At 38.1% G+C, this 144,179-nt stretch overlaps 6 protein-coding genes and 1 long non-coding RNA gene across 14 annotated transcripts in view; 4 read left to right on the forward strand and 3 right to left on the reverse strand.

The window, feature by feature from the left end:
• Nucleotides 1–3,311: 3,311 nt before the first annotated feature.
• On the reverse strand, nt 3,312–9,150 carry LOC117328185 (akirin-2-like). Its single transcript, XM_033885598.1, has 4 exons — nt 8,744–9,150; nt 7,169–7,504; nt 5,612–5,683; nt 3,312–4,425 (listed from the first exon to the last, which is right to left on the reverse strand). The coding sequence occupies exons 1-4, from the start codon at nt 8,922–8,924 to the stop codon at nt 4,415–4,417; spliced, it is 600 nt and encodes a 199-aa protein (XP_033741489.1). The 5' UTR covers nt 8,925–9,150; the 3' UTR covers nt 3,312–4,414.
• Nucleotides 9,151–9,359: 209 nt separating this feature from the next.
• LOC117328484 lies at nt 9,360–12,135 on the forward strand. Its single transcript, XM_033886019.1, has 2 exons — nt 9,360–9,442; nt 11,382–12,135. Exon 2 carries the CDS (start codon nt 11,419–11,421, stop codon nt 12,133–12,135), a length of 717 nt encoding a protein of 238 aa, XP_033741910.1. The 5' UTR covers nt 9,360–9,442; nt 11,382–11,418.
• A 7-nt stretch (nt 12,136–12,142) lies between these two features.
• LOC117328186 (E3 ubiquitin-protein ligase SHPRH-like) lies at nt 12,143–55,687 on the forward strand. The gene is made up of 30 exons (XM_033885599.1): nt 12,143–12,497; nt 12,822–13,049; nt 15,072–15,150; nt 16,241–16,394; nt 20,731–22,074; nt 22,845–22,952; nt 25,046–25,172; nt 25,782–25,861; nt 27,598–27,642; nt 27,803–27,881; nt 33,766–33,929; nt 34,312–34,419; nt 34,616–34,681; nt 35,376–35,458; nt 35,567–35,693; nt 38,194–38,370; nt 39,136–39,243; nt 40,714–40,862; nt 41,451–41,624; nt 41,776–41,844; nt 42,619–42,737; nt 43,420–43,490; nt 43,918–44,061; nt 44,454–44,555; nt 45,152–45,223; nt 46,504–46,698; nt 47,471–47,563; nt 48,459–48,542; nt 49,120–49,298; nt 52,497–55,687. The coding sequence occupies exons 1-30, from the start codon at nt 12,320–12,322 to the stop codon at nt 53,425–53,427; spliced, it is 5,637 nt and encodes a 1,878-aa protein (XP_033741490.1). The 5' UTR covers nt 12,143–12,319; the 3' UTR covers nt 53,428–55,687.
• Nucleotides 55,688–61,599: 5,912 nt separating this feature from the next.
• On the forward strand, nt 61,600–119,969 carry LOC117328187 (unconventional myosin-VI-like). Of its 8 annotated transcripts, none has more exons than XM_033885600.1 (32): nt 61,600–61,715; nt 69,581–69,710; nt 69,965–70,034; nt 71,477–71,550; nt 73,165–73,294; nt 74,133–74,297; nt 75,914–76,011; nt 77,384–77,389; nt 80,248–80,412; nt 80,916–80,996; nt 86,438–86,621; nt 86,912–87,056; nt 88,503–88,660; nt 90,927–91,018; nt 92,059–92,131; nt 92,356–92,483; nt 92,625–92,720; nt 93,043–93,234; nt 94,622–94,715; nt 94,843–94,973; nt 95,245–95,452; nt 96,060–96,150; nt 96,387–96,537; nt 97,299–97,439; nt 97,564–97,640; nt 101,508–101,636; nt 101,956–102,060; nt 104,531–104,545; nt 108,582–108,685; nt 110,123–110,260; nt 110,469–110,699; nt 113,191–119,969. In XM_033885600.1, the coding sequence occupies exons 2-32, from the start codon at nt 69,594–69,596 to the stop codon at nt 113,379–113,381; spliced, it is 3,780 nt and encodes a 1,259-aa protein (XP_033741491.1). In that variant the 5' UTR covers nt 61,600–61,715; nt 69,581–69,593; the 3' UTR covers nt 113,382–119,969. The 8 variants fall into 8 exon arrangements, 5 of the variants coding, with proteins under 5 accessions (XP_033741491.1, XP_033741495.1, XP_033741492.1 ...); XR_004532917.1 differs by lacking the exon at nt 61,600–61,715 and having other exon boundaries at nt 69,594–69,710; nt 113,191–114,864; nt 114,919–119,969; XR_004532918.1 differs by lacking the exon at nt 61,600–61,715 and having other exon boundaries at nt 69,594–69,710; nt 113,191–114,810; nt 114,919–119,969.
• Nucleotides 119,970–123,854: 3,885 nt separating this feature from the next.
• On the forward strand, nt 123,855–126,068 carry LOC117328485. Its single transcript, XM_033886020.1, has 2 exons — nt 123,855–124,046; nt 125,026–126,068. Exons 1-2 carry the CDS (start codon nt 123,855–123,857, stop codon nt 125,659–125,661), a joined length of 828 nt encoding a protein of 275 aa, XP_033741911.1. The 3' UTR covers nt 125,662–126,068.
• Nucleotides 126,069–127,253: 1,185 nt separating this feature from the next.
• Nucleotides 127,254–130,889, reverse strand: LOC117328188. The gene is made up of 2 exons (XR_004532920.1): nt 127,654–130,889; nt 127,254–127,580 (listed from the first exon to the last, which is right to left on the reverse strand). It is a non-coding gene; the product is annotated as an uncharacterized LOC117328188 (long non-coding RNA).
• Nucleotides 130,890–139,093: 8,204 nt separating this feature from the next.
• Nucleotides 139,094–144,179, reverse strand: part of LOC117328189 (ectonucleotide pyrophosphatase/phosphodiesterase family member 5-like) — a 12,297-nt gene continuing 7,211 nt past the window's right edge. The window contains exons 3-4 of the mRNA XM_033885605.1: nt 143,237–143,461; nt 139,094–140,144 (exon numbers count right to left, since the gene is read on the reverse strand). Coding sequence (XP_033741496.1) covers nt 139,939–140,144; nt 143,237–143,461 — 431 coding nt within the window. The 3' untranslated portion in view covers nt 139,094–139,938. The remainder of the gene's footprint in view (nt 140,145–143,236; nt 143,462–144,179) is intronic.

Raw genomic sequence — 144,179 nt, forward strand, 5'->3', positions numbered from 1 at the left:
GAATTGAACCTATCTTCAATTAAATTGAACCTATCTCAAATAAATGAGGATAAGTTCAATTAATTGAATACAATGTACATGTATATGTTAATTAGGCGTTCCATACGGACACACTTTACATTGTAGTATTTCTATTGTTAATGGTAAGTGTAGCCGTGTACGGACACACTTTACATTGTAGTATTTCTATTGTTAATGGTAAGTGTAGCTGTGTACGGACACACTTTACATTGTAGTATTTCTATTGTTAATGCGTAAGTGTAGCTGTGTACGGACACACTTTACATTGTAGTATTTCTATTGTTAATGGTAAGTGTAGCCGTGTACGGACACACTTTACATTGTAGTATTTCTATTGTTAGTGGTAAGTGTAGCTGTGTACGGACACACTTTACATTGTAGTATTTCTATTGTTAATGCGTAAGTGTAGCTGTATAAGGATTTGAACTTAAGTCATCTCTACCATGTAAAAATTTAGATACAGTAACTTTTTATTTTAACAATATGAAGTCTTAACTCATCAACAGAGAGACAGAGGTAGCAGTGTACAGTAAAAATGCCAAATTCTGAAAAATATGGCATATGTTTTAGATATGTAAACATTGCCAGTTAACCTTACATATAACCTCTAATAAAGTATATGTATTTGAAATCTGTACAACATTTGCAATTTTAATAGAGCTCTGAAGGATAAGTAAACTGATATTTTCTGTGATTTTTAAAGCTGTGAATACCATGGTAACAGCTTAAAAAATTCTCAAAAATTGCAAAATATTATATTTGACCCAAAATGGCACAATTCTCTACACAATTTTTTTTCTGAAACCTATTTAAAATTAAATATCTCTATCCCAAAGACAGAATTAATCTTGTTTGGACATATGTTGTAAATTAAGTTTTTCTGCTATCTTACCTTTTCTGTGGGCTTCCATTTTGCGCTGTAGGCAAAACTAAATTTCCCGTGTAAACACACGTTCCGAAAATTCGGATATTTAAAATCCGGAACCAATTATTGATTTTTGTTTTAATAAATGTGAAGCCTGTATGTACTACTTCATACTGAATATACCAATTTTTTTTTTTTTTTTTTTTTTCTCTTTTTGCACTCAGAACTGAGAATATATATTTGTTTTCGACTTTCAGCTTGTACAAATTATATTTTTCCATTAAACATGTTTTTCTCTGTTTTACACTCATTTAAATGGACACACAATGAATATACCAATTATAGTGTACATTTATTTTTTCATTTTTTATGCATATCATAATACAGGAGTTATTTGCTTAACAAAAAAATTGCCCATGGCCAGGCTGTCTTACTGTGGTGTGCTACCAGAACATAAAATCTTTCTGTATCATGAATTGGTGTGTATAAATGATTTCATTATCTATTCCAGTCTATGACCTTCAACTAGAAGCTGTAAGCCAGTCATACAACATTACTAGCCAAGGGTGTTCAATACGATTCCTCGTCACTAGAGAAGCTGGTGTATATGTTACAGCTGAAGTGATGAGCATCTTGATCAATCTATATAAATCCAGAGTTTTAGACCCATTCAATTGTCTACAAGGTAAAATGTCATTTCTACAGTCAAAATGAGGACATATTTGGAACAATATAGTCTGTAGTGTCAAGTATCGCTTTTTACATGTTCTGGTCAAATCGATAGTAGTTATACATTGGAAGTAAAGAATGAAAGGTCTGATATAGCTCATCTATTATTGGGTATTTAATAAGATGTAACCATTTTCATTTGTTAAAATACACCTTACTGTTTATGCATAATTATTAATAACATTCGTGTACCAGTTAGGGACAGGTAAATTCTTTTTCAAGATGGAGGACCAAAGAAGGTTTAAGTACACTTTATGCTACAAAATCACTCATCTATATAAGAGATCCCAGAGGGACTTATAGGCACCCGTGGCCACCATTGATTATCTTTATGGGTTCTATGTCAGACTGATCTTCTCTCTACTTTTTTCCCTTGCCTCTTGCTACTCTGATAACATGAACAACGGGAACATGCATCCCTCCAGTATTGTTATATAACTTCAATTCTTAAAATCCAAGATGGCCACCTGAAGGCCATTTCGTTTTTCTTATCAAAAGTCTAAATTCAAATGGCACAACTAGGGATCAAGGGTAACCTACACATTAAGTTTGAGGAATATCCCTCCAGTACTTTTCAAGAAATAGTGATAACAAACTTAAACTCTCATAATCAAATAATGATGTCTGTTAGCCATTTTGTTTTTCTGATCAAAAATCTAAGTTCAAATGGCACAACTATATATCTAGTTACCAAGGGGGTCCTACACATGAAGTTTGAGGAATATCCCTCCAGTACTTTTCAAGAAAGCGATAAGGATTTTTTAGGACAGACGGACCACATACGCAGGGAGATTTGAATAACCAACCATCTGATGATAGCTATATATATATATTGGGCTAAAAAACTCACTGACAGAGAGCCAGACCATCATGGCCAGTATAAAGTCCAACTCAGAAACGTCAAATCTATATTACATTTATTTTGGTTAATAAAATACCGTCAACTAGGCATTGAGGGTTGATTCGCCAGGAGGTTTTCATTGCAATGCATGGTAGAGTAGCAGAAATTACAAGCCTAGTTTAAATTAGATTGGGTTTGCTGGTATTGAATGATCAAAACAACCTAATGTATCTACTCTTAAATGACATCCATTGATTTGATTTGAAAATATTTTATTGTTATAAACAAATGGATCGGGCACAAGTTATTACAACTTAGAAAAGCCCTCTCCACAAATATATGTTACAGAAAGTGTGATAACGACACAAAATGATTACATTGATTTATATAGAAAGATAGCAAATATCCATTTTAAGCATACCATTGCAAAAGGAAAGATTCTATTTAAGGTACGGATTGATTTTCTTAAAACTCCACATAAACAGCTGTGAATCTGATTTTATTTCGGTCATTTACAACAAGATTTATTTAAACAATTATAATTCTGAGTTGGACTTTGTACTTGTCTTGGTCAGAGTATAATTCTAAATACCGTAAATGATTTTGAAGCTTAAACTGCACATCTACATTATGTGATCATCTTACTCTGCCATCTTGCGAGAACATTCCTTAAAGGGAACACAACAGTGAATAACAAACTCTAAATACATCTTATTTCAGTCTGAACCACCAAGATTCACCAATTAGTTCCAATTGTTGAAAGCATTGATGGCAATGTTCAATAATATCTATTTTGGTCCTTACTCAAGTCCATAAAAGATGGGAAACAAGTGTACAACTTAAAAACTCTACATGAACAGGTGTGAATCAGATTTTATTTTAGTTATGTCCAACAATAAGATTTATTTACACAATTATAATTCTACTGCCTGATAATGGTATGAAAACTGGTTTCCCTTTGAAATAAAATAAAAAACACTACTTGTGTTTGCTAAACTAAAACTCTTAAATATTAATTAAAATGAATAAAACTTAAAAGTGTAGAAATATTAATGCAAACAAGATACAAATTAAACTGAATGATTGAAAGGCATCCTAAGCAACAGTAATTGTGCCCAGACACCCATACAAAGGCAATTCACTGATCAATCCTTCCTCACCAAACACGTTTCTCCCTATTGAATAACTTATTCCATATATTCCTCGTTTTCAGAAGACATGTCTATAGACTGTTTAAATGCAGCGTAATGGCTACATATATACAAATAACCATTCATTACTGTATTACAAAGTGGTATATATATTTACAGTGTCTAAAACAAAAGCAGAGAGGCATCGATTGGCCCATCATTTGCTGTAAATCATGAATGTTTACAAATATGCCAGTAGTCCAATCATACAATCCAACACGATACAAAATACAATACACACATTTGAGATGTCTCTACCTGACTTTGGTAGATTATATAGACCCGAGTAAGACCTTGAGGTCTGATTCGCGAACACACATGGATGTGGTATCAGTCCATACTTGTGACTATTTGTCCATCCAGGAACACTGGCCAGCAAAGCCACAACATATTACTGTTGTATCGGCAAATCAAAACACTTAAATTAGCAGGCAGTGGCAGAAATTTATCCAGTTAATACATCATTGTATGACCTAGTTTTCCTTTTTTCATCATGAGCAGTTTTTTTTCACAACACAATGAATTTCCTACCAGAACTCCATTAATAAATAATGCCGTTAGGTGAATTCAGTCAATGCACTTGTTTCCAAAACATCTGTCCATTCTTTCCCAAGCATGCAAGGCTAACAAGTGCATTATTTTCCTATACATGCAATACATCAAGAGTAACAAATTTAAATTTCCAACATAAATTTTTTCAACATTCTTTCAAATTCTTCTTGCAAGCAAAAAAGGGACACGGACATTTCAGCTACCATCCACTCCACATCAAGACACATCTGTAAAAGAACAAACAGAAATATTAATCCATTTCAATCATCAAGCTGGATTTTTTTCAGTTCCTAGTTTAATAGCTGAATCACCACGTACACAGACCAAGACGAAAAACAACCAAAACATTTAATTTCATTCCTTTCATTGTGATCATAAATACATCAGACATTATCTTACTTACATTGTGCAGACTTTTAATTAAGATTAATACAATCTTCATAAACTTTGAAATTTTCCTTGGTTTCTGTCAGGACTATCTTACAGTTGAAGCATTCTATTTCTAGTGAGCCATTGATATGAGAAAAGGGAGTCTTCATACCATACATTCTGGATATTTAGGAACCTTTAGGAGTCAAACCACATTTTTGAATAGTTTTATATCTGTATCTCTTCCTAATAGTAATCCATTCACTCCTACAATAATTGACTGACAAAGGGGCAGGATTTATCTAAACAGCAAATGTGGCAATAACCTCATTGTTCAAGTGGCCTGGCTTGTATTCAGAAAAGTTCAAACAAATCAAAAACTGATCATTGATTTTAAAGATAGATTGCAAATTATCAGTTGACTGGTTGGTCAATACAGAATTCGACAAGTTCCATACAGTAATTTTACACAAATGAATTATCAAGACTGTTTCATAATAGGAATCTCCATATCCAATTGACCGATCATTTCATACCGATTATCGATAATCATTGATTATTTTTAAAACCATTCAAAGCATTCTGATACTTGTGTGTGAAATATCAAAAATTTATTCAGAAATAAACTTTGTATCTATAAATCATTGTTCTCTTCAATAAATTATCTTCTCTATTGTAAAGCAAAACTTTCCTCTCAATTATAATCTTTCTTTTCCTCCATTAACTGATAATAAGCATATAAAACACATATACATATAATATATATATCTTTACATGTATTACTATTAGAAATACAACTATACCACTTATAATAATAATATAATATTTATGATAACGTAAGTACGGAAAGAACCTGTATAGGCTTAGCCTGTTGTCCAATCCATTTTCATATCTAAATTCTATCTCTATTATGAAATATTGTATGTAAATTAATTCAAATGTTTGATTGAATAAAATATTTTGAAATGAAAATCATAATTGAAACTTTTAATTTGATGTGTCAACTCGAATTATTGTATGCCATTATGAACATTTCATACATACAGCTAACAGGTGCATTTCCAAACTTCTTGTGTATCTGATCATGATTGAACTTCAGGAAAGCCTCATATTGTTCTGAAAAACAATAGTTTTTAGATAAGTTAGATATTTGTTACATACTACAACAAAACTACATTACAACATTTGATTGGAATTACATTACAATGTGATAGGCCTGGTCAGCTTGCAAATTTGAGCGGTCCCATCTACGATGTTTGCACAAACAAAATCATTAATCCTACCCTCAATTAGCTTGTGATTTTCAAGCTAGAATGATCTTCTGTGGTATCTGTGCACGATAGATTTATATACAAAGGAAATTACCTGTAAGCCAAACTATAACAAGATTGACTGGAAAGCCGAGCTACATAATGCAACACTGGCCGCCATTTTGTATACAGAAACAATTCTGCTGTCTGTGTGCTAGACACTACTTTTATATCAATGAAATAAACATGTTGATAGGATAAAGTTAAAGTGCATACGATGAAATCAGAGCAGTTTTCACAGTCAGGTTATAATTTATAGGACCAGTTCATCAGTGACTGCTGCATGAGATCAAGGCATTAGCGTTATTCTTGCCGAATTGCGCATGCGTGCTGTTACAGCTTCGATAAATAAACAAGTTGAACCTTATCAGTTTGTGGCAAAGCTCTGGATTTATAAGGTGATTAATTTAAAATTATGAATTAATCAAGTTCCGATATGTATCATTTCAAGTTTTGTCTTATGTTAATTTAGCCATTGTACATTGTACTGAACCCGAGTACAACAACTTGCTCAAGTGAGATCATATGTGTGCGGAACATGTGGTTCACGATTGGCAAAGATAAATCCATGTAATTTCTGATAAATAGATATACAGTACAATTTCAAGGAATAAAACAAAATAACTTTTTATATCCTTGATTATTTGTTTATATTTACTTACTAATTATATAAATGCTTTGTATATTTAAGTATTAAATAATAATCCTGCTGTCAACAGGGCTCAGATAAACCACTCGTTCACTCGTCTTGCGCGGGTCAAAACAGGCAAGTGCCGAGTGATCTATTGGGTCCGACTCGTCCTAGAGCCAAGTAAAAGTTTAGACCACACTGTATCAAATTGGTATCAAATAATTTTTTTGAAGATTTCAATATCGTAATATGCCGATAAGATGAACCATACACATACCTTAGGCTAACGTGACATATGTTTACAAAAGACTTCACTAGTAAGGGTCGGGTCATTAAAACGCTGATAATTTTCGAAAGCATTCGTCAGATAATAAAGCATCAAACAGATGCCGTTAGTTTGCCATTTTAAAATTGATGATTTTGCAAAATGAAGGGGACTTATTTGTGGGCAGGTAATTATTTGTAGCTAAATACAGCATACACATAGATTTTGTTCAGGATATTACATGTAGGTATGCATGTAAAACCATTTAAATGAGATAAATTTTCAGAACAGGATATATATATATGCGACGTGTGGCCTGCTCCACCTTGGTAGATTGCGATAATCTTGTCAGTTGGTACTAGAAAGGATCCTCTAGTTGTTTCAGTAATACTTGCCTGCTAATTTGCATGTCAGTGTGGTATTGTACTCCTGGCGGACCTGATCTTCCCTTTCCTTGATCAAACGTTCACATATGAGGCTGACCTGCCTGAAGGTGAACAGTGGTGCATCCTTTTTACTGGGTGACAGTGCATTAAATAGTGAGGAGGAAGAAGAGGAAGGTGAGGCACATATACTGCTACTCTCCATAGCTGTCGAGCAGTGTGAAGAGGAGGATGCCTCATGTTGAGGAGACATGTTTGGTGGACTCTGGCTTCCTGATGATTGGTAGTGCAACTGCTTCCTTCTCTGCATTCGCTTGATTTCTAAACCAAGACTTGTGGCAATTTGCTCTGGAAATTATGAAATATCAGATTCATATTATTCTACTACATTAAGGTTGAATATTGAAAAAGAATGTGACCTTATAAATATCTTGATGGTCCTTACCAAAAAAATGAAAAAGTTGACGCCCTTCGGGCAGGTGAGCTAAAAACTATTGTTCCAGAAGACTGTTGATATGCAAGCTACATATGTAGTCACGATACACACCCCTTATTATTATCTCGATATCAAAAATGTGAATGAAGATATGACCTATGCCATGTGTACCATGAAGATATGACCTATATATGCTATGTGTACAAACTAATTAAGTACCACATTAGAATGTGCTGGATTTGACTTCCAAAAAGTCTTAATATATGATCATGAGCATGAAGACATGATCCTAGCTGTGCCATGCTGAAATGTATATTTCAACACAAACACTTACTTGCACTTCTTTATCTTAAGCATTTGGACGATATGATGCATGAAAGTACAAGCATGTCCTGATCATGAGGTTTATCTAGACTGTTTTTACTACCGAAATTAAATCCCATAAACTCTCCGAGACAAGAAATTCCGATTTTTATAATGAAATATGCAAGAATTATAGCAAAGAACAGATGTTAAAAGTTTTCAGAATAATTCAAGACACTAGTACTGTGGCCATTCAACACCTTAAGTTTCAAAACATGTAGGGCCTAGTATTCCCCAAATCCTTATGGTAACCCCTGATGTCAGATGAGGCTGTCGACCTAAGGTAAAAAAGAACATTTCTTTTTTGACAAATCAGTAATAAGACATTTACAAATACTGCAATTCAATAATTCCCTTTGGGCATACAAATATTGCTCCCGTGATTATTGGCCAAAAAACCCCAACTACTGAACAGTTTTCTCGTTCAATGCCTTTAGTACTGTAATAAACGTGGTGATCTCCAGTACAGTAAATCCAAAGAAAACATTAATATTACCTTGCACATTACTAACTCGGTGGCCAATGCAAGCAATCGCAATCTGAATTTCAAAAATATCTTCACGGAGTGCACCAAATATAGAATTTGTACACCCAGCAGTTAACCATGCAAATCTGATGATCGAGTTCTAATCACAATCATGATCATTTGGCATGCAAGACGTCAACCTGTTATTCTACTAGCTTACACCGAATGCCCAAAGAGTTAAAGTAAGATTTATCCGCTTGACCATGGCCAACAGCCAGGGGTATGCAAAAATCAGAAACGTCATTCCGTCAAAAATACCTACCAGAAGTCAATTTTGGACTCACTTCCCCAAAAGGAGAAGGGTTTATCTGATGATATTTCGTTGGAGGAGTTGAAGGAGAAAGTGTCATCGGCATACATCTTCTTCTTTTAGGTGTAGTTTGACCAGGACTGTGTAACGGATCAAATTCAAGACTACGTTTCAGGGTTGCACCACAAGCCATTCTGCTTCGATGGCTTTGGCGTCTTATAAATAACACACAATTAAGAGAACGGTAAAAATTAATACCAGTTAGTTTTCTTAATAAAATGTTCTAACAAAAAAACTAAAAAACATACAGTTTTCACCATATACAAAAGCGATGTTTGTCGATTTGTAACATTCGTTCATCTACCATCCGTTAGTATTACTTTTAAAATGGCCGATACCAAAACAACAAGCCTCGGTTTGAGAACAAAAGACAACATACGAAACGTAAAAAAAATGTATTTTACAAAAAAAAGAATATACCATTTGTTTTAAATGTGAAATATCCTTAAAACAATTATCATGTATTTTTGTGTCATATTGATGGATTGGTATGTACTTGAAGATATAAACATGTGTCCTGTTTCGTAATAATTTTGATTTTCAGTCAGCAATTTATATCTACCTCGCAAAATGAAGTAAGGCGTAAAAAGATGACTTTATAAAGCTATGTCAATTACAGCCGCTTTTGGACACTACGGAATCTATTCCGAGGTAAGACAGTGTTTCTATTAGTTAGTATGGATATTGAAGAATATATTTACATCAATGTCAATTTCTGAATTCTTCAGTATGTTTTCGATTTGAGATCGGCAAATCAACCACCCTTGTTTTTCGCCTGGTGACCGTGACAACCCGATATAGGCCTAAGTTATATTCCAGCATGATTTTTTTTCTTTCCTTTTTTTTCATCAGTGATATATTTTTTTTCTTTTCTTTTTTAAATAGATAACAATGTTTAAATATATATGGATGTGAGCAAACAATAAATAAAATTAACTCTTAAAGTATAATTTCTGGATCTAATGGATAAAACAAAAACAAAAAAACGTGGAACGTTTATGATATAACACCGTTTAGTAAGATTTAGGTACATGTATAGCAAAAAAAAATTAATGAGGAGAATTGAAATGTTATGTATAGGCAAGAAAACATGTATCATACATTATTGTTCATCATGGCATTATACATATCTAGATTCTATGTTGGATTATATTTGCATCTTTTTAATACATTCTAATTACAGTGTTGAAATGACATGAAACAATTAACAATATTTAATTAGTTAGGAAATACCATAAACATAATGATACAATTAATTACTACGTAACAATTGATAATGAATCATTGTTGGTACATTTTATAATAATAAATATCCTCCAGGTGACATAATACCCAAATATAGATTTCTTTCACACATTTATGCTCATTCAGCAAAATTAAAAACTTAGCTAAGTGGAGAATTTTCATACCGATTGTTTGTTCATGGAAATAATTCAGTTTTTCATACACCTTCAGTTTTGGCCATTGCTTCAGATTTAGCTGTAGTAGTCGCTAATATTATGGTCATCTCCTAATGACAAAATTAGAAGGTTGAGGAGAACAAATGTGATGACTATTATTGTAGGCTGATATTTTTTAGCTGGTCCGGACTGGTGGGCTTTAACATGTCAAGGTGCCAGCTCTGTCAACTGTTCATTGTCCATGAAGTTTTTTCATTGAACTTCACAATGTCAATGCCTACATGGATTTAGACCACTTTTGGTGTGTAGCAATAATTATGTAATGAACAATTGATTAGACCTTATGAGGGCCTACATCCACTACAATGGGGAAGAGGGGTATTTTAATGAAGTATGAATGATGCTGACTATTTCAATATTATGAGAGGACCTGCTCCTGTTGTATTGGTTCTGCCCCCTACTGGAGACTTGCTGCTCTTTACTTGAGGTTCATATTTAAAGATAAGGACTGGTTCAGCTATAGTATAATGGGGTACCATGTTCATGTCCTGCTAGGGCGTTTCATTGTGATGACACTATAAAATTATCTGTCAGTGTTGACATCATTTGTGCACTTATTTGGTTGATAAGACTAAAACAATACCCAACCAAACCTTACAGATAAAGGGAATTGGTTAAATATGGGCCAGAGTTTTGATAGGTGAAGGGGACTTATTTATATATAAGGTCCAACTGGCTGGGGCAGAGGGGTTGGGTGCAAAAAGGAAAACATGGAAACATTCAAAATTCAAATTCCTTTTATAAGAATAAAGGAGTTTTCAAGAGATTTGGTATTGTATATACAATATACAGTTGTATATTATATGATGCCAGTAATGATAAAATCATAGGGGCAAAACAGCTTTGATTTGGAAGCTTTAAGCTTATTGGTGGTCATTATCATGTGTGATGGTAAACAGTGAATCAATGAGTTTTTGATTGAATTTAAAGAAGTTGATCACAGTATTATTTATATATGTATTTATTTGAATAAAAAAAATCAACACAGTATGTATTCATATATATATATTTTTTATTATTTTCTTTATTTTTCCAAAGTTTTTACATTAGATAAAGATCCACACACACATTTTCTTTCACCCACAAAATAATAAATATGGATGGGTATATATAATTGTCTTTTGGATCAGGCACCTACAAAGGAATTTTAAGTGAGTACAGAGAGCAATGGGTAAGAGAAAGCAGGGTGCCCCACAGCGGGCATCAGCGGACAAACGGCGCTGTCTTGAATGGAACATGCTTGATGGAGTAAACCCTGAAGGGTCATTGATTGTACTGGATGACAATGACCCTTGCATCTTAAATGAGGCACAACAGGTACAAGGGTCTACCCCAGAGACAAAAGCTACAGAAACGTACAACCCACAACAACCACAATTCTCAACACTGCAAATGCGAGAAATGTTTGATGCCAACATGAAATACTGCTCCTACTCGATAAGAGTGATGTCGTCTTTGCCATTTAGGGAGACTGAATGGCACACAGAGCTAGGTGTATTTAGTGTAAAGTTGCTACCAATGAGTGAGGCAGCTGAATGTCTGCCCAGTGGTCATGACGAGATCTGGCTTTATGTCAGTGAGGTTACAGGCAAAAGCATGCTGTACATTGAAGAGGATGAAAATGAAGAAAATCTATCCAAGACTAAGACATTGAACTTTTGGTGTGTGGATATAGACATTCCCATTGATGTAAGTATCCCAGTTCTCTACAATTATTTCAAGTACACAGCTTTTTATGAGGACTCTTTGGAGTCATATTGGACGCCATTTAGCTCTTCCTGTTTTCGGGATTCCAGTACCCAAAACTGGTCGCAGGATAAATTTTTCAATATTTTGTTCTTTAAATTAGCATTTTTTGGTAGCATCTATAAATATCCATTCTAATTTACCACTGAAAAAAAACTCTGAAGTATGAATCTCTAAGTTCTTACACATTCCACAAAGGTAGTTGCTATGATCTTCTTTGCCAAAACTTTCAGGCAAGAACTGTAGTATCAATATTAATGTCTGAGATGCACAACTTTCCTTTCTTCAGGTCCTGGCAGTCTTGGACAAGTATAATACAAAGATGATAGTGGTGTCCATTGGTCGGTATGACCCTACAACTTTAAGGTTTGAGTTGACCATTCATGCTAGAGAGGCCTTACTGTGTAACCCAAAGTTCCCGAGTGAGCATGTCAAGATGAGAAAACTTAACATTCTCCTGAAGCCGATAATGTCCCACTTCTTTGGATTAGCTCCACCTGGTGAGTGCTCTACATTAAAGAGGAGATAACACCCTACATTTGTTGCAAATGTACGCCAATCATGAATTGTACTATATCGTGACATCATACTTGCTATGACAATAACATTTTTGAATATAGAAGGAGAAAATGTAAAAGATGGTCATAATTCACTACACACATTTTTGTTGCAGGATATCCTGCTTCCATGATATTTATTTCATGTAACAGATGTCATCAACATTATCAATAATACCACTAATAGTAATATCACTTGATGTGATATTGTAGAACTGAAACTATCTTATATTCTCCCAACAATATTTGAAGTTATTTGTATTTCAGTGAGAGACCAACACACTTGCTCAAAAAAGCATGATATTGAGGCCCTGTACACTGCTATCAAGTCAGCACATGACCAGGAGGAGATAGCTACTAGTGTTGAGGTTCAGCACCCAAGTCTCATTCCCTACCTAAGGCCATACCAGAGAAAGGGCGTTTCCTGGATGCTATCTCAGGAGGGGTTCAAGGTCAAGACAGGTCAATCTACAGATAGCTTACACTCAAATACAGGTGAGACTAAAACAGATGTTTGTAAGATATACTTCTACTGAGGTTATATAGTATCTTACTGTCGTATATATATACTTCTACTGGGGTTATTTAGTATCTTACTGTCGTATATATAGACTTCTACTGAGGTTATTTAGTATCTTACTGTCGTATATATATACTTCTACTGGGGTTATTTAGTATCTTACTGTCGTATATATAGACTTCTACTGAGGTTATTTAGTATCTTACTGTCGTATATATAGACTTCTACTGAGGTTATTTAGTATCTTACTTTCGTATATATATACTTCTACTGAGGTTATTTAGTATCTTACTGTCGTATATATATATACTTCTACTGAGGTTATTTAGTATCTTACTGTCGTATATATATACTTCTACTGAGGTTATTTAGTATCTTACTGTCGTATATATATACTTCTACTGGGGTTATTTAGTATCTTACTGTCGTATATATATACATGTACTTCTACTGAGGTTATTTAGTATCTTACTTTCGTATATATATACTTCTACTGAGGTTATTTAGTATCTTACTGTCGTATATATATACTTCTACTGAGGTTATTTAGTATCTTACTGTCGTATATATAGACTTCTACTGAGGTTATTTAGTATCTTACTTTCGTATATATATACTTCTACTGAGGTTATTTAGTATCTTACTGTCGTATATATATATACTTCTACTGAGGTTATTTAGTATCTTACTGTCGTATATATATATACTTCTACTGAGGTTATTTAGTATCTTACTGTCGTATATATATACTTCTACTGGGGTTATTTAGTATCTTACTGTCATATATATATACATGTACTTCTACTGAGGTTATTTAGTATCTTACTTTCGTATATATATACTTCTACTGGGGTTATTTAGTATCTTACTTTCGTATATATATACTTCTACTGGGGTTATTTAGTATCTTACTGTCGTATATATAGACTTCTACTGAGGTTATTTAGTATCTTACTTTCGTATATATATACTTCTACTGGGGTTATTTAGTATCGTACTTTCGTATATATATACTTCTACTGGGGTTATTTAGTATCTTACTGTCGTATATATATACTTCTACTGAGGTTATTTAGTATCTTACTGTCGTATATATAGACTTCTACTGAGGTTATTTAGTATCTTACTTTCGTATATATATACTTCTACTGGGGTTATTTAGTATCTTACTGTCGTATATATATACTTCTACTGGGGTTATTTAGTATCTTACTGTCGTATATATACTTCTACTGAGGTTATTTAGTATCTTACTGTCGTATATATATACTTCTACTGAGGTTATTTAGTATCTTACTGTCGTCTACTGAGGTTATTTAGTATCTTACTGTCGTATATATATACTTCTACTGAGGTTATTTAGTATCTTACTGTCGTATATATAGACTTCTACTGAGGTTATTTAGTATCTTACTGTCGTATATATAGACTTCTACTGAGGTTATTTAGTATCTTACTGTCGTATATATAGACTTCTACTGAGGTTATTTAGTATCTTACTGTCGTATATATAAACTTCTACTGAGGTTATTTAGTATCTTACTGTCGTATATATATACTTCTACTGGGGTTATTTAGTATCTTACTGTTGTATATATAGACTTCTACTGAGGTTATTTAGTATGTTACTGTCGTATATATAGACTTCTACTGAGGTTATTTAGTATCTTACTGTTGTTATTTGGAGACTTCTCAGTACTTCAATCTATATAGAACTTTTATGAAACTGAAATATTGATGCTTTCACAATTTGTGAAGTAAATGTGTTTTTTTTGCAAGGCTTAAATCTTGTTCATATTGTTCATTTGTTTGGAGATCCTCACCCTCAGTTTTCAACCTATTTCTGTCAAACTTTGTAAAGTTAGCAATAACATGAAATTGTACTTGCTTAGTGCATATGTAAAGCTGTCTATTGTATTGCCCTACTGTACTCTTATTAGATTTTAGTAATATTAATCTTTAATTCAATCAATAGCTTGCATTATTTCTGTCATCAGAGTTACCCCTCCACATGTTGTATGAGGAAGTAAAGACACCAGATGGCAGCACTTTATACTACAATAAATACATGGGAAGGTAATTTATACAGGGCATTATTATCTTACACATGTGGTATTATGGATACAGGATTTCAGTAGTGACTGACATATAGGGGTGTTATGGATACAGGATTTCAGTAGTGACTGACATACAGGGTGTTATGGGTACAGGATTTCAGTAGTGACTGACATACAGGGTGTTATGGGTACAGGATTTCAGTAGTGACTGACATATAGGGATGTTATGGATACAGGATTTCAGTAGTGACTGACATATAGGGATGTTATGGATACAGGATTTCAGTAGTGACTGACATATAGGGGTGTTATGGATACAGGATTTCAGTAGTGACTGACATATAGGGGTGTTATGGATACAGGATTTCAGTAGTGACTGACATATAGGGATGTTATGGATACAGGATTTCAGTAGTGACTGACATATAGGGGTGTTATGGGTACAGGATTTCAGTAGTGACTGACATATAGGGGTGTTGTTGATACAGGATTTCAGTAGTGACTGACATATAGGGGTGTTATGGATACAGGATTTCAGTAGTGACTGACATATAGGGATGTTATGGATACAGGATTTCAGTAGTGACTGACATATATGGGTGTTATGGATACAGGATTTCAGTAGTGACTGACATACGGGGTGTTATGGGTACAGGGTTTCAGTAGTGACTGAGATATAGAGTTGTTATGGATACAGGATTTCAACAGTATCTATGACATATATAGGTGTGTTATGGATACAGGATTTCGTTGAGCCTATGAAATAAAAATAGTTGATACCTTTCAATAGTATTGCTGTAATTGTAATGTAGCAAGAGGTAATTTGTAAATCAACATTACCAATCATCCAATAAACTTATATTTTATTGATTTTAATATCAGGTTATTATATTGTTGCAAAGGTTTCCTGAATATGAAAAATTCTGAAATATAAAATGATTGAGACTTTAGTCACTTTTAAATTCCCGACCCCGGTATGTGGTATATTAACACTTTGTAACAATATCCTGTGATTATTAACCAGATATTGATATCGTGATGTATGTTTTGTTGATAATATCTATGCAAAACAAATAAATCTTGAAATCAGTAGTTTATGTACTTTTTAGTTTAACAAGGGAGCATCAGGAGAGATTGGTAGTTCCTCCTGGTGGGATCCTGGCAGATGAAATGGGTCTGGGTAAGACTGTGGAGGTACTTGCCTGTATTTTATTACACAGGAGTCCTCTAATTGAGCAGCCTCCAAGACTACCTACACTGAAGGTATGTATCATGATCCTCAAACAAAAGTAAAATATAAAAGTAATCATACAGCTTAGATGTATCTCACAGAGTAGACATCTAGAGATATGTCAATCCTATGGCCAAATAAGCTAGACGTATTATACAGGGTAGAATGTATTACACAGGATAGAATGTATCACACAGGGTAGAATGTATTACACAGGATAGAATGTATCACACAGGGTAGAATGTATCACACAGGGTAGACACCTAGAGATATGTCAATCCTATGGCCAAATAAGAATATAAAGGTATTCCACTGAGTAGATGTATCTCACAGGGTACAATGTATCACACAGGGTAGAATGTGTCATACAGGGTAGAATGTGTCACACAGGGTAGAATGTATCACACAGGGTAATGTGCAAAGGGGAAAATTGTAAAAAGTTAGACAGTCACGGTAAATTCCACCGGTAGATTTACACACAGGTTGGAATGTATCAAAGGTAGAAATTTCAACATAAATTTAACAGTATGTATCATACAGGGTAGAATGTGTCCCGGGTGAATGAAACGTGTAGATGTGTACCCGTATTATACACAGGGTAATGTGCATCCAGAACCACATGGGTAGAATGATCCGTAAATGTTCATACAGGTAGATGTATCCACAGGGTAGAGATGTCAATCCTATGGCCAAATAAGAATATAAAGGTATTCCACTGAGTAGATGTATCACACAGGGTAAAATGTATCACACAGGGTAGAATGTATCACACAGGTTGGAATGTGTCACACAGGGTAGAATGTGTCCCTGAGGGTAGAATGTATCCCACAGGGTAGAATGTGTCACACAGGGTAGAATGTATCACACAGGGTAGACTGTATCACACAGGGTAGAATGTGTCACACAGGGTAGAATGTGTCCCTGAGGGTAGAATGTATCACACAGGGTAGAATGTGTCACACAGGGTAGAATGTATCACACAGGGTAGAATGTATCACACAGGGTAGAATGTATCACACAGGGTAGAATGTGTTCACACAGGGTAGAATGTATCACACAGGGTAGAATGTGTCACACAGGGTAGAATGTATCACACAGGGTAGAATGTGTCACACAGGGTAGAATGTATCCCACAGGGTAGAATGTGTCACACAGGGTAGAATGTATCACACAGGGTAGAATGTATCACACAGGGTAGAATGTATCACACAGGGTAGAATGTATCACACAGGGTAGAATGTGTCACACAGGGTAGAATGTATCACACAGGGTAGAATGTATCACACAGGGTAGAATGTATCACACAGGGTAGAATGTATCACACAGGGTAGAATGTGTCCACAGGGTAGAATGTATCACACAGGGTAGAATGTATCACACAGGGTTGAATGTATCACACAGGGTAGAATGTATCACACAGGGTAGAATGTGTCACACAGGGTAGAATGTGTCACACAGGGTAGAATGTATCACACAGGGTTGAATGTATCACACAGGGTAGAATGTGTCATACAGGGTAGAATGTGTCACACAGGGTAGAATGTGTCACACAGGGTAGAATGTATCCTACAGGGTAGAATGTGTCACACAGGGTAGAATGTATCACACAGGGTAGAATGTATCACACAGGGTAGAATGTATCACACAGGGTAGAATGTATCACACAGGGTAGAATGTGTCCTACAGGGTAGAATGTGTCACACAGGGTAGAATGTATCACACAGGGTAGAATGTGTCACACAGGGTAGAATGTATCACACAGGGTAGAATGTGTCACACGGTAGAATGTATCACACAGGGTAGAATGTGTCCTACAGGGTAGAATGTGTCACACAGGGTAGAATGTATCACACAGGGTAGAATGTATCACACACGGTGGAATGTGTCACACAGGGTAGAATGTATCCCACAGGGTAGAATGTATCACACAGGGTAGAATGTATCACACACGGTGGAATGCGTCACACAGGGTAGAATGTATCACACAGGGTGGAATGTGTCACACAGGGTAGAATGTATCACACAGGGTAGAATGTATCCTACAGGGTGGAATGTATCCCACAGGGTAGAATGTATCATACAGGGTAGAATGTATCACACAGGGTGGAATGTATCATACAGGGTAGAATGTATCACACAGGGTGGAATGTATCACACAGGGTAGAATGTATCACACAGGGTAGAATGTGTCACACAGGGTAGAATGTGTCACACAGGGTAGAATGTGTCCCACAGGTTAGAATGTATCACACAGGGTAGACTGTATCACACAGGTTAGAATGTATCCTACAGGGTAGAATGTATCACACAGGGTAGAATGTATCACACAGAATAGAATGTATCATACAGGGTAGAATGTATCAGACAGTGTGGAATGTATCACACAGGGTAGAATGTATCACACAGGCTAGAATGTATCATACAGGGTAGAATGTAGTCACCAGGGTGAATGTGTTCACCAGGGTAGCAATGTAGCACACAGGGTAGAATGTGTTCACACAGGGTGAATGTATCACACAGGGTAGAAGTGTCATCACAGGGTAGAATGTGTCACACAGGGTAGAATTGTCACACAGGGTAGAATGTATCACACAGGGTAGAATGTATCCTACAGGGTGGAATGTGTCACACAGGGTACAATGTATCACACAGGGTAGAATGTATCACACAGGGTAGAATGTGTCACACAGGGTAGAATGTATCACACAGGGTAGAATGTGTCATACAGGGTGGAATGTATCACACAGGGTAGAATGTGTCACACAGGGTAGAATGTATCACACAGGGTAGAATGTGTCACACAGGGTAGAATGTGTCACACAGGGTAGAATGTATCACACAGGGTAGAATGTGTCACACAGGGTAGAATGTATCACACAGGGTAGAATGTATCCTACAGGGTGGAATGTATCCCACAGGGTAGAATGTATCACACAGGGTAGAATGTATCGCACAGGGTAGAATGTATCACACAGGGTAGAATGTATCACACAGGGTAGAATGTGCCCAACAGGGTAGAATGTGTCACACAGGGTAGAATGTATCACACAGGGTAGAATGTGTCACACAGGGTGGAATGTGTCACACAGGGTGGAATGTATCACACAGGGTAGAATGTATCACACAGTGTAGAATGTATCACACAGGGTAGAATGTGTCACACAGGGTAGAATGTATCAAACAGGGTAGAATGTATCCTACAGGGTAGAATGTGTCACACAGGGTAGAATGTATCACACAGGGTAGAATGTATCACACAGGGTAGAATGTATCACACAGGGTGGAATGTATCACACAGGGTAGAATGTGTCCTACAGGGTGGAATGTGTCCAACAGGGTAGAATGTATCACACAGGGTAGAATGTGTTCCACAGGGTAGAATGTGTCACACAGGGTAGAATGTATCCCACAGGGTAGAATGTATCACACAGGGTAGAATGTATCACACAGGGTGGAATGTGTCACACAGGGTAGAATGTATCACACAGGGTAGAATGTATCACACAGGGTAGAATGTATCACACAGGGTAGAATGTATCACACAGGGTAGAATGTATCACACAGGGTGGAATGTATCATACAGGATAGAATGTATCATACAGGGTAGAATGTATCACACAGGGTAGAATGTATCCCACAGGGTAGAATGTATCACACAGGGTAGAATGTATCCTACAGGGTGGAATGTGTCACACAGGGTAGAATGTATCCTACAGGGTGGAATGTATCCCACAGGGTAGAATGTATTACACAGGGTAGAATGTGTCACACAGGGTGGAATGTATCCCACAGGGTAGAATGTATCACACAGGGTAGAATGTGTCCAACAGGGTAGAATGTGTCACACAGGGTAGAATGTATCACACAGGGTAGAATGTGTCACACAGGGTGGAATGTGTCACACAGGGTAGAATGTATCACACAGGGTAGAATGTATCACACAGGTTGGAATGTATCACACAGGGTAGAATGTATCACACAGGGTAGAATGTGTCACACAGGGTGGAATGTATCACACAGGGTAGAATGTGTCACACAGGGTGGAATGTGTCACACAGGGTAGAATGTGTCACACAAGGGTAGAATGTATCACACAGGGTAGTCACCTGAAGGTATGTTGATCTTCGGGCCAAATTAAAATGAAAAATGTTTCCTAAACATTACTCTGGCTAATGGTAGGTCTCAAGTATTTGCCTTAAATCCAATCATGTAAAACTAGTCTCTCACTCTTTGAGTTGTTCAGAATTAAATCATGTGCAATGATTTATACCTACCTATTCAATAAATGATAAGTTGATTATGATCTGCTTACAGCATGGTCTACTTCTCTTTCTCCTGGATGGTGATCTGATGATATATTTTTTTCAGGATATGAAAATTGAAAATGACGGAAGCTACAGGCTTATTCATGTGAAATATATTCATGTTAAAGTGATAGATAAATCACAGAATACACTTACTGAAGTTAAAAAGGAAGTTGTAGACTCCCTACCAGAAAGTAAACGTGATGTGACTGTGGCAGCAGAGAATGCTGATGTCCCAGTAAATCAGAGTAAGATAGAAGTGGAAGAGGGTAAGAACATTAACACTGGGTCAACATGTGTAGTACAAACGGAAGGCTGTATCAAGGCAGATCTACAGGAGAACAACCCTGATGGACAGACAGAGGATGGGAATGTAGGGGACAGACAGGTTGCAGATAGACAGATTGAGGACAGACAGGTAGTGGATGGACAGGTTGAGGACAGACAAATTGAGGACAGACAAATTGAGGATGGACAGGTAGTGGATGGACAGGTTGAGGACGGACAAATTGAGGATGGACAGGTAGTGGATGGACAGGTTGAGGATGGAAAGCTAGAAGATGGACAAGTAAAGGAAAATGGCCAACTAAAAGATGAAGATGAAGGCCCAGATGACATGGCTGATAGCTGTAAAATATCCACCGTCTGTGGAAATCCAGAGAACCTTTCCAAGGACACAAGTAATCCAGGAACTAATAGTGGTATACAGTCTGTCATAAAGGATGAAGATGTAATAGATGTGGACATGACTAGACCCAAGGTTAATGGAGAAGATAAGATTCCAGGTGGCAGTGTGAACAAGGCAGAGATGGTTGGGCTGCAGACAGCAGCAGGCAGTCAGTCAGTAAAAAAAGTGGTGAAAAAGCGAAGACGAAAGAAATGGACCCTGAAGAAAAAACCTCGTCGATCATCGCATTTTAGCTTTGTGGATGTAGGGGATAGCAGCGAGGATAGTAGAACAGATGGAGTTGTGACAGAGAATGGCAAGATAATTGCTGAATGTGACAAAGAGCAACCTCAAAAAGTTCCAAAACATAATAAAAAGAAAGCAAAATCTGTAAAGATGAAGCAATTGCAGTTAGAAAAAGTAAAAAGTAATGGGGTAACAGATAAAAGTGTTAAAAAACAAAAAGGTCAACCAAGAAAAGGAGCAGTACCATCTCGATTTGTAGAGGTGGTAGAGGCATCTTCTTTCAAGCCGAAGTACCAGTTCTCTGCCTCCAGCCCAATTAAACGGCAGCATTTCTTTGAGTGTATTTGTGGGGCTACAGCAGCAGGAATTGGTGACAAGAAACACTCTGTTCAGTGTGTTGATTGTGGTCTACAGCAGCATGCGGAGTGTGTCCACTATGACCTTGATGATCCCTTCAGGGGCAACTTTCGCTGTCCTCACTGCCATGCGTCATCTGTAAGTATGTAATGGGTTAGATTGAAAGAAAGCAAAATAAGATATTTCTGATCACTATTTTAATGTAATGAATTTGGAATGTTAATATTCCTTGCAGTAAATGGCATAAGATGCTTAAAGAGGCTTACTCGCAGACGGACTGGTAAACGGCACAACTCCGATCACTAAATAAACTTCAGTACACGTTTCTATGTGACAAAATTAGAGGCTTTCCGACTTTATTCCTTGAAAACAATTACAGAATATGTATTTAAAAGACGTTTTAAAACTCAACCTGAGAGGGAAATGTATGGAATATAACGGCAAATCTTCTTTGTAAATCGCCGCTGTCTTTGAAGTTATCACTGTGCGGCACTGTGCTTGTTTCTTTGATGTGTCAATCAAATTAGACTCCACTTTATAGTGGGGACTTATTGCGGGTTGCGATTAAATAAATAATATTTAAAAAATGAGGTTTTAATATCACTTTTCAGCGTTTTATAAGGAAAATAAAATGAAAAACTAAACAATTCCAACAATCTGTCATGTGTAAAAAATCTTTTTCTATTAGCCAATTTTTCTGATCTCTCTGCGGGCAAGCCTCTTTAATCAGTTGCTTTCACCATGCATAGAAAAAACGACATGGCATCTTCTTTCATAAATTGAAAAGGGAACAGGATTGACTCCAAACAAATTATTATATAGGATCTCTAAAATGTTTTTGCAGAATATTAAAACATTACATTAAAATTTCAATACTTTATTAGAGCTATATATTGTTGCTTGAACAGCCACCCATCAAGTCTGGCGCTACGCTGATTATCTCCCCTTCATCAATCTGTCACCAGTGGGTGGACGAAATCCTGAAGCATATCTGCAGCCAGTCTCTCAAAGTGTTTGTAAGTAGCTGCTTTATTACTTAGGTATACAGGACACTTGCTGTGTGAGTTATCACCCCTTGTGTCTGTAAGTGACCCAATATTTACTATGTCAGTATATACAGAGTTATCACCCCTTGTGTCTGTAAGTGACCCAATATTTCTATGTCAGTATACAGTATACAGTATACAGGACACTTGGTGTGTGAGTTATCACCCCTTGTGCCTGTAAGTGACCCAATATTTACTATGTCAGTATATACAGAGTTATCACCCCTTGTGTCTGTAAGTGACCCAATATTTCTATGTCAGTATACAGTATACAGTATACAGGACACTTGGTGTGTGAGTTATCACCCCTTGTGCCTGTAAGTGACCCAATATTTACTATGTCAGTATATACAGAGTTATCACCCCTTGTGCCTGTAAGTGACCCAATATTTACTATGTCAGTATATACAGAGTTATCACCCCTTGTGCCTGTAAGTGACCCAATATTTCTATGTCAGTATATACAGAGTTATCACCCCTTGTGCCTGTAAGTGACCCAATATTTCTATGTCAGTATATACAGAGTTATCACCCCTTGTGCCTGTAAGTGACCCAATATTTCTATGTCAGTATATACAGAGTTATCACCCCTTGTGTCTGTAAGTGACCCAATATTTCTATGTCAGTATACAGTATACAGTATACAGTATACAGGACACTTGCTGTGTGAGTTATCACCCCTTGTGTCTGTAAGTGTCCCAATATTTCTATGTCACTATACAGGACACTTGCTGTGTGAGTTATCACCCCTTGTGTCTGTAAGTGACCCAATATTTCTATGTCACTATACAGGACACTTGCTGTGTGAGTTATCATCCCTTGTGTCTGTAAGTGACCCAATATTTCTATGTCAGTATACAGGACACTTGCTGTGTGAGTTATCACCCCTTGTGTCTGTAAGTGTCCCAATATTACTATGTCAGTATACAGTATACAGTATACAGGACACTTGCTGTATGAGTTATCACCCCTTGTGTCTGTAAGTGACCCAATATTTACTATGTCAGTATATACAGAGTTATCACCCATTGTCTCTGTAAGTGACCCAATATTACTATGTCAGTATACAGTATACAGGACACTTGCTGTATGAGTTATCACCCCTTGTGTCTGTAAGTGACCCAATATTTCTATATCAGTATATACAGAGTTATCACCCATTGTGTCTGTAAGTGACCCAAAATTTACTATGTCAGTATACAGTATACAGTATACAGGACACTTGCTGTGTGAATTATCACCCCTTGTGTCTGTAAGTGACCCAATATTTCTATGTCAGTATACAGGACACTTGCTGTGGGAGTTATCACCCCTTGTGCCTGTAAGTGACCCAATATTACTATGTCAGTATACAGTATACAGGACACTTGCTGTGTGAGTTATCATCCCTTGTGTCTGTAAGTGACCCAATATTTACTATGTCAGTATATACAGAGTTATCACCCCTTGTGCCTGTAAGTGACCCAATATTACTATGTCAGTATACAGTATACAGGACACTTGCTGTGTGAGTTATCACCCCCTGTGTCTGTAAGTGACCCATTATTTCTATGTCAGTATACAGTATACAGGACACTTGCTGTGGGAGTTATCACCCCTTGTGTCTGTAAGTGACCCAATATTTCTATATCAGTATATACAGAGTTATCACCCCTTGTGTCTGTAAGTGACCCATTATTTCTATGTCAGTATACAGTATACAGGACACTTGCTGTGGGAGTTATCACCCCTTGTGTCTGTAAGTGACCCAATATTTCTATATCAGTATATACAGAGTTATCACCCATTGTGTCTGTAAGTGACCCAAAATTTACTATGTCAGTATACAGTATACAGTATACAGGACACTTGCTGTGTGAATTATCACCCCTTGTGTCTGTAAGTGACCCAATATTTACTATGTCAGTATATACAGAGTTATCATCCCTTGTGTCTGTAAGTGACCCAATATTTCTGTGTAAGTAGGACATTGATAGTAAATGTTCATATAAAGTGACCATTATCTCTATGTGTAAGTAGGACACTGATGCCTAATGTAATCGTAATTCCTGTCCGTTCTATAGGTATACACTGGAGTGAACAAGCTGGGATTTATACAGCCACATACCTTAGCCAAACAGGACATTGTCATCACCACTTACGAAACTCTGCGAAAGGAGATAGACTATGTAGACCTTCCTCATTCAAACAGTTAGTGGCCTAAGTTGTTTCCCTTTCATTTTAAGGTCGCCTGAGATGAAGTTTCAAGTGTTGCAATCACCTTTTGTCAAGGTCATGATATTGGGCGAGTGTCATGCTGGGATAAGGGATACCAAAGTTGTTAAAATGAACAACTATTACATTCTTTCAAGGTCATGGGTGAAATGTGTTTAGCTCTTTATGGTAACTTAAACATGTTCAGATCCAGACCCCATAACCATATACAGCATTGCTGGTCATAAAGAGATAAACACAATCCTTATGTAAAAATAGTCTTTCGCCATTCCAAGGGACTTAGTTAAACGTAATCATGTAAAAACAATCCCTAGGGTTTTTTCATACCCCTAGGGAGTCTGGACTTTGTTTCTGTGTTTTATCTTCGAAACAATTGAAATCCCTTCCCAATAACCACACATAGCATTGCTTGACATCAACAAATAAAGCTATTAACAAATTGAACATGAACATGTTTTGACATTTGGCCAAATCCAGCCAGGTGAGCGATACAGGCCCTCTGGGCCTCATGTAAATTTTATCAGATATGGAAAGAGAAAATTTGCAGGTTGAAATTTGTTAATTTGGTCTTATTTCTTACTCCAGGTGACACAGCACGAAAGTTTCGTCACCCAAAGCGCTTCATGGCAGTACCAAGTCCAATGACAGCAGTGGAATGGTGGAGGGTGAGTAATTTCTTTCAGTGGAAAGGGAGGGTAATATTTTACTGTGGAGAGGGTGGGTGAAATTTTACTGTGGAAAGGGTGGGTGATATTTTACTGTGGAGAGAATGGGTGATATTTTACTGTGGAAAGGGTGGGTGATATTAAACTGTGAAAAGAGAGGGTGGGTGACACTTTACTGTGGAGAGGGTGGGTGATATTTTACTGTGGAGAGGGAGGGTGACACTTTACTGTGGAGAGAATGGGTGATATTTTACTGTGGAGAGGGTGGGTGATATTTTACTGTGGAGAGGGTGAGTGATATTTTACTGTGGAAAGGGTGGGTGATATTAAACTGTGAAAAGAGAGGGTGGGTGACACTTTACTGTGGAGAGGGTGGGTGATATTTTACTGTGGAGAGGGTGGGTGATATTTTACTGTGGAAAGGGTGGGTGATATTAAACTGTGAAAAGAGAGGGTGGGTGACACTTTACTGTGGAGACAGTGGGTGATATTTTACTGTGGAGAGGGTGGGTGATATTTTACTGTGGAGAGGGTGGGTGAAATTTTACTGTGGAAAGGGTGGGTGATATTTTACTGTGGAGAGGGTGGGTGATATTTTACTGTGGAGACAGTGGGTGATATTTTACTGTGGAGAGGGTGGGTGACACTTTACTGTGGAGACAGTGGGTGATATTTTACTGTGGAGACAGTGGGTGATATTTTACTGTGGAGAGGGTGGGTGAAATTTTACTGTGAAGAGGGTGGGTGAAATTTTACTGTGGTGAGAGTGGGTGACACTTTACTGTGGAGAGAGTGGGTGATATTTTACAGTACTTTGTGTGGAGAAGGTGGGTATTTTTGTGTGGAGAGGGTGGGTATTTTTGTATGGAGACGGTGGGTATTATTGTGTGGAGAGGGTGGGTGACATTTTACTGTGGAGAGGGTGGGTGACACTTACTGTGGAGGTGGTGGGTATTTTTGTGTGGAGAGGGTGGGTGACATTTTACTGTGGTGAGGGTGGGTGACACTTACCTGTGGAGAGTGTGGGGTTTTTTTGTGTGGAGGTGGTGGGTATTTGTGTGTAGAGGGTTGGTATTATTGTGTGGAGAGGGTGTTTTTTTTTTTGTTTGGAGGTGGTGGGTATTTTTGTGTTGAGAGGGTGGGTATTATTGTGTGGAGGTGGTGGGTATTTTTGTGTGGAGAGGGTGGGTGACACTTTACTGTGGGGAGGGTGGATGACACTTTACTGTGGGGAGGGTGGGTGACACTTTACTGTGGAGAGGGTGGGTGACACTTTACTGTGGGGAGGGTCGGTGACACTTTACTGTGGAGAGGGTGGGTGACATTTCACTGTGGAGAGGGTGGGTGACATTTTACTGTGGAGGTGGTGGGTGACATTTTACTGTGGAGAGGGTGGGTGACACTTTACTGTGGAGAGGGAGGGTGACATTTTACTGTGGAGAGGGTGGGTGACACTTTACTGTGGAGAGGGAGGGTGACATTTTACTGTGGAGAGGGTGGGTGACACTTTACTGTGGAGAGGGTGGGTGACACTTTACTGTGGAGAGGGTGGGTGACATTTTACTGTGGAGGTGGTGGGTGATGTTTTAATGACGTGTTCTGGAGGGAATGTTGATTTGTGACATATATTAATTACCTTATATACATTTCCAACATGTTGTAGTTTCTAGTAATCTTTATACATATTTATTGTCATATATACTGTTATTAGCCTGTGCTATTTTTGGTCCTTACAGGTTTGTCTGGATGAGGCCCAGATGGTGGAGGCTACTACTAGTAAGGTTAGTGTTGTTGTATCTATATTGGCTGTTTACCATATATATACAGGAAGAATAGCAGTGTTTCATGATGTGTTCCATATAAACCCTCTCGGCATCAAATAACGTTACTCATTTATTTAACCTATATTCAGTAATATCTTGTAAACATGTCTGTCTTCAGACTGCCGAGATGGCCCTACGCTTGAGTGCTGTTAACAGGTGGTGTGTTACAGGGACTCCCATACAGAAAAGTGTATCAGGTTAGTAAAGTTGAGGCATTGTGGGTAATACATTATCCACTTTGATGGTTGTATTTATCCAGCCTGTTCATCTCTTCTGTAACATATCTCACCCAATGTTTCATTACTGGAAGTTTCTCAAGGTATGCATTCATATCATGCGATGGTCAGTCGGTAAGTTGATTAATAAAATGGGGTCTCTGCAAATTGTACTTGTCCCTCGACATTAAATTCTGAAAAAAATGAAGGCTCAGAAAAATTAGCATTGATATCTAAATCAACATTCCTCCATTTCTATAACCATAACTCTATCCCGATCATCATGTAAATCAGTCAGTTGACAGTTTTCAAATTGAGTATGTAGTCAGTTCCAATCTAAATTATTTATCCAGTAAGTTTGACAATCTTGATGACAATGTATCAAACTATATTTGATAGCAAGATTTGTTTTGCCTTCTGTGGTCCGTTGTCCGTCTGCCATTTGTCAGTCGTCCGTCTGTCGTCTGTCCGTCCATAAACAATTCTTGTAATTGCTATATCATGAAATTCACTTGATGGATATTCCTTAAACTTCATGTGTAGGTTCCCCTTGGTCTCAAGATGTACCATTTGAATTTAGATTTTTGATCAGAAAAACAAAATGGCCTACTGGCGGTCATCTCGAATTTTGAGAATGGAAGTTTGATATCGCTATTTCTTGAAAAGTACTGGAGGGATATTCCTCCAACGTTATGTGTAGGTTCCCCTTTGTACCTAGTTGTTCCATTTGAATTTAGATTTTTGATCAGAAAAACAAAATGACCGACAGGATTTTAAGAATTGAAGTTATATAAAATACTGGAGGGATGTTTCTCAACCTTCACATGTAGGTTTCCGTTGCTCTTGTTATCAGAGTTGCAAGAGGCAAGGGAAAAGTAGAGAGAAGATCAGTCTGACATAGAACCCAATAAAGATCATTCAGTGATGGGTGCCAAGATCCCTCGGATCTCTTGTATAATATATATACGATCATGTACTTATGGGGTGTCAGGAAAATTGATGCTAACTCTACTTGCGGTGAATTTTTTTTTCACTGAGTGGGGTGAACAGAAATTAAACCATGTCTTTAAAAAAATATCTACTCACATGTATAAAAATATCTACTCACATGTAAAAAAATATCTACTCACATGTATAAGAATATCTACTCACATGCATAAAAATATCTACTCACATGTATCTTTCGGCAACCACCTGGTAACCTTCTTAAGTCCTAACTTAGGTAATTGAGTACTTCAGCTAGATAAAGTTCTTTGGCTATATTTTTCTTCTGATGCCAACCAACCTTTAGCAACCGAACCCTTTTTGACACTGCGCAAGTTCTGCCCTGATTTCAGGGCAGAAAGAAAGATACACTATCATCAGTATTTATAACGCTAAAGTTGATGACAGTGATGTGTACTTAAGGTACAGTGTATTATATGTCCTGTAGCGCGAAAACCCCCGGCGAACACAACAACCGTGTCACAGTTCCGGAGTCACTCGGCAATGCCCTCAGTGGTAGCGTCGGGCACTCGCTACAATGTCCGAGTTTTGGATAATTTAGTATACGTGGGCCGTCAAGAACATCATAAAACAACACCGTCTCCCTGTTTCAGACTCTTGTATTCAGCATATGCAACATGTAGAACAGTTACACAGTTTGAGGTAAATCCCTCTCAAACATATCCAGCACAATCCAGCATAGCAACACCTAGGCACCTCGAATTCGAACTCCCCGAGCTCTCTCTCACTCTTCCTTATATACCCTAGTCTGTCGGGCAACGATTGCCCGATCGGGCAAACGTGTCCTGAACTGACCTTCTGACATAACTTGACCAAATCCTGTCGGAGCATTCGGGCAAACTGCCGGAGCAGTCGGGCAAACTGTCGGAGCAGGCGGTCCGTTGACCTAGATATGTGGATACACATACACGTAAACATTTAGATGGTAATTAGGGATGTGTATATGATGACCATAGGTGATATAGACAGAGGACCTGTAAAGAACCCCCAGAGTGATCTCCCGAAGCCATGGGGAAATAAATCCCAAACAGTGTCAAACGTAGACCAGTAACCAGGGATCAAGGTAATTAAAACGTTATCAGTGAATGACCGGTGTATTACGCTGCCTAAAATCTCACGGTCAGCATGTACATAATTAAGTCGGGCAAAGTAGGGCAAATAGGGCACCCCATCTAATTACTCATGGTCAACATAAACCTGAACTACTTAATCTACTAACACTAACATTTCTAACTAAATACAATTGAATAACGAAATATACTACACTCCCATTTAAGCAATCCAGTTACTAATTCACACCAAGTTAATAATTATCTGCCACAAAACACTTTGCTACATCATTGTTTTAAGAATCCTATTTTGAGCAGGGCAGCATTGTTTGTTAACAATAGGGAATGTGTAACCAACCAGAACAAATATAAAGTATGAAGCAAATAGCTTTTTGTTTGATTTTGCCTTATATATTTCTTCTATCTTTCCGTTGTGAACTTGTCCGGCGATTTCCTCCTAAACTATTGGACGGATACTTATGAAACTTCACATGAGTATTGGTGGGGGGTAGAAGGTGTGCAAGGCGCATGTCTCGTAATGAAATTTAAAATGGCCACCATTTTGTGGCCTCGTGATTGGTCGAAATTTAGATATTGTTCAATTTCGTTGAAAATTGGAACATAGGGGTATTGAGGGAAGCCGAACACAAAGGTACCACTTACGAAACCGTCTGTTGCAATGGTAACGAAATGGAGGTTTCTGATTGGTTGAAATTTAGATATTGTTTGATTTCTGTGGAAATTGGTATATAGGGGTTTTGAGGGAAACCAGTGTTGCCATGGTAACATAATTTACAACTGTTGGGGTAGTTTGGGGGACATTATAGTAACTGCCGCCGTTACAATTAGTACTTGTTCATTTGTGTATTTACCAGACTGCTATTTTCAATCTGAATTGTTATGGGAATGAAGTCTGAAATTGTAAATAATCCTGATTGTGCATCTTTCATTGCTATTTTTGTAGATTTAATAATGGATTCAGGAAAAAGAGGTAATAGCATGACACTGTTAAATATTCAATTGTTATTTGGCTGTTTGATATAATCAAAATCCTAACTTTGAAAATTTGACAGTCTGTGCAGTGTAAGTTCGCCTTGGGAAGCTAGAGCATACACAGCGCCTGTCATAGGTTTCTTGCTATCCTCTGACATCGTTGGAGTAGTAAGTGAGGTGCTACAGACTCAATTGGTATGCGATTCGGTCATGTGACTTAAGGATTAACCCTAGGTTACATGACTGAATCAGGCTGACTTAGGCTGGTGGTGACATTGCTGTGTATGCGGGGTATTCTATACTGTATCCTTGACTTGGCCTGGACTGGTGGTGACATTGCTGTGCTGTGTATACAGGGTATTCTATACTGTATACTTGACTTGGCCTGGACTGGTGGTAACATTACTGTGTATACAGGGTATTCTATACTGTATCCTTAACTTGGCCTGGGCTGGTGGTAACATTGCTGTGTATGCGGGGTATTCTATACTGTATCCTTGACTTGGCCTGGACTGGTGGTAACATTACTGTGTATACAGGGTATTCTATACTGTATCCTTGACTTGGCCTGGACTGGTGGTAACATTACTGTGTATACAGGGTATTCTATACTGTATCCTTGACTTGGCCTGGACTGGTGGTAACATTACTGTGTATACAGGGTATTCTATACTGTATACTTGACTTGGCCTGGACTGGTGGTAACATTGCTGTGTATACAGGGTATTCTATACTGTATCCTTGACTTGGCCTGGGCTGGTGGTAACATTACTGTGTATACAGGGTATTCTATACTGTATACTTGACTTGGCCTGGACTGGTGGTGACATTGCTGTGTATACAGGGTATTCTATACTGTATACTTGACTTGGCCTGGACTGGTGGTAACATTACTGTGTATACAGGGTATTCTATACTGTATCCTTGACTTGGCCTGGACTGGTGGTGACATTACTGTGTATACAGGGTATTCTATACTGTATCCTTGACTTGGCCTGGACTGGTGGTAACATTACTGTGTATACAGGGTATTCTATACTGTATCCTTGACTTGGCCTGGACTGGTGGTGACATTACTGTGTATACAGGGTATTCTATACTGTATCCTTGACTTGGCCTGGACTGGTGGTGACATTACTGTGTATACAGGGTATTCTATACTGTATCCTTGACTTGGCCTGGACTGGTGGTAACATTACTGTGTATACAGGGTATTCTATACTGTATACTTGACTTGGCCTGGACTGGTGGTAACATTGCTGTGTATACAGGGTATTCTATACTGTATCCTTGACTTGGCCTGGACTGGTGGTAACATTACTGTGTATACAGGGTATTCTATACTGTATACTTGACTTGGCCTGGACTGGTGGTGACATTACTGTGTATACAGGGTATTCTATACTGTATCCTTGACTTGGCCTGGACTGGTGTTGACATTGCTGTGTATACAGGGTATTCTATACTGTATCCTTGACTTGGCCTGGACTGGTGGTAACATTACTGTGTATACAGGGTATTCTATACTGTATCCTTGACTTGGCCTGGACTGGTGGTGACATTACTGTGTATACAGGGTATTCTATACTGTATCCTTGACTTGGCCTGGACTGGTGGTGACATTACTGTGTATACAGGGTATTCTATACTGTATCCTTGACTTGGCCTGGACTGGTGGTAACATTGCTGTGTATACAGGGTATTCTATACTGTATCCTTGACTTGGCCTGGACTGGTGGTAACATTGCTGTGTATACAGGGTATTCTATACTGTATACTTGACTTGGCCTGGACTGGTGGTAACATTGCTGTGTATACAGGGTATTCTATACTGTATCCTTGACTTGGCCTGGACTGGTGGTGACATTACTGTGTATACAGGGTATTCTATACTGTATACTTGACTTGGCCTGGGCTGGTGGTAACATTACTGTGTATACAGGGTATTCTATACTGTATACTTGACTTGGCCTGGACTGGTGGTGACATTACTGTGTATGTAGGGTATTCTATACTGTATACTTGACTTGGCCTTGACTGGTGGTAACATTACTGTGTATACAGGGTACTCTATACTGTATCCTTGACTTGGCCTGGACTGGTGGTAACATTACTGTGTATACAGGGTACTCTATACTGTATCCTTGACTTGGCCTGGACTGGTGGTAACATTACTGTGTATACAGGGTATTCTATACTGTATACTTGACTTGGCCTGGACTGGTGGTAACATTACTATGTATACAGGGTATTCTATACTGTATCCTTGACTTGGCCTGGACTGGTGGTGACATTGCTGTGTATACAGGGTATTCTATACTGTATCCTTGACTTGGCCTGGACTGGTGGTGACATTACTATGTATACAGGGTATTCTATACTGTATCCTTGACTTGGCCTGGACTGGTGGTAACATTGCTGTGTATACAGGGTATTCTATACTGTATCCTTGACTTGGCCTGGACTGGTGGTGACATTACTATGTATACAGGGTATTCTATACTGTATACTTGACTTGGCCTGGACTGGTGGTGACATTGCTGTGTATACAGGGTATTCTATACTGTATCCTTGACTTGGCCTGGACTGGTGGTAACATTGCTGTGTATACAGGGTATTCTATACTGTATCCTTGACTTGGCCTGGACTGGTGGTAACATTGCTGTGTATACAGGGTATTCTATACTGTATCCTTGACTTGGCCTGGGCTGGTGGTAACATTACTGTGTATACAGGGTATTCTATACTGTATACTTGACTTGGCCTGGACTGGTGGTAACATTGCTGGGTATTGACTATTCTATACTCTATACTTACAGATGTGTATGGGCTGATGCTGTTCCTGGGAATGGACCCTTATTGGGTCAAGCATTGGTGGATGACCCTGCTGTATGACCCCTTCTGTCATGGTGACCCTCAACCTCTCCACAATGTTCTTTCCAGTGTGCTGTGGCGCAATGCAAAAAAGGATGTACTTGATCAGGTAGGGAAGTCATTTTTCTAGTCTTAAACTTTAGGGTCAGTGTCAAGTGTAGTTTACATTTCCTGGAATGTGGATAGGAACTCTCCATAGCTGGCGAAACAGACAGATGCTACTCTATAGTAATCAGAGGTAGTTTGGAGTGAAGTTGACCTGACCTTTAATTATTACTTCCAGGTCAATATTTTAGACCAATCAGAACAACGTTCAGTTAGATGCTACTCTATAATAATCAAGGCTAGTTTGGAGTGAAGTTGACCTGACCTTTAATTATTACTTCCAGGTCAATATTTTAGACCAATCAGAACAACGTTCAGTTAGATGCTACTCTATAATAATCAAGGATAGTTTGGAGTGAAGTTGACCTGACCTTTAATTATTCCAGATCAATATTCCAGACCAATCAGAACATGTTCATTGGTTGACGTTTTCCCCAGTGGAGGACCACTTCTACAGGCGCCAGTACAGAGAGTGTGCCACAATGGCTAGGCGGGTAATTATTATTTTACTGGTCCTCGATGACATTTACAAATACTCCATACCCCTTCTTCTGTAGAATAAATGTTGTCAAACAATCTTCACTCTTGTAGAGATGTAAAAAATAAATAATCAACCAATGAAAAACGTTCTGCTTAATGTTTGATCCTTTTTGTTTTTGTGTAAATTATATTATACTTTTAATGCTTCAGAGTTACAGCAAATGGACGGACATGAGTACAAAGTTGAGCAGCTTAGACAGACTCACAGTTAGTCAGGTATATACTAGTGAATTACATATCTCGTTCAGTACTATATCAGGTTAGCATTGCTCCCGTGAAGGTTTTGTTCAAGTCTGAAATCTTACATGTGACATTTTGTGTTACTGAATAAGCAACCTTGTTCAGTTACCTGTGTGAATGACTTGATCTATCAAAGGTTTTCTGTAACCTCCCCTGAAGTTGTTGCACTAGAATTATGGTCCTTTGTCTAGGGTAGCACTAGAATTATACCAAGTTGGGTGATATCTACCTGTATATACCCAGGTGTGTGATATCTACCTGTATATACCCAGGTGTGTGATATCTACCTGTATATACCCAGGTGTGTGATATCTACCTGTATACACCCAGGTGTGTGATATCTACCTGTATATACCCAGGTGTGTGATATCTACCTGTATATACCTAGGTGTGTGATATCTACCTGTATATACCTAGGTGTGTGATATCTACCTGTATACACCCAGGTGTGTGATATCTACCTGTATATACCCAGGTGTGTGATATCTACCTGTATATACCCAGGTGTGTGATATCTACCTGTATACACCCAGGTGTGTGATATCTACCTGTATATACCCAGGTGTGTGATATCTACCTGTATATACCCAGGTGTGTGATATCTACCTGTATATACCTAGGTGTGTGATATCTACCTGTTTCTATCTACCTGTACCAATGTGTGTTCCAGTTGCTGTCACCGTTACTGAAGCTTCGTCAAGCCTGCTGCCATCCCCAGGCTGTTCGTGGTGAATTTATCCCTCTACAAAAGAAGTAAGTCATTTACAGATAACTTGGAAGTTGTTTCTCTTTATAGTTTTGTATAGTTTATATGTGTAGATGATTTTGTTCCAAGTACTATTTTATCTTTATGCCTTACAGTACTATGACAATGGAGGAACTATTGGAATCTCTCACAAAGAAGGCCCAATTAGAATGTGAAGAGTCACATAGACAACTGGTCGCAGCAATCAATGGAACAGCCGGTCTCCATATCATACGGGAAGAGGTACGAAATGATAAAGACCATTTAACAGAGCGATATATGAGCACATCATTATATCTGTTCGTCTCAAGTGTTTGTCTCTCTTGTCAAAGTTACTGTTTAGTATTTAGTATGGTAATATTGATGTGCTAACAGTTTTGTGTATTCATATAGTAACAGTTATGTGTATTGATGTTTTAGTAGAAAAATGTGTATAAATTTTGTGTATCACAATATACTGCATCAAATTAAATTTCATAATTCAATGGAGTTAACAATATTGTAATTCACGTTTCTATTGCTTTTAGTGTGTTGTTTATATTGACTAATCAATGTCACATCAGTGTTACATCAATGATACATCAGTGTTACATCAGTGTTACATCATTGTCACATCAATGTTACATCAATGTTACATCATTGTCACATCATTGTTACATCAGTGTTACATCAGTGTTACATCAATGTTACGTCGGTGTTACGTCAGTGTTACATCAGTGTCACATCAGTGTCACATCAATGTCACATCATAGTCACATCATTGTTACATCATTGTTACATCAGTGTTACATCAGTGTTACATCAGTGTTTCATCAATGTTACATCAGTGTTTCATCAATGTCACATCAGTGTCACATCAGTGTTTCATCAATGTTACATCAGTGTTACGTCAGTGTTACGTCAGTGTTACATCATTATTACATCAGTGTTACATCGATGTTACGTCATTGTTACGTCAGTGTTACGTCAATGTTACATTGGTGTTACATCGGTGTTACATCAATGTTACATCAGTGTTACATCAGTGTTACATCAGTGTTACATCATTGTTACATCAGTGTTACATCAATGTTACATCAGTGTTACATCAGTGTTACATTGGTGTTACATCAGTGTTACATCAATGTTACATCAATGTTACATCGGTATTACATCAGTGTTACACCATTGTTACATCAGTGTTACATCAGTGTTACATCGGTGTTACATCAGTGTTACATCAATGATACATCAGTGTTACATCAGTGTTACATCAGTGTCACATCAGTGTTTCATCAATGTAACATCAGTGTTACATCAGTGTTACGTCAGTGTTACATCATTATTACATCGGTGTTACATCGATGTTACGTCAGTGTTACGTCAGTGTTACGTCAATGTTACATCGGTGTTACATCGGTGTTACATCAGTGTTACATCAATGTTACATCAGTGTTACATCAGTGTTACATCAATGTTACATCAGTGTTACATCGGTGTTACATCATTGTTACATCAGTGTTACATCAATGTTACATCAGTGTTACATTAGTGTTACATCAATGTTACATCGGTATTACATCAGTGTTACACTATTGTTACATCGGTGTTACATCAGTGTTACATCAATGATACATCAGTGTTACATCAGTGTTACATCAATGTCACATCATTGTCACATCATTGTTACATCAGTGTTACATCAGTGTTACGTCAATGTTACGTCGGTGTTACATCAGTGTCACATCAGTGTCACATCAGTGTCACATCAATGTCACATCATTGTCACATCATTGTTACATCAGTGTTACATCAGTGTTTCATCAATGTTACATCAGTGTTACATCAATGTCACATCAGTGTCACATCAGTGTCTCATCAATGTTACATCATTGTTAAATCAGTGTAACATCAATGTCACATCAGTGTTACATCATTGTTACATCGGTGTTACATCAGTGTTACATCATTGTTACATCAGTGTTACATCAATGTTACATCAATGTTACATGGGTGTTACATCGGTGTTACATCAGTGTTACACCATTGTTACATCGGTGTTACATCAGTGTTACGTCAGTGTTACATCAGTGTTACATCAATGTTACATCATTGTCACATCATTGTTACATCAGTGTTACATCGGTGTTACATTAGTGTTACATCAGTGTTACATTAATGTTACATTAGTGTTACATCAGTGTTACATCAATGTTACATCATTGTCACATCAGTGTTACATCAATATTACATCAGTATTACATCAATGTTACATCAGTGTTACATCAGTGTGACATCAATGTTACATCAGCGTTACATCAGTGTTACATCATTGTTACATCAGCATTACATCATTGTTACATCGGTGTTACATCAGTGTTACATCGGTGTTACATCAGTGTTACATCAATGTTACATCAATGTTACATCAATGGTACATCGGTGTTACATTAATGTTACATCGGTGTTACATCAGTGTTACATCAATATTACATCAATGTTACATTAATGTTACATCAATGTTACATCAGTGTTACATCAGTGTTTCATCAATGTTACATCAGTGTTACATCAGTGTTACATCAATGTTACATCAGTGTTACATCATTGTTACATCAGTGTTATTTTAGTGTTACGTCAGTGCTACGTCAGTGTTACGTCATTGTTACATCGGTGTTACATCAGTGTTACATCAGTGTTACTTCAGTGTTACATCAGTGTTACATCAATGTTACATCAGTGTTACATCTCTGTTTTGTGACAGTACAAAGAAGCAGTAGATACTTACCGTGAGGTGTTGTGGTCAGTAGAGGAACATAAAGATTATCTGAGGACAGACAAACTACAGTTGTTACACACCCTCTACAACCTCAATGAGATCCTGTCCCTCAAACCAGAGGGCGTGGCACCAACACTTCGGGATGGACTTCTTAAACAACAGGTAGGTGTAATGTCAAGTTCATTTCAACATCTTAACACAAAACAACTGTATGGTACAGTTCTATATTTGTTAATTACTGAATTCATATCAAGGTGCTAATCACTTGTTCTATGTACAATGATTTCAGGAATGATTAGATAATGAGTATCCACTGGGATGTGTTTTGGAGGAGTTAATACACTTCTCTTTCAGTCAAATATATTCAGACCCTGGCATTTGGTCCAAAAATAGAGGTCAAGTTGTTACACATTAAATAGCCTGTTCTTCCATGTAATACTGGTGTATTATGGTAAAGTGAAGCCCATGGTAAGTGAACCACCCTGCCCCACCTACATGTCCTGAGTAACCTAAGGTGAGAAAAGTTCATTAGGAAGAAAAAAATGAAATGCTTGACTTTACCATGGCCATGATAAAGTGAAACACTCCACCCCATCCTAAATTGTTATTTTATCATTAACAAAATCTCCCATTTATTCGTATGGAATATGGACTTTATTAAACTCATTCAATCATTCTATATGTCTCGAGCCTGCAGAGTTTAATTGATTCAGTACTACATAGCCACTAATGTAAGATCCTCTATGAATTCAGCTATCCATAATTAGGCAATCTTATGTTCTTAGACATTTTTGGCTTTATTGATTTCATTTAAATTCATTTGAAATAAATTAAATCATTTTCTACAAATGATAGTTTTAAATCAATTAATCTAGAATAATGGAAATATTATCAATGAAAAATAAAACCACCCGATCTAATTTGCAGGCAGACGACCTAAGGAAAAATTATACGACAAAGGCTGAAGCTAAAGTAACATCAAGTCAAAGTTCACTGATGCCGACTCAGCAGAGCATGGCTCAGTTCAGGGCTGAGGTAAGTTTGACAGCTGTCACACCTTGATTACACCTTACCTTTAAGTTGATAAATTAATAATTTAAAAAAAAAGGTATTTCATTTTTAAATTCAGTTTTTTGTAACAAAAACTCATTTTCTGAAATATGCTATTTAGAGAGTAGTTATCAACTACTGTAAGTGTTTTACCTAGCTTGAATATTTTTGGAATTAATATTTTCCTCACAGTGTAACTCAGAGCTAGTTACTGTCAGCATGCGAAGTTTCCTATAAAAAAAAGAGTTGAGGTTAGATTATACAATTCTACATTTAAAGTTCATGTAAATAGCAAATCCAGTGATGGTAGCTAGGAGACTGCAGTAAGTTTTATCATGAACATTCTAGATTTTGTATATTGCCTCTGTCATGGATGGTACAGTCATTGTGAGCATCATGATTGACCACTACGACCAACAGATGTGCTAATTTTGATAGTTTTATGAAAGAAAATATCTGATTTCATCATGTTATCACTGATCCACAATACACATTTTATATGAAAAACATGTGTGATTTTGCGTTTGACAAGGCTCTGTATCAATTACTATCAACAAAGTATGGTCCTTAAAGAAAACAAAGAATAATTCAAGTCTGTTAGCAAAGAGGGTTAAAGTTGTTTATAAGCAACTTGCCTTTATTTCATGGTGATAGATATTGTAGCGCAAACATTATACTAGCCAGAGCTTCGTGTGAAAGCCGTGTCCAATAAGTGCCATTTTGACTGAGTGATCACGTGAACAGATGGACCATACGATCGCTAAATTTAGCCAAATCTCATTAAATCTTGTGGAAAAATCTACTGAATTGTAAACAAAAATGGTATCGGCAAAAATACCGGAGGGATTACAAAATATGGAAATTTGGGCTCTCCTCCAGGGAGGAAATAAATGACCTGAAAATAAGGGAGATTTTGTCTCACGCCAGGAGGTATGGCATGTTTGTGTATCATGGCTATACGTGGGTCTTGCTTTAGATATTTGATTTGTTAGGCTATCTGTTAATTTTGGCAAAACAGGCGTAAAATGCAAATTTTAGGGTAACACAGAAAGCTCATGTGGATCAGACATATTACACAAAATAACCATGTCGTTTTGCTCACAAGTGTCTATACGGGTAGAGTTGGTATTTGATTGACCAGATTTGACATTATGGCATATAGGGTGCTATTAAGATATTCATTGTTAATACAATAAAGATAGTTACATGATTAAGACTTAGGTGACTGTTAAGGCCCATGGGCCTCTTGTCAAATGATGTATCTGTTAATTCATTTAGCAAGCACTGGTGATTTTTAGACAAGTAGTTCTGTTTACGTATGTACTCTTGCACAAGCTTAATTAATCACCATGTCTAAACATCAATGATTACATACATAGATTGGGTTTGGTTTTCTTCACCTGAAGACAATGCAATGCAAATATAAATGTTGATTATTGTGTTTATTTTCTGCAGCTATCTGACGGGTTGGAGTGGTGGCTAGATGTCATCAAGTTTGCAGAGGAGAGACAGACAGATGAAATCCTAGTCGAAATGGTGAAAAGTGAACTGCTGAGAGACTATGTTAGCAACCATACTAATCCACATGTGTCCATGGCCCGTCTGTAAGTCTGAAACCCACATGTGTCCATGGCCCGTCTGTAAGTCTGAAACCCACATGTGTCCATGGCCCGTCTGTAAGTCTGAAACCCACATGTGTCCATGGCCCGTCTGTAAGTCTGAAACCCACATGTGTCCATGGCCCGTCTGCAGTCGAAACCTGCAGTCGGAAACCCACATGTGTCCATGGCCCGTCTGTAAGTCGGAAACCCACATGTGTCCATGGCCCGTCTGTAAGTCGGAAACCCACATGTGTCCATGGCCTGTCTGTAAGTCGGAAACCACATGTGTCCATGGCCTGTCTGTAAGTCTGAAACCCACATGTGTCCATGGCCTGTCTGTAAGTCGGAAACCCACATGTGTCCATGGCCTGTCTGTAAGTCGGAAACCCACATGTGTCCATGGCTCGTGTGTATATCTGAATTCACTTTGTCCAAGGCTAATAAATACCTTTGAAATCCACCTGTGTCCATTGCCCATGTGTAAATCTGATGATAATTTGTTTGTCCACGGCACCTGTAAATCATGTGTGTCAAATTGTGTTGATTTTGCTACTTCTAACGCACCCACAATTTGTTTATATTTTCCAACAGTTTTCAAGGTTCTCGAGGCCTTGAACTGACAATACACGGTAAACTGGTGGCCCTGGAATCTGCACATGAGAAACTTTTACAAGGGATTAGGAAGTTGTGTGAGCCGTTGACACAGGACATGGTGAATATGTCGGTGGAGTGTTGCCTTCGACCAGTGGGGCAGATACCTAAGAGGTACGTATCTCTTATCTAGTCTTACCTGTTGTGAATAAATCAATGTCTGAATGCTGTCATAATTAAGCCAAAATGCCTGTTGAATTCTCATATGTGATGGTTTAACTTTATTGAATATTAACTGAAAATATTTCTCTTGTATTTCCTGCAGCTGCCACCTCTGCCTTGTTGACAAGCTTTTTGAGGACTATGAATCCAAGTTGTTTTCTTTCACCCAGAAGTGAGTAGACCACTGTAAAGTTTGTTGTGACTGATCACCATACATATCTCTACAAACCTATATTGTAGTTAGATAGATGGGAGGAGGCCATGATAGCTCAGTTGGTTAGAGCACCGGTCATGTAATCATGGGTAAAGATCTAAGGATGTGTCTTTCGACTTCCCTACTCGTGTCAGTTTGTATTGAGAAACAGGCCAGTCTGTGCTGTTGTGGTTGTTACCATGGGCAAGGCACATTACACATATTGCTCTGGATGACATGGGACAGGCCTCCCTCTTGTTCAGTGAGGTAATCACCAGCTACTACAAGGAGATCCAGTCTCAAAATGACCTTGGCTGTTCATTGGGATGATAAACCCAGCAAACCAACAAACTATATAGATGGGAACGTGATAGATAAACTTCAGTATGGCCATGAGGTCTAGAGTGTGTGATAGTATTTTTACTGTGAATGCATGCAGAGCTGTCGGTGTTGACCCTTGTAATGAAGACAGTGTGACCTTGTTGATTGTTGTTACCATAGTAACCTGATACCTGTAAGTGTATTTGATGAGGATGATTGTATGGTTGTTACCATAGTAACCTGATACCTGTAAGTGTATTTGTGTTACAGACCTATGACTACAGTGGATGATGATGATTGTATGGTTGTTACCATAGTAACCTGATACCTGTAAGTGTATTTGTGTTACAGACCTATGACTACAGTGGATGATGATGATTGTATGGTTGTTACCATAGTAACCTGATACCTGTAAGCGTATTTGTGTTACAGACCTATGACTACAGTGGGTGAGGACCACACCAATACCACACGGAGGCAGGGAACCTGGGCTGACAGCGAGCTGGAGAAATCTCTCAAGGTCATCTTGAGCTTTGCTAAGCTCTACAAAGGTACACTGGAATGTACTGTTACAAAACATATATTGAGTTATAATTCATAATAGCTGTAGTTAATATCACAGGGAATTTAGCAATACAGGTCTGAGATTCCTCTTGTCACATACATATAAAGAAGCATTCTTCACCAGATATTATGACACTGTAGTTCACTAATCTGTAGGTGTTTGAGAACTTGTTCCTGTATACTACACCAGATATTGTAGTACATTAATCTGTCAGTGTTTGAGAACTTGTCCCTGTATACTACACCAGATATTGTAGTTCACTAATCTGTAGGTGTTTGAGAACTTGTTCCTGTATACTACACCAGATATTGTAGTTCATTAATCTGTAGGTGTTTGAGAACTTGTTCCTGTATACTACACCAGATATTGTAGTTCACTAATCTGTAGATGTTTGAGAACTTGTTCCTGTATTAGACAATACCCGCCATACAAATCTAGGTCAAGACAATACCCGCCATACAAACTAGGTCATGACAACACTTTCCATACAAATCTTCGTCACAACAACACTCGCCATACAAAAATAACAAGACTTTTCCATGTTCTTCAGTAACCTGTATCTCGTGAATCCTAGTGTTGTTAATTTTTCTGTCAGCATTTGACAAAATAAGACTGATATGATTATAAAGGGGTACACTAAATGATATATATGTATCTTGTTTCCACAGTTAGTAACTACCTGATAGAGTTTGGAACCACACACATCAAACTGATGGATAACCTAAAGAAGGAATTCAAGGTAAATCATGTTTCTGTGTTCCTAAGAAGGCCTTGATATTGGTACGATTGCTGATTAAAAAGGTGTGACATTATAATTATGCCATGAAATGGGTAGGTGGGTGGGGGGGTGTATAGTGTTACCCATGTCCGTCGCATCCCGTTGCGTTGCATCCCCTCTCGATGCAATGTAACTAGATAATCTCGGGATCTGCTGATGTGATCCTCACCAAACTGTGTTTTGGGGTGTCAAGTGGCAACGGGGGCATATATGTCTTAGACATTTTCTAGTTAGTACATGTATCATGGAGGCCCAGTGTAATGATCCACGGGAGTATTAGATATGAGGTACAGCTGTTTGTGATGTGGGGTTATTTCTCACAGTAATAAAGGATTAGTGTTTTAATCACTCTCTGTGCTCCAACTTAAAACTCTGTGTACTGACTTAGAATCTGCGCTCCGTGTGGATGTCCAAGCATGAGCAGTTCCAGGCACTAGATGAATTGGACATGGCGACGACCAGACTGAGGCTGCGTCTTCCTGATGAGGATGTCCCCAACACCACACAGCTTAATGTCCTTGAGCCTGCTGAGGTCAGTCACTGTTACTATTTTGTTTGTACTGGACATTCATTCTCTACCAGATTTTTGTGAAATAAATTTTTTACTACAGAATCTCGAAGGTTAATTAAGAAGTTGAGATAAATCTGCAAATGATAGCTAACTGAGTAAGTGACTTTTTCAGTCCACATAATAACCTTATCAAATATGACTAGATTTTGATCAATTTTATTCAAAATTGATGGTATAAATGACAGGATTAAATTTTAAAAGGTTTAATTTTTGAAGATGTATTAGAATATGGGTATAGCAAGGCAGTTACTTGAAATACTAATATTAGATTAGTAAATAGAGGCAAGCTCCATACAATTTTGACATTCATATTTTTTGGGTGCCATTCGTAGTGTAAATCTCTTTGATTACAGCTTGAGCAGCAGAAGTTGAAACTAAGGACAGAGAAAATTGTAGCAGAGAATGAACTACGTAAGAAAGTTGGTCAGCTTTTCTATCTGAAGAACCTGTCAAAGGTATTGTGAACATTGCCATTGTCTACATAGTCAAGTATCTATCGTATATTATTGTTAAAAAAGAGGCAATTTATTTTCTGTGCAATATTGTTGTTAAACAATGAGAAATAGGTATGGCACGCATACAGTGAACATACAAATGGACCAGGTGTCACTGTGGGTATACTATCATGACATTGTAGATGTCTGTTTCCTATATTTGTATATAAAAAAAATGTCTTAATGTGAATCGTTGCTATAGAGATGGATTTGGGTACAAGTATGTTTCTCAAGTTATGTAGTGATAAATAATATATCATTTGATGTTCATGCAATATTGAATTTACTGAATATGAATTAAATAAACCTGTACTCAGACAATTCAATATCACAAAGGCACCAGTTCTTAGATCCCATATACATAACAGACATTAAGTTTAGGGCTAAAAGGAAGAGTAGAGCATTAGATAGGCAAAAATGGAATATAAACTATATCATTTTATAATTCTTATAGATGTACAGTACATTTTCAGATGGGTGCCATTTGATATTTTAGTTCAAATGTAATATCAAATCTTAAATATTACAATGTGAATATCGGTTTGTTTGTGTCACAGAATCAGATTGATAATGAGGATGGAGTAAACCCAGATCCCTGTCCAATATGTCAGCGGGAGCTCGGTGTAGAGGTAAGTGTAGCTGTGCTAGAGTAAACTCGGAACACTGTCAGGAAGAGCTCGGTGTAGGGTTGACGTTGAGTCTATCTGTGTTAGAGTAAACTTAGAACCCTGTCATCGGGAGCTCGGTGTAGGGTTGAGTCTAACTGTGCTAGAGTAAACTTAGAACCCTGTCAGCGGGAGCTTGGTGTAGGGTTGAGTCTAGCTGTGCTAGAGTAAACTCAGAACCCTGTCAGGAGGAGCTCGATGTAGGGTTGAGTCTAGCTGTGCTAGAGTAGACCCAGAACCCTGTCAGTGGGAGCTCGGTGTAGGGTTGAGTCTAGCTGTGCTAGAGTAGACCCAGAGCCCTGTCAGTGGGAGCTTGGTGTAGGTTTGAGTCTGGCTGTGATAGAGTAAACTCAGAATCCTATCAGGAGGAGCTTGGTGTAGGGTTGAGTCTAGCTGTGCTAGATAAAGCTCAGAACCCTGTCAGGAGGAGCTCAGTGTAGGGTTAAGTCTAGCTGTGCTGGAGTAAACTCAGAACCTTTCAGCGGGACCTCGGTGTAGGGTTGAGTCTAGCTGTGCTGGAGTAAACTCAGAACCCTGTCAGGAGGAACTCGGTGTAGGGTTGAGTCTAGCTGTGCTGGAGTAAACTCAGAACCCTGTCAGGAGGAACTCGGTGTAGGGTTTAGTCTAGCTGTGCTGGAGTAAACTCAGAACCTTTTCAGCAGGAGCTCGGTGTAGGGGGTGTTCACCCCAGGGTATATGTGTATTACTATTAAGAGTGTATATCTATATATGAAGTGCTTAACTGATATTCCTGATATTTTTTTTATAGTGTCGCCTACAAAAAGCAGGCGACATATATGTATCACTAAGTGACGGCGGCGGTGTCCACACAGAGATTTCCGTGTGATAACTATGTTCACTTGGGCAGATTAAACTCAAACTTCATGTAGATCTTCCTTACCACAAGTGCTTGCTTAGGATTACTTTTCAGATCCAAAGGTCTAAGGTGAAAGGTCACTGTTACTAAAAATCGAAATTTTGTTTCAATGCGATAACTCAAGTTCCCTTGGGCCAATCAAACTGAAGCTTTATGCGGTTTTTCTTTATCACAATTGTTTGCATGTGTTTTTTTTTTCTTTTTGTTTTTGCTGGTTCAAAGGTCAAAGGTCAAGGGTACTGTTACTATAGATAAAAAATCTGTTTCCATGCAATAACTCAATTGTGCACAGTCAACACACATACATTTCCGTGGAATTCTTGTATTGATTTTGGTTCTGTCATACATAATTAAATTTTGTTTCCAGTGGAGTGTTGTACAGTGTGGCCACTGCTACTGTATAGAGTGTATACGTGTCATGGTCATCCAGTACAGCTTTGGTACCCAGAACCGGCGCCTAAAATGTGCTGTATGTCGTCAGCTCAACTTCATCAGTGACATTTCATACGTCAGTACTAAGGTCACGCCTGTTCAGGAAGGGTTGGAGGGCATTAGGGTTAAGGTAAGTACTGTAAGTGTGCAACACAATATGTATACAGTAAAACCTCTGTATAATGCCCCTTCATGTTCACAATAAAACCCCTGTATAATGCCCCTCATATTTACAGTAAAACCCTGTATTAAGCACTTAATGTATCTAGGAAAATATATATATAATGCCCCTAATGTATACTTTAAACCTCTGTATAATGCCCTTTCATGTAGACTGTAAACCTCTATATAATGTCCCTCTTGTATACCGTAAAACTTCTGTATAATGCCTTTCATGTATACCGTATAACCTCTGTATAATGCCCCTCTTGTATACAGTGAAACCTCTGTATTAAGCACTTAATGTAAACAGAAAAACATATGTAAAATGCCCCTAATGTATACTTTTAACCTCTGTAAAATGTCTTGTGTGTACAGTAAGGACTCTGTATAACATCCCTCATGTGTACAGTAAAACCTCTGTATAATGCCCCTCATGTATACAGTAAAACCTCTGTATAACATCCCTCATGTATACAGTAAAACCTCTTTATAACATCCCTCATGTATACAGTAAAACCTCTGTATAATGCCCCTCATGTATACAGTAAAACCTCTGTATAATGCCCCTCATGTATACAGTAAAACCTCTGTATAAGGTCCCTTATGTAAACAATAAAAACTCAGTATTCTATATAGCGTCCCCTTTGTATACAGTAAACCCACAATATCAAAATTAAGATACCAATAAGTTTTAAGTTGACAAGAGGGGCTTCATTACTTAGACATGTTCTGTTTTTCAGGGCAGTTACTCCATCAAAATAGAGGCTGTTGTGAGATGTATGCTTGGTATTCAGAAGACGGACCCCACAGCCAAGGTCCTGGTGTTCTCCAGTGTAAGTTACACCCCAGCTACATGTACTGACTAATTAATTTGGTTACAGCTACATGTACATGTGTACTGACTAATTAATTTGGTTACAGCTACATGTACTGACTAATTAATTTGGTTACAGCTACATGTACATGTGTACTGACTAATTAATTTGGTTACAGCTACATGTACTGACTGATTTGGTTACAGCTACATGTATATGTACTGACTAATTAATTTGGTTACAGTACATGTACATGTACTGACTAATTAATTTGGTTACAGCTACATGTACATGTACTGACTAATTAATTTGGTAACAGCAACATGTACATGTGTACTGACTAATTAATTTGGTTACAGCTACATGTACTGACTAATTGATTTGGTTACAGCTACATGTACTGACTAATTAATTTGGTTACAGCTACATGTACTGACTAATTGATTTGGTTACAGCTACATGTACATGTACTGACTAATTAATTTGGTTACAGCTACATGTATATGTACTGATTAACTAATTTGGCTACAGCTACATGTACACTGATATGGTTACACTCCTGTAAGAATTATAGGACAATACATTTCCAAACAAGGCAGTCTAATGCTTAGATTTCCATTTTAGATTTAAATGTTCTGATATTCAACCTGTAACAGTAATATCACATTCAAAAGTCAAATTTTGCAGTCAATGGGACCTTTTAGTGACATCACGACTATTGGCAACTGTTCCTGGCTAAAAGTATTTCTTGTGGAAATTAACACACAATTTGATTTTGGTAAGTTTACATAGTGACATTGCAGAGCGAATGGCCATATATAGTGGGGTTTTCTGTTTCCTATTGTAGTGTAGGATTTAAACACACATATGATAGTAACAGATGTATTGATGATGGGTTTATGTTATACTACAGTGGAAGAGTGTTCTGAGCATCATCGCTAAGGCGTTAGAGGAAAATAGCATCACACACCGCACTCTGTACACAGGGAAATTCCAGGTACGTAGTCCCCTTGAAGGAGGGCGGACATCAAGTCATTTGGGTTTCAAGATTCACTTTCATTTACTTGCCATTTAAATTGATGTTACATTTTGATATTTAAACAGTATAATGATGAAAAAATATCTTAAGGAGCCTTGCTGCTTTCTGTTTTCAGTTACTTGTGCTAAATTTTGTTCATGACAACTAATTATTCCTAGCATTAGGAAAAGTAGACGATTGAGGACATGATCAGTGAATATAAGCTGAACATAAAATAATGCCAGATATACCACAATCCTTCGGGTGGAGTATGGACAGTAATTTCAAGGAGATTCTGGTAAAAATCCAAAGTAGAAGAAATTAAGGAGCTCTATGAATATGGGATCATCAAGATAAAAATGAAGGTCTAGGAGCCAGAAAAGCTTAGACTGATGAACTGATATAACTACATACTTGTACAAGTTTAGATTCAAATAATACTGGTAACCCCTGTCAAAGATCACATAGATTCTGGCTTATGAATACTAAGCCTTTCAGTTTCAAAATATTTTCAAATACTGTTAGCTACAATGCTGATAATGTATTGTTCACACAGAGCCAGCTGACATCGTTCCGGGAGGAAAACGATGTAACAGCCCTACTACTGCCCATACAGTCAGGTTCTAATGGCCTGAACCTGATAGAGGCCACATATGTCCTACTGGTGGAGCCCATCCTCAACCCAGCACAGGAACTCCAGGCAATTGGGCGTGTCCACCGTATAGGTCAGACCAGGTAAATCTGCTAACTAAATATAAACATGAAACAGATATAACTTTTAAAAGAATATTACAATAATTCTTCAATAACTTAACTATTTATACAAATCTGAAAAACATAAAGTTAATCAATAGGAAAAAAAATACAAAGTCTAACTAGTATTGCTCTACAGTGAAAAAGTATGAATTTAAGATTCCGTCATAATGCCAATTTAGATGCCAATTTACACTAAATCTGAAAACAAACACAAATTAAATCAATACAACACAAAATTTAACAAAATGTTAGTTAAAGCTTGATCAAGTATCCAACGATACAATTGTTTTTGATAATTCAAATATAAAAGCAAAATATGATGATTTTCCAAAGTGTGCTTCAGTGTTATACACTATTTCTGAAACAGTTTGACGATCATCAATACAATACAATGAAATACAATAATATTTTATCAGCAGCTAATGATTTTCTGATCACCCAACAGGTGAGTTGATTTGCCTGTGTTCTGATTTACCTGTGTTCTTACACTGAGGGTATTTCTGTAACAGACTATAACTACCTATCAACACACCTTAATCCCTATGTAAACACCCCACCCTAACCAGAGTTGGTGTTCAGGGAAGACCCCACCTGAATAATGTCATCAACTCATTCTCCACTAGGTAGGTCAGACAAGGTAAAGGTCACGGTACTATGTCACCTGAATAATGTCATCAACTCATTCTCCACTAGGTAGGTCATACAAGGTAAAGGTCACGGTACTATGTCACCTGACTAATGTCATCAGCTCATTCTCCTCTAGGTAGGTCATACAAGGTAAAGGTCACGGTACTATGTCACCTGACTAATGTCATCAACTCATTCTCCACCAGGTAGGTCAGGCAAGGTAAAGGTCAAGGTACTATGTCACCTGACTAATGTCATCAGCTCATTCTCCACTAGGTAGGTCAGACAAGGAGTCTCCACTAGGTAGGTCAGACAAGGTAAAGGTCACAGTGCTATGTCACCTGACTAATGTCATCAGCTCAGTGTCCACTAGGTAGGTCAGACAAGGTAAATATCATGGTACTATGTCACCTGACTAATCATCAGCTCATTCTCCACTAGGTAGGTCAGACAAGGAGTCTCCACTAGGTAGGTCAGACAAGGTAAAAGTCACGGTACTATGTCACCTGACTAATGTCATCAACTCAGTGTCCACTAGGTAGGTCATACAAGGTAAAGGTCACGGTACTATGTCACCTGACTAATGTCATCAGCTCATTCTCCACTAGGTAGGTCATACAAGGAGTCTCCACTAGGTAGGTCATACAAGGTAAAGGTCATGGTACTATGTCAACTGACTAATCATCAGCTCATTCTCCACTAGGTAGGTCAGACAAGGAGTCTCCACTAGGTAGGTCAGACAAGGTAAAGGTCACAGTACTATGTCACTTGACTAATGTCATCAGCTCATTCTCCACTATGTAGGTCAGAAAACGTAAAGGTCACAGTACTATGTCACCTGACTAATCATCAGCTCAGTGTCCACTAGGTAGGTCAGACAAGGAGTCTCCACTAGGTAGGTCAGACAAGGTCAAGTTCACTGTACTATGTCACCTGACTAATGTCATCAACTCAGTGTCCACTATGTAGGTCATACAAGGTAAAGGTCACAGTGCTATGTCACCTGACTAATGTCATCAACTCAGTGTCCACTAGGTAGGTCAGACAAGGTAAAGGTCACAGTGCTATGTCACTTGACTAATGTCATCAACTCAGTGTCCACTATGTAGGTCATACAAGGTAAAGGTCACTGTACTATGTCACCTGACTAATGTCATCAGCTCATTCTCCACTATGTAGGTCAGACAAGGAGTCTCCACTAGGTAGGTCAGACAAGGTAAAGGTCACGGTACGATGTCACCTGACTAACATTGCCACATGTGTATGACCAGCTCATTCTCCACCTAGTAGGTTGAATTAGTGTAAACAGAAGAATATTATTCCTCTGAAAATTCCATAGTAACTGAGGGGATTGAACCCTGACTATGGGAATGTGACTGTCAATGAGCAACTCTGATCAAAGGCTGGCCCATCCATTGAATACATTGGCAATATTTACTGTGCTCTGTTACCCTTGGTTAGCAAAGATGAACTTCACCTAAACTTCTGTGTTAATTTCCGTTAAATTAGATAGTGATAATAGCCACTATGTAGAGATGAACATGCATCAGTTTTAGGTCATCTGACCCGAAGGGTCAGGATGACCTATAGTCATCATGCTTCGTCCGTAGTTGGCACTGTCTGTCGTCCGCCGTGCGTCGTGCGTAAACTTTTCACACACTTCTTCTCAATTTCCAATAGTGGGATTGAGCTGAAACTTGCCTGAAATGATCCTGAGATGGTCCTGACCAAGTATTGTGTTTTATGGGGTCGTTCAGAAATCCAAGATGGCCGCCATGGCAGCAATCTTGAAAAACACATTTTAAACTTCTTCTCCAGTTCAACTGGTGCCTTTGAGCTGGAAATTGGTGAGGATGTTAAGGCAGGAGAGCCAACAATGTGTTGTTATTTTTCGGTCTCGTAAAACTTTGACATGGCAGTCATGGCGGCCATTTTGTAACATGATTGCGGTTTTCATGAACAACACCTATTTCAAACTTCTTCTCAAATTCCACCAGTGGGATTCAGCTCTAACTTTCCAGAAATTATCCTGAGATAGTCTTGATCAAGTGTTGTTATTTTTCGAGTTGATCCAAATTCCAAGATGGCCACTTTGGCCAACAGTGCCACTATATACTCACTTCCGAGAATGCATACTACAATTTGGTATATGGGTCTTTGACTTAGAGTCAGATGACCGTTAAGGCCCTTGGGCCTCTTGTTTCTCAAAAGATTTGGTTGCCATAGGAACTGTACCATGGTAACTGATCAGTATAAGCTGTTTTCAATAAAAGGATGTCATTCATCTTTTACCGGGTTACTGCACTTAAAGCAGATTGTACTATATCTAGCATGCCATTGATTCTATGGGCAATTACTTAAAATCTTGTGAACTTCTGGTGGCTCTTTTGGGGGGATATTAATCAGCCCTCGGCTTACAGCTCTAGTTTATTTACAATGTCATGATAAGGTTAACATAATGTCTTAATTTTTACAGCCTGGTTGTATGACATGAAAGAATATGTCATTTTTTTTTAAATCATGAAAACCTTTTTTTATTTCTTTACCCAGAAAAACTGAAGTCCATCGATTTCTAGTCCGTGGTACTATTGAGGAGAAAATCTACTCTGTGATAAAAACAATTGAAGATGTACCATCAAGTCATAATACAGAGGAGAATGTGCTCACCATCGGACATCTAACATCACTGTTACACGAGGAGGAGGTTAATCCAGAGGCAGGTACCTCTTTAGACACTGGGGATAGCCAGGATGTTCCAGACTCTATAGATAATGAAGATAGCCAGGATGTTCCAGTAGAGGATGCAACAGTTGAAGTCACAAATCTGTCTATGGACGACACAGGGAGTACAAATGATCAGGACAGAACTGAACAGGGTCAAAGTGATAGCAGGACAGGGAAGGTAACTGCTCATATTGACAATAGATCAAGAGAGGTGTGTGTAATTGAGGACTCGGCATCAGAGAATGGGTGTGTGCTGAGCTCGGGCGAGGATTCACCTAACTCTGATGTCGTGTGTTATGATCCATACATTTCCTGGTCTGATGAGAACAGTGATCATTCAGACAACAGTGAAGAGGGACCAACCAGTGTTCCTGTTATAATTGATGTGGACAGTTGTAGACAAATCAACAACACTATAACAAGCCCTGTATTGGATGTGATAGATGTGGAATCTGAGGTTGTTGAGGAAGCTATGGTTGTGGATGATGACTGGGAATCACACATTGTGGACCTGACTTCCACTGAGGTATCATGTGACACAGTTAATGATCCCCAAACTAATCCACAGGTTAGTCCACAGAGACAACTACAACACATCATCCAAGAAGATCCACAGAGAGTTGTGGATCTGACATCTGACAATGAGGAGATAGGATCTAAAGAAGACTTACAGACGGGGGAAGAAAACCAACAAAGTAGTTCTCAGATGAATCCAAAAGAAGAACTAGAATCTGATTCAGAGGCAGGTCCTTCCTAATGACAACTCTCAGCATGTTTCTAACACAGTTCTAAGTGAAGACAAGATCACAGACAGGTCTTAATGAAAACTCATAAAATTACTCTCAAATAGTTCCAATTTAGGACTCACAAGCCTTTTATCAGTCTAAGTGCATACAGTAAAACCTGACTTTACCGTCCACTGACTTCAACGACATCCTGTAACACCTTATCTTATCCACCAGGACATTCCATACATTGTCTATGAACATTTACCCTGTTTTATCCTGAACTTGTCTTCTCCGGAATCCAGCATGAATTTTTGGTATAGAAAAGCCATGTACTTCTATTTTCTCACTGAATTTACTGGTCTACTTTAGAAAACACTTGTTCCTATAATACCATTAATTCATTGTTCACAGGATCCGACAACAGCTCGCCTTACATCACCTTAACTGTACATACGTCCCAACAACACCTCACCAGTACATACGTCCCAACAACACCTTATCTGCACACAGTACCAGACATTGTATTTACTTTTTGTATTACTTTATTACATCAATGCTATGTGATTACCGACACTGACTTTACAGACACACTGTCTGATCTGACACATTGACAAGGTCCCACTGTGTGTCAGAGAAGTCAGGTTTCACTGTATCACAAACTGGTTTGCATAATTTCCACAGAAGTTACAGGACATAGTTCTCTATGGTAAATCTACAGGTTATTTCATCAGAATTGATGGAAGATAGTCCGAAATGCATACTGGATATATCATACATGGAAGCAGAATGTCTGAAACGTGTTGCAGTGTAACCTTGGATGACAAAGTCTGAAGAAACAGGAGGATGCTGTAACCATAGAAACACTTTGAAACACAAGGATACTGTAACCATTAAACCATAGTCTCAAACACAGGAATCTTGGATATTGTAATCATGTAATAATGGTGTTTGATGAGCCTGTTGAATTGTACTAAATTGGTGGAGAGTTTCAGAACAATAGACACTAGGCTCTTATAACTATTGTATTCTATTGTTAGAGTAGACAGAGAGTTTCAGAACAATAGACACTAGGCTCTTATAACTATTGTGTTCTATTGTTAGAGTAGACGGAGAACATCGGAACAATAGACACTAGGTTCTTATAACTATTGTGTTCTATTGTTAGTTAAGAGTAGACAGAGAGTATCAGAACAATGGACACTAGGCTCTTATAACTATTGTGTTCTATTGTTATAGTAGACGGAGAACATCAGAACAATAGACACTAGGTTCTTATAACTACCGGTATTGTGTTCTACTGTTAGAGTAGACAGAGAGTATCAGAACAATGGACACTAGACTCTTATAACTATTGTGTTCTACTGTTAGAGTAGACGGAGAGTATCCAAACAATGGACACTAGGCTCTTATTACTATTGTGTTCTACTGTTAGAGTAGACAGAGAGTATCAGAACAATAGACACTAGGCTCTTATAACTATTGTGTTCTATTGTTTAAGTAGACGGGGAGCATCAGAACAACGGACAATAGGCTCTTATAACTATTGTGTTCTACTGTTAGAGTAGACAGAGAACATCAGAACAACAGACACTAGGCTCTTATAACTATTGTGTTCTACTGTTAGAGTACACGGAGAACATCAGAACAACAGACACTAGGCTCTTATAACTATTGTGTTCTATTGTTAGAGTACACGGAGAACATCAGAACAATAGACACTAGGCTCTTATAACTATTGTGTTCTATTGTTAGAGTACACGGAGAACATCAGAACAATGGACACTAGGCTCTTATAACTACCGGTATTGTGTTCTATTGTTAGAGTAGACAGAGTATCAGAACAATGGACACTAGGCTCTTATAGCTATTGTGTCCTATTGTTAGAGTAGACAGAGAGTATCAGAACAATGGACACTAGGCTCTTATAACTATTGTGTCCTATTGTTAGAGTAGACAGAGAGTATCAGAACAATGGACACTAGGCTCTTATAACTATTGTGTCCTATTGTTAGAGTAGACAGAGAGTATCAGAACAATGGACACTAGGCTCTTATAACTATTGTGTTCTACTGTTAGAGTACACGGAGAACATCAGAACAATAGACACTAGGTTCTTATAACTATTGTGTTCTACTGTTAGAGTAGACAGAGAGTATCAGCACAATGGACACTAGGCTCTCATGTAGGCAGTCAACTTTTTTATATATTAATTCCAAATTGTATGTCGATCGTTTCTGTGATGAACTACATGTTTACAAAATTCTCTGTGATAAAAAATGTTCCGTTTATTTTATAAAAAAAACTTTATATGAAAACGGGTACGAATGTGCTTTTTTAAATTGTTGACCTTTTCTGTATTTTGTAGCCATCATTTTCATGGTTAAATTGTGATGAAAACTTATTTCGTTTTGATATACCTGTACTTTTGTAATCAGTATCATGTTTTGATGTGAATTGTACATGGATAGTTGAATTTCTGAGGAAACAGCTAGGATGTGTCTACTTCAAATAAACCTGACTAAATTGTAAATTCCTCTCACTCATCAAAATAAACCTGACTAAAGTGTAAATTTCTCTCACTCATCAAAATAAACCTGACTAAAGTGTAAATTTCTCTCACTCATCAAAATAAACCTGACTAAAGTGTAAATTTCTCTCACTCATCAAAATAAACCTGACTAAAGTGTAAACTTCTCTCACTCATAAAAATAAACCTGACTAAAGTGTAAACTTCTCTCACTCATAAAAATAAACCTGACTAAAGTGTAAATTTCTCTCACTCATCAAAATAAACCAGACTAAAGTGTAAATTTCTCTCACTCATCAAAATAAACCCGACTAAAGTGTAAATTTCTCTCACTCATCAAAATAAACCCGACTAAAGGGTAAATTTCTCTCATTCATCAAAATAAACCTCACTAAAGTGTAAACTTCTCTCACTCATCAAAATAAACCTGACTAAAGTGTAAATTTCTCTCACTCATCAAAATAAACCCGACTAAAGTGTAAATTTCTCTCACTCATCAAAATAAACCCGACTAAAGTGTAAATTTCTCTCACTCATCAAAATAAACCCGACTAAAGTGTAAACTTCTCTCACTCATCAAAATAAACCCGACTAAAGTGTAAATTTCTCTCACTCATCAAAATAAACCTGATTAAAGTGTAAACTTCTCTCACTCATCAAAATAAACCCAACTAAAGGGTAAATTTCTCTCACTCATCAAAATAAACCCGACTAAAGGGTAAATTTCTCTCACTCATCAAAATAAACCCGACTAAAGTGTAAACTTCTCTCACTCATCAAAATAAACCCGACTAAAGTGTAAATTTCTCTCACTCATCAAAATAAACCTGACTAAAGTGTAAATTTCTCTCACTCATCAAAATAAACCCTGACTAAAGTGTAAACTTCTCTCACTCATCAAAATAAACCCGACTAAAGTGTAAACTTCTCTCACTCATCAAAATAAACCAGACTAAAGGGTAAATTTCTCTCACTCATCAAAATAAACCCGACTAAAGGGTAAATTTCTCTCACTCATCAAAATTAACCCGACTAAAGTGTAAACTTCTCTCACTCATCAAAATAAACCTCACTAAAGTGTAAATTTCTCTCACTCATCAAAATAAACCCGACTAAATTGTAAATTTCTCTCACTCATCAAAATAAACCCGACTAAAGTGTAAACTTCTCTCACTCATCAAAATAAACCCAACTAAGTGTAAATTTCTCTCACTCATCAAAATAAACCCGACTAAAGTGTAAATTTCTCTCACTCATCAAAATAAACCCGACTAAAGTGTAAACTTCTCTCACTCATCAAGATAAACCTGACTAAAGTGTAAATTTCTCTCGCGCATCAAGATAAATCCGACTAAAGTGTAAATTTCTCTCGCGCATCAAAATAAACCTGACCAAAGTGTGAATTTCTCTCACACATCAAAATATTTGACCACAGGTGAAGGAAGAGGTGTGGCTGTGAGTATATGACGTTTTAAGCACAATTGTATCATTAATCAAGTCTAAAATAGTGACAATGTCAAATATATATCTATGTATAGTAACAGTGACTTCAATTTTGCCCCATTTGGTTGAAATGATTAACGAAGCCGGTAGAGTTTTAGCTCACTTGTTACTACCGTATGATCTAATGCCATTTCCCAGGCATTGTGTCTCACTCCAAAACTTAAATGTTTTTGGATTAAGTTTTTGAAAATCCATAAGTATAGACTCGGCACCCTTTATATTTGATATACCTTCATTAGAGGTCTAGGGGTGATGATAAAGCATGATAGTTTGGACATACAATGTACATGTACCTTGTAATTTTTACCACGTTTTGGACTTAACATTTTTTGCATCAAGCCTCACTTAAATCTTTTTAAGGCTTTTTAAAGTCCACATCCCCCCTAAATTGGCATATTGGTATATATATTGAATTCAGGTCTAGATATTATAAAATTACTATTGTGTGTTATTAAATATTTTAATATTAAAGACTCATACCACCATCAATTCCCCCTAAGGTCATGTCAAAACCTTGACTTTGAAACAGTTGAGATCCCCACACTATTGTGACCAGATGCTCCACGTTCTTGTGATCAGGCTCTAACTCTTCTTTAACCCAGGAGGGCTGCCTCTGTTCTACCCATTTGACTACATACCATTTGACTCCTTTGCTGTGTTTCCCTTTCCTTACTGTCATGCTGTCCCTTTTGTACACTGTTCACAGGTTTGAGTCCTGTAACATTTTGTTTAATTCATGCTCCAGTTTGAGATTAGCCAGTTTTAGGGCTTCAATGGTGCCAGCTAGCATCCTCATTTTTATATCACTGGCTACTTAGTGTTCCAGCCATTGTTCAGCTCTTCCCTGAAGGTATAAGCACAGCTGAATAGCTTCCTCTTAATTTCTTTCCTTTTTCTTATTTTTGAAACTTTCTCCCAATTTCTCAAACCAAATTTTAGCATTGGACTGTCCATTAAATTTTTCAAGGACTGGTGTACTTTGGTCCTTGGTGGCCACCTTGATGTCCTTTACACCAGATCCTTATTTCCAAATAAGTTGTGGGACTCAGATCAATGATACCCCAGGTCCTTACCAGTTCTAAGTTGGCTGTTGGTTGCCGGATGAAGCCAATGACCCGAAAGCTGCAGCACAGCTGAGGCCGTCCATAGGATGGTTAAGACAGTGGTCTGAACTCAACTGTGAGGCCTCGCGCAGCCCGTGCCCGTCCCGACCTGCCCAACCCTTAGAGCCAATCCCTTTCCCGAAGTCCATTGTCCATTAATCTGTCCAGAGTTTCCCAGGCTAACCTTACCCTCAGTTTATACTTAATGATGCTAATCTCCTTTCTTCTTTCATTCAGCTTCCTGCCTTTCTTTTACATCATACATTATTTCACAATAGCACCCTGTTCTTAACATTCTTCTTCCATTCTATCTCTTTTATCTGACTTCAATTCATTTATTCCTTTCTTTAAATATCTCCGATTGTAAAACATACTGCCCTCCCATTCCTTACTGCCTTACTATTACTGTTACCATACAACTGTTTAATTTTGTTTGTGCATGAATAGATGAATACAATCATGCTACCTTTATAAGTCCTGAGCCCAACCCGGCATTGGACTATTTGTAATGATAAAAGGTGATATAGAAATATGACCATACTTTTGGGTGGAGGGGTCAAACGTCCTGCATAAAGACTCATTTGTTTTCACCTTATTACTGTTCTGCACTTTTGATGTACTTAGATTTAAAGGAAGTTCCAGGTGAGCTCCGTGTATATGATAGCCTCAAAGACTCTTGTCATTATTCCTGTACAAATCATCTTTGGAATACGGTACCACTTGGCAAGTTGATTTGCTCAGAAATAGAAGTATTCTGTCCATGTGAAGTATTTTTGTTTGTTATGATTGCTCTAATGAAGAGCTCCAAATTACGTTTGTATTAGCATTTCTCTCTAACCAGACTATTATGATTCTAGTACAACTATACATGTACGTTATATGAGTCCCAATCAGAATAGTTTGTAACAGAACTATCTTTTGTGTATTTTATTGAATGTTGTTTTACAAAAATCAATCAATAAATAAATAAAATGAATTGAAAAACTTACTTGTGTCTCCTTTTTCACAGGATGTGTATGACACCACATCATGACACGTACTGACAGGTATTTAGTGTTTGTATGACCGACACCACATCATGACACGTACTGACAGGTATTTAGTGTTTGTATGACTGACACCACATCATGACACATACTGACAGGTATTTAGTGTTTGTATGACTGACACCACATCATGACACGTACTGACAGGTATTTAGTGTTTGTATGACTGACACCACATCATGACACATACTGACAGGTATTTAGTGTTTGTATGACTGACACCACATCATGACACATACTGACAGGTATTTAGTGTTTGTATGACTGACACCACATCATGCACCTATAAATGTATTTTAGAAGCTTGCTCCTTTTAGTTGGTTATTTACAGTACATCGTTAACGTTTACCACATGTATTCTCAAGTGTTTGACCCCTGTGACCATAAATCAAAATAAATCATTTGAATAATTACTTCATAGACCTTTATTCCAGCATGCTACTGGCCAAATATATCATTTCCTTGTTTCAAAAGGTTAATCAAAAGGTGAAGGTGATAATAACACATATTTGACCTTGACCTGTTATCTTGAAAATTGTCTAGATGGAGCAATGTATCATTTTAACAAATTTTGCTGTTCATCCCACCACGATGTTGGTCATGCATGATCTTAAAATTATTCAACCAGAAGGTATTAAAGCACAAATCGTTTGATTTGGCCTGTGTGACCTATATAATTGTATGTGGGTCAGTGTCATTGATGTTTAAAAACCACATTGAAATTTTAATTTTGTTTAATTTGATTATAGCCTATATGGTAAGCAGTTTGTGTTTTTATCCATTTAATTCATATATATATATATAATTGATATACAAGTCTCTGATCTCTCTATAATTTAGAAATATCTCTATTGACAAAATACAAATTATATCTGCAACAATTTAAGAGATATTTGTATTTTAAATAGAGATAACTATTTTATGGATGAAATAGAGGTTTCTATTTTTTAAATAGAGAAATCCAAATAAAAATTGAGATGTCCATATTTAAATAGATATCTGAATTAAAAAGATAAAAACCCCAATGTCTTTCTATATAACCTCAATTGTATCAACATAATTATATTAATTGATCTACATGTATATGGCAAGCTGTATGGGTATTTACCTATTTAATTCAGATAATTTATATAGATATCTCTATTTCAGATAAAGATATCTATTGAAATAGATGTTTTCAATTATCATCTCTATTTATTTAATAACTATATATTTGTATCTTAAATAGATATCTGTATTTCCAATTTAAATTAGATATCTTCGATTTAGATAATGATTTAATCAGATAACTATCTGTATTTTAATGTAAATAAAGATATCTCTAATTCGAATAAAGATGTCTTTAATTAGATTTTTGAATTATTAGAAAATAGAGGTCTCTATCTTTAAAAAAAAGATATCTGCATCCATTTTAGAATACAGATATTTCTTATTTATCTCTTATTTTAATTAAGATATCTGAATTAATTGTTTAAAAAACCCAAACGTCTTGCCATTCGTGCATGTGTTTTAAATATATGTTCAATAAAAGATCAGTCTTCACGGGCCCAATGTGGAGTACATTAATTGTAGCTATCTGGATTGTGTCCGCGGTATTATCTACAGCTGTTCGTCAAACTGGGTTTTGTTGTTATTAATAAACACGGCGCTCATTAGAAATGAATCATTGCTATTGCGCTCCAACAAAAGGACAATAACCCGCGTTCCTATTGTACATACTCTGTACTGTACACATCAAACGGGTTTTCCTCATTGACAAAGGGAGGTAAGTGTGTTTTACTAGGGCGGAAGAATATCCGGCATAGCACTCTTTTTAAGCTCTGAAAAAAACACTTTCTGTTATGATACATTAAAACAGTTTCCATCACAAAGTCTATCATCTTCTATTTAGAAGTCAAACATTACGGTTGAAAAACTTGAATGTCTTTTATCGTGTTTTTACGATGTCATTATCATGCAATTAACGAACTACTTGCCCAGGTGTAAATTCTGACAGACATATTCCTCCGCTATGTACTCCTATTTTTAGCAGGTCAACTCACCGGTTGCAAGTCAGCACGGAAGTATAGAACTGGAAATAGACCTTTGTAACAAATCAGAAACACCACATAAGAACAGGACCACATCGAAATCAAGCCGTACGTATATTTTTGATATTTTCTGTGTTTTATTTTTATTAGAAAACACACCTTCGTCGTGTGTCGGTGGCTCAGGTAAGTCTTTATTATCACATGAAATACCTGGATTTCTGGGAGGTACTCGACTCTGATACCTATTTCTGATATGTTGTAACACACAGTGATAACTAGCTTTACACAATGCTAGCGGTGTCGAAAGTGTTTGACAGTCATATGCTAAGCCCGGAAGGGCGTACCTGCACAGGTAACAATCGATAACCAGGTATTGATACAGATCAGCTGAGCGGTCAACCAAGTATAACACCTGTCCACAGCTTTGATCTGTCGATCAGATAACAGCATCATTGTTACACGAATGGAACCCTGTACATTCCAGGGGTTTTACTCGTAACTGTCAAACAAAGTTCAACACGTGCTGCCAATCGAAACACAATGTAGACATCTACTGCTCTATACAATCGATTACAAACAATGTACAGAGATAACATGCACAGACACATGTGTAATGGGTAGACTTTAATACTAATCTAACAGTGCATTACGTATCAAATCTCGCTTTAGAAAAAAGGAGAACACAAAAATAAAACCCCTATTAAGTACAGTGGATTATAAAGGTAGACAAGAAGTGTGGCCAGGTAGGCTTTCCTTCTCGTGTCTATATATAGGTCAGGGTTAATTGTTTACTCAATTGAGTACACAGTGCTAGGTGGCCATAAAAAGGAGCTCTAACTTTTAAAACAAACTTTACATCTTAGTCCCAAGTATAGCGTCCAGACGCTCATAATTAATGCATGGGGACAACTACATCTCAAAATCTTGGTTATAATTGATATATTTTACAGGTGTCCACTCAAAGGATGGATATCTTTATATGGGGACAACAGCAGCTTTTTATCATTTATTGGCATTTCTTTGAAAGTTTTGAAGTTGACAGCTTTGTTAAAATGTTTGCCTTGTTTTTGTGTGAAATAACTACCTGGTATTAGAAATGTTAATGGCGTAAGTTTGTGTGCTGCCTAGTAAATCTCAAACACTGGATGTGTATAATAGTGACTACAATCACTATTACATTTGTATGTTATTGTTAATACATATTGCATTGCAAATGTTAATCTTTTAGACTAGATTATGTTGAACATTCTCTCTTCCACTTCTAACAGTGTTACAAGTCTCCATTCTGCTAATCAAATTCATTTGACATTGAAGTCCTCATCTCCACTCCTAAAATCTCCAACTGCCTCATCTAGCTCACCTAAACCTAAAATGATTTTGCCTCATCCACCCTTGTACAGATAGTCTTTAATTTCTGTGAAAAGCCTTCAATTTATGTTATGCCCTGAAAATATCAAATCCTGGTCAATGTCTTCAAAATTTTTTAAATACGGACAACCAGGTATGCAAGAGAGTTACAGGTACAGTTGTACACGGATAATGGGGAAATTTTCAACCAATCCAAAAATCAGATTAACTGTAGAATACAAAAACATGTACCACTCAAACACAGGCTTGGGTCAGAAATAACCAATATTTAATGATTATGTGTTATGTAACAATAAAAAAAAAGGATATTATTCACTAAAAGAAGATAACACAAAGTTATAAGGGATGGGTGGGATGGGGTTTTCTGCCGTCAGGACAGCTGGTCAGAGCTGGCATCTGGACCTTACACCCACATAGTGTTTTTGAGACTGTAAAACTGATAGATCTCGTTAATGGATGACATGTTGAAATTGCATTTCTTGAAAAGCATTATGCATCAGGCATTAAATTCTAAAAATTGCATTGCAAAAATCATTTGAGTGAAAAATGTCTTTTATTCTGCAATGAATGTTAATCCATAAATTAATAAGTGCTATGATATAGTCAGTATTTGGCCTTTAAGTTGGTTTGGCCAGATCTGTTTGAACTGATCTGTACATCAATTGCCATTTGCCACAATCATGTTGAAATCACCCCAGCTTAATTCCCCCATGTTGAAATCATCCCAGTCAGCTTAATTCCCCCATGTTGAAATCACCCCAGCTTAATTCCCCCATGTTGAAATCATCCCAGTCAGCTTAATTCCCCCATGTTGAAATCATCCCAGTCAGCTTAATTCCCCCATGTTGAAATCACCCCAGCTTAATTCCCCCATGTTGAAATCATCCCAGTCAGCTTAATTCCCCCATGCTGAAATCACCCCAGCTTAATTCCCCCATGTTGAAATCATCCCAGTCAGCTTAATTCCCCCATGTTGAAATCACCCCAGCTTAATTCCCCCATGTTGAAATCATCCCAGTCAGCTTAATTCCCCCATGTTGAAATCACCCCAGCTTAATTCTCCCATGTTGAAATCACCCCAGTCAGCTTAATTCCCCCATGTTGAAATCACCCCAGTCAGCTTAATTCCCCCATGTTGAAATCACCCCAGTCAGCTTAATTCCCCCATGTTGAAATCACCCCAGTCAGCTTAATTCCCCCATGTTGAAATCACCCCAGCTTAATTCCCCCATGTTGAAATCACCCCAGTCAGCTTAATTCCCCATGTTGAAATCATCCCAGCTTAATTCCCCCATGTTGAAATCACCCCAGTCAGCTTAATTCCCCCATGTTGAAATCATCCCAGCTTAATTCCCCCATGTTGAAATCATCCCAGCTTAATTCCCCCATGTTGAAATCACCTCGGCACCAAGCACCTCAAACAAACCATGGTATATCTACCACCTAAACTAATACAGATAAATTGTCCATTCCTCTGTCTGATCATCACCTCACTACCTCACATCATCAGCTGAAACATTCATATGGGGAGGTTTGACGGTGAGATAATGGCCTACCAATCAACTTTATTTAGGGGATGATTCCTTAACTTGGAGTTCCCTGTAGATACATGTTGGATACATTTCCAGGTAGTGGTGGTATGTTTGTTCATGGTAATAATGTGTTGCAATGTAGCTGTGTGTTTAGTCTGCTACACCAGTACACTGCTGAAAGCCACCCTACCCACCTGTCTATGCTAGGTAATTCAATAACTCTGATAGTGGCAGCATGTGATCAGTCTCATATCCATGGTTACCAATCATACTGCTGAACAATTCAGGTAATACAATTTGATATAAAATCCTGAAGCCATCTGCTAGTTCAGAGATGTTTTCTCAGAGTCATTACAACCTGTGCTATACAATGTATTCAATTATTACTTCTTTGACTCCATTTTCATTATAAATTTTCTGATCAGGGAAACTAATGACATTTATAATTTTGATAAAAGTTTGATATACAGCGGCCGTATTATTATGTATCTTATTAACTTGCATTATACTGCAGGGCTTTTTGGGGCTGTTAATGGGCCCCATTACCAATGGAAATTATTTCATATTTAAGCCAAATTCCCAAAATTTGCAGTTAACACCTGAATAAGTCTTTCCCAAATCACCAATTTTCTTCCCAAAATGAGACAAACAGGTCCTTTCCCAAACCAGTGAGAAAAAGCCTTGTACGGTTGTAATTTACTGATTTCATTATTTAGGCCTGTGTTTCTTAACATTTTAAATATCCTGAAGTGTTGTACATGTAATAATGTTATAATGCATAATTAATATGATTATGAGTTTATAATGTTCAATTAGTTTATAATATAGAAGCTTGTGTTGTACATATTGTTCCAGGAAATGGTTTTGGGGCTGGAAGTAATTGTTCAGGTGTGACAAGGTTAATACGCTAAGGATAGGAACCAGTGGGAATATAGTTTTGTGTTGTGTACATGTCTGACTCCATCCATCAATCCTTCTGCTATCTTGTCCAAACTCTTTTCTTCTACACTTCTTGTCACTGGAACTTCATACTTTGGGTATTAGGTTGACCAGCTCTGTAAGGGCGTGTGTCATGTATCAAAAGAAGGTCGTTCTGACCTACATTTTGAACTTTAACCTAAATCAAAGAAAATGTTTGTCTGGGCTCTATCTCCTTCATTACTTGTCACTGGAACTTCATACTTGGGGTAAAGATTCACTTTATTTATTAAAAAATCATCAATTGTGTATTCATGGCATTGGCATGTAAAATTTCAGTCCAAATGCCAAGGTCAAGGTCAGCTTTTGTCAAAACATTGATACTGATTTGTATAGGAGTATGGAAATGATTACAATGTATATCATAGACTTTGTCTCTTTTTTTCCATCTGGTATCAGTGTTGTTTTTAAGCCATGTTCATGTACCAAAAAACAACTCTAGTGCACATTCAATATCTTCATCCTCCCTGGTCAGAAGGACTGTTGAGCTTATTCCATGGTACATTTGCATTTCAAAAGAGATATTCCAAGATTGAATCATAATTCCATAGCCTAAGCTTCCATCAGTACCTTTAGTTATATTGTATAGCACAACTAACAAGCTACTGATAGTAGTATACTTCAAAATCAATTTTAATTGGCATCCTCTGTCAGCATTTCTATCTGACCCTAGACAGCTCTTTAATGATCTAATTCTAAATACAGGACATGACAAAACTACACTCCTATACAAACCAGTCGACTTGTGTACCTGACATTCTATTCAATTCATCAAAAAAATAATGAAATTCTGATCTTAGATAATCCTACAAGATTCAAAATTTCACATTATCAAATCAAAGGCATTCGATTGGTCAGTTATTCTACTTGTTCAATAATTATTTTAAGACATCTTAACTTCCTCTTTAATACCTTTCTATAAGTCACACTATTAGTTTCCTCAATTTTGATTAAAGATTAACAGTATATAAGTGTAGAGGTGGTTGACTGGTTGTGATATATTGATTTGTAAGTAACTTCACATGTACACAGGGTTAGTCATAGTGCTCTGATAATGTTGTGTACACACGTACAACATTTAGGGAGGAGACCCGAAATGCTGTGATAGCAGTACAATCAGTACATGATTGACAAGCTTACGTTTGTCAGCGGTAACAACACACCACCAAAGGAACAGTGAAGGAGAAGGGAAGATTAAATACCAGAAAACATGTCTTAATACTGTTTTTTGTGTTATTGTTTGTACAAAATGTCATAAATCTCAATGATTTTGTTGCTACATCAGACTAGGTTCCATCTGTAATTTGGTGCAGATCTGTTCCAGACAGTTGTAGACTGGATTCTGTCCCTGACAGTTGTAGACTGGTTTCTGTCCCTGACAGCTGTAGACTGGTTTCTGTCCCTGACAGCTGTAGACTGGTTTCTGTCCCTGACAGTTGTAGACTGGTGTCTGTCCCTGACAGCTGTAGACTGGTTTATGTGCCTGACAGCTGTAGACTGGTGTCTGTCCCTGACAGCTGTAGACTGGTTTCTGTCCCTGACAGCTGTAGACTGGTTTCTGTCCCTGACAGCTGTAGACTGGTTTCTGTCCCTGACAGCTGTAGACTGGTTTCTGTCCCTGACAGCTGTAGACTGGTTTCTGCCCCAGACAGCTGTAGACTGGTTTCTGTCCCTGACAGTTGTAGACTGGTTTATGTCCCTGACAGCTGTAGACTGGTTTCTGTCCCTGACAGCTGTAGACTGGTTTCTGTTACAGACAGCTGTAGACTGGTTTCTGTCCCTGACAGCTGTAGACTGGTTTCTGTCCCTGACAGCTGTAGACTGGTTTCTGTCCCTGACAGCTGTAGACTGGTTTCTGTCCCTGACAGCTGTAGACTGGTTTCTGTCCCTGACAGCTGTAGACTGGTTTCTGTTACAGACAGCTGTAGACTGGTTTCTGTCCCTGACAGCTGTAGACTGGTTTCTGTCCCTGACAGCTGTAGACTGGTTTCTGTCCCTGACAGCTGTAGACTGGTGTCTGTCCCTGACAGATGTAGACTGGTTTCTGTTACAGACAGCTGTAGACTGGATTCTGTTACAGACAGCTGTAGACTGGATTCTTGTCACAGTTGTAGTCTGGTTTTGTCACAGTTGTAGTCTGGTTTTGTCACAGTTGTAGTCTGGTTTTTGTCACAGTTGTAGACTGTTTTTTGTCACAGTTGTAGACTGGTTTTTGTCACAGTTGTAGTCTGGTTTTGTCACAGTTGTAGTCTGGTTTTGTCACAGTTGTAGTCTGGTTTTGTCACAGTTGTAGACTGGTTTTTGTCACAGTTGTAGTCTGGTTTTGTCACAGTTGTAGTCTGGTTTTGTCACAGTTGTTGTCTGGTTTTGTCACAGTTGTAGTCTGGTTTTGTCACAGTTGTGGTCTGGTTTTGTCACAGTTGTAGACTGGTTTTTGTCACAGTTGTAGTCTGGTTTTGTCACAGTTGTAGACTGGTTTTTGTCACAGTTGTAGACTGGTTTTTGTCACAGTTGTAGTCTGGTTTTGTCACAGTTGTAGACTGGTTTTTGTCACAGTTGTAGACTGGTTTTGTCACAGTTGTAGACTGGTTTTTGTCACAGTTGTAGACTGGTTTTTGTCACAGTTGTAGACTGGTTTTGTCACAGTTGTAGACTGGTTTTTGTCACAGTTGTAGACTGGATTCTGTCACAGTTGTAGTCTGGTTTTGTCACAGTTGTAGTCTGGTTTTGTCACAGTTGTAGTCTGGTTTTGTCACAGTTGTAGTCTGGTTTTGTCACAGTTGTAGACTGGTTTCTGTCACAGTTGTAGACTGGTTTCTGTCACAGTTGTAGACTGGTTTCTGTCACAGTTGTAGACTGGTTTCTGTCATTGAATGTGATCATTGGTTTACTTGCTGACATGCTCATATCTAATGATAATGCTAGGTTGACGTTGTTATAACCGGGGGGCTGATTAACACAATGGTGATTCAGATGAACCAAGTCACCTCAGCTAGAGGTGTCAAATGTATATCTGTGTTATTTCAAAATCTTTTACCCTAGCAGTGAGAGTCATCAACCCGGAAATACATTCTGATACACATGCTTATCACTGTGTTATGAATGATTATAACAAGCATGTCTGCCAACACTGCTGCATGGGTGTGTAGTTGTAAACCCTAATCTGTCTCACAGGGGAGCAGATGGTTTCTCCAGCCTACCTGTAAATTCTGTAATACATAAAATAATATACTGATGTTTGTTACAGAATTAAAATCAATACAGGTAGCTACTTCAACTCTGTGGTATGCTACAGGATGCACACAAATGGAAGGTCTATGGAGCTCATGTTAATTCACAGAAGGAATTTTATTTTATGTTTGTAACATTAGGTAATTGGGGAGGGTTATATTTGAAAGCATTGTTTAAAATGTCTTAGGTCAGCTACATTTATTCTGAAAAGTGTTAAAAGAAAATATCATGTCTTCATATATTACACTTGAAGTTTTACATGCATTTAGAATTCCGATTTCAGTCTGGGGTGGGGGAGGTCTCTAACTGACTCTTAATATAGGCCTTAATTATATACAAAACTGTTTAAACTTAGGGAGAGGAGTTTATAGCTGTGGGCATGCAATACATTCCCATTTAATGTTTTTATCATTATTTGTACTAATGTAGAATGATTTGGTCATTTGTCTGATGAAGGTGACATACATACTCTATAAGTCATTGAAACATCACATATAAACATTCATTGGTTGTGTATCCTTACATAAACCTAAGCCATATTTTGTGACTATTTCTGCATTGTTTGTAATTACATAAATATCTACTGGTTCAGTCATGTTTTTACCCATCATGCAAGCTGATAGATCTGTGACAGAAATCTTCCTGAATTGTATTGAATTTATATGTAATATAGTGTTTGAATATAGATGTGAGACTGCAACTTTTGTCTAAAACAGTCATCTGGCCAAGATTTGACTGCACTTTATTCTAAAACTGGTTAAGTCTATACACTGAATACACATGTGTCATTAGTGTACAATAGTTAACTGGTATGATATATAAATTACCTATTACCTCTAATTACTACTTCTTTGTTAATTACAGGTGGTGATTCACCATGGACGGTGGCAAGAAAGTGTGGGTGCCACATACGGCTGATGGTTTCAAACTAGGACGAATCACAGACATAGGATCAGACAACATCTCTATAGAACCCTTTGATGCCCCAGGGACTGTAAGTTAAACCCTTATTGTGGACCCTACTGATAACGTAAAAAAACTACTGAGATAATCTTATCACAGGCAAACATTGGCTACAGTATATATAAACATTCTCAGAAAATCTTAATATATAAATCATATAACTTATAAATCTGTGACAATAGTAATAAATATAAAAGTGTATATTGTAGAACCCAAAGGAATAGTTAAGATATTGTTTTTAGTTAGGAATATGTTTAAATATACATATGGTTTTGTTCTTTACAGACGATCCACTCTGTGTATGACCGCGTGTTCCCTGCTGAAGAGTATGATAACAAAGATGTCGCCGACAACTGTACGTTGTTCATATCTAGCTATTCCCTTACAATCTCCTAATCCTCAATCTTTATAACTCAATTCACAACTGATAAGTTGTTTTATTCCTCACATGTGAGGCAATTCTGAGCATTCCCAGACTTATATTGTAACCAAAAGTTCCTAAAGCTAGGACAGGGGAATGTTCCAGTTCATAAGACTTTTGTGCATAAGTGTGTATAAATAAGATGGATATCTCCCTTGGAAACTTCATTATCACCCAGATGCTTTTGTTTGAAAAAAATGATGAATTGAGATTAAACTTGAAAGTGAACCATTTGTCTAGTTCTCCATTAATTGGGCTATTCAAATTGCCCTATGTCTGTGGTCCTGATAACTATTTCTTGAAAATTACTGGAAAGATATTTAGCAAACTTCACATGCATATGTAACACTTCAAATTTAAGTCTGATTAGGTATACAAAATGGCCGACAGGCAGTGATCTTTGATCTGATATAATGAAAGTAGAAGTTTTTACTGCTGTTTCCTGAGAGGTACTGGAAAGATATTTCTCGAACTTCACAGGTAGGTTCCCCTTAGTCACTAGTTGTGGCCATCCCTTTAGTCACTAGTTGTGGCCAACCCCTTAGTCACTAGTTGTGGCCATCCCCTTAGTCACTAGTTGTGGCCAATCCCCTTAGTCACTAGTTATGGCCAACCCCTTAGTCACTAGTTGTGGCCAACCCCTTAGTCACTAGTTGTGGCCAACCCCTTAGTCACTAGTTGTGGCCAACCCCTTAGTCACTAGTTGTGGCCAACCCCTTAGTCACTAGTTGTGGCCAACCCCTTAGTCACTAGTTGTGGCCAACCCCTTAGTCACTAGTTGTGGCCAACCCCTTAGTCACTAGTTGTGGCCATGCAATAGATTGACAGACCACCATCTTGGATATATTTCCTGAGAAGTACTAAAAGAATATTTCTCAATCTTCACAAGTCATATAGGTTCCCCTTGGTCCCGAGTTGTGCCCAGTCGGTTTTGAGTCTGATCGGGTAAACAAAATGGCTGACAGAGGTCCATCTTGGATTTTGTTATCATTATTTCCTGAAAAGCACTTAAAGAATATTTCTTAATCTTTTATTTGTGGATTCGAGTTGGTCCATAGTTGAGCCCATTAAATTTAAAGCTGAATCTAGGCATCCATCTTGGATTTTGACATTTGAAATTTGTTATTGACATATGTCAGAATTTTTTCACATGTAGGTTTCCAATGTTATCAAATGAAATGAAGGGAAACGTAGAGAAAAGATCTGTCCTTCATAGGAAGTAAAGATCATTCAATGGTAGGTGCCAAGATCCCTCTGGGATCTCGTTATCATTGAAAGTTTCTATGCTATTGGTCTGGAGGTACGGTCAGACTGGACACTGGTTTTGGTATACTTTGATGTGTAGATATAATATAAATCCTTGTTATTTTCTACAGGTGGCCTTATGTACCTCAATGAGGCTACACTGCTCCACAACCTCAGGATCCGCTACATGAAAAATATGATCTATGTAAGTATGTGTCCTAAGGTTGGGGAGGTGACTTATCTACTTCTGTCTGTATTGATTCTCTGTGTAGAGTAATTCAGGTGGTAAAGAAGGTTGTATAACTATTATTAAATTCTTAATATCATCAACACAGGTCAGTACTTCAGATAAATGGTGAGTGAAAATAGGTAATAAGATTAAACAATGTCACACAAACAAAGTTTATATACAACTAACTCATGAACAACAGTTTACCTGTTTATTAACATTCTTGTAATCGAACTGGAACACTTTTCAACAAATGAACATGTCAACTATAACATTTGGCATATCAGGGGCTACTCACTCTACACAATAACATACTAAAATACAAACTTAGAGAAGAAGCTTGACTCTATAGAATCGCAGAGAAGCAACTTGACTCTAAGATTAAATGCCCGACTTAGAGAAGAAGCTAGACTCAACTGAAAGCAGAGAAGCAACTTGACTCTAAACCGAAAGGTCCTTACTAGAGAAGAGCTTGACTCTACTTAGCCATAGGGAAGCGACTTGACCCTAGTAACCCTGTAGTGATGAGTGATAGACGCTACGACCTAATTCTTAAGTGAATAAAAGGATTTTAAAGATTAACAAAGTATTGGGGGTAAAATTCCCCAGGAATTAAAGGCCGATCAGGTATTAAAGACCATTATATAAGAGTGAGTAGCCCATCTTAATTACAATACATACAAAATAGAAAAGTAAGGTAGAACAAACAGGGCACTAGTATAGATCATCCGAACAGCCCAGTATAAAGGTGAAGCTGGGGATGGTGGGTGGGATTATAAAAAACAAGCGATGATCACCCGCCTGAATCAATACTGAATAGGGTGCTGACAATGCTCCTACCCCTCTAGGGGGTAATGCTGATTGGTCAATGACTACCCGTCTCATTAGCATAGAAAGTACTTGGTGATCCCGATACCAAACATCCATACAGATCTAAACAACTACACGACGTAAAAATATGTCAGTACATCTAATATAACTAGGCGTTTCCGAACACCTAGCTCTGAAGTAAACTGAAAAAGATACAATAAAACATACATGTAAAACATGAATCTATATTAATTAAGCAATTATAAATGCTATGAAAACATATAACATGGATCGAAGGTTGCAGTATCCATATAGTTGTATACAAACTGTAATTTAACAAAAAATCTGTTGGTACATCAACTGATATAGGTTAAATGATGTAATAAATGTGGCTATGGTTTGTCATATCTTGTGGTACAGTCTAACAGATTTCAGGTTCATGTGTATGTTAACAGTTTATAAGAAGTTTAAAGATATGTTATGCTATTGTAGAAATCATCTCCTGTAGGTTGTAGATAAATGCAATCCAATAGAATGTTTTTAATAATAAAAGGTTCATTGCATGCAATAAATGGAGACTGGTCCTCACACTTCAGTGATTAAGAGTGCATTATATATGCATGACCAATTCATGTGCATATGGAAAAAATGAATAAAGAGTGTTATTCTTTTAATAATAGAATCGACTTTACTGCTTACACTTTCTCATATATATTATATCCTATATCAGAAATAAGGTATTTGACATTGATATTTAATATTACTGAAAATTTGTTACAGACCTACACTGCCAACATCCTGATCGCCCTGAATCCTTACTATGAGGTACCAGATCTATACACCAATGCCACCATCCAAAAGTACCAGGGCAAGTCTCTGGGGACCATGCCCCCTCACGTGTACGCTATAGGTAAGTGATATGTATACATATAGCTGAGGTGTAATGTCTCCCTAACTGAGGTATTAGGTCTCCCTAACTGGGGTGTAATGTCTCCCTGACTGGGGTGTAATGTCTCCCTAACTGGGGTGTAATGTCTCCCTAACTGGAGTGTAATGTCTCCCTAACTGAGATGTAATGTCTCCCTAACTGGGGTGTAATGTCTCCCTAACTGAGATGTAATGTCTCCCTAACTGGGGTGTAATGTCTCCCTAACTGAGATGTAATGTCTCCCTAACTGGGGTGTAATGTCTCCCTAACTGAGGTGTAATGTCTCCCTAACTGAGGTGTAATGTCTCCCTAACTGGGGTGTAATGTCTCCCTAACTGAGGTGTAATGTCTCCCTAACTGAGGTGTAATGTCTCCCTAACTGAGGTGTAATGTCTCCCTAACTGGGGTGTAATGTCTCCCTAACTGGGGTGTAATGTCTCCCTAACTGAGGTATTAGGTCTCCCTAACTGAGGTATTAGGTCTCCCTAACTAAGGTGTAATGTCTCCCTAACTGAGGTGTAATGTCTCCCTAACTGAGGTGTAATGTCTCCCTAACTGAGGTATTAGGTCTCCCTAACTAAGGTGTAATGTCTCCCTAACTGAGGTGTAATGTCTCCCTAACTGAGGTGTAATGTCTCCCTAACTGAGGTGTAATGTCTCCCTAACTGAGGTGTAATGTCTCCCTAACTGGGGTGTAATGTCTCTCTAAATGGTGTGTAATGTCTCCCTAACTGGGGTGCAATGTCTCCCTAACTGAGGTGTAATGTCTCTCTAAATGGTGTGTAATATCTCCCTAACTGAAGTGTGTATTTGGTTACAGCTGACAAGGCTCTAAGAGACATGAAGGTGACCAAGTTAAGTCAGTCTATCATCGTCAGTGGAGAGTCAGGAGCTGGGAAGACAGAGTCTACCAAGTACATACTCAAGTACCTGACCATGTCACGAGGGCAGAGCAGTGGACAGATTGAACAGAGGATATTAGAATGTAAGTCTTAGTGATGATCTCAGGTAACACAGAGGAATCTAGGCTGTAGGTCTCGGGGGCAATATCAGGTAACACAGAGGAATCTAGGCTGTAGGTCTCGGGGGCAATATCAGGTAACACAGAGGAATCTAGGCTGTAGGTCTCAGGGGCAATATCAGGTAACACAGAGGAATCTAGGCTGTAGGTCTCGGGGGCAATATCAGGTAACACAGAGGAATCTAGGCTGTAGGTCTCGGGGGGCAATATCAGGTAACACAGAGGAATCTAGGCTGTAGGTCTCAGGGGGCAATATCAGGTAACACAGAGGAATCTAGGCTGTAGGTCTCAGGGGGCAATATCAGGTAACACAGAGGAATCTAGGCTATAGGTCTCGGGGGGGGGGGGGGGGGGGGCAATATCACGTAACACAGAGGAATCTAGGCTGTAGGTCTCGGGGGGGCAATATCAGGTAACACAGAGAAATCTAGGCTGTAGGTCCCAGGGGGCAATATCAGGTAACACAGAGGAATCTAGGCTGTAGGTCTCGGGGGGGGCAATATCAGGTAACACAGAGGAATCTAGGCTGTAGGTCTCAGGGGGCAATATCAGGTAACACAGAGGAATCTAGGCTGTAGGTCTCAGGGGGCAATATCAGGTAACACAGAGGAATCTAGGCTATAGGTCTCGGGGGGGGGGGGGGGCAATATCACGTAACACAGAGGAATCTAGGCTGTAGGTCTCGGGGGGGCAATATCAGGTAACACAGAGAAATCTAGGCTGTAGGTCCCAGGGGGCAATATCAGGTAACACAGAGGAATCTAGGCTGTAGGTCTCGGGGGCAATATCAGGTAACACAGAGGAATCTAGGCTGTAGGTCTCGGGGGCAATATCAGGTAACACAGAGGAATCTAGGCTGTAGGTCTCAGGGGCAATATCAGGTAACACAGAGGAATCTAGGCTGTAGGTCTCGGGGGCAATATCAGGTAACACAGAGGAATCTAGGCTGTAGGTCTCGGGGGCAATATCAGGTAACACAGAGGAATCTAGGCTGTAGGTCTCAGGGGCAATATCAGGTAACACAGAGGAATCTAGGCTGTAGGTCTCGGGGGCAATATCAGGTAACACAGAGGAATCTAGGCTGTAGGTCTCAGGGGCAATATCAGGTAACACAGAGGAATCTAGGCTGTAGGTCTCGGGGGCAATATCACGTAACATACAGGATTCTATAGTGTAACTCTGAGGGGAGATTTTAGTAGTAAGAACAGGGTATTCTATAATGTAATGCTGAGGGTTTTTCTTAGATAAACTTAAAGTGACCTTCTGTGTGAACTTAAGTTGGTATTGGTAACCATGTACTGCCATCTTTAATAATGACCTTTTGATTGACCTTAAGTTGATATTGGTAACCATGTACTACTATATTTTACAATGCCCTTCTGTGTGACCTTAAGTTGATATTGGTAACCATGTACTGCCATATTTAACAATGACCTTAAGTTGATATTGGTAACCATGTACTGCCATCTTTAACAATGACCTTAAGTTGATATTGGTAACCATGTACTACTATATTTTACAATGACCTTCTTTGTGACCTTAAGTGTATATTGGTAACCATGTACTACTATATTTTACAGCTAATCCGTTATTAGAAGCCTTTGGAAATGCCAAGACCATGCGGAACAACAACAGTAGTCGATTTGGAAAATTTATAGAGATCCATTTCAGTGGCAAGGTTAGTACAGTGGCTTCTAGATCCACCTATGTTTGTCATATCGAACCATGACTTGTCTCGGAAGATCTTAGCAAAAATGTAAAAAAACCTCTAAATGTCCTTAATAAGATAATAGATATAATCTTACTTTAATGAATATGGCTGTCTATAACCTGTTTACACACTGTATGTATCTATGATATCATTTAATAATTTAGCCAATAGAGACATAACGTTAGATTTTGTGTGTAGTGGTGTTTATCCAATCTATAGAGAATTATCCTACAGATCACAAAATAGATCAAGCTTACCCAAGTAAGGGGAGTTAACTCAGTTGGTACTATTATTACTGTAAAACAGCTGTCAGTAACCATAACAAGTGTATAGGGTTAATTCTGTAAGTTTGGAAATATGATTGAACAGATGGGATCCAACAAATCAGTGATAATCGTGGGACATACCGAATAAAGGGAAATACTATTCGGCAATTTGGCCATAAGAACTTAGATTTAAATTTTGGCAAGTTAAAATTTAGCAATTTCTCCTTAATTTGGGATTATATTTGCTTGTGAAATTTCGGCCTACAGTTGCTAGGCAACAAACAACAATATACACCACTCATTACTCTCTGAAGTATTGAAGCAACATAGGAGTTATTTAATGTGAAGATGATATTTTCATGTTATTTTAATTGGTTTTGTTAAAATTTGGTGGGTTAAATTTTGGTGATCTAAGTATGCAGACCCACAAAATTGCCAAATTAAAGCCTCACTAAAATTTCCATCTATACAGTAACTATATCATTATTTACTGTAGGACATATCAGTGATTATTGTGGGACATATCTATATCATTATTTACTGTAGGACGTACCAGTGATTATTGTGGGACATAACTATGTCATTATTTACTGTAGGACGTATCAGTGATTATTGTGGGACATAACTATGTCATTATTTACTGTAGGACGTATCAGTGATTATTGTGGGACATAACTATGTCATTATTTACTGTAGGACGTATCAGTGATTATTGTGGGACATAACTATGTCATTATTTACTGTAGGACATATCGGTGATTATTGTGGGACATAACTATGTCATTATTTACTGTAGGACATATCAGTGATAATAGAGGGACATATCAGTGATAATCGAGGGACATATCCGTGATAATCATGGGACATATCAGTGATAATTGTGGGACATATCAGTGATTATTGTGGGACATATCAGTGATTATTGTGGGACATATCAGTGATTATTGTGGGACATATCAGTGATAATCATGGGACATATCAGTAATTATTGTGGGACATATCAGTGATTATTGTGCCATCATAAGATAATGCTTGCGATGTATATATGTAAACCTCTGCTGTCTGTTACACAGGATTTGGTAAGTAATGCTAGCTGACACTAGATCTCTGTTATACTAATACCTGTTATATAACATTTAAGAACCAGTATAATCTTCTAATCATATGTATATAGTTGTAGCGTATAAATTATATATAGTACATATATAGATCTTTACCTATATCTGGTACCAATAGACCCTCTAACCCTAAATCATTTGGTGTTTAACCCTATTTGGTACCAATAATTTACCTTTAACTTCTGAATGGAACAAGCCAATTAGTAGAGATACACCGTACAGACAGATTTATACCATACCATATTTATATACCTCTATTAGATACTTTGTCCTTGTTCCATATTTAAAGGTCAGATTGATTTCTGTTTTTGTACTTAAGGATGTCCAGTCTTTATCCCATACAATAATAATAATTAGGTCACTGTGACCTGTATTTTGACCTTTGACCAACATTAAAGAAAAAGCTTTTCAGGACTCTGTCTCCTCAACTATGAACTTGTCACTGGAACTTCCTTCTTGGGTCATGACTTCACCAAGATAAAGTAGTGTGGCATGTATCAAAATTAGGTCATTGTGACCTACATTTTGACCTTGGGGGGAAGGGCTGTAATTCCCTGGATTCTTATTATGTAAACTGCAAGTCACTTGATTTGCCCTCAGTAAATTTCCTATGTGATACATCAGAACTGCTGATATTATTTCACATATACAACAATAGATCTATGGTTTATAGCAGGCCACATGGTGTCAGTAACCAGTTTCAGAGAGAGTGAACTCACTGTACTTATTTTTTTTGCAGTGTTTTAATTGAAAGTCACCATACTCAGTGCCTGTGAACTCACCATACTTACAACTTATTTAGTGTTTACTTACAACTTGTTTTGTTTTATGCATGTTTTTTTTTTTTTTTCTCAATTATTTTTAGCTCACTTGGTCTTAAGTGCTAAGTGAGCTCATGCCATAGTGGGCTGTCTGTCGTCCATTGCCTATCCGGCATCAACTTTTCCATTTAAACAAATCTGATATTTAGCTGGTAGGTTCCTGAGATGGAGCCCCACAATGTTTGTGAAAAAAATGACCTTGACCCATATTCAGGTTCATAGGGGTTGAACGTCTTAAAACATTCCAACAACTTCTTCTCCGAAAGGCCTATAGTAGTCATGATATTTGGCTGGTATATAAAATAAATGACCTTGGCCCATATTCAAGGTCCTATGTCAACTTTGTTTAAACCTTTAAATAGCTTCTGATTAGCTATTAGGCATGTTCGTAATACCATCACTGGTCAGAACAAGAGTGAGAGGTGTAAAGTCATGCATGGTTGCACTTGATTAAGATTATCCATGTTACCTGTAAAGTTGTTAAGGAAATCAATAGATCTTAAATAACACATATGTTAAACATAACTTGTAAATATGAGAAGAGGCAAACTTATTACACTAAAATCAAGATGTTTGGCTGGTAGGTTCTTGGTATGATGTCCAAAATAATTTTCCTAAAAAACTTATCATGAATGGAATTCTAGGTCACAGGAGTCAAATTTATAAAATATTCAAAGAGAATTTCAGGTGAGCGATGGAGCCATTAGGCCTGTTGTTGTAAAAACAAAGATTACTCTAAATTTTTAACATTACTTTTGTATTTATTTAACATGTATATATCATGTAGTCAGATGGCTATTTTATGCTCATGCTTATTGGACTAGTCAGTATACATATATATACCTCAGACTAGTATATATAACTGGTGGTTGGGGGTCAAGTCAGTATATACACTTCAGAAACTAGTATATAACTGGTGGTTGGGGGTCAAGCCAGTATATACACTTCAGAAACTAGTATATAACTGGTGGTTGGGGGTCAAGCCAGTATATACACTTCAGAAACTATTATATAACTGGTGGTTGGGGGTCAAGTCAGTATAGACACTTCAGAAACTATTATATAACTGGTGGTTGGTGGTCAAGCCAGTATATATAATTCAGAAACTAGTATATAACTGGTGGTTAGGGGTCAAGTCAGTATATACACTTCAGAAACTAGTATATAACTGGTGGTTGGGGGTCAAGCCAGTATATACACTTCAGAAACTAGTATATAACTGGTGGTTGGGGGGTCAAGTCAGTATAGACACTTCAGAAACTATTATATAACTGGTGGTTGGGGGTCAAGCCAGTATATACACTTCAGAAACTAGTATATAACTGGTGGTTGGGGGTCAAGCCAGTATATACACTTCAGAAACTATTATCTAACTGGTGGTTGGGGGTCAAGCCAGTATATACACTTCAGAAACTAGTATATAACTGGTGGTTGGGGGGTCAAGTCAGTATATACACTTCAGAAACTATTATATAACTGGTTGTTGGGGGTCAAGCCAGTATATACACTTCAGAAACTATTATATAACTGGTGGTTGGGATCTCTGTATCTCACAGCTCTGTACTCTTACCAAACATGGTGTCTGTATTATAACAAGTGTTGATTAGGATTTACTCTATACTTGTGTCTATTTTATAGTAAAGGTATCATCAGATGATCATTTTCCTTCTGAATACTTTATGTATGCTATCACTGAGATTTAACAGGTATAAGCCCTAATACATGATGTTAATTATATATAAGGACAAACACCGATAGAAAGGTATACGTACAGTACTCGCTACCTGATTGAGGTTTGTTAGTCGGAAGTTACTGTGGTTATAGCTTTGTATTAAAAGCAACAAATTCAAAATCTATATTATGTTGTCTGTTGACACATGATCTATTAATGAAAAATAGGCAGTATTTCAATGCTATGTTCATTTAATTTGCCTCTGGCAGCCTAAATATATGTTTGTAGAATATGCTTGATCCTACATTAATCTTCCATCTTTGTAGATGATGTTGGCTGGAGGATTTATTTCCCATTACCTGTTGGAAAAGTCGAGGATTTGTGTCCAGAGCTCCAACGAGAGGAATTACCATATCTTCTATAGATTGTGTGCTGGTGCCCCAGACGATCTCTACCAGAAACTCAAACTGGCACCACCAGACCATTTCCGTGTATGTAATGATGGGGTTTGGTCATTGTGTCTGTATAAAGGAAGATCTCTTGGCCGCATGATTGTTTATCTTTGTTTGGTCTTGCAGTAAATTCAGCATCATTTTCAGCCACAGTCAGTAATGAAATGTAGAGATGTTATGTATGATCTCCTACATACAGGTGATTTATTAGTTATTGTATACTGCAGTGTATGTAATGTGTGGAGACATTCTTTGTATTGGTTTTACAGAGGACATTTTGACAAAAACATTTTCTAAATAAAATCCTGTTATAAATGTTTTGGATATTCTTAAAATTACTTGATGTTGCAAATTTCATCGAGTTAAAGAAAAACACTCCTCATACTCCATGAAATGAAAAAATTGTCATACCTCCTGATGTAACATGTATTTTGGTTGGCTCATACCACCTCCTGATGTAATGTGTATTTTGATTGGCTGCCCTGTTTGCTGTTGTATGACCATGCTATGATATGTTGTGTGCTCTCTCTCCCTGTGTGTAGTACTTGAATCGTGGATGTACACAGTATTTCTGTGGTCGCCAGTCTGACAAAGCAATGTCACAGGGCAGGAAGAGTAAGCAGGTGAGTACAGATGGAGCTGGGTACAGGTGGGTTATCTTATGGGAGTGAACAGGTGTGTTATCTTATATAAGTGCACAGGTGGGTAATCTTACAGGTGAGTATAGCTGAAGGTGGGTTGTATCATAACGATGGGCTATCTTACAGGTGGGTTATTCTACTGATTAGTTATCCTATTTTTATTGTTTAGGTTATTGTATGGGGTATCATATCTTATAGGTGGCTTATTTTACAGTTGGAATCTCTTAATAGATAGTGGGTCATTATACAGTTGGGTTATTGATAATGATGGTTTCCTTTTAGGTGTATTTTATGTACTGTTAAAATGTATTAAATGTAGGATTGTACAGTTTAGTTACTTCATATCAAGGTTGCTATCAGGCTGGGTTAACTAGATGGGTTATATTACATATGAAATATCATGTATGTAAGTCACTGTATAGACAAATCATCTTATAGGTGGGCTATTGTACAAACAAATCATCTTATAGGTGGACTATTGTACAGACAAATCATCTTATAGGTGGACTATTGTACAAAAAAATCATCTTATAGGTGGACTATTGTACAGACAAATCATCTTATAGGTGGGCTATTGTACAGACAAATCACTTTACAGGTGGACTATTGTACAGACAAATCATCTTATAGGTGGGCTATTGTATAGATAAATCATCTTATAGGTGGACTATTGTACAAACAAATCATCTTATAGGTGGGCTATTGTACAGACAAATCATCTTATAGGTGGGCTATTGTACAGACAAATCATCTTATAGGTGGGTTATTGTACAGATAAATCATCTTATAGATGGGCTATTGTACAGACAAATCATCTTATAGGTGGGCTATTGTACAGACAAATCACCTTATAGGTGGGCTATTGTACAGATAAATCATCTTATAGGTGGACTATTGTACAGATACATCATTGTATAGGTGGGCTATTGTACAGACAAATCATCTTATAGGTGGGCTATTGTACAGACAAATCATCTTATAGGTGGGCTATTGTACAGACAAATCATCTTATAGGTGGGCTATTGTACAGATAAATCATCTTATAGGTGGACTATTGTACAGACAAATCACCTTATAGGTGGGCTATTGTACAGACAAATCATCTTATAGGTGGACTATTGTACAGATATATCACCTTATAGGTGGGCTATTGTACAGACAAATCATCTTATAGGTGGACTATTGTACAGATATATCACCTTATAGGTGGGCTATTGTATAGACAAATCATCTTATAGGTGGACTATTGTACAGATAAATCACCTTACAGGTGGACTATTGTACAGACAAATCACCTTATAGGTGGGTTATTGTACAGATAAATCATCTTATAGGTGGACTATTGTACAGATAAATCATCTTATAGGTGGACTATTGTACAGATAAATCATCTTATAGGTGGACTATTGTACAGACAAATCACCTTATAGGTGGGCTATTGTACAGACAAATCATCTTATAGGTGGACTATTGTACAGATATATCACCTTATAGGTGGGCTATTGTATAGACAAATCATCTTATAGGTGGACTATTGTACAGATAAATCACCTTACAGGTGGACTTTTGTACAGACAAATCACCTTATAGGTGGGTTATTGTACAGATAAATCATCTTATAGGTGGACTATTGTACAGACAAATCATCTTATAGGTGGACTATTGTACAGATAAATCACCTTATAGGTGGACTATTGTACAGACAAATCATCTTATAGGTGGACTATTGTACAGACAAATCACCTTATAGGTGGGCTATTGTACAGACAAATCATCTTATAGGTGGACTATTGTACAGATACATCATTGTATAGGTGGGCTATTGTACAGATACATCATTGTATAGGTGGGCTATTGTACAGACAAATCACCTTATAGGTGGGCTATTGTACAGATAAATCACCTTATAGGTGGGCTATTGTACAGACAAATCACCTTATAGGTGGGCTATTGTACAGATATATCACCTTATAGGTGGGCTATTGTACAGACAAATCACCTTATAGGTGGGCTATTGTACAGATAAATCACCTTATAGGTGGGCTATTGTACAGACAAATCATCTTATAGGTGGGTTATTGTACAGACAAATCATCTTATAAGTGGGCTATTGTACAGATATATCACCTTATAGGTGGGCTATTGTACAGACAAATCATCTTATAGGTGGGTTATTGTACAGACAAATCATCTTATAGGTGGGCTATTGTACAGACAAATCACCTTATAGGTGGGCTATTGTACAGATACATCATTGTATAGGTGGGCTATTGTACAGACAAATCATCTTATAGGTGGACTATTGTACAGATATATCACCTTATAGGTGGGCTATTGTACAGACAAATCATCTTATAGGTGGGTTATTGTACAGACAAATCATCTTATAGGTGGACTATTGTACAGACAAATCATCTTATAGGTGGGCTATTGTACAGATAAATCGCCTTATAGGTGGGCTATTGTACAGACAAATCATCTTATAGGTGGACTATTGTACAGACAAATCATCTTATAGGGGACTATTGTACAGACAAATCATCTTATAGGTGGGCTATTGTACAGATAAATCATCTTATAGGTGGACTATTGTACAGACAAATCATCTTATAGGTGGACTATTGTACAGATAAATCACCTTATAGGTGGACTATTGTACAGACAAATCATCTTATAGGTGGGATATTGTACAGACAAATCATCTTATAGGTGGACTATTGTACAGACAAATCATTGTATAGGTGGGCTATTGTACAGACAAATCATCTTATAGGTGGACTATTGTACAGATAAATCATCTTATAGGTGGGCTATTGTACAGATAAATCATCTTATAGGTGGGCTATTGTACAAACAAATCATCTTATAGGTGGGCTATTGTACAGATAAATCATCTTATAGGTGGGTTATTGTACAGATAAATCACCTTATAGGTGGACTATTGTACAGACAAATCATCTTATAGGTGGACTATTGTACAGATAAATCATCTTATAGGTGGGTTATTGTACAGATAAATCATCTTATAGGTGGACTATTGTACAGACAAATCATCTTATAGGTGGGCTATTGTACAGACAAATCATCTTATAGATGGACTATTGTACAGACAAATCATCTTATAGGTGGACTATTGTACAGACAAATCATTGTATAGGTGGGCTATTGTACAGATAAATCATCTTATAGGTGGGCTATTGTACAGATAAATCATCTTATAGGTGGACTATTGTACAGATAAATCACCTTATAGGTGGACTATTGTACAGACAAATCATCTTATAGGTGGACTATTGTACAGATAAATCATCTTATAGGTGGGCTATTGTACAGACAAATCATCTTATAGGTGGGCTATTGTACAAACAAATCATCTTATAGGTGGGCTATTGTACAGATAAATCATCTTATAGGTGGACTATTGTACAGACAAATCATCTTATAGGTGGGCTATTGTACAGATAAATCACCTTATAGGTGGGCTATTGTACAGACAAATCACCTTATAGGTGGAATATTGTACAGACAAATCATCTTATAGGTGGGCTATTGTACAGATAAATCACCTTATAGGTGGGCTATTGCACAGATAAATCATCTTATAGGTGGGCTATTGTATAGACAAATCACCTTATAGGTGGGCTATTGTACAGACAAAATCATCTTATAGGTGGGCTTTTGTATAGATAGATTATAATTTTGATTGTGGAAGCAATATACTTGAATTTTTTTATTCAATTGACAATATACCTGGACTGTTTTGATTCCAAAGACAATATACCTGAAATGTTTTGATTCTATAGACAGTATACTTGAGCTATTTTGATTCTATAGACAATATATACCTGGACTATTTTGATTCTATAGACAATATACCTGGACTGTTTTGATTCTGTAGACAATATACCTGGACTGTTTTGATTCTATAGACAATATACCTAGACTGTTTTGATTCTGTAGACAGTATACCTGGACTGTTTTGATTCTGTAGACAATATACCTGAGCTATTTTGATTCTGTAGACAATATACCTGGACTGTTTTGATTCTATAGACAGTATACCTGGACTGTTTTGATTCTGTAGACAATATACCTGGACAGTTTTGATTCTATAGACAGTATACCTGGACTGTTTTGATTCTATAGACAATATACCTGGACTGTTTTGATTCTATAGACAATACACCTGAACTGTTTTGATTCTATAGACAATATACCTGGACTGTTTTGATTCTGTAGACAGTATACCTGAGCTGTTTTGATTCTATAGACAATATACCTGGACTGTTTTGATTCTGTAGACAATATACCTGGACTATTTTGATTCTATAGACAATATACCTGGACTGTTTTGATTCTAAAGACAGTATACCTGGACTGTTTTGATTCTAAAGACAGTATACCTGGACTGTTTTGATTCTATAGACAATATACCTGGACTGTTTTGATTCTGTAGACAATATACCTGGACTGTTTTGATTCTATAGACAATATACCTGGACTGTTTTGATTCTGTAGACAATATACCTGGACTGTTTTGATTCTATAGACAATATACCTGGACTATTTTGATTGTATTGACAATATACCTAAACTGTTTGATTCTATAGACAATATACCTGAGCTGTTTTGATTCTATAGACAATATACCTGGACTGTTTTGATTCTAAAGACAGTATACCTGGACTGTTTTGATTCTATAGACAATATACCTGGACTGTTTTGATTCTATAGACAATATACCTGGACTGTTTTGATTCTATAGACAATATACCTGGACTGTTTTGATTCTGTAGACAATATACCTGAACTGTTTTGATTCTGTAGACAATATACCTGGACTGTTTTGATTCTGTAGACAGTATACCTGGACTGTTTTGATTCTATAGACAATATACCTGGACTGTTTTGATTCTGTAGACAATATACCTGGACTGTTTTGATTCTATAGACAATATACCTGGACTGTTTTGATTCTGTAGACAATATACCTGGACTGTTTTGATTCTATAGACAATATACTTGGACTATTTTGATTCTATTGACAATATACCTAAACTGTTTGATTCTATAGACCATATACCTGAGCTGTTTTGATTCTATAGACAATATACCTGGACTGTTTTGATTCTAAAGACAGTATACCTGGACTGTTTTGATTCTAAAGACAGTATACCTGGACTGTTTTGATTCTATAGACAATTTACCTGGACTGTTTTGATTCTATAGACAATATACCTGGACTGTTTTGATTCTAAAGACAGTATACCTGGACTGTTTTGATTCTATAGACAATATACCTGGACTGTTTTGATTCTGTAGACAATATACCTGGACTGTTTTGATTCTGTAGGCAATATACCTGAACTGTTCTGATTACAATATACCTATATCTACCTACCATTTATATTTTGATTCTGTAGTACCTGAAGGATGGCAGTCTTTCTGACCCTGTGATTGATGACGTACAGAACTTTAAGATTTGTGATGATGCCATGAAACATCTGGGTTTCTCAGATGTGGACCGTTTGTCTGTGTACAAGCTGGTCGCAGGGGTACTCCACCTAGGAAATATTGGCTTTGAGGAAAACCATGAAGATACAAAAGGTAAGAACACCTGTATTATAATATTTTACATAATATCACAGACCACCGTGATACGTAGTGTTAAATGATATGTGTGCAGTGTTGTCGGTACAAATACAGACCATACACGACAATACATTGCAGTGTCCTAAAGAAGGCAAAGTGATGGACATTTTCATGAAGAGAAAAGTTTATCGAAAAAATGTGGATGCTCTTTTTTTTTTATATTACACATATATTATGCTGATTGAATTTGGATGTCATTTGAGGTTAAAAATTGAAATGTCATGTATGAATGATTTGATTGACAGGTGGTTGTAAAGTTGTGGGTGGGAGTGAGGTCGCACTAGGTGCTGCTGCTGAACTGCTGGCCCTGGACAAGGAAGAGCTAAGGGAAGCTCTAATGAGCCGTATCATGCAGGCTGCCAAAGGAGGGTCAAAGGGCACTATCATTAAGTAAGTAACATACCAGGTCATAGGCCGCCATCATTAAGTATGTTTCATGTTAGTTCAAGGGTAACACCATTAAGTCACGTGTTAGGTCAAAGGGCACCATCATTAAGTAAGTCACATACCAGGTCAAAGGGCACCATCATTAAGTAAGTCACATACCAGGTCAAAGGGCACCATCACTAAGTAAGTCACATACCAGGTCATAGGCCACCATCATAAGTATGTTTCATGTTAGTTCAAAGGGTAACACCATTAAGTCATATGTTAGGTCAAAGGGCACCATCATGAAGCAAGTCAGGTCATATGGCACCCCCATCAGGCAAGTCACATGTCGGGGTCAAAGAGCACAATGATCAAGTAAGTCACAATTCAGGTCACAATATTAAGACACATGAGTCTAGGGAAAAGTAATATAAAGGCATTCTTTTCTATATCTTAAAAATTGATCAACACCTATTCATTTCATCAGTTGTCAAATAGGTACAGAGTTGTGTTATATTGTACATGTGTAGTTTTATATTGTACATGTGTAGTGTTATATTGTACATGTGTAGTGTTATACTGTACATGTGTAGTGTTATATTGTACATGTGTAGTGTTATACTGTACATGCATGTGTAGTGTTATATTGTACATATGTAGTTTTATACTGTACATGTGTAGTGTTATACTGTACATGTGTAACTGTACATGTGTAGTGTTATACTGTACATGTGTAGTGTTATACTGTACATGTGTAGTGTTGTATTGTACATGTGTAGTGTTATACTGTACATGTGTAGTGTTGTATTGTACATGTGTAGTGTTATACTGTACATGTGTAGTGTTATACTGTACATATGTAGTGTTATACTGTACATGTGTAGTGTTATACTGTACATGTGTAGTGTTATACTGTACATGTGTAGTGTTGTATTGTACATGTGTAGTGTTATACTGTACATGTGTAGTGTTATATTGTACATGTGTTGTGTTATACTGTACATGTGTAGTGTTGTATTGTACATGTGTAGTGTTATACTGTACATGTGTAGTGTTATATTGTACATGTGTTGTGTTATACTGTACATGTGTAGTGTTATACTGTTCATGTGTAGTGTTATACTGTACATGTGTAGTGTTGTATTGAACATGTGTAGTGTTATACTGTACATGTGTAGTGTTATATTGTACATATGTAGTTTTATATTGTACATGTGTAGTGTTATACTGTACATGTGTAGTGTTGTACTGTACATGTGTAGTGTTGTATTGTACATGTGTAGTGTTATACTGTACATGTATAGTGTTATACTGTACATGTGTAGTGTTGTATTGTACATGTGTAGTTTTATACTGTACATGTATAGTGTTACATTTTACGGTATACATGTGTAGTGTTATAATGTACATGTGTTATGTTTTATATAATTGTACATGTGTAATGATATAGTTTTGTGTATTTTACAGGGTTCCCCTGAAGGTGGGCGAGGCCTCTAATGCTAGAGATGCTTTAGCCAAGTCCATCTATTCACGGCTGTTTGACTTCATTGTGAGCAGCATCAACAAGTCCATCCCCTTCAGCTCTTCTGTCAGCTTCATCGGCTTGCTGGACATTGCTGGATTTGGTAAGTCCACAACATGTGTTGGTAGGTCTGGCAAATGGCATTGAAATTAAAGGGAAGACACTGATTGAGAGATTGTTCTCTATCAAGCATGTTTATTTCTTATTGAGATAGATTAAGATTAATATCCCAAAACATACATGATACATGACTCATCTAGATCTGATAAAGAATAAATGATCAAAGGTCAGGGATTTACTGGAGTAGGACTGGAAGGTTAAGTGAGTTAGTGGAGTAGGACTGGAAGGTTAAATGAGTTACTGGAGTAGGACTGGAAGGTTAAGTGAGTTACTGGAGTAGGACTGGAAGGTTAAGTGAGTTAGTGGAGTAAGACTGGAAGGTTAAGTAGTGGAGTAAGACTGGAAGGTTAAGTGAGTTAGTGGAGTAAGACTGGAAGGTTAAGTGAGTTAGTGGAGTAGGACTGGAAGGTTAAGTGAGTTACTGGAGTAGGACTGGAAGGTTAAATGAGTTACTGGAGTAGGACTGGAAGGTTAAATGAATTACTGGAGTAAGACTGGAAGGTTAAGTGAGTTACTGGAGTAGGACTGGAAGGTTAAGTGAGTTAGTGGAGTAGGACTGGAAGGTTAAGTGAGTTAGTGGAGTAGGACTGGAAGGTTAAGTGAGTTAGTGGAGTAGGACTGGAAGGTTAAGTGAGTTACTGGAGTAGGACTGGAAGGTTAAGTGAGTTAGTGGAGTAGGACTGGAAGGTTAAGTGAATTACTGGAGTAGGACTGGAAGGCTAAGTGAGTTACTGGAGTAGGACTGGAAGGTTAAGTGAGTTACTGGAGTAGGACTGGAAGGTTAAGTGAGTTACTGGAGTAGGACTGGAAGGTTAAGTGAGTTACTGGAGTAGGACTGGAAGGTTAAATGAATTACTGGAGTAGAACTGGAAGGTTAAGTGAGTTACTGGAGTAGGACTGGAAGGTTAAGTGAGTTACTGGAGTAGGACTGGAAGGTTAAGTGAGTTACTGGAGTAAGACTGGAAGGTTAAGTGAGTTAGTGGAGTAGGACTGGAAGGTTAAGTGAGTTACTTGAGTAGGACTGGAAGGTTAAGTGAGTTAGTGGAGTAGGACTGGAAGGTTAAATGAATTACTGGAGTAGGACTGGAAGGTTAAGTGAGTTAGTGGAGTAGGACTGGAAGGTTAAGTGAGTTACTGGAGTAGGACTGGAAGGTTAAATGAGTTACTGGAGTAGGACTGGAAGGTTAAGTGAGTTACTGGAGTAGGACTGGAAGGTTAAATGAGTTACTGGAGTAGGACTGGAAGGTTAAGTGAGTTACTGGAGTAGGACTGGAAGGTTAAGTGAGTTACTGGAGTAGGACTGGAAGGTTAAGTGAGTTACTGGAGTAGGACTGGAAGGTTAAGTGAGTTACTGGAGTAGGACTGGAAGGTTAAGTGAGTTAGTGGAGTAGGACTGGAAGGTTAAGTGAGTTACTGGAGTAGGACTGGAAGGTTAAGTGAGTTACTGGAAGGTTAAGTGAGTTACTGGAGTAGGACTGGAAGGTTAAGTGAGTTAGTGGAGTAGGACTGGAAGGTTAAGTGAGTTACTGGAGTAAGACTGAAAGGTTAAGTGAGTTAGTGGAGTAGGACTGGAAGGTTAAGTGAGTAACTGGAGTAGGACTGGAAGGTTAAGTGAGTTACTGGAGTAGGACTGGAAGGTTAAGTGAGTTACTGGAGTAAGACTGAAAGGTTAAGTGAGTTAGTGGAGTAGGACTGGAAGGTTAAGTGAGTAACTGGAGTAGGACTGGAAGGTTAAGTGAGTTACTGGAGTAGGACTGGAAGGTTAAGTGAGTTAGTGGAGTAGGACTGGAAGGTTAAGTGAGTTAGTGGAGTAGGACTGGAAGGTTAAGTGAGTTACTGGAGTAGGACTGGAAGGTTAAGTGAGTTACTGGAGTAGGACTGGAAGGTTAAGTGAGTTAGTGGAGTAGGACTGGAAGGTTAAGTGAGTTACTGGAGTAGGACTGGAAGGTTAAGTGAGTTACTGGAGTAGGACTGGAAGGTTAAGTGAGTTACTGGAGTAGGACTGGAAGGTTAAGTGAGTTACTGGAGTAGGACTGGAAGGTTAAATGAGTTACTCGAGCAGGACTGGAAGAGTGATTTATTTAGAATAAGTGTCATGGCTTAGGAGATAGCTTAGTAAGACTGGAAGTTTTAAATTATCTGCCTGGTGTAGTTCAGGAAGTTTATTTGCATATTTTATAAGGTCTAAGTATCGGGTATATTAAGTAATTTATTTAGATATAAAAGTTTACCATCTTTTTACCTTGCAGAGTATTTCCAGGTGAACAGCTTTGAGCAGTTTTGTATTAACTATTGTAATGAGAAACTCCAACAATTCTTCAATGACAGAATCCTCAAGGAGGTAGGTGTTTGTAATGTATTCTAAAGTATAGAAAGGGTGGTTTAGCAGAAATTTTATAATGTAGTACATGGATGTAACATTAACAAGAATATTACAATAACAGGAATGTTACAATAACAGGAATATTACAATAACAGGAATGTTACAATAACAGGAATGTTACAATAACAGGAATATTACAATAACAAGAGCACTACATTAACAAGAGTGTCACATTAACAGGAATATTAGCAGGAATGTTACAATAACAGGAATATTACAATAACAGGAGCACTACATTAACAAGAGTGTCACATGAACAGGAATATTACATTAACAGGAATGTTACAATAACAGGAGCACTACATTAACAAGAGTGTCACATTAACAGGAATGTTACATTAACAGGAATGTTACAATAACAGGAGCACTACATTAACAAGAATGTTACATTAACAGGAATGTTACATTAACAGGAATGTTACATTAACAGGAATGTTACAATAACAGGAGCACTACATTAACAAGATTGTCACATTTACAGGAGTATTACATTAGCAGGAATGTTACAATAACAGGAGCACTACATTAACAAGAATGTTACATTAACAGGAATGTTACATTAACAGGAATGTTACAATAACAGGAGCACTACATTAACAAGAGTGTTACATCAACAGGAATGTTACATCAACAGGAATGTTACATTAACAGGAATGTTACAATAACAGGAGCACTACATTAACAAGATTGTCACATTTACAGGAGTATTACATTAGCAGGAATGTTACATTAACAGGAATATTGTAATATCATGAACACTGCATTTACATGAACTTACATTAACAGGAACACTACACAAAGAAGAATGTTATAACAGTAAAAGCAGCAGATTAAGCAGATTAACTGGATAATTATATTAGAGAAGACATCATTAATGTTAGCCGGAAACATTCTTAGACCTTTAAATGTGTTAAACTGTTAAGAAATGTTTTGTAAGATGCTCCAAAAAATAAGTCTGAAGAAATTATTGATGCAAAGATGTTATTTGTGTGTTTTAGGAACAAGTATTATATGAAAAAGAAGGCCTGAATGTGAAGAAGATTGAATGGACAGACAACAAGGATTGTATTGGTGAGTATTAGAAGCTGTCATGGTCTGGATTAAAGTACTTACAACTGGTATTAGGTATGGTGGCAGGCCACAACACTAACTATTCAAAGGTATTTAGACAATCCCAACACTTCTGTATGTCAGACATGAAGTAATGTATGAAAACCTCAGGAACTGCCGTTGTCTGTTGGGGTTTAGGAGACTATTGGATTATATGTATATGTGATACTTTGTATGTGTTACAGATCTGATTGAAATGAAGGGGTGCGGTATATTTGACTTGCTGGATGAGGAAAGTAAACTGCCCCAGCCAAAACCAGACCACTTTACTATGGAGGTTCACAACCGCAACAAGAAACATTTCAGACTCAGTGTAAGTCTTTGACAAAGTTTTATTGTCTCCGACATAACAGTTTAACCTGGAAAATGTGTATTGTCTATTTGACAATGTTTTGGTTTCTGAGATATAACAATGTACACTGAAATTATCTTAACACCATTTTATATGTTGCAGCTGCCACGCAAATCTAAACTGAAAATGCATCGTGATGTCAGAGACGAGGAGGGATTCCTTATCCGCCATTTTGCTGGTGCTGTCTGCTACCACACGGTAATTGGAAGCATGTCTTTCCTCTGATCAATCAGATGTGGAGTACAAAGAGAATATTTTTGCATTAAAAGCATTAAAATTTTGAAATCTATATATTTTGTGTAGTCCAAAATAATCTCATTGTGCAGAGTTTAAAAATAAATCAAGTTCTAAGTAATGTTATTGGGAAGTACTTCAAAGAGTTGAAACTCACATTGTGGTTAGTATTTCAAAATGATTTGTATTCCATATAGCATAACCAGGTGCATTGTGATCATTATAACGTAGGCCAGAATATTGCAGGACACTTTACATGACCACTGTTATTTGAATATTGATTTAGGTACAATTCATAGAAAAGAACAATGACGCAATGCATGCGTCACTGGAGTTCCTCATACAAGACAGTAAGAATGAACTCCTCAAGAAGATGTTTGAGGGAGTCAAGGTTTCATCAGGGAAACTCAATTTCATCAGTATCGGCAGCAAGTTCCGTTCCCAGCTGGTTATCCTAATGGAGAAACTCAAGGCCACGGTAAAGTGTATTAATCGTACTTATCAATTACAAGGCCAGCACTCTGTTACTGTGTTGGTTATTAAGATCAGATCTATAGAAATAAGGTCAGCACTCTGTTCCTGTGTTGGTTATTAAGATCTATAGAAATAAGGTCATCGCTCTATTCCTGTGTTGGTTATTAAGATATATAGAAATAGGGACAGCACTCTGTTCCTGTGTTGTTTATTAAGATCTATAGAAATAAGGACAGCACTCTGTTTCTGTGTTGGTTATTAAGATCTATAGAAATAAGGTCAGCACTTTGCCCAGTGTTGGTTATTAAGATCTATAGAAATAAGGACAGCACTCTGTTCCAGTGTTTGGTTATTAAGATAAGATCTATAGAAATAAGGCCAGCACTCTGTTCCAGGGTTGATTATTAAGATCTATAGAAATAAGGTCAGCGCTCTGTTCCAGTGTTTGGTTATTACATGTAAGATAAGTTCTATAGAAATAAGGCCAGCACTCTGTTCCAGTGTTGGTTATTAAGATCTATAGAAATAAGGACAGCACTCTGTTCCAGTGTTGGTTATTAAGATCTATAGAAATAAGGCCAGCACTCTGTTACTGTGTTGGTTATTAAGATCTATAGAAATAAGGACAGCACTCTGCTCCAGTGTTGGTTATTAAGATCTATAGAAATAAGGACAGCACTCTGTTACTGTGTTGGTTATTAAGATCTATAGAAATAAGGCCAGCACTCTGTTCCAGTGTTGGTTATTAAGATCTATAGAAATAAGGACAGCACTCTGCTCCAGTGTTGGTTATTAAGATCTATAGAAATAAGGACAGCACTCTGTTACTGTGTTGGTTATTAAGATCTATAGAAATAAGGCCAGCACTCTGTTCCAGTGTTGGTTATTAAGATCTATAGAAATAAGGACAGCACTCTGTTACTGTGTTGGTTATTAAGATCTATAGAAATAAGGCCAGCGCTCTGTTACTGTGTTGGTTATTAAGATCTATAGAAATAAGGTCAGCACTCTGTTACCGTGTTGTTTATTAAGATCTATAGAAATAAGGTCAGCACTCTGTTCCTGTGTTGGTTATTAAGATCTATAGAAATAAGGTCAGCACTCTGTTCCTGTGTTGGTTATTAAGATCTATAGAAATAAGGTCAGCACTCCGTTACTGTGTTGGTTATTAAGATCTATAGAAATAAGGTCAGCACTCTGTTCCAGTGTTAGTTATTAAGATCTATAGAAATAAGCATTAGAGACTAAGCCAGTGAATTAAATTACTACTTCAAATGAAAACATAAAAAGTTATCATTGTGAAACATATATAAGCATTAGGCATTAAAAGCAATAAAAGGAAATATGTTAATCAAAGTAATTGTTTTTTTATCTTTGATTTTCTTGAACAGGGAACCAACTTCATCCGATGTATCAAACCCAATTTGAAAATGGTGGATCACATGTTTGAGGGTGCCCAGATTCTTAGCCAGCTCGAGTGTTCAGGTAAAAGGAGTTCATAAAACACAGTGAATATTTCTTCCAGAATATTATCATTTGATGCTACAGTTATACAACTGGACCAGTAACCAGTGTCTGTTCTGATTATTTAGACTTATGTTGTACATTACAGGAATGAACTCCGTCTTAGATCTGATGCAGCAGGGTTTCCCATCACGTACTCAGTTCAGCGAACTCTACAACATGTACAAACGCTATCTTCCTCCAGAGCTGGCTCGCCTGGATCCTCGCCTCTTCTGCAAGGTGAGTATTCAATTTCTTACCTCTGTAACATGTACTAACTAACACAGAGTATGTTCACTTCATTTTTATCTATAAGGAACCTACAGGGTTTCTCAAGCTCTAACATGTATACTAATACCTTATGAATTATTGACTCTCCGATAGAGGATTATGACAACTGTTGACCCTGCCAATAGGTCAGAGAACATTCTAATACCTGTATCTTATAACCTGATTGATATTTATTTTTTAGAAAAACTGAATTTTTTATAACACAATTAAAATGTTACAGGCACTGTTCAAAGCTCTTGGACTGGATGACAAAGACTTCAAGTTTGGACTCACCAAGGTGTTTTTTAGACCTGGGAAGTTTGCTGAGTTTGATCAGCTGATGAAAAGTGACCCCGAGAACCTGGCAACCCTGGTGAAGAAGGTGAAACGCTGGCTGATCTGTTCTCGGTGGAAAAAGGCACAGTGGTGTGCATTATCTGCCATCAAATGTGAGTAGAACGAGAGATGGGATGTGGAGAGCTCTCAGTGTACTGATTTCAGAGGTGTAAATCCAATGAAAGGGAAGAGGGGTTGTCCGAGTGTGGTAATATTAGAGACAAAAAACAATCGAACAGGCAAGGGAGGGAATGGGGACTGTCAGAGTGTAATGTTATCAGAGACAAAAAAACATCCAAGGGGCAAGGGAGGGAAGAGGGGTTGTCAGAGTGTAGGTTATCAGAGACAAAAAAACATCCAAGGGGCAAGGGAGGGAATGGGGACTGTCAGAGTGTAGTGTTATCAGAGACAAAAAAACATCCAAGGGGCAAGGGAGGGAAGGGGGGTTGTCAGAGTGTAGGTTATCAGAGACAAAAAACATCCAAGGGGCAAGGGAGGGAAGGGGGGTTGTCAGAGTGTAGGTTATCAGAGACAAAAAACATCCAAGGGGCAAGGGAGGGAAGGGGGGCTGTCAGAGTGTAGTGTTATCAGACAAAAAAACATCCAAGGGGCAAGGGAGGGAAGGGGGACTGTCAGAGTGTAGTGTTATCAGAGACAAAAAACATCCAAGGGGCAAGGGAGGGAAGAGTCATTAGTATAAATATTTCTTGTTGGTTACAGTAAAGAACAAGATCTTATGGCGTCGTGAGCAGATCGTCCGTCTCCAGAAGACTGTCAGGATGTGGAGGGATGTACGCAAATTCAAGCCGAAGTAAGTAGATTATAAATTGAAATTTGTCTGATAGAGAATTCTCTCAACTTTTTTTATACACCCTTCAAAATTGGACAGGAATACTGTGGTTTTGTCCATCTGTCCTATGTTAACTTTTGTTTGTCTGTAGATCTCTTCTCAGCTCTTCATCTAGCTCTTTTACTTTTAGTTGGATTTATAATTATGATATGCTATCCTGAGCGGCATTTTAATTCACAAGTATTGGTATTTTTCAGGTATAAGATGATAACCAAGGTGGTAGCCTCACAAGGTCAAATGACTGAGATGTCTAAGATTGTATCACAGCTCAAGAAAGATAAAGATGCTGCAACAAAGCAGGTTGAGAGCATACAAACAGCCTTTCATTCCTTCATTGCCAAGATCAGGGTATGTATAGACTGCATAAAGGTCCAAGTTATATATACTAAGTTATGCTGACGTGTAGGTCAAGGTTACTCTTACATGTGTAGGTCAAGGTTACTCTTACATGTGTAGGTCAAGGTTACTCTTACATGTGTAGGTCAAGGTTACTGGGACATGTGTAGGTCAAGGTTACTCTTACATGTGTAGGTCAAGGATACTATCACATGTGTAGATCAATGTTATACTAATATACACAGATATAAGTAGGTGAAGGTTACACTGGCATGTGCTGGTCAAAGTTACACTGGGTGGAGTAGGTCAAGATTACACTGAGTGGAGAAGGTCAAAATTACATTGTGTGGAGTAGGTCAAGGTTACACTGACAAGTGTAGGTCAAGGTTACACTGACAAGTGTAGGGCAAGGTTACACTGACAAGTGTATAGGGCAAGGTTACACTGAGTGGAGTAGGTCAAGGTTACACTGACAAGTGTAGGTCAAGGTTACACTGACAAGTGTAGGTCAAGGTTACACTGACAAGTGTAGGTCAAGGTTACATTGAGAGGAGTAGGTCAATGTTACACTGAGGGAGTAGGTCAAGGTTACACTGACATGATTATTTACAGACAGACAGAAGTCTGGTGTAGCAGTCAGAGTTTGGAGATGATTTTATCACATTTGTATATTAACTTCTTATTCTATCATCAGTTTTGACATTTTAGCTGTATACTTTATAAGTCAGTAATGGGAATATGTAGGTATATTGTTTTTATTTTTTGGCCAACAGAAGACCGATATCAGCCCTGTGGAAATGGAGAAAACATATAACAACTTGCTCACACAGATGGATCAAAACACACAAGGTATACGCAAACTGCTGGAGAAACAGAAAATCAAGGAAGAGGAAGATCGGCTTCGCAAGATACAGGTACATTTTGTCTTACTGAAACAATGGAGGATACACAAGTCAGGTGTTACTTGTTACTGAAAACATTTGCTGAATTATTTTTTAGTGTGGTAAATTTATTTTGTTTAATTTCTTAAACTTGCAGGAAGAGATGGAAAGAGAGAAAAAGAGGAAAGAAGAAGAGGAAAGAAAGAAAAGAGAAGAGGAGGCAGAGAGGAAGCTGTAAGTTAATATTGCGCATACAATTCAAAATAAGGCACATCCTCATTTGTATGTGTGAAAATAACCCTCAATTCACAGTGTGTAATTTTTGCTAGAGGTTGTGTCTGTGTTTTTATGCCAGTTTCAATATTGTGAAAGGAGATGCTGATATTTTTAGTCTGTACAATGTTTTTTTTTTCTTGTGAATACTTTATTTTGGAAACTTGCTTCTTAAAACATGAGAATACATGATTTTGCGAGTGCTGATCCAGAAGTGCTTTTAAATTTACAAATAATGACATATTTGATGTTTGAAAGTGAGGTCAGTTGTTTTCAACTGAAGGTAAATGAAACAATTCATCATTGATTCATGATGCCTAGAAGATAACAAAATTTCAATAGACCAGACATGTTTTTGCTGTGAGTAACATTATATTTAGAAATGTAATTATACTAATTTTTTTGTATACAATATTCGACCCAGCAAGCAGTAACATCTTCTAGTGCTTATTTTGTAATTTAATAAGTATACATATTTTGCATGCTATAAATAAAATTATTTTAAACATTTTTAGGTCATCTGACCCGAAGGGTCAGGATGACCTATAGTCATCATGCTTCGTCCGTCGTCGTGCGCCGTGCGCCGTCCGCCGTCCGCCGTGCGCCGTGCGTAAACTTTTCACATTTCAATCTTCTTCTCAAGTTCCACCAGTGGGATTAAGCTGAAACTTGCCTGAGATGATCCTGAGATGATCCTGACCAAGTGTTGTTATTTTTCGGGTCAGTCCGAAATCCAAGATGGCCGCCATAGCCGCCATCTTGAAAAACACATTTTAAACTTCTTCTCAAGTTCTACCAGTGCTATTGAGCTGAAACTTGTCTGAAATGATCCTGATATGATTGCGACCAAGTGTTGTTATTTTTCGGGTCGGTCCGAAATCCAAGATGGCCGCCATAGCCGCCATTTTGAAAACACATTTTAAACTTCTTCTCAAGTTCCACCAGTACTGTTGGGCTGAAACTTGCCAGAAATGATCCTGAGATGATCCCGACCAAGTGTTGTTATTTTTCGGGTCAGTCCGAAATCCAAGATGGCCGCCAAAGCCGCCATCTTGAAAAACACATTTTAAGCTTTTTCTCAAGTTCCACCAGTGCTATTGAGCTGAAACTTGCCTGAAATGATCCTGATATGATTGCGACCAAGTGTTGTTATTATTTCGGGTCGGTCCGAAATCCAAGATGGCCGCCATAGCCGCCATTTTGAAAACACCTTTTAAACTTCTTCTCAAGTTCCACCAGTGCTGTTGGGCTGAAACTTGCCAGAAATGATCCTGAGATGATCCCGACCAATTGTTGTTATTTTTCGGGTCGGTCCGAAATCCAAGATGGCCGCCATAGCCGCCATCTTGAAAAACACATTTTAAACTTCTTCTCAAGTTCCACCAGTGCTATTGAGCTGAAACTTGCCTGAAATTATCCTGATATGTTTGCGACCAAGTGTTGTTATTTTTCGGGTCGGTCCGAAATCCAAGATGGCCGCCATAGCCGCCATTTTGAAAACACATTTTAAACTTCTTCTCAAGTTCCACCAGTGCTGTTGGGCTGAAACTTGCCAGAAATGATCCTGAGATGATCCCGACCAAGTGTTGTTATTTTTCGGGTCAGTCCGAAATCCAAGATGGCCGCCAAAGCCGCCATCTTGAAAAACACATTTTAAGCTTCTTCTCAAGTTCCACCAGTGCTATTGAGCTGAAACTTGCCTGAAATGATCCTGATATGATTGCGACCAAGTGTTGTTATTATTTCGGGTCGGTCCGAAATCCAAGATGGCCGCCATAGCCGCCATTTTGAAAACACCTTTTAAACTTCTTCTCAAGTTCCACCAGTGCTGTTGGGCTGAAACTTGCCAGAAATGATCCTGAGATGATCCCGACCAAGTGTTGTTATTTTTCGGGTCGGTCCGAAATCAAAGATGGCCGCCATAGCCGCCATCTTGAAAAACACATTTTAAACTTCTTCTCAAGTTCCACCAGTGCTGTTGGGCTAAAACTTGCCAGAAATGATCCTGAGATGATCCCGACCAAGTGTAGTAATTTTTCGCGCCGATCCGAAATCCAAGATGGCCGCCATAGCCGCCATCCTGAAAAACACATTTTAAACTTCTTCTCAAGTTCCACCAGTGCTATTGAGCTGAAACTTGCCAGAAATGATCCTGATTTGATCCCAACCAAGTGTTGTTATTTTTCTGGTCGGTCCGAAATCCAAGATGGCCACCATAACCACCATCTTCAAAAACACATTTTAAACTTCTTCTCAAGTTCCACCAGTGCTATTGGGCTGAAACTTGCCTGAAATGTTCCTGAGATGATCCCGACCAAGTGTTGTTATTTTTCAGATTGGTCTGAAATCCAAGATGGCCGCCATATCCGCTATCTTAAAAAACACATTTTAAACTTCTACTCCAGTTCCACTTGTGCCATTGAGCTGGAAATTGGCCTTGTAAAAACTTTGACATGGCAGCAATGGTGGCCATTTTGTAACATGATTGCGCAATAATGGTTTTCCTGAACAACACCTATTTTAAACTTCTTCTCAAATTCCACCGGTGGGATTCAGCTCTTACTTACCAGAAATTATCCTTTGATGGTCCAGACCAAGTGTTATTATTTATTGGGTCAGTCAGAAATGCAAGATGGCCACCATGGCCAACAGTGCCACTATATACTTGCTACAGAGAATGCATACTACAATTATATAAGGGTTTTAATTTAGAGTCAGATGACCATTAAGGCCCCTGGGCCTCTTGTATATAATTATCATCTTTCCAAATTGAAAATAGCATGAGAGTTTTCAAACTCTATTTATTACTCTAGCATATAAAGGTGAACAAAAAATCCCTCTCAAAATATAAGTGATTTATGGTATTAATACTACAATAATTACCAGCAAACCGAAAGTTACAACTCTACTTCTGTTATAAGGTGCAGGTATAAATGGCACATAGAAACACTATAACATATCATATTAATTAGCTTTATAACCATACCATGTACAGGAAGGCATTAATTAGCTTTATAACCATACCATGTACAGGAAGGCATTAAGTAGCTTTATAACCATACCATGTACAGGAAGGCATTAAGTAGCTTTATAACCATACCATGTACAGGAAGGCATTAGTTAGCTTTATAACCATACCATGTACAGGAAGGCATTAAGTAGCTTTATAACCATACCATGTACAGGAAGGCATTAAGTAGCTTTATAACCATACCATGTACAGGAAGGCATTAAGTAGCTTTATAACCATACCATGTACAGGAAGGCATTAGTTAGCTTTATAACCATACCATGTACAGGAAGGCATTAAGTAGCTTTATAACCATACCATGTACAGGAAGGCATTAAGTAGCTTTATAACCATACCATGTACAGGAAGGCATTAGTTAGCTTTATAACCATACCATGTACAGGAAGGCATTAATTAGCTTTATAACTATACCATGTACAGGTAGGCAGAGATGGAGGTACGAGTGATAAGATATATTAGTTAGCTTTATAACCATACCATGTACAGGAAGGCATTAATTAGCTTTATAACTATACCATGTACAGGTAGGCAGAGATGGAGGTACGAGTGATAAGATATATTAATTAGCTTTATAACCATACCATGTACAGGAAGGCAGAGATGGATATGAGTGATAAGATATATTAATTAGCTTTATAACCATACCATGTACAGGAAGGCATTAATTAGCTTTATAACCATACCATGTACAGGAAGGCATTAATTAGCTTTATAACCATACCATGTACAGGAAGGTAGAGATGGAGGCTATGAGGGATAAGATATATTAATTAGCTTTATAACCATACCATGTACAGGAAGGTGGAGATGGAGGCTAAGAGGAAACGTGAAGAGGAGGAGCAGAAGAAGAAAGCTGAAGCAGACCGTTTGGAACGAGAGAAGATGAAGACCTTACTGGCCAAGGAGGCAAATGAGAACAAAGAAAGGTATGTAATATGGCAACCAGAACAAGATGGAGTTACCATATTTATACATAGGCAGAGGCCATGTACATCAAATTTATCCAATATCTATTGTTATAGTTGATAAAAAATGTTTCTCGGCTATTTGTGAACAGCTTATAGTAAAAGGTTATGGTTAAATTGTTATATATCTTTTCAAATAGGGGATGCAAGTTTGTTATCTGGTCAGATGGGGATATATCATATTGCTCAATTTAACATATAGTGTAACATGACTGAAATGTCATTTGCTGTCCTCATTTTGATTAAGCCTAAAATAGATTTGTGGTTGAATGTGTTTCAGACAACAACAGCTGGAACAGGAGCACAGAGACAGAGAACTGGCTTTGCGTCTTGCTATGGAGGACCAGAATGCTGTGGAGGATGTGGTGGTACCCCCGCTACAGAGGTATAGACCCCCACTACTGATAGTCATTCTAACAAACTCCCTCACTACAGAGGTATAGACCCCCACTACTGATAGTCATTCTAACAAACTCCCTCACTACAGAGGTATAGACCCCCACTACTGATAGTCATTCTAGCAAACTCCCTCTCTACAGAGGTATAGACCCCCACTACTGATAGTCATTCTAACAAACTCCCTCACTACAGAGGTATAGACCCCCACTACTGATAGTCATTCTAACAAACTCCCTCACTACAGAGGTATAGACCCCCACTACTGATAGTCATTCTAACAAACTCCCTCTCTACAGAGGTATAGACCCTCACTACAGAGGTATAGACCCTCACTACAGAGGTATAGACCCTCACTACAGAGGTATACACCCCCACTACTGATAGTCATTCTAACAAACTCCCTCATAGACCCTCACTACAGAGGTACAGACCCCCACTACTGATAGTCATTCTAACAAACTCTCTACAGAGGTATAGACCCTCACTACTGATAGTCATTCTAACAAACTCCCTCACTACAGAGGTGTAGACCCCCACTACTGATAGTCATTCTAACAAACTCCCTCACTACAGAGGTATAGGCCCTCACTACTGATAGTCATTCTAACAAACTCACTACAGAGGTATAGACCCTCACTACTGATAGTCATTCTAACAAACTCCCTCTCTACAGAGGTATAGACCCCCACTACTGATAGTCATTCTAACAAACTCACTACAGAGGTATAGACCCCCACTACTGATAGTCATTCTAACAAACTCCCTCACTACAGAGGTATAGACCCCCACTACTGATAGTCATTCTAACATACTCCCTCTCTACAGAGGTATAGACCCCCACTACTGATAGTCATTCTAACAAACTCACTACAGAGGTATAGACCCCCACTACTGATAGTCATTCTAACAAACTCCCTACAGAGGTATAGACCCCCACTACTGATAGTCATTCTACCATTACATCTAAGTTCTTCTGAATAAAGATTTCTCATATAACAAACTTTCATATAACAAACATTGCTATTGAATGTGACAGAGGGATATGAGGAGTGTGACAGAGGGATATGAGGAGTGTGACAGGGGGATATGATGGATGTGACAGGGGGATATGAGGAATGTGACAGAGGGATATGAGGAGTGTGACAGAGGGATATGAGGAATGTGACAGAGGGATATGAGGAATGTGACAGAGTGATATGAGGAATGTGACAGAGGGATATGATGGATGTGACAGAGGGATATGAGGAGTGTGACAGAGGGATATGAGGAGTGTGACAGAGGGATATGAGGAGTGTGACAGAGGGATATGAGGAGTGTGACAGAGGGATATGAGGAGTGTGACAGAGGGATATGAGGAATGTGACTGAGGGATATGAGGAGTGTGACAGGGGATATGAGGAGTGTGACAGAGGGATATGAGGAGTGTGACAGAGGGATATGATGGATGTGACAGAGGGATATGATGGATGTGACAGAGGGATATGAGGAGTGTGACAGAGGGATATGAGGAGTGTGACAGAGGGATATGAGGAATGTGACTGAGGGATATGAGGAGTGTGACAGGGGATATGAGGAGTGTGACAGAGGGATATGAGGAGTGTGACAGAGGGATATGATGGATGTGACAGGGATATGAGGAGTGTGACAGAGGGATATGAGGAGTGTGACAGAGGGATATGATGGATGTGACAGAGGGATATGAGGAGTGTGACAGAGGGATATGAGGAGTGTGACAGGGATATGATGGATGTGACAGGGATATGAGGAGTGTGACAGAGGGATATGAGGAGTGTGACAGAGGGATATGAGGAGTGTGACAGAGGGATATGAGGAGTGTGACAGGGATATGATGGATGTGACAGGGATATGAGGAATATGACAGGGGGATATGAGGAGTGTGACAGGGATATGAAGAGTGTGACAGGGATATGGTTGATGTGACAGGGATATGATGAATGTTACATAGGGATATGATCGATGTGAGAGGGATAGGAGTAATGTGACAAAGGGATAGGAGGAATGTGACAAATCGGTATGAGAGATAAATTGTGTAAGCAGACATGTATTTCTAACCTTTCCTCTCCTTTATTGTGCTGACAGAGCCATCAGCATGGTTATAGAAAAGTAAGACGACCTCCATGACCCCCTCACTTTATGGTCTGCCATGACCTTCACCTACAATTTGGTTATGATGACCTTCACCTTACACTTTTTGTGATATTTTATTTAAAATCTGACAAACAGTATTTCACTTATTAGGTGACTTGACCTACAAAAGATTCATCTTTGTGCTTCAATCTTCAGTATGACTTTCATGTTCATGTGACCACCAGGACTGACTTCAGTAAGACAGACGATGTATGGCAGCTGACTTGTATTATCCTGACAGTTTTCTGCTTTCTCCTTTGTATGACTAACATTTTATTGTAAAATATTGTTTTCTGTTTTATCACTAGCACTACAAAAGAAAGGTATATGGAATCACCACCATTTTCTTCCTACTTTTCTGAATGCCACAGAATTTTGGATTTACGATTGCCAATTATCCTGCTTTTCTAGCGTCTAGATCTAACGAAGCTTGCTTACTCACTATGTTCCTTTCACCAGAGAATTTGCACATCAGTGTCTTGTAGTGGTTGTCATGGTGATAATGACTTTGTAACTCTTTTTTGTTTGTTTTAATAGTGAGATGCTGATGAATTCATTGAGCTATAACTATTATGCCGTTTCTGTATGAAATGTGTTGTGAAAGATTTACTTACTCTAGATAAAGGTGTCTCATCTCTATCAGTATTCACACCTGTTCTGAATGTCCTAGATTCAATGTTCAGTTACATAATATAAGAAAGTATCTAAAGTTTACATTTGAAAGGTTGCATGCACTAGATTTGCCAGTATTCCGTCCTACATGTCCTGTTTTAAATGTCTACATGTTTGCACAAAGAATGCAAGGTAACAGTGATATCCTGGTAAATAGTTAAGAATGCAGCAAAGCCTCCATTTAGTTATAGTGCATAAACAATCCTGTCCTGGATCAGGTTTTTTATGTAGTCTGATATCCTCTCCATTACATCCTGACTATGTCACTATGCCCTTTTTCCTGTCCCCTGTCATCCTGACTTTCATTCCATACATCTTGGTTTTCTGTTCCATGTCATCCTGACTTCCTGTCCCATGTCCCCTGACTTCCTGTCCCATGTCCCCTCACTTCCTGTCCCATGTCCCCTCACTTCCTGTCTTATATCCTGATATTCTGTTCCATGTTCCGCCAACTTCCTGTCCCATGTCTTCCTGACTTCCTGTCCCTTGTCCACTGACTTCCTGTCTCATATTCTCCTGATATCCTGTCCCATGTTCCCCTGACTTCCTGTCTCTAAGCCTCCTGACTTCCTGTCTCATATTTTCCTGACTTCCTGTCTCATATTTTCCTGACTTCCTGTCTCATATTTTCCTGACTTCCTGTCACATATCCCCCTGACTTCCTATCTCATATCCTCCTGACTTCCCGTCCCATATCCTCCTGATTTCCTGTCCCATGTCCCCCTGTCTTCCTTTTCCATGTCCCCCTGACTTCCTTTTCCATGTCCCCCTGACTTCCTGTCCCATGTCCCCCTGACTTCCTTTTCTATGTCCCCCTGACTTCCTTTTCCATGTCCCCCTGACTTCCTTTTCCATGTCCCCCTGACTTCCTTTTCCATGTCCCCCTTACTTCCTGTCTCTAAGCCTCCTGACTTCCTGTCTCATATCCTCCTGACTTCCTGTCTCTAAGCCTCCTGACTTCCTGTCTCATATTTTCCTGACTTCCTGTCCCGTGTCCCCCTGACTTCCTTTTCTATGTCCCCCTGACTTCCTTTTCCATGTCCCCCTGACTTCCTTTTCGATGTCCCCCTTACTTCCTGTCTCTAAGCCTCCTGACTTCCTGTCTCATATCCTCCTGACTTCCTGTCTCTAAGCCTCCTGACTTCCTGTCTCATATTTTCCTGACTTCCTGTCACATATCCCCTGACTTCCTATCTCATATCCTCCTGACTTCCCGTCTCATATCCTCCTGACTTCCCGTCTCATATCCTCCTGATTTCCTGTCTCTAAGCCTCCTGACTTCCTGTCTCATATCCTCCTGACTTCCTGTCTCTAAGCCTCCTGACTTCCTGTCTCATATTTTCCTGACTTCCTGTCCCATATCCCCCTGACTTCCTTTTCTATGTCCCCCTGACTTCCTTTTCCATGTCCCCCTGACTTCCTTTTCTATGTCCCCCTGTCTTCCTTTTCCATGTCCCCCTGACTTCCTTTTCCATGTCCCCCTGACTTCCTTTTCTATGTCCCCCTGACTTCCTTTTCCATGTCCCCCTGACTTCCTTTTCCATGTCCCCCTGACTTCCTTTTCCATGTCCCCCTTACTTCCTGTCTCTAAGCCTCCTGACTTCCTGTCTCATATCCTCCTGACTTCCTGTCACATGTCCTCCTGACTTCCTATCTCATATCCTCCTGACTTCCTGTCACATGTCCTCCTGACTTCCTGTCTCATATTTTCCTGACTTCCTGTCACATATCCCCCTGACTTCCTATCTCATATCCTCCTGACTTCCTATCTCATATCCTTCTGACTTCCCGTCTCATATCCTCCTGACTTCCTGTCACATATCCTCCTGACTTCCTGTCCCATGTCCTCCTGACTTCCTGTCCTATATCCTCCTGAATTCCTGTCCCATGTCTCCCTGACTTCCTGTCACATATTTTCCTGATTTCCTGTCACATGTCTCCCTGACTTCCTATCTCATATCCTCCTGACTTCCTGTCTCATATTTTCCTGACTTCCTGTCTCATATTTTCCTGACTTCCTGTCTCATATCCTCCTGACTTCCTGTCTCATATTTTCCTGACTTCCTGTCTCATATTTTCCTGACTTCCTGTCACATATCCCCCTGACTTCCTATCTCATATCCTCCTGACTTCCTATCCCATATCCTCCTGACTTCCCGTCTCATATCCTCCTGATTTCCTGTCCCATGTCCCCCTGTCTACCTTTTCCATGTCCCCCTGACTTCCTTTTCCATGTCCCCCTGACTTCCTTTTCTATGTCCCCCTGACTTCCTTTTCCATGTCCCCCTGACTTCCTTTTCCATGTCCCCCTGACTTCCTTTTCCATGTCCCCCTGACTTCCTGTCTCTAAGCCTCCTGACTTCCTGTCTCATATCCTCCTGACTTCCTGTCTCTAAGCCTCCTGACTTCCTGTCTCATATTTTCCTGACTTCCTGTCACATGTCCTCCTGACTTCCTGTCTCATATTTTCCTGACTTCCTGTCACATATCCCCCTGACTTCCTATCTCATATCCTCCTGACTTCCTATCTCATATCCTTCTGACTTCCTATCTCATATCCTTCTGACTTCCCGTCTCATATTTTCCTGACTTCCTGTCACATATCCCCCTGACTTCCTATCTCATATCCTCCTGACTTCCTATCTCATATCCTTCTGACTTCCCGTCTCATATCCTCCTGACTTCCTGTCACATATCCTCCTGACTTCCTGTCCCATGTCTCCCTGACTTCCTGTCACATGTTCCCCTGACTTCCTGTCCTATATCCTCCTGAATTCCTGTCCCATGTCTCCCTGACTTCCTGTCCTATATCCTCCTGAATTCCTATCCCATGTCTCCCTGACTTCCTGTCACATGTCTCCCTGACTTCCTGTCCTATATCCTCCTGAATTCCTGTCCCATGTCTCCCTGACTTCCTGTCACATGTCCTCCTGATTTTCATTTCTAGGTCACCTTGAATTCCTGTCATATATATAAGCCCACCATTCAGGATAAGGATGATGTCTTGGAAACCTTTACCAATTAAACCCATTTTGTAACTGTCAGCTTCCTGTCCCTTCCTGATGAAAATGGCTTGCCAGCTGTCCTGGAATCCCTGACAGGGTTGCCTCTCCATACTAACAGCTAGTCTGTGAACACTTCACAGATTTGAACATCCTCTTGGAGTTGTGTGTTGATGGTTTTGTTTTCTAGAGTCTTGCCTGATACATGTAGAATGTCATGTTATGTGTATTCATGTCAGTTTTTTCTTGATCTGTGTTTTGATGATCACCTTTTTTTTAAATTGATAAAATAAAAATCTGGATCCTTACCGTTAATTCCAAGGATATTCCGATTGATGCTGATATATTATATAGTTTCAGACAATGTGATTACCTAAGAAGGTGGTATTGTGTTAATCTAGCATGCAAATATTGTACAAACCATGAAGTGTGATGATATGCCAGTCACACTATTATGAAATGACATTTAAAGTTTTGTGAAGTGGAAATATGTGTACCTTTAGTTTCTACATTTTACAGAAAACATTATTAGGTTAAATTTATTGTGAACATTTTGAAAATATTCCCAAGAAGTCATGGCCTGCTGTTTAAACTTTGAAAACAAGCTGATCTCCAAAGATTTTATGAAATAAATTAAGTCTGAAAAGTTAGCGATTAGTGAATAACAAATTACTGATGTGTGTAGGTCTGCGGAGGTCCAGGCAGCCCGTACAGCCCTGCTGTCAAAGAAATATGACCTGTCCAAATGGAAGTATGCCGATCTACGGGACACCATCAACACCTCATGTGGTAGGTTCTGAATAACTGCTGCCCTGTTCATACATGTACCCCTCGGTAGCCTTGTTTGTTTTTGTTTGTAAACTTTAGATATTCATGCACAGATGGCCCCATACCTTTTCATGTTCAATTGATGTAGCCCATGGTTTGTTAATCTTAAGATTGTGTGGAATAACTTATTTGTTGATTCAAATTTTGTATGATATAGTTGCCTTCGTTTGGTTCTTTGGTATTGGGTTTGACTGTAGATATTGAGTTGACAGTAAACTGTTTGATGTCTGACTGTAGATATTGAGTTGACAGTAAACTGTTTGATGTTTGACTGTAGATATTGAGTTGACAGTAAACTGTTTGATGTTTGACTGTAGATATTGAGTTGACAGTAAACTGTTTGATGTCTGACTGTAGATATTGAGTTGACAATAAACTGTTTGATGTCTGGCTGTAGATATCGAGTTGACAGTAAACTGTTTGATGTCTGACTGTAGATATTGGGTTGACAGTTAAACTGTTTGATGTCTGACTGTAGATATTGAGTTGATAGTAAACTGTTTGATGTCTGGCTGTAGATATTGAGTTGATAGTAAACTGTTTGATGTCTGACTGTAGATATTGAGTTGACAGTAAACTGTTTGATGTCTGACTGTAGATATTGAGTTGACAATAAACTGTTTGATGTCTGACTGTAGATATTGAGTTGACAGTAAACTGTTTGTTGTCTGACTGTAGATATTGAGTTGACAGTAAACTGTTTGATGTCTGACTGTAGGTATTGAGTTGACAGTAAACTGTTGGATGTCTGGCTGTAGATATTGAGTTGACGGTAAACTGTTTAATGTCTGACTGTAGATATTGAGTTGACAGTAAACTGTTTGATGTCTGACTGTAGATATTGAGTTGACGGTAAACTGTTTGATATCTGACTGTAGATATTGAGTTGACAGTAAACTGTTTGATGTCTGACTGTAGATATTGAGTTGACAGTAAACTGTTTGATGTCTGACTGTAGATATTGAGTTGACAGTAAACTGTTTGATGTCTGACTGTAGATATTGAGTTGATGGTAAACTGTTTGATGTCTGACTGTAGATATTGAGTTGACAGTAAACTGTTTGATGTCTGACTGTAGATATTGAGTTGACAGTAAACTGTTTGATGTCTGGCTGTAGATATTGAGTTGACAGTAAACTGTTTGATGTCTGGCTGTAGATATTGAGTTGACAATAAACTGTTTGATGTCTGACTGTAGATATTGAGTTGACAGTAAACTGTTTGATGTCTGACTGTAGATATTGAGTTGACAATAAACTGTTTGATGTCTGACTGTAGATATTGAGTTGACAGTAAACTGTTTGATGTCTGACTGTAGATATTGAGTTGATGGTAAACTGTTTGATGTCTGGCTGTAGATATTGAGTTGACAGTAAACTGTTTGATGTCTGACTGTAGATATTGAGCTGCTAGATGCCTGCAGAGCAGAATTCCATCGAAGATTAAAAGTGTACCATGCCTGGAAGTCGAGGAACAAGAAGACCAATGACAATACGCCAGATGAGCGGGCTCCCAAGGATTTGGTGGAAAATGCAGGTAAGATCGTCAATCTCTACACTTAAGGGAAGATACAACATCAATATAAAAAGTCATCAAATTGCTGTTTTTTCAGAGTTAACATGTAAGTTTTATTAACTTTGAATACATACACATCTGTTTGTATATACATGGTCAGGGCTCCATGTATCAATAATTTCGTAGTATGATCTGTTGTGTGGTCAGCTGTATGCTTTATTTGCTACAGAGGCCATGGCGGCAGCTACTGGACAATCGATTAACCAGAAACCCAACATCAACACCAAACAGGATGCTGTCCAGAGGTTTTTCCGTATACCATTTGCACGTCCCTCTGACGATTTCCGTGACAACCCCACAGGGAAGAAACATGGGATGTGGTGGGCACACTTTGATGGTCAATGGATTGCAAGACAGATGGAAATGTACCCTGAAAAACAGCCGATAATCCTGGTATCAGGTGAGAGTCCTTATTCCCTACATAACTCTGTCCGATTATCCTGGTATCAGGTGAGAGTCCTTATTCCTGACATGACTCTGTCCGATTATCCCGGTATCAGGTGAGAGTCCTTATTCCCTACATGACTCTGTCCGATTATCCCGGTATCAGATGAGAGTCCTTATTCCCTACATGGCTCTGTCCAATTATCCTGGTATCAGATGAGAGTCCTTATTCCCTACATGACTCTGTCCGATTATTCCCTACATAACTCTGTCCGATTATCCCGGTATCAGGTGAGAGTCCTTATTCCCTACATGACTCTGTCCTATTATACCGGTATCAGGTGAGAGTCCTTATTCCCTACAGGACTCTGTCTGATTATCCCGGTATCAGGTGAGAGTCCTTATTCCCTACAGGACTCTGTCTGATTATCCCGGTATCAGGTGAGAGTCCTTATTCCCTACATGACTCTGTCTGATTATCCCGGTATCAGGTGAGAGTCCTTATTCCCTACAGGACTCTGTCTGATTATCCCGGTATCAGGTGAGAGTCATTATTCCCTACGTTACTCTGTCTGATTATCCCGGTATCAGGTGAGAGTCATTATTCCCTACGTTACTCTGTCTGATTATCCCGGTATCAGGTGAGAGTCATTATTCCCTACGTTACTCTGTCTGATTATCCCGGTATCAGGTGAGAGTCATTATTCCCTACGTTACTCTGTCTGATTATCCTGGTATCAGATGAGAGTCATTATTCCCTACGTTACTCTGTCTGATTATCCCGGTATCAGGTGAGAGTCATTATTCCCGACATAACTCTGTCCGATTATCCCGGTATCAGGTGAGAGTCCTCATTCCCTACATTGAATTTGAATGGTTATGTTTGTACTCAAAACCACAAATGGGGGAGGTGGGGGTCATTAAATAAGTTGACATACTCCTAATGAGCGAATTTGAATTCAGTTGTAATTGTACTTCCATTCTAGATCTGTACAAACTAGAAGTATTCACATTTGAGTTCTCATTGGCATTATCAAGTGATACCCGAGTCAAATCCCAAGTGATACCCGAGTCAAATCCCAAGTCAAACCTAGGCTAAATCCCAAGTCATACCCGAGTCAAATCCCAAGTCAAACCTAGGCTAAATCCCAAGTCATACCCGAGTCAAATCCCAAGTCAAACCTAGGCTAAATCCCAAGTCAAACCTAGGCTAAATCGCAAGTCATACCTGAGCCAAATCCCAAGTCTTACCTAGGCAATATTGCACAATATGTCTCAGCTCATTCCTGGGCCAAATCCCAAGTCAAACCTAGGCCAAATCCCAAGTTATACCTAGGCCAAATCACATGTCATACCTAGACCAAATCCCAAGTCAAACCTAGGCCAAATCCCAGCTAATTCCTGGGCCAAATCTCAAGTCATACCTAGGCCAAATCCCAAATCATACCCAGGCCAAATCCCAAGTCATACCTAGACCAAATCCCAAGTCAAACCTAGGCCAAATCCCAGCTAATTCCTGGGCCAAATCTCAAGTCATACCTAGGCCAAATCCCAAATCATACCCAGGCCAAATCCCAAGTCAAACCTAGGCCAAATCCCAAGTCATACCTAGGCCAAATCCCAAATCATACCCAGGCCAAATCCCAAATCATACCCAGGCCAAATCCAAAGTCATACGTAGATCAAATCCCAAGTCATACCCTGAGCCCCACTCGATTTGCACTCTTCTCCTTCTAGAATATATCTTCCGGTCACTCGATTTGTAGCTCTTCTGCTTCTGGAAGATCTTCTATCTCTTCTGTCTCAACGCTGGAAGATTTATCATCCAAGATGTCGGCGACCATGTTTTAAGTGTGCGAGTGATGAGTTTCACTAGAGAAGGATATATGAAACATACATGCATGTGTTTGTGTCATAGTGTTTGAGAAAACTTTAAAACTTGTTTATTTTGGGTTATATTCTCCTGGTTTACTCGATTTACATATAACGGAATGCGATCTTCTTAGAAGGCTTTTCTTCTGAGAAGAGAGCAAATCGAGTGGGGCTCAGGCCAAATCCCAAGTCATAGCTAGATCAAATCCCAAGTCTTACCTAGGCCAAATCCCAAGTCATACCTAGACCAAATCCCAAGTCATACCCAGGCCAAATCCCAAGTCATACCTAGACCATATCCCAAGTCATACCTAGGTCAAAACCTTATAAAAAATATAAAGTTGTGCATTTCGCTTTTCATATATTTTTGACAACATTTGAGAGTTATGCCCCTTTTGGTAGATATTTGTTTGGAATATTGTGTCCGGTGTATCTAATAAAGTACGGAATAAATACTTATCAAGCTTTGTGTACTACATTCCTCTGATATATGTCTGGTGACATTTCTAGTTTTCTATGAAGTAGAATCTTACAAAATAAGAAATGAACAGTTTAGGACTTGATTAATTTAATTATCAAAACTTAATTGAAAAAAAAAGATGTTAACGCCATTATAATGTATGATTACTCTAAAGGTGTGGACGACATGCAGATGTGCGAGCTGAGTCTAGAAGAGACAGGATTAGGACGAAAGAAGGGAGCAGAAATTCTAGGAAAGGACTTTGAAGCTGAATGGATAAAGAATGGCGGGAAAGAGTATTTGAAGAAGCATGCCCAGAAGCTGTCCTCACAATTCCTGAGGAAACGGCAGGGCCTGTCAAATTGAGGAATCGCATCATAGAGGCTCAAATTTTACACTTTAGCTCACTAACTCTTTAAATGCGTGCTTTACACTTGATGTTCAAGGAGGGAACCAATGGAAGTTACTTGGACCAGGGTCAGAAAATAACAACTACGGAGGTTCCATGGCCCCAAGGACCAGGCACAGATGAAAATTTCTTACGAACTACACTGAAATGATCAGTCCTACCAATGTTGTCTACTGGTGTACAATAAAACCTGTCTATAAAGGCCTCTCAAGGGGAAAGAGGAAAATGACCTTAATTGGCAGGTACCCTTTGTAATGAAGTTGATATAGTGTTACATTGGGAAGTGAAACATGAGGCCTTTATAGACAGGTTTTGATTGTATACAACTCCTTGGTTCTAATGGGCCTTGGACCAGATTTGGGGTTGGAAATATAGTCATCTTAGTGTTTATGGTCCCCAGGACTGGATAATTAGGTCGGCGATGTAACCAGTTCTGTAGATGTATGGTCCCCAGGACTGGATTATTAGGTCGGCGATGTAACCAGCTCTGTAGATGTATGGTCCCCAGGACTTGATTATTAGGTCGGCGATGTAACCAGTTCTGTAGATGTACGGTCCCCAGGACTGGATTATTAGGTCGGCGATGTAACCAGCTCTGTAGATGTATGGTCCCCAGGACTTGATTATTAGGTCGGCGATGTAACCAGTTCTGTAGATGTACGGTCCCCAGGACTGGATTATTAGGTCGGCGATGTAACCAGTTCTGTAGATGTACGGTCCCCAGGACTGGATTATTAGGTCGGCGATGTAACCAGTTCTGTAGATGTACGGTCCCCAGGACTGGATTATTAGGTCGGCGATGTAACCAGTTCTGTAGATGTACGGTCCCCAGGACTGGATTATTAGGTCGGCGATGTAACCAGTTCTGTAGATGTACGGTCCCCAGGACTGGATTATTAGGTCGGCGATGTAACCAGTTCTGTAGATGTACGGTCCCCAGGACTGGATTATTAGGTCGGCGATGTAACCAGTTCTGTAGCTGTACGGTCCCCAGGACTGGATTATTAGGTCGGCGATGTAACCAGTTCTGTAGATGTACGGTCCCCAGGACTGGATTATTAGGTCGGCGATGTAACCAGTTCTGTAGATGTACGGTCCCCAGGACTGGATTATTAGGTCGGTGATGTAACCAGTTCTGTAGATGTACGGTCCCCAGGACTGGATTATTAGGTCGGCGATGTAACCAGTTCTGTAGATGTACGGTCCCCAGGACTGGATTATTAGGTCGGCGATGTAACCAGTTCTGTAGATGTACGGTCCCCAGGACTGGATTATTAGGTCGGCGAGGTAACCAGTTCTGTAGATGTATGGTCCCCAGGACTTGATTATTAGGTCGGCGATGTAACCAGTTCTGTAGATGTACTGTCCCCAGGACTGGATTATTAGGTCGGCGATGTAACCAGCTCTGTAGATGTACGGTCCCCAGGACTGGATTATTAGGTCGGCGATGTAACCAGCTCTGTAGATGTACGGTCCCCAGGACTGGATTATTAGGTCGGCGATGTAACCAGCTCTGTAGAGCTGTGTCCAGATCAGACAAGCTACTACATCTTGGTAGACCCTGGTGCTTAAGAGCAGCCAACTTAACAAACTATTTATTTTTATGCTTATTTTCTGCAGAGATCGTGTAGGTTTTATGTTGTAGTATAACTGTTGTAGTCTTACTTGGGTTATCCAAAGAAATCCGAACACATAAGATATCTTTGTCTCTTTGATAGATGGTACAGCATTCCAAAGGAAATATTCTCTAAGGATAAAATATAGTGACATATACATATATATATACTAAAGCTTTTGTACAAGGGAGAATAGGTAAACTCATTCTTAGAGTGTTTGGACTTGTATCTGAGATAGACCGTCACTTGTCTGGACTGACATCTGAGATAGACCGTCATGTGTCTGGACTGACATCTGAGATACGCCGTCACGTGTCTGGACTGACATCTGAGATACGCCGTCACGTGTCTGGACTGACATCTGAGATACGCCGTCACGTGTCTGGACTGACATCTGAGATACGCCGTCACGTGTCTGGACTGACATCTGAGATACGCCGTCACGTGTCTGGACTGACATCTGAGATACACAGTCACGTGTTTGGACTGACATCTGAGATACACCATCAAGTGTCTGGACTGACATCTGAGATACACCGTCACGTGTCTGGACTGACATCTGAGATACGCCATCATGTGTCTGGACTGACATCTGAGATACACCATCATGTGTCTGGACTGACATCTGAGATACACCGTCACGTGTCTGGACTGACATCTGAGATACACCGTCACGTGTCTGGACTGACATCTGAGATACACCGTCACGTGTCTGGACTGACATCTGAGATACACCATCATGTGTCTGGACTGACATCTGAGATACACCATCATGTGTCTGGACTGACATCTGAGATACACCGTCACGTGTCTGGACTGACATCTGAGATAGACCGTCACGTGTCTGGACTGACATCTGAGATAGACCGTCATGTGTCTGACATGTATTGTTAAGATATTGAGGCAACCCTTTACTTTAGTTAAGGAGAGTTTTTTTATAACTGGTGAGGGTGGGTTTTTTTGTTCTGTATCTGTTTTTCTTTGTAACTTGAGTTACTGTGAGTAACTGAGTTACTTGTAATACACAATGTATTTTGTTAAGAAGATTTAAAGCTTTAAAGCTATTTTTCATTTTCCTATAACTATGTCTTTACAGAGAATTTATATTTTAGTGAGAGAATGAAAGAAATGGGCTGTGCTAATTTATTATTATTTTTGAAGAATCAATTGTTGTTCATAGACATTTTACAATTTTATCTTGACTCGAATGTTACAGTTAGATATATTGTTAAAGTTTGGAATATGTTTGTTGTTCAGTACGATTCCTGTCAAGGTTATTGTTAACTACTAAATTGTTTGGAGCTATTATACATAACTACTGGCCTTGAAACTCTGTTGGTTATGTCATTTAACTACTCGACAGAGACATTCTACTGGCCCTTCAGACTGACCGATAAATTCTACTGGCCCTTCAGACTGACCGATAAATTCTACTGGCCCTTCAGACCAGCCATGACATTCTGATGTCCCTTCAGACCAACCGAGACATTCTAATGTCCCTTCAGACCAACAGAGACATTCTAATGTCCCTTCAGACCAACAGAGACATTCTAATGTCCCTTCAGACCAACTGAGACATTCTAATGTACCTTCAAACCAACAGAGACATTCTAATGTCCCTTCAGACCAACCGAGACATTCTAATGTCCCTTCAGACCAACAGAGACATTCTAATGTCCCTTAAGACCAACCGAGACATTCTAATGTCCCTTCAGACCAACAGAGACATTCTAATGTACCTTCGGACCAACAGAGACATTCTAATGTACCTTCAGACTAACAGAGACATTCTAATGTCCCTTCAGACCAACCGAGACATTCTAATGTCCCTTCAGACCAACAGAGACATTCTAATGTCCCTTCAGACCAACAGAGACATTCTAATGTCCCTTCAGACTAACTGAGACATTCTAATGTACCTTCAGACCAACAGAGACATTCTAATGTCCCTTCAGACCAACCGAGACATTCTAATGTCCCTTCAGACCAACAGAGACATTCTAATGTCCCTTAAGACCAACCGAGACATTCTAATGTACCTTCAGACCAACAGAGGCATTCTAATTTAATGTCCCTTCAGACCAACAGAGACATTCTAATGTACCTTCGGACCAACAGAGACATTCTAATGTACCTTCAGACTAACAGAGACATTCTAATGTCCCTTCAGACCAACAGAGACGTTCTAATGTCCCTCCAGACTAGCGGAGACATTCTAATGTCCCTTCACACCAACTGAGACATTCTAATGTCCCTTCAGACCAAACGAGACATTCTAATGTCCCTTCAGACCAACAGAGACATTCTAATGTCCCTTCAGACCAAACGAGACATTCTAATATACCTTCAGACCAAACAAGACATTCTTATGTCCCTCCAGACTAGCGGAGACATTCTAATGTCCCTTCAGACCAACAGGGACATTCTAATGTCCCTTCAGACCAACTGAGACATTCTAATGTCCCTTCAGACCAACAGAGACATTCTAATGTCCCTTTAGACCAACAGAGACATTCTAATGTCCCTTCAGACCAAACGAGACATTCTAATGTCCCTTCAGACCAACCGAGGCATTCTAATGTCCCTTCAGACCAACAGAGACATTCTAATGTCCCTTCAGACCAACCGAGACATTCTAATGTCCCTTCACACCAACTGAGACATTCTAATGTCCCTTCAGACCAACCGAGACATTCTAATGTCCCTTCAGACCAACCGAGACATTCTAATGTCCCTTCAGACCAACAGGGACATTCTTATGTGTCCCTTCAGACCAACAGAGACATTCTAATGTCCCTCCAGACTAGCGGAGACATTCTACTGGCCCTTGCCCCCATAGAATTTGGACATTTCCTTACTGGTCAAATCTTTTAGACAACATTCTATTGACCAGGACTTCAGACATGTCCATACAAAGAAATATTTCGGACATAACTCAGTATTGCAAGTGTGTAGACAAAACTCGACTGTCTGCTGTGGAAATGTTATGTAGTGACCGAGACTTTAGACATGGCCCTATCATACATGTAAACAAAGATTTCAGACATTTCCTTAGAAGTCAAGTCTGTAGACAAAACAATTTACGTTCTACAACAGTGATGTAACAGATGTGTTACATCACAACATAAAAGTGCCCAACAGCAAAGTGTTTGTTTTTGAAAAAAATACTGAAATTTGAGTGAATTTTGGAGTTTAGTTGTGACTTTTCCTCTGGCCCTTTCTTTAATCCTGATGGCCAAGTCTTCAGACAAAACTTGGGTCAGTGTTTATGCTGGCATCAAGTTATGTAGTGTGTGATTCTTTAGTACTTACAGAGAAAACCATGTCTCGTAGTTTAGATTGCAGTAAAGATTCCTCCAGTGTATAATTTGTTATATTTTGTTACACATATCAGAAAGAGGATGATCTTTTTAACAAAGAAATTAAATTGCACTGAAGTGATTGAATTTGTGTTTTTACAAACATAAATGAGAAATGCATGAATTTTTCCACCGTCCATCAAGACTTACATTAAAAAGTGCCTCAAAAGAAATTCTGTCCAGGTGTCGTGTAATCCTTTGTACATGTAAGATCTGTATTTTTTAGCTGTACATTTAACATATCCTCTATAACTGTCTCATACCCAAGGTCATGACCCCAGACATCACACCCAATTGACAGGCATTGTTGGATGACTAGGCTCAATGGAGCCAGTTACATATAGAGTTAAAATTATTGGCATCAAATAAAACCATTTCAGTTTTGGATTATTCTGGTACAAGTGAGAAATTGTAAGATATATTTGATATGTTGGATGATGAATGTTAATGGATTCTAGTTAATAGGTCCACTTGCTGTGTTGTTTTTTATGGTTGTGAAATTGTTTACTTAAAAGGTATCATGTTGTTACTGGTGTGTAATGCAGGTTTTGATAAAAAATGACAAAGATTTGGTGTAATGTTAACATATGTGATACCACTCGTTATGGCTAGCCAGTTTTGGTGTAATGTTTACATGTGATACCACTCATTATGGCTAGCCAGTTTTGGTGTAATGTTTACATGTGATACCACTCGTTATGGCTAGTTCCTACAAACAGTAGAGGTAAATGCTGCATACAAACATGGTGACATGTTTATCATTCTCCAAATTCAAGGGTTTAGTCCTCAAAAGTCATCGCTTCAGACAGTGTACACGAAGTCACCTCTTCAGAGTGCGTACAGCCTACACGAAGTCATCCCCTCAGGGAGGACACAACCCCTGGACTTTTGAGGATGCCCAGTACTGGTCATCTTGTTCTGGTTGTTAATTGTCAGCTATTTTCATTACACATCCCCAGCTGATATTGTAGCTTCACAAAAGCTGTACTGATTCTGTAAGACTTTAAAGAAACACTGAATTTGAATTGTTCTGTTGAGGTTTTCATAAAAATAATTTTAAGAACAGAAAACAAAGTAATGTATCATTGAGATATCAATAACTAATATGGGGAATAGTAAAAATATCTGTATTTTTGTTTTTATTTGTATATAGGAACACTGCTAATTTTTAATGGCTGGGTTTTGCACTGTTTGGTTAAATCCTATATTTGACCCTTATTAAATTATCAGGATGTACCATTATAATACCACACATAGCACAATGTGATCGGGCTCGCAGACAATAGTGATCAGGCTCGCAGACAATAGTGATCAGGCTCGCAGACAATAGTGATCAGGCTCGCAGACAATAGTGATCAGGCTCGCAGACAATAGTGATCATATATACAACAAACTCAAGTCACAACACCAACGTGTGCAGTATCACATGTTATCAGTGAAATTTAAACAAGATTGTCTTGGGAACAATTTTAAAATGTTTGTTGTTGAGATTGTGGACCACACTTTATTATTGTAACACATTGTAGTCTGATGGAATATTGTTCAGCAAAGAATAAATGTGCATATGTCATACTTTAGTCTTGTTTTCTATATGTGCTCCTCTGTCGGACTCCTTTATATACCAACATTTGTATGATGTACATTTGATCAGTACCCAAGGTAGTTATATAATTAATTGTTGTACGACAAAGTCATGAAGCGATAGTATGGTGTTACTTCTCCGCGGGCTCACGTTCAACGTTCAATTACAATGGTTCTGACATACAGTAGCCTTGAGGATGACGGTTCACGTTACAATGGTTCTGACATACAGTAGCCTTGAGGACGACAGTTCACGTTACAATGGTTCTGACATACAATAGCCTTGAGGACGACAGTTCACGTTACAATGGTTCTGACATACAGTAGCCTTGAGGATGACAGTTCACGCTACAATGGTTCTGACATACAATAGCCTTGAGGATGACGGTTCACGTTACAATGGTTCTGACATACAGTAGCCTTGAGGACGACGGTTCACGTTACAATGGTTCTGACATACAGTAGCCTTGAGGATGACGGTTCATGTTACAATGGTTCTGACATACAGTAGCCTTGAGGATGACAGTTCACGTTACAATGGTTCTGACATACAATAGCCTTGAGGATGACGGTTCACGTTACAATGGTTCTGACATACAATAGCCTTGAGGATGACGGTTCACGTTACAATGGTTCTGACATACAGTAGCCTTGAGGATGACAGTTCACGTTACAATGGTTCTGACATACAGTAGCCTTGAGGATGACAGTTCACGTTACAATGGTTCTGACATACAATAGCCTTGAGGATGACAGTTCATGTTACAATGGTTCTGACATACAATAGCCTTGAGGATGACAGTTCACGTTACAATGGTTCTGACATACAGTAGCCTTGAGGATGACAGTTCACGTTACAATGGTTCTGACATACAGTAGCCTTGAGGAAGACGGTTCACGTTACGATGGTTCTGACATACAGTAGCCTTGAGGACGACAGTTCACGTTACAATGGTTCTGACATACAGTAGCCTTGAGGACGACGGTTCACGTTACAATGGTTCTGACATACAGTAGCCTTGAGGACGACAGTTCATGTTTCAATGGTTCTGACATACAGTAGCCTTGAGGATGATGGTTCACGTTACAATGGTTCTGACATACAGTAGCCTTGAGGACGACAGTTCACGTTACAATGGTTCTGACATACAGTAGCCTTGAGGAAGACGGTTCACGTTACAATGGTTCTGACATACAATAGCCTTGAGGATGACGGTTCACATTACAATGGTTCTGACATACAGTAGCCTTGAGGACGACGGTTCACGTAACAATGGTTGATCCAGCTAAAGAATCAGTTGTTCAGGAATAACTTTTGTTTAAACAGGAATCAGAAGACTAAAGTATTTAGGGAATGTAAATAAGAGCATGGAACTGTCTAGTTGTTATAATTACAGTGTGTAGGAAATGTAAATATAAGTATGAAGCCGTCTTCTAATATTTACTGGGGTACACTATAGTAATCACTCTGTCCGTCGGACCACAAATTTTGTTCCTAGCTGATAACCTCTGTATTTATTGACCCATTTCTATGAAACTTGGTGAAGATGTTCATTTCACAATAATACACCCTCAGGTAAAAAAGTCAGTCAAATTTTGTATCTTTTCGCTAATGAACATTTTGTTATGACATTATGAAGCAAAGTTGGTCAGAATGCAACAAAACGTCAACTGACTTAAGGTCAAGGTAATTGGATCAGAGGTCAAGGTCAACTTTGGTATAATTTCATTGATAAACATTTTGTTATAACACTACAAATGCAGTATTTGCCTGAAATAAACAAGGGGTCAGCATATCAAAGATTAAGGTCACGGTCAAATTTCAAGATTTTTTTTTTTTCACTGATGGACATCTCATTATTAATTATGTAGCAGCGTTGGTCAGATTTAAACAGGGAGTCAACTGACTTAAAAACAGGGTCAATGGGTCAAGGTCAACATTCAATTTTGTATCATTTTACCGATGAACTTTCTGTGATGACATTATGAAGCCAAATCAGTCTGAATTAAAGGATAACTCTAGTGACAAAAGATCAAGGTCACTGGGTTAAAGTAAGTTTGTTTTAAGGTTTATTGCCCCTTGAACAGCTAGGGTCATTTTGAGGTGGGGTGTCTTTGTAGTAGATAGTGGCTACTTCACTGATCAATATAGGGGAGGCACGTCACATGCCATCAAGAGCAATTAGGGTAAACACTGTCTTGCCCATGGACACAACTATGCCGGAACAAACTGCCATGGGTAGGGAGTGGCGAACTACTCGCCTCGGATCTTTACCTGAGGTCATGTTGCCAATGCACAATCCAACCATGCTATTGCAGCCCCTCACTGGATTAAAAGTCAAGGTCATTTGGGTCCAAAGGTCAAAGACAAAGTGCTGACCTGTCAGTGTTACAGTTCACTTTCTTACACTGAACTGCAAGTTGTGATTTATGTGGTACAATGTAGAAAAAAGGCGAAAAGGTTTCACAAGTGACTGATCATTACATTCTACAGTAAAACTGTGTAGCAGTTAAATTCCACGTGGCTAATATTTCGCAGTTGTCCAGGTCACAACAACTTTGCAGATATTAATTTCGCACAACACTGCCTTATTGAAATTTTACAATGCACAGGTAAATGTGTGTAGATTGACAGGCATATATATGTACCTTGTTAGGTATTATAAATCATGGTACAATTTTTAGCTGGGTTATTATTTTCACACTTTTTTTTTTGTTTTATTGTCACAAAGTATAGGCAGCAAAGTTGAATTGACAGAAACAAGGACATAGTCGTCAATTAGTAACAAGTCTACCAAGCATGTTTCATCAAAATCAGATCATTCCTTCAAAAGATATTGTGTGGAAAGCAATCAGCCAATCAGATCACAGCAGCCTCATTAGATATGCGTGGAATATGTTGATAATTGGACACAAGCAAGGAATTTAGGTAACAAGTCTATAAATCAAGTTTCATTAATATCTGATGATTCCTTCAAAAGATATTGTGCAGAAAGCTAATCCAGACGGACGGCAGAACCCATCTGTATCTTCACAGTACACAGTTACACACTACACAATTGATATTATAAATTCTGTTTATTTAAATCGAAACACTACAAATTATACACTGCATAATTAAGCCGAGTTGTACAGTAATGGGAAAGATCCTGAAACATATATATTTCTGAATTTATATTTGGATAAAACATGAATGTAACTGCATTCAACTTTAGACCATGAAGGCTGTCATGTTTCTTAATGGGGCCAATAACTTGGTCAGAATAAAGACAAAAATGTACTAATCATCACACCTGTTATGACCTTTAATGAAGTAACAGGTTATTTACTAAATACATTTGATAGTCATACAACACTGTAAGTTATATTGCCATGCCACTGTAAACAATGTTTCAGTACTAGATCATTGTGCCAAACAGTAATTACAAATTACATGCATTAAATAAGAGTGTGAACAAATTTTGCAAACATTCATGTTTGTTTCATCCATACCAACATGAGAGCCTGGTAGAACTTTGTGTAAATGATAAAAGACATAATTTGTATTTACACCAGCTGGCATGGTTTTTAATATCCCTTCAATGTGTAAACTTTGTTAACATTTATAATTTGGAGTTATCGTGATCTAAATTAAGTATTTGGTATCGTTTTGAGTTTCTACAATGTATTGACATTCCTTGAGCAGTCTGACATTATAAATGTTAATGTCTGTCGGTTCTACAATGTATTGACATTCCTCGAGCAGTCTGACATTATGAATGTTAATGTCAGTCGGTTCTACAATGTATTGACATTCCTCGAGCAGTCTGACATTATAAATGTTAATGTCTGTCGGTTCTACAATGTATTGACATTCCTCGAGCAGTCTGACATTATGAATGTTAATGTCAGTCGGTTCTACAATGTATTGACATTCCTCGAGCAGTCTGACATTATGAATGTTAATGTCAGTCGGTTCTACAATGTATTGACATTCCTCGAGCAGTCTGACATTATGAATGTTAATGTCAGTCGGTTCTACAATGTATTGACATTCCTCGAGCTGTCTGACATTATGAATGTTAATGTCAGTCGGTCAATGTATTGACATTCCTCGAGCTGTCTGACATTATGAATGTTAATGTCAGGCGGTCAATGACATTCTTGGAGCTACTAACTGTTGATTTTCCCTAGAACTTTATGATTATGTTATGAAATGTTTGTGTCCGACAATGATCTAGCACCATACAAGAGTTGAAGGGTCATCGATAAAATTATGCTCAAAGTCCTATGAATACAACTACATCAGCTAGTTTTCAAATAGAAATTTACCCAATATTCTTTATAAACCCTTGCAGTATATATGAAGCCCATTGTGCTAGTCACTACCAACTCCATCACTATATGATAGTCCAAGCACATGTTGTATGTGGAGGTCTTAAACCAAATGAAAAACCAAAATCATAACTTAGGTTTTTCGTGATGGGTTAGTAGCACTGGCACACAATTCAATGCCAATGAATGTGACTCGGTCAATATTAACTAGTAATAATGGTGCTTTAAAACATTTGTTACTGATGTATTAAAAAAAGTTACTGATATACTAAAATAAGTTACTACATGTACATGCTAAATGTCGTCCCCCTTAACAGTTGTTTATATATTCTAATTTCAAAACAGTTGACCTCTATGACCTTGAAACTACATCAAGGAAATTTAAATGAAAAAAGAAAAAAAAATCGATTCCAGCATCATAAGATATTACATTCAGGTTTGAACACAATTGGAAACAATGATTTTGAAAGTAGTCATCTCTTTTTTTTTTTAAATTAATGATATTCTTTTGACATTCTGTAGGCCATCTATTATTTATCACAGATCTTGCTATTACCAGCACACACTTATAATCTAAGATCAGGACAGCAACATGAATTATCTCCCCTTTCAAAGGGGATAAAAATACATTAAGACAGCTAGAATAAGACACAGGCTTTCTTCAGTTTACAGTGAGAGATATAAGGAATTACTAGGGGTAACCATATTAATGAGACACAACTATATAGCAGATAAAGTACAGGAAGCGACAGTTAAAACATGTTATTCGTGCCATGGACAAGGACAAAACAAAATGTGGTACACAGCTTTTGAAGGACATAACTTTACTTCAGGCCATTTATTGGATTGACAGTGCGTGGAAGGAAGTCGATGTGACAACCATCACAAAGTGTTTTATAAAATGTGGGTTTTCAGAATCTCAACAACGCATACATGACGATGATGATAATGATGACGACAATGATGATGATGTTCCTCTGTCAGTGCTTGCTTTGTCTAGGGACTTGTTCGACTGTGACTTTAAAGATTTGGTTGCGATTGACCAATCGATGGCCACCTGTGACCTAGCTCTCACCGACTGGAACAAGGATGCCAAAGACATACTGCAGGATATAACTGTAGATGATCCAGCACTCAGTGATGATGATGGTGATGATGAGCAAGGAGATGATGAAGATAAACCCTGCTCAATTTGTGAGGGCGAGTTCTATATCAAGCGATTGCGAGCACTAGCCATTTCTCAGGGGAAATCCAAAATGTTAAATCATGTCATGGGAGTTGATGAGTGTCTACTTGAAATGAGAATGGATAATGTAGAAGGACTAGTACAGCAGTCGAAGATATCCGACTTCTTTCTTCAGAAGTAATCATCTTTCCTTGATTGTATAAACTGTCCTCCTGTACATCCTCCTGTACACACTAGATGATATATTTTTTAGTACATGTATTTTGTATTAATGTTACATTTTCATGAAATGTTACAACAAGTAATTTTTATGTTTTATAATATGATGCAGTATGTAGTGTATTTATTGATTAGAATTGGTGCAATATTGATACATTGATTGGGTAAACAAATAGTGCTGTGAAATTAACTGTGATCAATGAGTAGTGTTTTATGTAACATTTTACATTAGCATTATCTTAAGTTTGGTAAATGTTTTACAGAATTGTTACTGTTTTTTAATCAAATGTAATTTTTATGTTGAGCAATAGTATAAAATGGTGCTGTATATATGTATTTATTTAATACTGTAATAAAATGTGAACCTTATTTTATAGCTTGTTATACTTTATAAAGGGCTACTGGTGATCAAATTTCACAGTATGAATGGAACCTCTATATAAAGGGCACCTGTCTATAAAGGGCACTTTTGTTGCTTCCCTTGGATGGCCTTTATAGACAGGTTTGACTGTATTTATACTTCCGAAGAATGAAATCACACCAACAATTTCATAGGCGGCGCGTTGATTGGCTGAGATGACCTCCTACTGGGTATCGTTAGATCTTGTATTGCAGTGTATCGTAGAGTATCATAGAGGAGGGGAACTACAAGTCCAATTTCAATTAGATTGATAAACCACATGTCAATAATGTGGAACAATTAAGGATCCCAGAGGGCACTCATCACTCATTTATCTATTTGATCTTTTCTCTACTTTTCCCTTCTTTTCTCTTTCCCTCTTAATAATCTGATGACAAGGAAAACACATGAAATAGAAGAAAGATTAAAGAACTTTCTGAGAAATAGCAATAACAAACTTCAACTGTAAAATTCTAAAATAGCTGCCTGTCTGCCATTTTGTTTTCCTGCAGATCAGACTCAATTTTAAAAAGGCACAATAAGGGACTGTGGGGAACCTGCTTCTGAAGTTTGAGAAATGTCCTTCAATATCTTCTCAAGAAATAGCAATATCAAACTTCAACTGTCAAAATCCAAAATGGCTGCCTCTCGACCATTTTGTTTTCCAAATCAGACTCAAAATTGACTGAGCACAACTTTAGGGACCAAGGGGAACCTCATGTGAAGTTTGAGAAATATTCCTCCAGTACTGAGTAGTACTTCTTAAGAAATAGCCATAACAAGGATGGTTAACAGATGGACGATGATGAACCACAGAATATCCCACCTTCTGATGATGGTTGATGTTCCTGTATCTGCCTCTACAAGCTTACCACTAAATATAGCTAAATACCCAATACAAAATGTACATGGAAATGTCAAATGTTAAAGGAATGCGAAGTAACATTTTATCAGCAATCAGTGATCACAGCACCAATATGATGAGAATCTCGATTTTAACAAATTTCAAGAGAATCTACCTGTGATCAATTTTTGAATGTGGAACAAGTATTCAATATGTTAGTAATCTCTGTAAATACTAGCTTTACATACTTAAAACTACTGTCTTTATTTTAACAAATATCACTTGAATTGAAACAATATCTGTGCAGCTGAACATTGACAAATTAACTTTACACAACTAACAATGCAAATATTGAAATAACAACCAGTATGTTTGACTTAATTTACCTACACTCCAAACCCTCATACACCGTTCAACCTAACTCGACTGTATGTATCCTCATACAAACTAAACCTGACTAGACTGTATGTACCCTCATACAAACTAAACCTAACTAGACTGTATGTACCCTCATACACCACTCAACCTAACTAGACTGTATGTACCCTCATACACCACTCAACCTAACTAGACTGTATGTACCCTCATACACCACTCAACCTAACTAGACTGTATGTACCCTCATACACCACTCAACCTGACTAAACTGTATGTACCCTCATACAAACTAAACCTAACTAGACTGTATGTACCCTCATAAACCACTCAACCTAACTAGACTGTATGTACCCTCATACACCACTCAACCTAACTAGACTGTATGTACCCTCACACACCACTCAACCTAACTCGACTGTATGTACCCTCATACAAACTAAACCTAACTAGACTGTATGTACCCTCATACACTGTTCAACCTAACTCGACTGTATGTACCCTCATACAAACTAAACCTAACTAGACTGTATGTACCCTCATACACTGTTCAACCTAACTCGACTGTATGTACCCTCATACAAACTAAACCTAACTAGACTGTATGTACCCTCATACACCACTCAACCTAACTAGACTGTATGTACCCTCATACACCACTCAACCTAACTAGACTGTATGTACCCTCATACAAACTAAACCTAACTAGACTGTATGTACCCTCATACACCACTCAACCTAACTAGACTGTATGTACCCTCATACACCTTTCAACCTAACTCGACTGTATGTATCCTCATACAAACTAAACCTAACTCGACTGTATGTACCTTCATACACCACTCAACCTAACTAGACTGTATGTACCCTCATACAAACTAAACCTAACTAGACTGTATGTACCCTCATACAAACTAAACCTAACTAGACTGTATGTACCCTCATACACCACTCAACCTAACTAGACTGTATGTACACTCATAGAAACTCAACCTAACTAGACTGTATGTACCCTCATACACCACTCAACCTAACTAGACTGTATGTACCCTCATACACCACACAACCTAACTCGACTGTATGTACCCTCATACACCACTCAACCTAACTAGACTGTATGTACCCTCATACACCACTCAACCTAACTCGACTGTATGTACCCTCATACACCACTCAACCTAACTCGACTGTATGTACCCTCATACAAACTAAACCTAACTAGACTGTATGTACCCTCATACACCACTCAACCTAACTAGACTGTATGTACCCTCACACACCACTCAACCTAACTCGACTGTATGTACCCTCATACAAACTAAACCTAACTAGACTGTATGTACCCTCATACACTGTTCAACCTAACTCGACTGTATGTACCCTCATACAAACTAAACCTAACTAGACTGTATGTACCCTCATACACTGTTCAACCTAACTCGACTGTATGTACCCTCATACAAACTAAACCTAACTAGACTGTATGTACCCTCATACACCACTCAACCCAACTAGACTGTATGTACCCTCATACACCACTCAACCTAACTAGACTGTATGTACCCTCATACAAACTAAACCTAACTAGACTGTATGTACCCTCATACACCACTCAACCTAACTAGACTGTATGTACCCTCATACACCTTTCAACCTAACTCGACTGTATGTATCCTCATACAAACTAAACCTAACTCGACTGTATGTACCTTCATACACCACTCAACCTAACTAGACTGTATGTACCCTCATACAAACTAAACCTAACTAGACTGTATGTACCCTCATACAAACTAAACCTAACTAGACTGTATGTACCCTCATACACCACTCAACCTAACTAGACTGTATGTACACTCATAGAAACTCAACCTAACTAGACTGTATGTACCCTCATACACCACTCAACCTAACTAGACTGTATGTACCCTCATACACCACACAACCTAACTCGACTGTATGTACCCTCATACACCACTCAACCTAACTAGACTGTATGTACCCTCATACACCACTCAACCTAACTCGACTGTATGTACCCTCATACACCACTCAACCTAACTCGACTGTATGTACCCTCATACAAACTAAACCTAACTAGACTGTATGTACCCTCACACACCACTCAACCTAACTCGACTGTATGTACCCTCATACACCACACAACCTAACTAGACTGTATGTACCCTCATACACCACTCAACCTAACTAGACTGTATGTACCCTCATACAAACTAAACCTAACTAGACTGTATGTACCCTCATACAAACTAAACCTAACTAGACTGTTTGTACCCTCATACACCACTCAACCTGACTTGACTGTATGTACCCTCATACACCACTCAACCTGACTTGACTATGTTTGTTCACACAGGATTAAGTGCTGAATATCCATACTTAGTTCACACACCATACCCTCATACATCACTCTTTAACTCAAATATGTTATACATTTTAATCACATCACTCATTTGCATAGTTTTCTCCCTGTTTTTCTTACATGCATATTGCCATAACCTTCTTGTCCTTAGGACAATGTCATACAGTTTATACTCGGTATAAAACATACCTCTCCCTCAGGGATATCTAGTCCGTCGGACAATGTCAAACAGTTTATACTCGGTATAAAACATACCTCTCCCTTGGGGATATCTAGTCCGTGGGACAATGTCAAACAGTTTATACTCGGTATAAAACATACCTCTCCCTTGGGGATATCTAGTCTGTGGGACAATGTCAAACAGTTTATACTGGGTATAAAACATACTTCTCCCTGGGGGATATCTAGTCCGTGGGACAATGTCATACTGTTTGTACTGGGTATAAAACATACCTCTCCCTCGGGGATATCTAGTCCGTGGGACAATGTCATACTGTTTATACTGGGTATAATACATACGTCTCCCTCGGGGATATCTAGTCCGTGGGACAATGTCATACTGTTTATACTGGGTATAATACATACCTCTCCCTCGGGGATATCTAGACCGTGGGACAATGTCAAACTGTTTATACTCAGGGATATCTAGCTTCATATGGTAGGTTAAATTGACCAATATCTTCCCACTAAAATTAAGGATGGGTTCTGTAAAAGTTATCCACTTACCAAACCATTTCCTCAGGAAAAGCCTGACCCAGTTCTTATCCCTGAAAGATATCTATGTTAACCAGACCCATTTCCTCCCTCAGATATATCAAAGTTAACCTGACCCATTTCCTCCCTAAGTGATATCAAAGGTAACCTGACCCATTTCCTCCCTCAGTGATATCAAAGTTAACCTGACCCATTTCCTCCCTCAGTGATACCAAAGTTAACCTGACCCATTTCCTCCCTCAGAGATATCAAAGTTAACCTGACCCATTTCCTCCCTCAGTGATATCAAAGTTAACCAAACTCATTTCCTCCCTCAGTGATATATTTCAAAGTTAACTTGACCCATTTCCTCCATCAGTGATATCAAAGGTAAACTGACCCATTTCCTCCCTCAGAGATATCAAAGTCAACCTGACCCATTTCCTCCCTCAGATATATCAAAGTTAACCTGACCCATTTCCTCCCTCAGAGATATCAAAGGTAACCTGACCCATTTCCTCCCTCAGAGATATCAAAGTTAACCTGACCCATTTCCTCCCTCAGAGATATCAAAGTTAACCAGACCCATTTCCTCCCTCAGAGATATCAAAGTTAACCTGACCCATTTCCTCCCTCAGAGATATCAAAGGTAAACTGACCCATTTCCTCCCTCAGAGATATCAAAGGTAACCTGACCCATTTCCTCCCTCAGAGATATCAAAGGTAAACTGACCCATTTCCTCCCTCAGAGATATCAAAGTTAACCAGATCCATTTCCTTCATTAGAGATATCAAAGTTAACCTGACCCATTTCCTCCCTCAGAGATATCAAAGGTAACCTGACCCATTTCCTCCCTCAGTGATATCAAAGTTAACCTGACCCATTTCCTCCCTCAGATATATCAAAGTTAACCTGACCCATTTCCTCCCTCAGTGATATCAAAGTTAACCTGACCCATTTCCTCCCTTAGACATATCAAAGTTAACCAGATCCATTTCCTCCCTCAGAGATATCAAAGTTAACCTGACCCATTTCCTTCATTAGAGATATCAAAGTTAACCTGACCCATTTCCTTAATAAGAGATACCAAAGTTAACCAGACCCATTTCCTTCATTAGAGATATCAAAGTTAACCTGACCCATTTCCTCCCTCAGAGATATCAAAGGTAAACTGACCCATTTCCTCCCTCAGAGATATCAAAGTTAACCTGACCCATTTCCTCCCTCAGTGATATCAAAGTTAACCTGACCCATTTCCTCCCTTAGACATATCAAAGTTAACCAGATCCATTTCCTCCCTCAGAGATATCAAAGTTAACCTGACCCATTTCCTTCATTAGAGATATCAAAGTTAACCTGACCCATTTCCTTAATAAGAGATACCAAAGTTAACCAGACCCATTTCCTCCCTTAGAGATATCAAAGTTAACCTGACCCATTTCCTCCCTCAGTGATATATTTCAAAGTTAACTTGACCCATTTCCTCCCTCAGTGATATCAAAGGTAAACTGACCCATTTCCTCCCTCAGAGATATCAAAGTTAACCTGACCCATTTCCTCCCTCAGAGATATCAAAGTTAACCTGACCCATTTCCTCCCTCAGAGATATCAAAGGTAACCTGACCCATTTCCTCCCTCAGAGATATCAAAGTTAACCTGACCCATTTCCTCCCTCAGAGATATCAAAGTTAACCAGACCCATTTCCTCCCTCAGTGATATCAAAGGTAAACTGACCCATTTCCTCCCTCAGAGATATCAAAGTCAACCTGACCCATTTCCTCCCTCAGATATATCAAAGTTAACCTGACCCATTTCCTCCCGCAGACATATCAAAGTTAACCGGACCCATTTCCTCCCTCAGTGATATCAAAGTTAACCTGACCCATTTCCTCCCTCAGAGATATCAAAGTTAACCTGACCCATTTCCTCCCTCAGTGATATCAAAGTTAACCTGACCCATTTCCTCCCTCAGTGATATCAAAGTTAACCTGACCCATTTCCTCCCTCAGAGATATCAAAGTTAACCTGACCCATTTCCTCCCTCAGTGATATCAAAGTTAACCTGACCCATTTCCTCCCTCAGTGATATCAAAGTTAACCTGACCCATTTCCTCCCTTAGAGATATCAAAGTTAACCTGACCCATTTCCTCCCTCAGAGATATCAAAGTTAACCTGACCCATTTCCTCCCTCAGTGATATCAAAGTTAACCTGACCCATTTCCTCCCTTAGAGATATCAAAGTTAACCTGACCCATTTCCTCCCTCAGATATATCAAAGTTAACCTGACCCATTTCCTTAATAAGAGATACCAAAGTTAACCTGACCCATTTCCTCCCTCAGAGATATCAAAGTTAACCTGACCCATTTCCTCCCTCAGAGATATCAAAGTTAACCAGATCCATTTCCTCCCTCAGATATATCAAAGTTAACCTGACCCATTTCCTTCATTAGAGATATCAAAGTTAACCTGACCCATTTCCTCCCTCAGATATATCAAAGTTAACCTGACCCATTTCCTCCCTCAGAGATATCAAAGTTAACCTGACCCATTTCCTCCCGCAGATATATCAAAGTTAACCTGACCCATTTCCTCCCTCAGAGATATCAAAGTTAACCTGACCCATTTCCTCCCTCAGAGATATCAAAGTTAACCTGACCCATTTCCTTAATAAGAGATACCAAAGTTAACCTGACCCATTTCCTCCCTCAGATATATCAAAGTTAACCTGACCCATTTCCTCCCTCAGAGATATCAAAGTTAACCTGACCCATTTCCTCCCGCAGACATATCAAAGTTAACCTGACCCATTTCCTCCCTCAGTGATATCAAAGTTAACCTGACTCATTTCCTCCCTCAGTGATATCAAAGGTAAACTGACCCATTTCCTTAATAAGAGATACCAAAGTTAACCTGACCCATTTCCTCCCTCAGATATATCAAAGTTAACCAAACTCATTTCCTCCCTCAGTGATACCAAAGTTAACCTGACCCATTTCCTCCCTCAGATATATCAAAGTTAACCAAACTCATTTCCTCCCTTAGAGATATCAAAGTTAACCTGACCCATTTCCTCCCTCAGATATTTCAAAGTTAACTTGACCCATTTCCTCCATCAGTGATATCAAAGGTAAACTGACCCATTTCCTCCCTCAGAGATATCAAAGTCAACCTGACCCATTTCCTCCCTCAGATATATCAAAGTTAACCTGACCCATTTCCTCCCTCAGATATATCAAAGTTAACCTGACCCATTTCCTCCCTTAGAGATATCAAAGTTAACCTGACCCATTTCCTCCCTCAGAGATATCAAAGTTAACCAAACTCATTTCCTCCCTCAGATATATCAAAGGTAAACTGACCCATTTCCTCCCTCAGATATATCAAAGTTAACCTGACCCATTTCCTCCCTCAGACATATCAAAGGTAACCAGACCCATTTCCTCCCTCAGTGATACCAAAGTTAACCTGACCCATTTCCTCCCTCAGAGATATCAAAGTTAACCTGACCCATTTCCTCCCTTAGAGATATCAAAGTTAACCTGACCCATTTCCTCCCTCAGATATATCAAAGTTAACCTGACCCATTTCCTCCCTCAGATATATCAAAGTCAACCTGACCCATTTCCTCCCTTAGAGATATCAAAGTTAACCTGACCCATTTCCTCCCTCAGAGATATCAAAGTTAACCTGACCCATTTCCTCCCTTAGAGATATCAAAGTTAACCTGACCCATTTCCTCCCTCAGAGATATCAAAGTTAACCTGACCCATTTCCTCCCTCAGTGATATCAAAGTTAACCAAACTCATTTCCTCCCTCAGATATATCAAAGTTAACCTGACCCATTTCCTCCCGCAGACATATCAAAGTCAACCTGACCCATTTCCTCCCTCAGATATATCAAAGTTAACCTGACCCATTTCCTTCATTAGAGATATCAAAGTTAACCTGACCCATTTCCTCCCTCAGATATATCAAAGTTAACCTGACCCATTTCCTCCCTCAGATATATCAAAGTTAACCTGACCCATTTCCTTAATAAGAGATACCAAAGTTAACCTGACCCATTTCCTCCCTCAGATATATCAAAGTTAACCTGACCCATTTCCTCCCTCAGATATATCAAAGTTAACCTGACCCATTTCCTCCCTTAGAGATATCAAAGTTAACCTGACCCATTTCCTCCCTCAGATATATCAAAGTTAACCTGACCCATTTCCTCCCTCAGTGATATCAAAGTTAACCTGACCCATTTCCTCCCTCAGTGATATCAAAGTTAACCTGACCCATTTCCTCCCTCAGAGATATCAAAGTTAACCTGACCCATTTCCTCCCTCAGTGATATCAAAGTTAACCTGACCCATTTCCTCCCTCAGTGATATCAAAGTTAACCTGACCCATTTCCTTAATAAGAGATATCAAAGTTAACCAAACTCATTTCCTCCCTCAGTGATATATTTCAAAGTTAACCTGACCCATTTCCTCCCTCAGTGATATATTTCAAAGTTAACTTGACCCATTTCCTTAATAAGAGTTATCAAATTAACCTGACCCATTTCCTCCCTCAGTGATATCAAAGTTAACCTGACTCATTTCCTCCCTCAGTGATATCAAAGGTAAACTGACCCATTTCCTTAATAAGAGATACCAAAGTTAACCTGACCCATTTCCTCCCTCAGATATATCAAAGTTAACCAAACTCATTTCCTCCCTCAGTGATACCAAAGTTAACCTGACCCATTTCCTCCCTCAGATATATCAAAGTTAACCAAACTCATTTCCTCCCTTAGAGATATCAAAGTTAACCTGACCCATTTCCTCCCTCAGATATTTCAAAGTTAACTTGACCCATTTCCTCCATCAGTGATATCAAAGGTAAACTGACCCATTTCCTCCCTCAGAGATATCAAAGTCAACCTGACCCATTTCCTCCCTCAGATATATCAAAGTTAACCTGACCCATTTCCTCCCTCAGATATATCAAAGTTAACCTGACCCATTTCCTTAATAAGAGATATCAAATTAACCTGACCCATTTCCTCCCTCAGTGATATCAAAGTTAACCAGACCCATTTCCTCCCTCAGAGATATCAAAGTTAACCAGACCCATTCCCTCCCTCAGATATATCAAAGTTAACCTGACCCATTTCCTTAATAAGAGATACCAAAGTTAACCTGGCCCATTTCCTCCCTAAGTGATATCAAAGGTAACCTGACCCATTTCCTCCCTCAGTGATATCAAAGTTAACCTGACCCATTTCCTCCCTCAGTGATACCAAAGTTAACCTGACCCATTTCCTCCCTCAGAGATATCAAAGTTAACCTGACCCATTTCCTCCCTCAGTGATATCAAAGTTAACCAAACTCATTTCCTCCCTCAGTGATATATTTCAAAGTTAACTTGACCCATTTCCTCCCTCAGTGATATCAAAGGTAAACTGACCCATTTCCTCCCTCAGAGATATCAAAGTCAACCTGACCCATTTCCTCCCTCAGATATATCAAAGTTAACCTGACCCATTTCCTCCCTCAGAGATATCAAAGGTAAACTGACCCATTTCCTCCCTCAGAGATATCAAAGTTAACCAGATCCATTTCCTCCCTCAGATATATCAAAGTTAACCAGATCCATTTCCTCCCTCAGATATATCAAAGTTAACCTGACCCATTTCCTCCCTCAGAGATATCAAAGTTAACCTGACCCATTTCCTCCCTCAGATATATCAAAGTTAACCTGACCCATTTCCTTAATAAGAGATATCAAATTAACCTGACCCATTTCCTCCCTCAGTGATATCAAAGTTAACCAGACCCATTTCCTCCCTCAGAGATATCAAAGTTAACCTGACCCATTTCCTCCCTCAGAGATATCAAAGTTAACCAGATCCATTTCCTCCCTCAGATATATCAAAGTTAACCTGACCCATTTCCTCCCTCAGATATATCAAAGTTAACCTGACCCATTTCCTCCCTTAGAGATATCAAAGTTAACCTGACCCATTTCCTCCCTTAGAGATACCAAAGTTAACCTGACCCATTTCCTCCCTTAGAGATATCAAAGTTAACCTGACCCATTTCCTCCCTTAGAGATATCAAAGTTAACCTGACCCATTTCCTCCCTCAGTGATATATTTCAAAGTTAACTTGACCCATTTCCTCCCTCAGTGATATCAAAGGTAAACTGACCCATTTCCTTCCTCAGAGATATCAAAGTTAACCTGACCCATTTCCTCCCTCAGAGATATCAAAGTTAACCTGACCCATTTCCTCCCTCAGATATATCAAAGTTAACCTGACCCATTTCCTCCCTCAGAGATATCAAAGGTAACCTGACCCATTTCCTCCCTCAGAGATATCAAAGTTAACCAGATCCATTTCCTCCCTCAGTGATATCAAAGGTAACCTGACCCATTTCCTCCCTCAGAGATATCAAAGTTAACCTGACCCATTTCCTCCCTCAGAGATATCAAAGTTAACCTGACCCATTTCCTCCCTCAGTGATATCAAAGTTAACCAAACTCATTTCCTCCCTCAGTATATTTCAAAGTTAACTTGACCCATTTCCTCCCTCAGTGATATCAAAGGTAAACTGACCCATTTCCTCCCTCAGAGATATCAAAGTCAACCTGACCCATTTCCTCCCTCAGATATATCAAAGTTAACCTGACCCATTTCCTCCCGCAGACATATCAAAGTTAACCTGACCCATTTCCTCCCTCAGTGATATCAAAGTTAACCTGACCCATTTCCTCCCTCAGAGATATCAAAGTTAACCTGACCCATTTCCTCCCTCAGAGATATCAAAGTTAACCAGACCCATTTCCTCCCTTAGAGATATCAAAGTTAACATGACCCTATTCCTCTTGCCCTTACCTAGATGTATCATAATTAATTTCATACAGTGGAGAGTGTTACACTCAATATTATGCTAGTATATATGTATATGTATTCATTGATATCTTAAACTACACTTTGAAAATGATAATTTCATTTTCTTTCTTTTAACATCATTCTGAGATCAACAGTAAACACAGTTACATATCAATTTAACAAAGTTTTCAATGGACCTGTATCACTCACCTAATTTTTTGGAAGACTTGATTCATTTTACGGAGTTTAGTTATTGATGTGGATCTCAAATAACCTTTCTATCCTAATCTGATTGGATAGTCCTTCACCCAAGCCTACAGCTAGTCCAATATCCTGATCCTAGGTCTCTTTATTTTAAGTCATATTTGAACCTATCGACCTTGGAAATTGGTCAAGGTCATTGATTTTATCAAACTTGGTTGCCTTTCATCTCAACACAATAATGACTAAATATTATGATCCTGAGCCTCATGGCTATTCAGAACTTTTTTTAAAGGAAAGTTAACGCTGGATTGACAATGAAATGACAGACGCCACACCTCAGCATAACCCACTTGCCATGAGCTAACAATAATAAGTGAATTTTAACAACTTGCATAACTTAACTGTATATAAAAAATGTACCACACAACAATCCCGATAAAATAATATCATACAACCCTGTAATATCCAGTACTACAACACAGCTGTAGCATGAACAAAAATCATCCTTCTGTTTAATCCACAAATCATGTACAAAACAAGATAAAATTAACAAAGAGCAAAGGAATTTTTGAATGTTATATACAGCATATAAAATATTCTAACCATTGTCCACATTAACACACAGTATACACATGGTCCATATTAACACACAGTATATACATGATCCACATTAACACACAGTATATACATGATCCACATTAACACACAGTATACACATGATCCACATTAACATACAGTATATACATGATCCACATTAACATACAGTATACACATGGTCCACATTAACACACAGTATATACATGATCCACATTAACACACAGTATACACATGGTCCACATTAACACACAGTATACACATGATCCACATTAACACACAGTATACACATGGTCCACATTAACACACAGTATACACATGGTCCACATTAACACACAGTATACACATGATCCACATTAACACACAGTATACACATGGTCCACATTAACACACAGTATATACATGGTCCACATTAACACACAGTATATACATGGTCCACATTAACACACAGTATACACATGATCCACATTAACAGACAGTATACACATGGTCCACATTAACACACAGTATACACATGGTCCACATTAACACACAGTATATACATGGTCCACATTAACACACAGTATATACATGATCCACATTAACACACAGTATATACATGGTCCACATTAACACACAGTATACACATAGTCCACATTAACACACAGTATATACATGGTCCACATTAACACACAGTATATACATGGTCCACATTAACACACAGTATACACATGGTCCACATTAACACACAGTATACACATGGTCCACATTAACACACAGTATACACATGGTCCACATTAACACACAGTATACACATGGTCCACATTAACACACAGTATACACATGGTCCACATTAACACACAGTATACACATAGTCCACATTAACACACAGTATACACATGGTCCACATTAACACACAGTATACACATGGTCCACATTAACACACAGTATACACATGGTCCACATTAACACACAGTATACACATAGTCCACATTAACACACAGTATACACATGGTCCACATTAACACACAGTATACACATGGTCCACATTAACACACAGTATACACATGGTCCACATTAACACACAGTATACACATGGTCCACATTAACACACAGTATACACATGGTCCACATTAACACACAGTATACACATGGTCCACATTAACACACATCATATACATGATCCACATTAACACATGTGATCCACATTAAAACACAGCATATACATGCATGGTCCCTTTAAATTACTCTCCACGGAGATCAGAAAAGTGGTAGGAATGTAAGATATTACACCTGACAAAACTGAATATCACAGAATAATACTAGCATTACATTATATTGTGGTACAGTTTAGAAAAGACAATACAAACATAAACAAATATATTTACATTATATTGCCATTCAAACTGCTGCTTGAATAATGCTGTAAAAAACTTCCAATAGAAAACAAAACCTGAGGGTCCAGACAACTAGAGAAAATATCTTTAGCAATGCCAGTACATCATGTCTGCACTGAGAAATCACATACAATGTGTATATACAAAATAATTCTGTTCTTACATTTCCAATACATTTCTCTGAACCAAATATTGCAATAAGTATCCAATATCAGCTGTCATATGTTACAAGATATAGTTAAATTGAAATAAGAAAATGATGGCAATACCCAGTTACATTAATACAGGTTTTTTTTCATGGAATGTTTAATGATACTGGATAAGTTTTCTGATACAGGTAACAATTCCTGATAACAAGTAAATTGTATGCCCCTCTCCCTCTCCTTCAGAATCCTCCTCAGTATTAGAGTGAACCAGTAGAGGGGTATAGCCCTCCTCTTCAGAATCCTCCTCAGTATTAGAGTGAACCAGTAGAGGGGTATAGCCCTTCTTCCTCTTTAAAACTCATCCTCAGTATCAGAGTTAACCAACAATGGAACGTGTCCCCCATTTGCTGTAGTAGAAAGGCTGTGGAATGAGTTAGTCAGGGTTGTTAGTGACCCCAACTGTATTTTCCTGTGTCGTCTGTGGAAAATCTGTTGGCGACAAGCCGCAATGCTGAATATTCCTCCAATCAAAGCAATGAAGATAAGAATGACGATATCTACAACAGAAACAATGGCAATATCTACAACAGAAACAATGACAATATCTACAACAGAAACAATGACAATATCTACAACAGAAACAATGACAATATCTACAACAGAAACAATGACAATATCTACAACAGAAACAATGACAATATCTATATAACAGAAACAATGACAATATCTACAACAGAAACAATGACAATATCTACAACAGAAACAATGACAATGAGACAATATCTACAACAGAAACAATGACAATGAGACAATATCTACAACAGAAACAATGACAATGAGACAATATCTACAACAGAAACAACTACAATATCTATATAACAGAAACAATGACAATATCTACAACAGAAACAATGACAATATCTACAACAGAAACAATGACAATATCTACAACAGAAACAATGACAATATCTACAACAGAAACAATGACAATATCTATATAACAGAAACAATGACAATATCTACAACAGAAACAATGACAATATCTACAACAGAAACAATGACAATGAGACAATATCTACAACAGAAACAATGACAATGAGACAATATCTACAACAGAAACAATGACAATGAGACAATATCTACAACAGAAACAATGACAATATCTATATAACAGAAACAATGACAATATCTACAACAGAAACAATGACAATATCTACAACAGAAACAATGACAATATCTATATAACAGAAACAATGACAATATCTACAACAGAAACAATGACAATATCTACAACAGAAACAATGACAATATCTACAACAGAAACAATGACAATGAGACAATATCTACAACAGAAACAATGACAATGAGACAATATCTACAACAGAAACAATGACAATGAGACAATATCTACAACAGAAACAATGACAATATCTACAACAGAAACAATGACAATATCTATATAACAGAAACAATGACAATATCTACAACAGAAACAATGACAATATCTATATAACAGAAACAATGACAATATCTATATAACAGAAACAATGACAATATCTATATAACAGAAACAATGACAATATCTACAACAGAAACAATGACAATATCTATATAACAGAAACAATGACAATGAGACAATATCTACAACAGAAACAATGACAATGAGACAATATCTACAACAGAAACAATGACAATATCTATATAACAGAAACAATGACAATATCTACAACAGAAACAAAATGACACAATATCTAAACAGAAACAATGACAATATCTATATAACAGAAACAATGACAATGAGACAATATCTACAACAGAAACAATGACAATATCTATATAACAGAAACAATGACAATATCTACAACAGAAACAATGACAATATCTACAACAGAAACAATGACAATATCTACAATAGAAACAATGACAATATCTACAACAGAAACAATGACAATATCTATATAACAGAAACAATGACAATATCTACAACAGAAACAATGACAATGAGACAATATCTACAACAGAAACAATGACAATATCTACAACAGAAACAATGACAATATCTATATAACAGAAACAATGACAATATCTACAACAGAAACAATGACAATGAGACAATATCTACAACAGAAACAATGACAATGAGACAATATCTACAACAGAAACAATGACAATGAGACAATATCTACAACAGAAACAATGACAATATCTATAACAGAAACAATGACAATATCTACAACAGAAACAATGACAATATCTACAATAGAAACAATGACAATATCTACAACAGAAACAATGACAATATCTATATAACAGAAACAATGACAATATCTACAACAGAAACAATGACAATGAGACAATATCTACAACAGAAACAATGACAATATCTACAACAGAAACAATGACAATATCTATATAACAGAAACAATGACAATATCTACAACAGAAACAATGACAATGAGACAATATCTACAACAGAAACAATGACAATGAGACAATATCTACAACAGAAACAATGACAATGAGACAATATCTACAACAGAAACAATGACAATATCTATATAACAGAAACAATGACAATATCTATATAACAGAAACAATGACAATATCTACAACAGAAACAATGACAATATCTACAACAGAAACAATGACAATATCTATATAACAGAAACAACCTCCAAAATTCACAAAAATTTCAGCATTTCACAAAAAAAAAACAAAAAAAACTTTGTTTTTGTTTTTTTGTTTGTTTTTGTTTAACATTCTATTAACAGCCAGGGTCAGTTAAGGACGTGCCAGGTTTTGGAGGTGGAGGAAAGCTGGAGTACCCGGGAAAAAACTACCGGCCTACGGTCAGTACCTGGCAACTGCGCCAGAGGTGGAGGGCTAGTGATAAAGTGTCGGGACACCTAAACCACTCAGCCACCGCTCTACTTGATAGTATGGAAACATCTTGTATGCTTATTTAAGCATATTAGTAATGTGTAAATGTTGATGTACTGCAAAACAATTATCAAATTTTGCAAGATTATTTATTCTCAAATTTCACCTAAATTTGTCATCATTACCCCAGAAATCACCCTTTCTGAAAGTAAGAAGAACTAACATCTGATTTATTTAAAGATTAATTCCAATTTGGCTATAAACTAATTTACAAATCAATTGGGAAAGCAATAAAAATTGTATATCAATTTTTCTTAATCTAAGGTTTTCAACACAAAAATACTGTATAAATTCATGTAATCTGTAGTGTTTTTTAAGATGTCCACAAAAACAATGTCACTATATTCCAGGTTTGGTTGAAAAAACAATGATACTTTTTGAGAAACTGAGCTAAACACAAAAGTTTGAGGTCTGAATTCCCAGTATCCCTGATTTCCGGAGTCACTGGACCATACATTATAAATTCTGGATGATATTCAGTAAGGCTGTGTTCAGATGTCCACTTTGTGATCTAACTATATATAGATGTACCAAGTTTGGTCAAAGTTTGACCTTTTAATTGTTTTTTGAGCAATAGATCTTAACACAAAACTTTAAAGTGAAATGTTGATTTTATTCATGACTTTATGTCGCAAGCGAGAAAAACACAAACTGCCCACACAAATATTAGTTTGTTACAAAATTCTTTACCTACTAATCGTATACTTACAAACAAGAAACACATTATCAGTGTCCTCGCCCTTCAGAATTGGCCTGACGTGGTCTAAGGATCCATTGTTAGGTGCTGGTCGCAGGCCCATGATATGGCACACTAAGGGATAAATATCTACATTATGGAGAGTCTCTATCCTAGATCCTGTTTTAAATGCTGGACCCATTGCCACAAATAATGGATGCATGTCTGGAAACATGTTGTCATATCCATGGTTACCTTCTGTAAAAAAAAAAAACTCATTCTATCAGTGAATGATCTTTATACCATATGAAGAGTGCTGAATATAAGCAAAACCAATAAATCTTATCATTTATCAACAGAACAATATGGACCAATCAAGATTTTATACCAGAGGATGATTGTGTTAATAAATAGGTGACATTATTGTGTCAGTATATAGGTGACATTACTGCTTCAGTATATAGGGGACATTATTGTGTCAGTATATAGATGACATTATTGTGTCAGTATATAGGTGACATCACTGTGTCAGTATACAGGTGACATCACTGTGTCAGTATATAGGGGACATTATTGTGTCAGTATATAGAGGACATTACTGTGTCAGTATATAGGTGACATTATTGTGTCAGTATATAATATAGGTGACATTGTTACATCAGTATATAGGTGACATTATTGTGTCAGTATATAGGTGACATTACTGTGTCAGTATATAGGTGACATTATTGTGTCAGTATATAGGTGACATTATTGTGTCAGTATATAGGTGACATTATTGTGTTAGTATATAGGTGACATTATTGTGTTAGTATATAGGTGACATTACTGTGTCAGTATGTAGGGGACATTATTGTGTCAGTATATAGGTGACATTATTGTGTCAGTATATAGGTGACATTATTGTGTCAGTATATATGTGACATTACTGTGTCAGTATATAGGACATTATTGTGTCAGTATATAGGTGACAGTA

Source organism: Pecten maximus, chromosome 5 (genome assembly GCF_902652985.1).
Source record: "Pecten maximus chromosome 5, xPecMax1.1, whole genome shotgun sequence".
NCBI lineage: Eukaryota > Metazoa > Mollusca > Bivalvia > Pectinida > Pectinidae > Pecten > Pecten maximus.

Bases quoted from the DNA above. Each gene is read 5' to 3' on its own strand.
- LOC117328187 (XM_033885600.1), top strand. From the start codon at position 69,594: ATGGACGGTGGCAAGAAAGTGTGGGTGCCACATACGGCTGATGGTTTC. The intron at 94,716-94,842 runs GTAAAAGGAGTT...TGTACATTACAG, and splicing joins TAGCCAGCTCGAGTGTTCAG to GAATGAACTCCGTCTTAGAT. The intron at 97,440-97,563 runs GTACATTTTGTC...TTAAACTTGCAG, and splicing joins ATCGGCTTCGCAAGATACAG to GAAGAGATGGAAAGAGAGAA.
- LOC117328185 (XM_033885598.1), bottom strand. From the start codon at position 8,924: ATGGCTTGTGGTGCAACCCTGAAACGTAGTCTTGAATTTGATCCGTTA. The intron at 7,505-8,743 runs GTAGGTATTTTT...CATAATTTCCAG, and splicing joins GAGTCCAAAATTGACTTCTG to AGCAAATTGCCACAAGTCTT. The intron at 5,684-7,168 runs GCAAGTATTACT...ATTGTTTTTCAG, and splicing joins ACTGACATGCAAATTAGCAG to AACAATATGAGGCTTTCCTG.
- LOC117328186 (XM_033885599.1), top strand. From the start codon at position 12,320: ATGATAGTGGTGTCCATTGGTCGGTATGACCCTACAACTTTAAGGTTT. The intron at 25,862-27,597 runs GTGAGTAATTTC...TGGTCCTTACAG, and splicing joins CAGCAGTGGAATGGTGGAGG to GTTTGTCTGGATGAGGCCCA. The intron at 27,882-33,765 runs GTTAGTAAAGTT...CTATACTTACAG, and splicing joins CATACAGAAAAGTGTATCAG to ATGTGTATGGGCTGATGCTG.
- LOC117328485 (XM_033886020.1), top strand. From the start codon at position 123,855: ATGAATGTTAATGTCAGTCGGTTCTACAATGTATTGACATTCCTCGAG. The intron at 124,047-125,025 runs GTCAGTCGGTCA...ACTATATAGCAG, and splicing joins CTGACATTATGAATGTTAAT to ATAAAGTACAGGAAGCGACA.
- LOC117328484 (XM_033886019.1), top strand. From the start codon at position 11,419: ATGGGTAAGAGAAAGCAGGGTGCCCCACAGCGGGCATCAGCGGACAAA.